Source organism: Drosophila kikkawai, chromosome X (assembly GCF_030179895.1).
Source record: "Drosophila kikkawai strain 14028-0561.14 chromosome X, DkikHiC1v2, whole genome shotgun sequence".
Taxonomy (NCBI): Eukaryota; Metazoa; Arthropoda; class Insecta; order Diptera; family Drosophilidae; genus Drosophila; species Drosophila kikkawai.
In genome coordinates, this window is record NC_091733.1 from 31,387,176 (window position 1) to 31,531,354 (window position 144,179).

A 144,179-nucleotide genomic window follows, 5' to 3' on the forward strand; every position below is an offset into this window, starting at 1 on the left:
TGAGCTTCACCAAATGTCTCTGGCATTGGGGGCAAGGCCTGCTTGCCTGCTTTCTTGCTTTTCTAACAGAGCCTGCTTTTTCGAGTAGTTTCCTTGCTTCCTCGTGGCCAATTAATCAGGAGGCGGCGGCGGCGAGTTGAACCCGTATGACCTCGAGGCATAAAAACGAAAACGGCGACAACAAAGGCACCAGCAACAGCAGCAGCAGCCAGCAAGGATACGTCAGAGCAGGAAAACACCGAAGCACGCTGCACTTGAAGAAATGGGGATAGTTTAAGGAGACTTTAATTAGAAAAAAAATTAATAGAGAACTTTTAGAAAAGCTTAAAAACAATTGGGACACCTTGAAATATTTTTAAAATATTTTTTGAAGTAAAATACTCCACAAAAAATATATATATTATGCTTTTAAATAAATAAATACATATTTTAAATATTTTAAATAAATATTTTAAATAAATATTTTGAAAAATTTTTTAATTGGAAATAAAATAAAAAATAAATAAATAAAAATATATAATAATAACATATTTTTCAAGTAAAAAACAAGTCTTAAAATGGTTTAACTCTAAATTTTAACCACTTTTAAATATTTTTTTTATAAATGTTTGATTTTCCAAAAATTATTATACAATTTTGGATATTTAAAACGATTTTGATATATATTTTTTTATAAGTCTTAAAGTATTTACAAGCCAAAAAAATTACTTTAATAATTTTAATTTAATGAACTACTTAAAAAATATACACTAGTACATTTTTAAATCCTCATTTTAAGTTTCTAAGCCACAGACATTTTCTGTAAGTGTAGCCAGAAAGCAGACACACTAGCGAAGGGCCCCACAAAACATCAAGTGACATTCGAGCAGAGACAAAAAGTCATTATCACGGCGACGTCGGGCCGCATCTCATTTCCCCAGTTCCAGTTCGGGGATGTCCCCCTTTTGGGCTCCACCATTCGCATCCTCATTCGCATTTCCATTCGCATTCGCATTCGCCTCATGTGCAGCATATGGAGCACGTGGCTGGAGTCATCGTCATCGCCATCGTCATCACCATAGTCGCCATCGTCTTTGTCGCCATGTTTTTTGCCTTTTCCGGCATTTTGTTTACGATTTCTTTTTGTTTTACTCTGTGTACCGGCTATTAGAGTGAACTAGAGGGTATAATATATATCAAATAAAAGAAGTTGAATCATTTAAAAACAACAGCTTAAAAAAAATATTTTTATAATTATTATTTATTTAAATAACTTTATAAAAAATATTTTAAAAATCAATTTCAAGCTTGAATGAATTTTTTTAATATTTTTTAAACGAATTTTATTATTTTAATATATTTTTAAAAGGAATTTTTAAGTCTTAAGACTCTTTTATTTTCTTTTTATATATTTTATAATTATTATTTAATAAAATAATTTAAAAAAAATAAAATAAAAATCAATAAATGGATTTTTGTAATATTTTCTATATGAATTCAATATTTTTAATGGGTATTTTATAGTCCCCAGACTCTTTTATTTTCTATTTATATTTTTTATAATTATTTTTTAATAATATAACTTAATAAAAAATAATTTAAAAATCAATTTAAAGCTTAAATGAATTTTTGTGATATTTTATTTATTAATTATTTATATTATTATATTTTTAATGGGTATTTTAAGGTCTTTAGACACTTTTATTTTCCATTTATATGTTCTTACAATTATTATTTAATAAAAAAAATTAATAAAAAATATTAAAAAAAAACAATTGAAAGCTTAAATATATTTCTCTAATATTTTCTATTAAAATCCTTTAATTTTTTCGATTTTTAAAGGGTATTTTATAGTCTCTAGAGACTTATTTTTCTACATTTATATTTTTCTTCCTTTTTTGGGAGCATTTTTCTTTGGTCCCCCGTGTACGCGGATTTCCTTTTTGCTATGAAGTTGGCAGACGGCAGGCAGGCAGGCAGGCAGGCAGGCAGTTTTCCCTGAATGATTTTCACTTGTTTGTTCTTGTTGTGTCCTCGTTGGCGGCTTTGTTTCGCCGTTGTTTGCTGGTGGCTGCCCCAGGAGAAAGGCGACCCTGTTTTGTGGACCTTCGCGAGTCCTTTCTCCTGCTACACACTTAGCCCTCGCCCCTCCCTTGGTATTATTTTCCAGGCTGTCTCTCCCCGCTTCATCAGGAGCAGCCGCCAAGTGCAATTGTCATAAAGTGTCATTGGCTGACGACGCTGTGTCCTTTGTGCCGTTGTTGGTGCGGTGAATCAACTTAAATGAGTATCCGCTTTGTAACTACAAGTGCGTGGCTTCGTTTTGTTCCTTTTAGCCAACATCTCTTGCTCTCTCTCTCTCTCTTGGCCAGAAGTAGAAGCCGAAGCCGAAGCAGAAGTTGCGGGGCAATTGGCTTTGTGTGCGATTTAGCTTTGTCCTGGAACGGCTAAAGGGATCCCAGGTCTAGGTCTAGGATGAAGGATGAAGGATGCAGGATGAAGGCTGAAGTAACCAGGAAGCAGGATGCAGAAATCCCTGATATGGGGTGATGGAAGCCAAGCGAGTCTTATTTAAGTGAAAGCTTTCAAAAGCCAAGAAGCCTCTACGACTTTAAAAAAAAATATTAAATATTAATTTTAAAAGTACTTAAAAAAATATAGAAATGAATATTTTAAATTTCAGGATATAACCAAGTTGTAAAAATATCTTTTGGGTTTGAAAAAGCAAAATCTAAAAGCCTCTTTTATGATTTTTCCTAAAATTTTTTTTCTTTATTTTATTTTTTTCTGCAAACACAACTGTACTTTTGGCCCAGAGTCCTGGCATCTATGCAAAAAGTGATTTATGTAGCAACACACTGTCGCATCGCGGGGAATTGGAGTTTTCCAGAGATGCAGGGGTTACCATGTGGAGGAGGCTCCACTGTCCTTTAAGCGGCTTACGGAACTGCACTCGACGAATTATGCTGCATCGCCACAGGACACTCCACCTCCCCCACATATCCCTATCATATGGCAGCCGGCCAGTCGTCCCATTTCCGATCCGATTCCCAATCCTGGACCTGGCACTCGGCCAAAGGTAGGGCAAAAGCTTCCAAGTCCTGGAAACTCCTCTGCTGAAACTCCCATTGAAAGTGACAGCGACGGCCGCCGAGTGGCGACCGTGACAGGTGGTGGAGAAAGGTTGGTGGAAGAGGCGGAAATTCCAATCCCCCCGATAGTTCCTACCTTTCAAGGATATTTTTCGTGAATTGAATATGCCCGGAACCGGTGGATGGTGGAGGCACAGCAATTATAAGCGGCGGGGCCAGTCTTTGGAGAGCCTCAAAGCAGCTCGGAGAACACACATAAATGCCAAGGCTGGAATGATAAATTGACGCTTGACGGGAATGCGCGGACGCGCGATGGGATTAATCCGAGGGATACGCCGGCCTGGGCTCCAGGGAACGGGAGGTAGCTACACGGAAATTAAATTGTTTCTAGTTTTAAATAAAATATTTAAAAATTAATACCAGAAAATATATTTATTTTTGAAAATGTATTAAATATTTTATTTATTTTTGAAAATTTATTTATTAGACTTTTTCAAATTATTCTTAAAATTTTTTTAAAATATTGTTTAGACTTTCTCATTTTTTTTTTAGTTTATTAAATTTTTTATTTATTATTAGACTTTCTCAATTTATTTTTAAATATTTATTAAAATATTATTTAGCCTTTCTCATTTTATTCTTAAGAATTTTTAAAAATATTATCTAGATTTTTTAATTTATTATATAAAATTTATTAAAATATTTTTTCTACTTTCTTAATGAAATAAATTTAAAATATAAAATATTAATAATATTAATAATTTACTTTATAATTCCTTACTAAAAACATGTACTTTTTTCGCTCTGTGTATTGAAGCTAGAGATTCCCTTATATTTTTTTGGAAGGATTTGAGGGCCAGACAGACAGACGATGGGCGACATTGAGCAATTGCCGTGCATAAATATTCAGACACTCGCTCACACTCCAGCGCACTCACACACACACTCATACACACTCATACACACCCATGTGGGCGCCACAACCACCTGTCAGGATGTGCGAAAACATAAACAAGCAGCGCAAATCAAAACACGCCAAAAGGAAGCAGAAGGACTCTGCCGGCAACATGTTGCCAGGAAAGACAAAGTCGGAAGTGTTAGGACATGCGCACTTGGTTGGCAACATGTGGCGGATTTCGAAATGTGGCTGCAACATTTCGAAGTTGCCAGAGGACGAGGACGCGAACGAGGCCGGCACTCAAGCAAAGCAGTTGCACCTGCGTACAGGAAAGGAGAGAGAGCGAGGTGGCAGCGGGGAATTAATATTTTTTTATTATTTACTAATCAACGCTTTATTTTTCTTAGTTTATTTTAATGTTAATAAATCTGCATACTTTATTTAATTTTAATATTTATCCATAAGTTTATATGATAATTTTTTGGAAAAGTAAAAGTCAAAATATCATAGCTTAACCAAAAAAGCATTAAATTCGATTCGGAAAGCGTTTTTGTATTCGTTTTTATAAGATTAATAAAACTGCATTGTTTTTTTATTTTTTAGGAAATTAAATTTATTAAAATATGGCTAACAGGAAGTAGAAGCAGGCGACTGAGAACTGTTATAAACTGTTATAAAAACATAAGCATTCAGGTGTGACCAATGTTATACAATTTGGGAACAATTTTATAAGCTGTTATAAACTGTTATAAAAACTTAAGGCCTGGTTTCCAGTAAAAATTTGCCCATTTCTACTACATACTACATACTAAATTTAACTTCTTATATTAAAAATTTGTCTGACAATTTTAACAATGTTATAAAATTTGGGAAAAACTTTATTTATTTATTTTTTGAAAAAAAAAAACAAAATTTGAAAAATCTATAACTTAGCCAAAAATGCATTAAATTCAATTCGGAAAACAGGTTTGTTTTAGTTTTTATAAGGTTAAAAAAATCTGCATATTAAATGTTGGGTTTTTTAAATTTTTATTTTTAACAAATTTTTTTTTTTCAATTTTAACGATGTAACCCCTTATAAAATTTAGCAAAAAATTTATACCATTTTTTTTCAGCCAGACATGGCTAGAAAGATTTGGCTTGTGATGCTGATCAAGAATATATATGATATATAGGGTTGGAAATGACTCCTTATCTGCGATTTAAGCATTTGACTAAAATTCTAGGGTATCAAAATCGATTATATAATTGGAATTTTGATTAGTTTCCTCCCTAATATTAATCACAGTTTAATTACAGGGCTTGGGATTAAGGACGCATTTAGCGGAAGTCCTGGCTAGTGTTGGATAGTCCCCGCTTGGCCATATAATTACTGGAAAATTCCATATTAATGAGTTGCTACTTTAATCCGCGCCGCATGAATGCCCCTGCATTATGCATGGCAAAAAACAAAAGGGTGTAAAATATATATACAAAATATATATACAAAAAATATATACAAAAAATATATATATATATCCGCATATGAAATTACCTATCTGGCGCCGTAGTGATAACTTTTTGTATCTGTCGGTGGGCCTTTTTTTTGGGGTTTGGTTATGGTTCGGCTTGTGGGTGAAATGGCTGTGTAAAAAGAGTGTTTAATTAGCATATGGCGGCAATTAATTAATTTGCAACGCGGCCGGCTGGCTCGGGGCCCTTCCTCTTTATGCAATTTTCATATTAAATCAAAGATTATTCTATAATTAAATGTGTGTGCGGCATAAAGTCCCCTTAAATTGATCGATTCAAAAACTGGAGATGCCCAGCGGAAGTTTCGATTAAATATATAAAACTCAAACTGTAGCGAACCAAGGACCAATTGTTGACTCGCTGCAAAAATGAAATTAATGAGCAAAAGGCTGGTGTATATACATATGTGTGTATATATACATTTTGTTTGTAGGTCTGCTGTTGGTTTTGGCCACCGCAAAGCTGTTGACAGCATAATCGACTTGCACTTAAAAATGTCAGCGAATGTGTTAATTGAATGGCACATTATCGCTGTCCAAAAACTGAAACGGAAAGCAATTTTTGTGCAATTTTTTTTTTTGTGCAATTCAACAACGTTGACAGATAAGAGTCAGCAAGTTGGTCTGCCAATTGACTGACCCTTCATTGAAAGGTTTTTTTTATACCCTGACAAAAGGGGTATTTTAATTTTTATTATTTTTATTGTAATAACAAATACAATTTAAATTTAAAAATTACCCTGATCTATACTTTTTTTTTCAAATTTTTTATTATTTTAATTTAAAACTTAAATTAAACCTGAAAATATGCCCTATTTCTGCCGCAACCTTAACTACTAAGAAATCAATCTCTTTTATAATTATTATTAAATTATTTAGAGTGTTTTATTATTTTAATTTAAAATTTAGAAAATCTGGAATTATTTTAACAAACATTAAACAAGTGTTATACATTGGCAAGGGTAAGTCAGATGAAGGAACTTAGCTTTCCTTCTACCTTTTATTTTCAATATTTATTTTCAAATATAAAAATATTATAAAATTATTCCAAATATTTATCATTTTAATTTAAAATGTAAAAAAATATATAAAAATACTCCCCATCCTTGCAGCCACCTCCTTGACTCCTGAGAAAACACACCATCATTACTCATCAGCCTGGCAGCATCTTGATAAAGCTCTTCTCCTTGCTATATCTTCTCTATATAATTTGCCTGCAATCAAAATTCGTTTCGCTGGAAAATTAGTCAAGAGTTCAGTTCTTTGGCGGCTTCTTTTTTTTTGGAAATTCCAAATTTCGGCTTGCAAGTCATTACGAGTTCATTGACATGTCATCCATCTCAATTTGAGGCCAGCGAGATGCCACGCGAAATGACAGAGGGAGAGGGTAAGTGATATGCCATCCCCATCATTTCCTGTTTCCTGCCTCGTTTTTCTTTCTTTCTTTTTGTTGCTGTTTTTATTTTTCTTACCCCCTGTTGCTTTTGACCAAAATGACACACTTTACGAGCTCCAGCCTTATTTTAATGCAAATCAATAAATTTATATACAACAAACATTTGAATTGCCAACGCAGCTGTGCGGTTTTTGAGGGTCCTGCGAGGGGGGTTTTAGGGGGGAAACGGAGGTATGGATTAATGGGGGAGTTTGTTCTTTACCAGGGTTAGATAAAATTATAAAGAATCGAAATGCAAATACATATAGGCATCAGTTTGTATATCAGTTTATATATCAGTTTGTATATCAGTTTGTACATCAGTTTGTATATCAGTTTTTTATATCAGTTTGTATATCAGTTTGTGTATCAGTTTGTATATCATTTTGTATATCAGTTTATATATCAGTTTGTATATCAGTTTGTACATCAGTTTGTATATCAGTTTGTATATCAGTTTGTATATCAGTTTGTGTATCAGTTTGTGTATCAGTTTGTATATCAGTTTGTATATCAGTTTGTATATCAGTTCGTATACCACTTTGTATACCACTTTGTATATCGTTTGTGGTATAATCCTTAATTTGATTCGTATATCTCTTCGATTTTCATTACCTGCCAGAGGCTCGTTCAGTTTGACTCGCCATTCGGTTTCCCGATTCAATTTCCGCTTCCGTTTAAGCTTGTTTGTGTTTTAAATCCCGCCTGGCTTTGGGCTTTAAAAATCACAAATTATATATATTTTAAGCCTACAAAAAATAAATAATAAATTAAAAAAAAAAAATCCCAAGATGATCCATCAGTGGCCCAGTTGCTCCCTGCCAGTTCAAAATGGTTCACAGCCCTGGTTTCCTTTACTGGACGGGGTCCAGAGCCCCTGGCACTTGAAGTTTCGCTTTTTATTTCAATTTCCGCCCACAAAAGGAAGACAACAAAAAATCAAAAAAAAAAGAAAAGAAAAAGGGCAGCGAGACAAGACAACAACAAAGACAAATTTATGCCACATTAACAGCTAAAAGCTTTCAAAATGCGTTTTGCTTACGCCAGAGGGCAGCTGCTGGCTGGGCAGGGGGGGTGTGGCCATGGGCAGCCGTAACGGGGGGATGTCATTGCGGGGGTGTGACGCGATGCGACTCGATGCGATGCGATGCTCAAGGGCGGAGGGCGGAGGGTGCGACCCAAAAACGAAGCACATTTCTTACGAGTTTTTAGGGGGCTGAGTATGACCAAATTTTTGGCACATCTTGTACACACTTTCCACACACACACCAACACACACTCTCTCTCTCTGAGCGGGAGGTTGGTGTGCTAAAGGATCTCCGTAGTAAGGGGGTGGCAGAAAACAAAGGCATTAAATTTAACGCGCCAAAACTTGTGCCATTTCTGGATGCCATCGCCTCAGTTGCTGCGACAAATTTCAGTTAGCTCATCCGACGGGGGCCCCAAGTCCCCTACCCTCAGACACTGAGAGAAATGTTAAATAAATGTTATTAAATAAATATTTTAAAAATATATTATTACTAAAATATAATTAAATAAATATTATTAAATATATATCATTAAATAAATATTTTTAAATAAATATTATTAAATAATTATTATTAAAAAAATATTACAAAATCATTTAAAATTGAATTCCTATATTTGTTATCAATTTAAAATTAAATTATTAACAATAAACCTTGTCAACTTCAAGCTTTATTTGATTGTTAATAGTCTACAGAACGAATTCCTTACCCTGCCAGTGTGACCATGTCATTTTCAGAGAATTTTTTAAGCAATAATGTGACCCCTGAGCCTGCAGATTTTAAGTAATTTAAAGAAAATTTAACAAATAATAAAATCTGGCTTAAAATAATAACAAGAAAGAACTAAAATTAAGAATTTTTTTATTTCTAAGCCCAATAAATTTATTAATTTTTTTCTCTCAGTGCATCACCCTTCGGTTGAAAGCCCCAACCCCTCTATTTTGTGGCAGAGGCAGCTTGTAACGTCAAAAGTGCAGCTCAAAACTTCAAAACGAGCAATGTGCCAACAGCCTGGTGCCGCCATCGTCCCTCCCCCGCCCCATCTTTAGCCCCATATACCACCCCACCCACCCCCTTACCCCCACCCCCACCGTTCAGCCCTTAGCCAGTTTTAAATCCTGTCCTTGCATGCGCTAAAATTAAGATTTATGAAGGCTGTAAAAAACAACAGCGTCACCAAAAGCAACAACAACAGCGATTCGCCTGACGAGAGCGAGAGGGCTAACAAACGAGTTGGGGTATAACGAGTGGGAGCAACAGAGACAGAAACAGAGAGAATGAGAGGGTAATAGTGGAAGGGGGATGTGGAGCCAGAAACATAAGCAATGAATGCGCCAAAAAATTTTAACACCCAAATGATTACAAATGAAAAGGGAAAATGCCAACGAGAGACTTATTGCGGGGGAGCGAGAGGCAAGGTAACAACAACAACAACAACAACAACAACAATTTCACAAAGGATCTCTGTGTTCCATTCCGCTCGTTTCGAATTATGTCGTTTTGCCAATCAGCTTTACGATGTTTCCGCCTAGTCAACAGCTTGTGAAGTTATTTGAGTTAAAGGATTTTTAGAGCAAAAACCGAGAAAGGTAATAAAATTTTAAAAAAAGGTTATATAAATGGAAAAAGGGAGTTTTTGGGGGAAAAAGGGATATGGAATTTAATAAATATTTAGTATTCCTTTCAACAAGTTTCAATTTTTTTGAATATTTAAGGATTCGTTGGTTAAAAATGTAAGGAAATTTTTAACATAACCAGAAAAGGTAAAAATCTATATTTCATAAAAAAAATTAATTAATTAATCAAAAAATATTACTAATTAACGCAAAGCTTTACTGAGTTCCTTTCTACTCGTTTCAAATTGTTTGAATATTTAAAAATTCGTTGCTTAAAAATTCAATAAAATTCTATTATTACCAGAAAAGGTAAACATCTAAATTTCATTTAAAAATTAACTAATTTACTTATTAAATTTCAAACTAATTTAGATTTAAATAGCAAAAAGTATAGAAGTCATGGCTTGATTACCATAAAAAAGCAGTAAATTTATATTGAAAGATTGATGTAAATTTTCTCTCTAAAATATATATAAACTAAAAAGAGTCATGGAAAACCAAAACAGATTAAATTGCCAATCTAACCACGAATTGCAGGTAAAACCTGAGGGGGCGTGGCACGCTAATTAATGTGTACAGTTGGCCGCCACCCGCATAATTAATTGTCTAACAAATACTTAATTCACAAAAACACACAAAAGAAGCGTTCATAATATATTCTGTCATTTTCTTTTTTACTTTTATTATCGTGATATCAATTTAGTGGCCAAAAGTTCATTTAGTGTACATGTAAGCAGAGATTAAATATTAAATTAACAAAGGGAACTAAAGGTTAAAATAGTATTTTAGAAATTTGTATAAAATGAAATGATGGACACCAAAATTTAAGCCCCACTTAAAGCGAAGCTACTTGTAAAATCGAAAAAAAAGTAGTTCTTTTGACCTGATTGTTGGTGAAAACTAGGGGGTAAGCCCCCCTGAAAATGGCAGCATCGTAGGAGCATCAGGAACAGCAGCCAAAACAACAAGGACATCGCCGAAAAAGCCGAACTAAGCGCAGGTAAATTTAATTATGGCAACAGCGAAAGGAGAAAAGGACACTCTGCCGGCAACTATGAAAAAGTCGCTCTTAAAAAACTCTGTCATGTAATCGCATTGTTCTGCCTTCTAGCAATTTAAATTTAATTGACTTTTTAGGTTTTTTGTGACTTGTTTTTAGAGGTTTATAATTTTAGTTACAAGTTTGCAGTGCTGTGAGGAAGAAGAATTTGGAGTTTTACAATTATATATTTTTATTAGGAATTAATTAAGAAGAGATGTAATCGAAATGTTATATTTTAAAATTGTATTTATATTTTTTATATATTTTTAGATCTTTTTTAGAATTTTATTTATAATAAACTAACTAACCAATTGTTTACTTTTCTATTTCAAGTATATTTTACAGCATTTTCCTAGTATGAACCCCGTCTGGTCACAAATCTGATGCTGATTTGTTCGTTAACTCATATGTTTTTTGTTGTTTTTTTTTTTTTAATTATATATATTAGATGTAAAATTAAAAATATTTACATATATAAATTAAATATATATATATTTTTTTATATATATTTATACTGTAAAAATTGTGCTTTAAATTAAAACTATCAATTTTTTGATTTACAATTGTTTTCGATAACTTGTATGTTTTTAAAAAAATTTTTTTATACATTTAAATTATATATAAAATTAAAAATATTTATTTATATAAATAAAATATTTATATATATATATAATCTTTTATTGTAAAAATTGTGCTTAAATTATAAATATCGATTTTTTCGATGTACAATTATTGTCGATAAATTGTATATTAATTCTTATATTTTTTATATATACCAAATTAAAAATGTTAAATTTTCTCTCAATAACTTGTATATTTTTTGTTGCTAAACAAAACCCTCACTTAAGATAATACCCATTATTCGAATCCAAATGCATTTTCAACTCTTAGGGTTGCCTTCATTAGGGTTGCCTTGGTGCCGAAAGTGCAAAATGCGAAAAGCAAAGTGCATCTGCAGATGCCATTAGGTGGCCATTAGGCGGGAGGTGTGTGGGTGGTGTTGCATATTTCTTGCAGCAAACAACACCACAAAATGGCACCCTAATGAACCGCACTATTACCGAATATTACCAAATATCGCCTGGCCACAAAACTGCATCTTATTTCGCCTCTGATAATGTTAATGACTTGGCGGCAAAATATTTAAATGCCAGCCGCCTAAGGGACCCACTGATGACACATTGTCTGGGGGCCAGCAGCAGCCACGAACAAAGCCAGAAGAAAACTAAAAAGTAGAGGAGGTAAAATGTGGAGAGCAGGGTAAGGGAAAAGGTACAAGGGGAGCTGAAAAAATAAATCTCTGCTTCCCAGGCTCCCAGCAGGGGACCCCGAAAAGGACCCAAATCGGTACGAGCAGGTCCTGCGGTCTGCCAGCTAACTTATGGCCAGGCTGCAGTCTTAACATGATAATAACCCGCCGGTGACCTGACCGCCCACCGGCAATAACCCTTAAATCGAGATCAAGCAGGGTATATAAGCATTTTTATGTGTTTTTTGACTAAAAAAATAAAAAATAAAACGATTTTAAGAGAGAAATTTGTAGTCTAGAATTTATTTTATATAAAAATCACTTCAATTTCCTAATTCCCAAAAAGTAAGTGATGAAAACTGAAACCCCTGGAGACCGATTTGTGTTGGGAAAACCCCAAATTTGACAGATTAGTGTCATCAGGGAGAGGACCTTATGCCAAAGGAAGGGATGTTGGGTTTCCAAGTACAGAATAGAAACAAGTCGAACCCCAGAGCAATGCACATGCTAGTTTTTCTTTTTTCTTATTATATTTTTTTTTATGTAGGGGAAAGGAAAATGCAGAGGCAACTGTGGCAAACATTCCGACAACCGAGCCGGCGGCATTTTTCATTTTCTTTGCCGCAGTTTTCGGTAGCAGCACAATGATATACGATATGGGCCAGCGACTGGTCGTCCTTCTTCCTATAGTTCTGCTTCCTTTCCGTAGATTTTCCCCCATTTTCCCCCATTTTCTCTCCCACCACATTGGTTACCAGCACTTTCACTCCGCAACCCCACCAAAAACGCTGGCACAACCCAGGTGAGTCGCAAATTAATGTCAATATTGATATTGGCCATATCATTTGGCCAGCTAAGCGCTAACGAGTTAGCAGGTGCCACGTCCGGGGCTCCCACGCGCCAGCCTTAACCCCCTAAAGTCCAACAGAATTTGTTATAACGAAAAATCAAGGGAAATTTTGGTTTGGAAAATTATTTAAAATTGAAATTATAAATCAAGGGAAATTCTAGACTAGAAAATTCTTTTTTACAATTGATATTATAATTCAAGGGAAATTTTTGGTTATAAAAGAATTTCCAATTGGAAATTTAAATTAAGGGAAATTCTAGGCCGGAAAATATTTTTAATTAACATTATAAGTCAAGTGAAATGATAGGTTTGAATATAGTTTCCAATTGGAATTAATAATAAAGGGAAATTCAAGGTTATGAAATTATTTCCAATTGAAACTTTAAATCAAGGGAAATTTTGGGTTAGAAAATATTTCCAACTGAAATTATAAATCAAGGGAAATTTTTGCTTCGAAAATTATTACCAATTGAAACTATAAATAAAGGGAAATTCTAGGCTAGAAAATGGTTTTCAATTGAAATGATAAATCAAGGGAATTTTTTGGTTAGAAAATGGTTTTCAATTGAAATTATAAATCAAGGGAAATTTTGGGTTCGAAAATGATTACCAATTGAAATTATAAATCAAGGGAAATTCTAGGTAAAAAAATCTACTATAACACATATTTTTTAAAGGATATTTAACAATTTAATAATATAATAAAATATATATTAAAAATATAAAATATATTTATACCTGTACCTTTAGTAACCCCCAATTTATCTGGCAAACTCGAACCCTGTATATGCTCTTGGCCATGTTCATTCATTGGGCTTTTGGGCCTTGTTTAGTTTTGCCGGCGCGTGTGGTTTCTGCGGTTTCCGCCGGCATCCGCTTACATATTTGGCCTGGACTGGAGTTGGCGGCTGATTTGGTAATACATATTTCATGCCTGAATATGAACGAGTAACATACTGTTCTGGCCGCCGTTGGTGGGCCAAAATTGTTAGCCGGCATTTTGGCTTTTAATTAAATTAAAATGTCTGCCTGGCGCTGGAGAGGATTTGCTGAGATTTTCGCCGCTTTTGGCGCCGATTTATAGTCTAATTTGTGTGGCGGCACTTTTAATGGAGAGCGCCAGAAAAACAATTACGCAGAGGAGGGGCTTATCGGTGTGCTAAGCCCCATAAAAGCCGTGTTTGCCATTTAAGCCCAGTCTGTCTGCATTAAATATTTATAATAAATAATAAGCTAACAATGAGAATAACGAAATGTTGTAGGAAATAATTATTTTGGCATTTGGAAAAAAAGCATTGGTACTGGTATCTGGTATCTTAAAACATTTACCTTAAATCTAATTTTAAAAAAAACATTGGTACTTCGAGCCGGATAAAAATATAATTAATTTCCCCCAAGCCATAATATTTTCTGGCAAGAAAATCAAACTATAACTTCTTAAGTAATTTTATATATTTTTTAAGCTTCTTTTCCACTTTCATTTCACAACCAACAAAGCATCTTGGGAATACCTTCCAATTACTGCAATGCAGTTACCAAAATCCAATTTCAGTTTTGACTTTAAGTTGGCCCAGATGCCATCGTGGCTCGAATTAATTTTCCCCCTCTGTTTTTTGGCCCGTCGACTGTCCTGCGGTCTTCACTCAATTTGTGTAATTTGCCAGACGAGAACGATGACGAGGAGGACGACAACAAAACTATTTTAAGCCTCAACTTTTCACCTGCCAGCCGGTGGAACATCTTGGCCAGAAAATAGAAGGCCAAAGATATATATATATATATATTCTCCAAGGGGGTTAGGGTTAGCGGGGGCGTGGCACCGTGGAAATGGCATAGTTTCGGCTTTGGCTTTGGCCCCGGCTTTTGTTGCAACAGATACTTGCGGTGCAACTTCCCGCTCCACGGCCTTCATGCCAAACTATGCCAAAGAAGTGAGCCAAGGAAAATAGCTACACTTGGAATTACCATGATTTTCCTGGGATTTTCCTCGGCACGTTCTCCAGGCTTAAATACTCGTGAAAGGCTAATAAATTAATGAAAAGCCCCATCGGAGACAATTGTTTTTGAGACATTTGACTGGAAAATTGAAATAAGTTGTTAGAATTTGAGAAATTGATTTTCACTTAATTTATATTGGGTATTTTTATTATTTTAAATATTAATTATATGTCAGAACTCATTAGTTTGGCCTTTGGCTTTTCTTAAAATATTTGCATATATTTCTTCACATCTTTGGCTTTTTCTTTTCCTGGTAAGCCTGAGAGTTTGAGTTTACTAAGATATTTTTGGCAAATACTTTACCCCTGGCTCTGCTCATCTTCATCTTCATCATCATTATCAGCATCATCATCGTAGTTGCAAAGTTTTTCCTGGCCAGAAACAAGGCTCGAACACAACTGAGCCAAGTTTGCGGCGCATAACCAGCTGTCTGAAAAATGCCCAAAGGCGCCAGTCAGTGTTGCCTGTGAAATATAGCTAAAAAAATGTTAAAATAATAATAATAAAATTAAAAAAAATTTATTATATTATATTATATAGCTTAAAAGCTTGAATAGAGGTAAAATAAAATATAATATATATAAAATAAATTTACCTTTATTTTATGGGGTTAAATAGGGGTAAAATAATAGTAATAAAATATTGTATATAAATGTAAAATAAAATATAATATATATAAATATTTAATATTATTTTTTGTATATTATTATTATATTAAATAATTATTTATATTTATTTAATGAAAGAAAAACTTCAATTTCGGTTGCTTTTAAGCTAAAAAATGTTATTAAAAATTCTGTTTCATTAATTTCCTTAGTACATTTTCATCTACAATGGAAATAATAAAATAAATATTATTTAACAAATTAAAATTAAATTTATCCCGTATTTGTATCCATCTTTCATTGAAAATTTATATAAATTTTAAAAAATAATATTATTTTATATATTAAAACTATTTTTAATCAATTTTCGAATACAATAATTATATAAATAATAAAATTATTATATAACATTTATATTATAAATTAGAAATACCTCCTAATTTTTTCATAAAATTCTGCTTAATTAATTTTCAAATTAAATATTCATTTTCTTGTAAATAATAAATTAAATAATAAAACTCCTATAATATTATAAATTTAAATTAAAATGTAACCACTATTTTTTATCCAAAAAATATCCAAGACAATAGCTCTATTTCTTTAGCAAGAAGGATCGGTATCAGGAGCAGGAGCAGGCCAATTACTGCGTACATGAGACCGAAAAATGCTCACATTCGCCGCAGGCTGGCAGGCTCAGGCAGTACCGAAGTCCTGGAGTCGTGGAGTCCTGTAGTCCTTGTCCCGGACATGGCGAACGTGTGGCGGCCATAATCCCGCCGAAATAGACAAGAAAATCTGCTGAAAATTCGCCCACTCTTTACCCGGAAAAACAGGCACAGGAATATATATAACATATATATATATATATCTGTGTGGGAGAGACATCCTGTGCACCTCCCTTAACCCCCACCTTGTTTGTACCCATTTGCAGATGCATTATGTGGGATTTGGCCTTTGCATTCGAATAAAATATCAAGTTGCCGAAGCTGAAGCCTGAAACTGAAACTGAAGCTTGACTTTTGCAATTTCAATTTTCGCCAAATAACAAAAAAAAAAACAACAAAACTTTACCACAAAAAAAAATCGAAAAAAAACTAAAAGCTAGAAAGAAATTTTATGAAAACAGGAAATGGAAATAAATCCAGATTGAGAAATGTGTGCAGGAGCAAGTTTCGTTTCGATTCGTCCTTGTGTGTGTGTGTGTGTGTGTGCCTGGCAGGCACAGGATTCTATGGCAACTTTCAGGTCAAATCGAATCTAATTACATTTCAAAATCAATTGCAAATATGTTATTTCTGAAAAAAGGTGAAATTTAATATTAATACTTGCTAATGCCTTGCTACTTGTTATAAATATTTCCAAATGCCTGCCTTTGAGCCCACAAATCGTTGCCAGTCGGTTGACTCCTTGAATCATAGCTACGAATGGCGGAATAAATCCCAGCCAGAGTGGCTTTACCCAGTGGATATATGTATATACGTTTATGTGGGGAGTTCTCAATGTAGGTTGAATTGCCGCACATATTTTATATATGAAAAAGGAGGGCCACTTGGAAATTGGGAATGCATGCATTATATCTTGCCAAGAGTCCTTTAACTTTAAGGGTATATGGGTTTTTTGGGGAACAGAAATGTTGTTAGAATATAAATAAATATAAAACTTAGGAAAGGAAATGGAAAAAACTGTTGAAAGAATTAGAAATATATTAAATATTATTTAAAATATAAATAAATATATTTCTTAAGAAAAAACTATATAAAAATTAAATATGACCACCTGAAATATTTTTAAAATATAAATATTAAAATTCCTTAGTAAAAGCAATTAAAACAAGAAAGGAAGCTAACTTCGGCACGCCGAAGTTTGTATACCCTTGCAGATATTATTTCATTACATTTTACCTATACTTATTATGTTTACAGTTTGACAGTTACAGTTTTGCATTCCCAGCTTTACATTTTGTATACATCTACCGATCGGTTTATATGGCAGCTATATGATATAGTTGTCCGATTTTTATGAAATTTATACCAAAATTCTAGAACAAAAAAAAAAGCCTATATCTCAGAGTAGATACAAATACGTTGAAAAACAACGAAGCTATAATTTTTTTCCTATTAATTTCCCGATCGTTCCTATGGCAGCTATATCATATAGTCGTCCGATTTTCATAAAATTTTTACCAAAATTTAGAAATATTATAAAATGGCCATATCTTAAAAATGGTGCAAAAATATTGAAAAACAGCAAAGTTATAATTTTTTTTCTAAAAATTTATCGGACATTTGTATGGCAGCTATATGATATAGTCGTCCGATCCGGCCCGTTCCGACATATATAGCAGTGAGAGTATATAGAAGACTATATGCAAAGTTTCATTCAGATAGCTTTTAAACTGAGGGACTAGTTTGCGTAGAAACGGACAGGTGGACAGACGGACAGACGGACAGACGGACAGACGGACATGGCTAGATCGACTCGGCTGTTGATGCTGATCAAGAATATATATACTTTTTAGGGTCGGAAACGTCTCCTTCACTGCGTTGCAAACTTCTGACTGAAATTATAATACCCTGCAAGGGTATAAAAATATAAATAAATAAAATAGGAGTCTCTAGTCATGAATATTTGTTCAGGATTCCTGGAAATATTTTTATAAATTTTTATTTTCTATTATTCTGAAGAGAATTTTTTCTCTAAAATATTATATATTAAAACTCTGAAATCTTAAAATAATATTCTTATAATTTTAATGATTTTTATATATTTTAGAAATAAAAATAAATATAAGAACCTGAAATATTCTTAAAATAGAAACAAATAAAATACCTAAGAAAATCAATTGATAAAAATATAAATAAATTAAATAAGAGCCTCAGGATTGCTGAAAATATTTTTAAAAATTATTAATTTTATTTTAAATAATATATAAATATAAATATACAAAACTCTGTAATAACTTTACTAATTTCTATTAATTTTAATGCATGTTATATATTTTTTGTACATTTTTTAAGAGTACAATAACCATAAAAGTGCCTTAGATCTTTTTTTGGAACTTGTCTCTTTTGTGTTTTCCTTTTGCATTATTTTTTTTTTCCAGCCGGCGAGATTTATGTGACTCACTTTGCCCACTTTCACCCGACGGCCATCCCCATCCAGCTGCATCTGCTCCAGTCGCTGTCTCCATCTCCAGCTCCAGCTCCACCTCTAGTTACCCGAGTTTTCCCAGTTTCGACTCCGGTTTCATCTCGGGCTTCATCTCTGGCTTTGGGCTGCCACTTCTTCCTTTGGCTTTGGCTTTGGCTCCTTCACTGGCTCCTCCACTGCCACTTCTGGCCTCCACCAAAATGTCATATGAATATTTTCGCGCTCCACAGTCGTCCTTGTCGTGGTTTCCCAGCCATAAAAAAGCCCTCAGAATGCACTTTTATATTTATAAAAATTTTGTTTAAATAAATTAAATTTTTATTAGCTTAAATTAATTTAAAAAACGAAATATTTTAGTTATTTATTTATTTTAACAACAAAAATTATTAAAACTATAAGAGAATTATTTTGGAATGCGTTTTACAATTGAGAAAATTATACTTAACAAAAAAGGAAACTAATTTCGGCACGCCGAAGTTTGTATACCCTTGCAGTTTGTAATTGGATCATAAATATCCGATTCCCCCAATTCAAAAATGAAAATATTTAATTTTGTGCCTTTTCCAATTGAAACTCAGCCACAATTAAAAATTTAAATAAAGCGGATCGTGGAAATTGGACAATTAACTTTGTATTGGAAGTGGATGCCATTTGTTTCTTGGCCTCTCCAATATCGTCCACAAGCTCAAAGAGAGTGTCAACTCTCTCTCTCTCTTTCTCTCCGCTCTTAGCTTTCCGTTTATTTCGGCGTCCTTTTCTATTCCGCCATTCATTCATTTCGCAAGGATCGGTCGAAAAACACGTGGCTCCTGTGAAAACGCAGGAAAAACGTTAAAAAACATTGAAAAACGTTCGGAAAAATGGGATAACGTCATCCCGTCGGGAAAACTATCCCTCCGGAAGGATCGGCAACTCTTTTCTGCGCGAAAATCCGAGTGAAAACCGGGAAAATCTACGCTCGGACTGCACAGCCAATAAGTGTTTGTTTTTTGTTTGCTGTTTTGTGTTTTTGCTTATAAACTGATGTAAAAAGTGAAATGGAATTACGATTTACAGAGGAATTTACAAAATACCGAGTGAGTACAGTCATACATTGCTTTTTTCGTATATTATTTAGTTTTTTATTTGATTTCGCTCTCCGTCATTGCCTTTTGCATATTTTCTTATGCACCGTTATTTGGCACACGCAGCATCATTTGCTCTCTCTCTCGCTCTCAGTTCTTTACCTCGGCTTTTTCGTGTTAGGCTTTGTGTTTCTGATTCTTGCGCTTGAAATTACATGTAAAAGCAAACGAAAAGAAACCTCTCTCGCAGAAGAGAGAGAATACGATCCACATTTGTGGATTGGATGTTTCTGGCGCTCTTTGCTTTGATTTCCTGGCTGTAAACTAAAACTGGAAATAAATTTAACAGAGTAATTCATTTACAGATCTTTTTGACTCCTTCACTGCGTTGCAAACTTCTCATTAAAATTAAATTACCCTGCAAGGGTATAAAAAGGTGGATTAATTAAATAAAATAATAAATAATTCTAAAAAAAATTAAGTAATTAATTAATAACCATAATTAATAACTTTTAATTTAAATTAATTTAAATTAATTTAATTTAAATTAATATAATATAATATTAATATAAATTTTAATTTTATTTAATTTAATTCCACAAATTTTAAGAGTGGAACTATTTTTGTAAATTCACAAAAATATATAACTAATAATTACCATATAAAATCCAAACTACTAAAGCTTTTTCCTATATTTCAATATAATTTCTTACTGTGTACCTATACTATACATATATATCTATGGCATATCTAACAATTTCCATCTCTATCTCAAATTGTTTGTGTGCCCGCCGCCGCCACCCGTGTTTTGCACAATTTTTGTGCATTTTGGAGAAGCTAACACAATTTGTGTGTGCCTGATCTTATGATAGCCCTGTCTACGTTTCCATCTACGTTAGTCAGCCATATGTGTCCTTGCTTTATCCCCCTCCCCACCCGAAGCCCTGGCAGCTGCCACTAACTACAAGCTGACTGTCGCTATAATTTTCCAAAAGGATTTACAATGCTAAAATTACTTCCTAAGCCATCCGACCATGTCGTCGTCGTTTCGTATGAGGAGAGCTCCAGCTGGAAAATAGGAGGGGGCTTGAGTTTGGGGCTTGGCCAGACGGAGAAGTCGGAAAATGGCAAAACTCGCGAGGCTTTTCGTCTTTTTCTCTAGTTCTCAACTAAGCGCAAATCCGCGCTGAAACCGCTCACAGTTTTCTCAGCGATGGCAGCGTGAGTGAAATTTAGAAATGTATATTTTAAATTAGTTAATAATGAACTAGTTTTTAAAATATACATTTTTTTTGACTAAAAAACGGTGAAAATAATATTAAAATAAATATTTTAAGCTATTAAAAAATTTCGAAATAATCTTAAAATAGCTTAACTCAGGTTTTTTTTATTTTGGAATATTTTTCGCAAAGAAATTTTATGACTTTTTAATAAAAAGTTTGTAAAATCATATATAATAAATTATTTTAAAATAATATTCGAATAATTCATAAACGGTAACTTAAATTTTAGCTTAATTTTAAAATTAGCCTATCTTTCACTTTATAAATTGCAGCAAATATTCAATAAACAATTTTTATGATTTATCCGAAGTAATTCTATATAAATATATATTTTAAAATTAATAAATGATTTCATTTCATATTTCTTAATATTTTTCCAAAATAAATTTTATAATTTATCACTAATAAAAATGTATAAAAATACATATATTTTTGACACGCTTCGGGCACTAATTCCTCCATGGGTTTGGAAACATGTTTCTTTTTTCAGTTTTTTTTTCTTGTTTTTTATTTTTTTTGGTTTATTTTTTTGATCCCAAACATGCCAATGTCCTGGATCCCACTTCCTTGGCTTCGGCATCTCCTGCTCCTGCTGAGCCCTTATTTTTGCTCGTTTTCAGTTCGTTTTTGCGTTTCTTTGAGCTCTTTTTTTCGGCCATGTTGTCATCCTTAGGCTTTTGGCGTTGTTCAACTTTCGCCCAGACGCCCACATGGAATGTGCCAGTCCCTATTACAGGCCCCCCCCCCTCTCCTTGGACACCACAACTCCATTTTCTGGAGCAAAAGCGAAGGATTGCGTTCTCTAAGTCATTCTGTCGTTGCCTTTTTGAACTTTAATATACTGGCAACACACACAGTCATGTGTTTGTCTCTAGTTTTTACCACGTTTCTTTTCGGATAATGTATGGGAGTCTTTATTAAAAATGGAGTATAGGGTTTGGAAATGGTATATGGATATTTTTCTGGGGAAATGTATATTCCAATTAAGGTTTATAATTTAATTTAAACAAAAAATAAGTTTAGAAGTTCATAATTATGGATGAGCACTTGTAAAAAATATATTTGTATGTGTTTTTGTTTTTATTTCAATTTATTTTTTTAAGAAAACAATTAAAATGAATATTTTATGTAATTTTTAAACTTGTAAACTACATAATGGCCAAAAAAAAATTGGAAAATAACGATAACTAGAACAAGAGCGAGAACGAGAACGATCCCGAGAAAGGGAATGATAACTAGACAATGGGTATTTCCTTCTCGTTCTCGTTCTCATGTGAACGAGAAGCACATTCCCATCGTCTTTGTCAGTCCTAATAGTAATTCCATTTATAATTTACTGTCGCCGATTTATAAATGAGCCTAAGCCATCAACGTGTTCTGTTGAAGCCAGGACCCTTTGCCTTTGCTATAGTCCTTGCTCCTGCTTCTCATCCTCGTCCTTGTACTCACTCTCTCTCCTTATCCTGGAATGCAGAGGACCGAAAGCGAAGCTGGCAAGCGCTTAACATAATTTTAGGCGTATTTGTGGCATTAACATGAAGGCATTTGCATATAAGAGCAAACTCCAGTCGGTGTGTGCACTGTAAAAAATTGTAAAAATGATAAAAATATATAAATAAATATCTGAAATATATATAAAATATATATAAATTAAATATATATAAATAAATATAAAAAAAGTATATAAAATATATTTAAAAAATATTTAAAAAAAATATACATAAAATGCGTAAGATATTCTTTTAATTTTGTCCTTAAAAATCTTTACAAAATCATCTGTTACAAGTCAGAATGGCTCTTAAATTATATAAATTGAAATTTGATCAGCATTTTACCATCTCAATTGTTGAATATATATTTCCCTCAGTGTATTCCTGCCGCCGGTCGCATTAGAGGCCACAGGTGTGGCCTGCAACGGAAGCTTTTAAGCTGACCCAAAGTCTGCGAGGTGCCCATATGTACGTATATACCTTTCCCTATATATAGATATATATATATATATGGAACTAATCTGGACACATGCCGCACACCTATTAGAATTTCATAAAGTGCTGCAGAGAGCAGCGGCAGCCGCAAAGCCATGCTAAAATCTCGGATTAATGAAATGCCATCAAGTTTTTCCACAGAAGCAGAATTGAAAAATTGTGGTTTTTTTAAAATTGGATGATCGACAACCGGATTTGTGTTGGGAATTCCTAGGTTTCTTACGATCTGCGATATCGTATTGTCTCCTGAACCACAAAGTTGAGAAGTGTCAGGGAAATGCCATGAAAAGTGATTTGTGCCAGTTGCTAAATATTTAAGAATTTAATAAAACATAAAATATAATAATTGAACTCAACTTACCTTACGCATTTTATAGATTTTTTTCTTTGAAATTTTGCTGACATTTATGTTTCCTAGGCAAAAATTATTATGTAAAGCTGAAAAATAAATTAAATTAAATAGAAAAGCCTGCTTTTTTACCTAGTTTAACAAGTAAGAAAGCTTGTGTTGCTAGCAAAATGTTGCTAAGATCAAGTTGAGCTACATGTTGCTTAGGTTTGGAATACAAAACTATGACTTTAAAGCTTAATAACTTTCTTATTTCCTAACCAAAGGTGCTTAAATTTCTTGCACACCTTAAATATAATTCAAACCCTAAAACCCATTAATTTTCCCCCTTTTAAACTCTCCAATTTCCACCCAAAAACCAGTTCAAAAAGCAAGAAGATTGTAAAACAAACGTTGGCCACAATATTTCACTAATTTCCCCACCAAAAAAGAGGAAAAGCATATATGTACAAACGAGTATTTAGCATATGCACAAAGCTTTAAGCAATTTGTTAGGAGACGACTCGACTCGGAGAGCTTCCCCCTACCCAGTTCCATATGCAAAACTTATAAAATTATGATACCCAGAGAAGGCAACAAATTTTAATTGCAAGAAAATTCTACGCAGCAAGTGTGGAACCGCATGGCGTAAACTTATCGCAGATACAAATGTATCTAAAGTAGCACAAAACCGTGAAACAGTGAAGCCTGGGTATACCGTACAGTGGTTACTTGTGAAGGGTATATACATGGCTGGGGGGCTTACTGTACCTGGACAGAGCCGCAGTAAACCAAGACAAAACGCTCTAAAATTCGTCCAAAGTTTTTCTGGGGGGGTACAGCACCTTACTTCTCTCTCTTTCTCTCTCTCTCTCTCTTTTCTATCTCTATCTCTCTCTGTCTATGCAACTGTAACTGTGTAACTTCCAAAAACTCTGTCTGTCTGTCTTTCTTTGCCAAATGATACCCTGGAATTAAGGGTTTAGGTGGCTAGGCTTATATATTTTAGAGATTTTAATTTTTAAAATTTTATAAATATGTAGAAATTGTGGAATATAGATTTATTATATATTCTTTTTTGGAATATACTTGAATTAGAATTAATCATTTACCTATTAAAATAATCCCCAAACAAAGTATCTTCAAGTCGTTATATCTAGTTTATTTTTTATGAACCCCCCTTTCCTCCCCCTTTGGCGTGTGTGTGTGTTGGCATTATAAATTTATTTAGCAAAAGCGCGTAAAGCGCATAAATTGCTGAGCGCAAGCTGCTCAAGGGTTGCCATGTCCTGGAACCCAAGGCAAAAGGACGAATCTAGCAAGGAGCGCTCGCTATTCCCATGAATGCAGCCGCTCTACTACGTTTCTTTGTGTGTGAAAAATTGAAATTTATTGTTATTGTAAGCTCCCGTGCACAGAAAAAAAATATATATCTATATATATATATAAATATATGGATGAGGGGGGAACCTGCACCTTGTGGCGTTTGCTCTGTTTGGTCTGCTGAATCACTCGCCGGCGAAAATAATAATGTAATAATAATTTTTCCAACTCGTTAACACGTGAATCGTGTGTACACATGTATGTATGTGTGCTTGGTACACACCTTTCCGCCCCCCTCACCCCCGTGGGAAAAGCATGGGGAAAAGAATTTTCCCCAAGGATAAAATTAATGATCCGTAACTGTCTGTGGGCGTGAAAATAACAGCGACAAGGCAACAAGGTTTAAGCATGAGAAAATATATATATTTATTGATTATTAATTGTTATATTTTTTAACAGATTTATTTACAAGTTTCGGAAATTTAATACAGTTAAAATTTAATTTGAAGTTCTTAAGTTCTTAATTAAATAAAATCAGCTCAAAAGGTGTTGAAAGTGAATCGAATCGCTTAAGAAAGCCAAGAGTTATCGATGTATATATACCATAAAAATCGATAGTTTCGATATTAGTTAGAAAAAATAGGAAAGACATTTAAAATAGATTGATTGTATTGCATAATTAAATATTTTTGAAAATTTTAAAGTCTTATTATCATCATTTATTTATTTATTTTTATTAAGATTCTAAGAAAAATTGTCTTTTTATAAAGTAAAAATTTAAAAATCAAAGCAAGATTTTGGTTATTTAATTTTTGACAAATTTCTGCCACCTGTCTCTTCCCTCTTTGGCATTCCTCCACCCATTGGCAACACCTGTTCACCTTTCAATATTGTTTTTAGCCAGAGAAAACACAAGAAATCCATTTGTAAAACCCAAAATCAAGGGGGGGAGGATGAGCGATGACAGGACCACAGGACACAAATAATTGAAATCAATTCATCGGCACAAATTGTTTTAATTAAAGGAACGAAGGAGGGACAAATCTTTAAGCGCAGCTGTCATGCCTGAGAAATGGTTACATTTACTTAGGGGAATATTTATATATACATGAAAGTAGATTCCATTAGTAATCAAGGCAATTTATATTAATTGTTTATAAAAACTCTCATAGTTTTTTTTTCTAACTTTTCTTTTTTATTTAAGGATTTCCCAACTGAGCAAAAATTGGTTTCTTTTATAAAAAAAAATCTTGAAAACCGATTTTTAAAATCGATTTATAAAATCAAAAATCAATTTATAAAATTAAAAATCGATTTTTAAAATTTAAAATCAATTTCTAAAATTTAAAATCGATTTCCTAAATCTAAAATCGATTTCTAATATCTAAAATTGATTTCTAAAATCTAAAATCGATTTTTAAAATCTAAAATCGATTTCTAAAATGTAAAATCAATTTATTTAAGACAGTTCATTAATTTCATGCATCAATTTAACATGAAATCATGCCTGAATCATGCTAATTTTAAGTTAAAAATTATGTTTTAATCTTATAATATTATTACATACTCCAAAGCGTACAAAAACCCTCAACAAGGGCGGCCTCTTAAGTATGAATCATTACCATTCCGATTTGTCCGATTGAACACACACATCCACATTCAAGGGAATTTCAATTATTTTCTCAAGAGCTCGACAATTAATATCCGGAATTTGGAGGCACATTGCCTCGAGGCCCTGAGAGAAATTAGCCAACGAATTCGATTATTCGTTTGACTTACGCAGGGTGTCATAAAATATACAAGAGAAAATATTCCTATAAAATGTATTAAAAATAACAAAACATTTTTTAATTATTTATAATTATTTTTAATTTCGGATAAGTAAGAAAATTTACAACGAGAGCTGTGATTAAGGGTGTCCTCTGCTTTCAATATTCTTGAATTCTTTATTTTAGGCTAAGTGTGGCCATATTTCCTATCAATAATAGCCACAGCCACACCACACACACATCCCAAAAATCAAAGGTCAAAAAGCTGAAAAAGATTTCGTGGAGAATAAATTTAAATAAAAGCTTAAATTAACTTTATTTAATTTGATTTTTAAGAAAGTATGACCATATTACATTGAGAACCTACTATTACAAATAGCCACAACCACACCCCACACCCACACAGCCCAAAAATCAAAGCCCAAACAACTGAAACAGATTTCGCGTAGGAATACGCCTTGCCCCGAGGCCAAAACTCCAACTCCTGGCCATCGCCGACTATTCATCACTGTGCGTGACGGCACTCGCTGATTGATTTCCAGCATCTTTCCACTTGAGGGCATCCCTGGGCAGAACCAGGACCAATCACTCCCGCTGCGAATATATTTTCGGCCAGCTAATGGAATTTAAACACAAATTAGTTGTATTGCTTAAATGCCAGCTCGTAATTCGGTAAATGCCAAGTGCCAGGGAGTAGGAGCGGGGGCAGGACAGAGGACAGGCCAGGCAGGAAGGAAGGACCTGCGGCATTTTTGGGTAATTACGATGGACCCACCGCAAAAGCAATTTCTTTGCCGAGGCCAAGGATCTCCGGCATATTTCATACTTTTGCCAATAAAATCAAATCAACGGGGCAACAAGTTTTAGCTTCTGCTTCTGCTCCTGCTCCTGGTTCTGGTTCTGGCCTCAACCAGGGTTGTCATCTCGCACAAAATAAAATCACTTAACCCCGGGGGCCACCTCGAAAAACGAGACTCCAATCGAATCGAACGGAACGGATAAAAAGCGAAATAATATTGAACATGATTTATGCCATTTCACTTTGAGCTTAAGAAAAATATTTGGAGAGTCGGGATGGCAAGAGCCCGAGGAGATAGGGTTGTGTGTGTGTCTGTGTGTGTTGCAAGAAATCATAAAAAGAGACAGGAAAAAAAATATAAAGGGGAAACCCAAAGAGAAGCGGCAATGGAAGCAATATGAAAACGCAGCAATGCCTCTGGTGTAGGCGACAAAAAACGGGGAAAAAACGGAGGAATTTGTACAGAGAAATAATTCCCTGGAATCAGGGAAGATTATTCTTTTTTTTTTAATATAAAAGGGGTAAATATAACAACCAAAATATTAATAAGTACAAAATAGATAGAGAAAATATATAATTTAAGTGAAAATAAGAAGGAAAATTAACAACCTTAAGTTGAAGTTTGGATATCCAAATTAAAATAATATTTTACCTTTTTAAAATATAAAATATAATTAATTAAAAAAAGGAGATAATAGTACAATTTAATGATATATTCAAAATAGTTTACAAATAATTTCAAAAGCTAATTAAACAGGTCTAAGTGTGAGCCTAGAATACAAGAACTACTTTTATTAAAGACAAATAATTATATTATTTAACTTATTCAATAAATTATAATAATGTTACTTATAAAAATTAAAATAATGCTTAAAGTTTATAGATTTTAAAGCAGAATTTTCATATAGTACAAAAGTTTTAAAACTAATAAATTTAAAAGACCTAAAGGCGAGTGAGAAACTGCGTGAAATATTTTCAATATAGAAAAATAATTATTCTATCTAATTTATTAAAATTAAATATTTGAAAAAATTACAATAAATGCTTAATTTAATGAAATTAAAGACAGCATTTTCTTAGATTTTTAAACTAAGAAATTGAAAAGAACTAAGAGAATGCCCATAAAATATGAGTGTTTGGGGAATAATTTTAATATAAACAAATAATAATTCTATATAATAATAATATAAATTTAAATATTTAAAAACGTTAAAAAACATTCAAATTTATTGAAATGAAACCCAGAATTTTCCTAGATTTTAAAACCCAACAAATTAAAAAGACCCAAAGGTGAAGTTGCACCGAAGAACCTGAGAAACTTCGGGAAGCACCGGCTAGGTTGCTTGCCAAAAGTACAATTGAAAAATTATGCTAATTTTTTCGCCTATGTTTCCGTTGTTTATTTTATTTAATTTTCCTCTTTTTTGTACTCTCAAGGGGGGTGGAGTGGAGTTTCAAAAAAAAAAAAACAAAAAAATAGGAAGAGCGTGCTCCGAAAGCAATATGGAAAAATCTCGTAAACCCAAAGGGTTTCGTTGCATTCCGGCACGTTGGCAATTTATTTGCCGCTGCTGTTTCTATTCCTATGCCACTGCTCCTTGCCAGGATGTTCCTGCTCCTGTTCCAGTTCCTGCTGCTCCTGCTGCTCCTGCTGCTGCTCCTCCTCCTCCTCCTTCTCTTCCAGCTGCAGTGGGTGTGGCCAGCTATTTAAAAGCACACACACACAACACCGGGGGCCCTGTGATTAATGCCCGTCGTGGGCTTTTGTGCCTTCGTGTGCAAATTTCGTGTAATCTACTTTAAAGCCCGGGTATTGCATAATTTTAGGCAAGAGACCTGAGCGCGCCTGACCTCCTCTCAGGCTTAGGTAGAAAGGATAGTGGCTAGTAAAAGGATATATTCCGGGTGGAAGATAAAGGAGCGTTTCGGGGGCCAGGTGGGTTACGGAGTGTTATTAAAATCATATTTGACAAGCACATTTGTCTTCGACCTACGCCAGGATCAAGCTGAAGCTAACTTGGGTTTAGAGTTGGTTAAAGGGGGTGGTTGGGTGGCATCCAAGGTTAAGTTAAATGAGTAAGCCTTGATTGGCTGGACAAATGGCTGCCACAAATTGCTGTCAAAGGTCAAGTCAAGTTTTTGGAGTGCAAAAGGTAAAAGGTAAACTTAATTTCAATTTTTAATTCTGTAAACTCCAGAGCTTCTAAGAGTAGAAATTGAATTAAAAAAAAATGTAAAGAAAATATTTAATATAAATAAATAGATAAATATTCATTTTAATTATTAAAAATAAGGTAATTTTTTATAGTAAAATATATATCATATTAATTCCAGATTTACTTACTTATTTTTTAAACAAACTCTCAAATTTGGTTAATTTAAAAACCCCAAGTGCCTGTAAGCTATATTCATAGTGAAAGTGGCTGGTTGAGCGGAAAAATTTGTTGTTTTCCAACGCTTTTATTCGCTGTAAAAGCGACTCTTAAAATTGAATCATGGACGGTTTAAGTGCTTCTTGGACAGGATGGATTGAAAAAGATTTGAAATCGTTTGGCCATCGCCCGGCATGAGCATAAAATTGTCAGGCAGCCACATAAACATTGCCAATATGGTGACCCCCCCTCGACCGCAGGGGAGGAGAAGGGAGAGTGGAAAACCGCCTGCGCTTGATGTCCTTGTTGGTGTTGTGGTGTCGTGTTCCGCGGTTTTCCTTTTAGTGGTCGTAAACAATTTTTACAGCCCAAACATTTGGCCGCGCTTTAGACCAACACCAACACCACCAACCTCCTCCTCCTCCTCCCTTCTGCTGGCATCTTTGGCCCTCGCCTCTGCTTATTTTTATTTATATTTTTATATTTATTGTGTTTATATATTTAAAACAAAATGGCGCAAACCATTTCAGTCAACGCTTAGCGCCATTCCAGGGCCACTCAACGACTCCATCTCCCACTGGGATGGTGGCACTTGGGGAAATAAGGTAGTTGTTTCTGCTATATTGAGTTTTTTAAAAGATAAATAATATATTTTATATTTTAGTAACCAAAAATTTAATTTCCTTCAAATTATATTTTTATTTATAATTTATAAATGATTGCTGAATGATGATTGTTGTTTTTCCATTGTTGAATTTTCGTTGTTGAATTTCCATTGTTGAATGCTGATTGTTGGAAATTGTTTTGTTGTTGTCGAAACTCCAAAGAATTTTAATGTAACCTAAAATTTAATATGTTATACGTTTAATCTGGAAATTATTTATATTTATTTAATAATTGATTGCTGAATAATGTTCGTTGTTTTTCCATTGTTGAATTTTTGTTGTTGAACGTTAAAGAGCATATTGCATATTGATTATAATATATTTTTTATTTATAATTTATAAATTATTGCTGATTGAAGATTGTTGTTTTATATTGTTGTTTTATATTGTTGATTTTTCGTTGTTACATTTTGATTGTTGCATCTTTTATGATGAACTCTGATTGTTGAAAATGGTTTTGTTGTTGAAATTCCAACCTAAAATTTTATAAATTATTCACCTTTTTCTGCGAATTTCCATATTCATTTATCTACTTTTTTTCTCCGTGTAATTGATTTGGTCAATAGCAAAGAGAAACGAGGGCCGCCAGAAAACGCCTGTCGCTGACGCTAAGTAGTTGGCTCAGACGGCAACTTTGGACTTGGATTCTTGGACTTTCTGTTAGCTCCTTGTTGATTTCACTTGCTTTTGAAAATGCCTTTCTCCTGCCTCTCCCCCCACCCACACACCTCTCTTTCTTTAATTCTCAGCCCCGAAAAAGTTTGGAGCATTTATTTGCGTAAATGGCAGGACCAGCACAAATCTTGCTGCATGCTTTTTTATATTTTTTCTTGAAGGGGAGGTCCTTCTTTTCACCCCTCTATGGATGGCCTTTAAAGAGCGTTAATTTATGCATGTCACTGGCAGCCAAATACAGATATGGTTAGGCATAATGCCTACGAACCCCTCCCAAGCACATTTTCCATTTTCATTTTGGGCCATGAATAAGTGGATTTGCCGTAATTTTCCAGGCTTCAGTTCAGTTAGGGAAGAGGTCAATTTTAATAGAATTTTTAAAAACAAAAATAACCCTGTAGAAAAATAGGGAAATTTGGGAATAAATAGGTTGTATTACAAAGTATCTTTAAGATAAATTCATTTCAAAAATGTTTAAAAAGGTTGATTTTAATTTTTACAATTTAATTTATAACAAAATTCTGAAGTTTTTTGTATAAATATCATAAAAATATATATTTTTCATAACTTAAATAAATATTAATAAAAGGAAATGCTAGATGAAGTCTTTTTGAAAGTCATTTCCCATTTCAATTGACATTGAGCATATTGTAGGCCACCAAAAATCCTAGTGGAAGTTTGTATCCACGAAACCCCCTCGTAACCCCTCGAAACCCTCTCGTAACCCTCCTCTTTCCCCAGGACAACGGAGGTGGTGTCAGCGCCTCTCCTGTCTTCTCCTGTCTCCTGTCGCCTGTCTCCCGTCGGCTGTCTCCTGTCGCCTGTCTTCTGTCGCCTTTCGCCATTCACATTCCCTTTTATTGCTTTGCACAACATTTACTAGGATAGAGGGGTAAATGGAAAATGGGGAAAATGGGAAATGTAAATGAACAAAATGAGCTGCACAGCAACAGACAAAGATAAACAAAAATAGAATTGTCCAATTGCAGGCAAGAAGACATTTGCTAAGAAGTTGCCATTGCCATCGTCCTCGCCATTTCCATTTCCCTCATCGTTTGAAAATTTATTTTCGATTTCTATTCCCTCCGCCAAGTTGCCAGTTTTCCCCCTGCCAGTTTTTCCAGCCCTCCCCTCATCCCTCATCATTGGCCTATCAATGTGCGCTGTGTTGACAGTGGCAATTGCTTGAATAAATAACATAAAGGAGCCGAATGCCAGAGCGAGTGCCGCAAACTGAACCCGCTTTGCTGGGCAAAGTCAACACACACCCACAGCGCACACCCACAGCACACACCCACTACCAGTCACACACAGGCACTGTAAGAAAATATATACACCATAATTCAGAGGGCTTTATAAATATTTTTTAAATATTTTTTATTAGTTTTTTTTTTTTTTTTGATAATATTTTTTGTAATATTTATTTTCCCTTTTTTACCTTAACTTTACCTTTAAAATTTTATTTTTAAATATTTTAATATATATATTTATATATTATTTTCTCTCAGTGCTTTGCCAAAGCCCTACATATACATGTATATTATGGTGGCCAAGTTAGCGAATGCATTTCTCATATTTTCAAATGAATTTTCATGCAGCGACTAAGAGAAATGAGCTCCTTCCATGACAGAGAGCCAAACAAATGACCCGGCGAGCAAGTGGGTAGAGGAAATGGAGCATATATACTTCTCCGAACTGAAACTAAATAGCCGGGAATATACATATAATATTTGCATGCCAAGCATGAGCTCATCAGAGAGCGGTAATTAAAGGGAATGCCAGTTAAACTAAAGACTCATTTTTAAAAAGCAGTCAAGATATATTTAGAAAACATTAGCAGTCATTAAGGTCGCGGGAAAAATGTGAAAAAGTATACAAACGATAAGATAGCAATCGATTTTAAATCGATTAATATAAAAAGAGTATTAAAAATTAAGATAAACTTTGTTCTTAGTAACATATTTCCCTTAAACTTATAAACCAAAAAATTATACATGAAGTGAAGTACAAATATTGTTATATTTTTTTTATTTCGATTTTAAATCGATTAATAAATTTAAAATATTATATAAAACTATGTTTCTTCGCTCAAAGTTAATTATTTCCCTTAAACTTTTAAGCCAAAAAAAAAATATACATAAAGTAAAATATAAATATAACGATTCATTAAGAATTATTATTTAATTTTCTTTAGTTTTGTGTGTTGAATTCGATTTTAAATCGATTAATTTCGATATTTTTCCAATAAAGTAAAGATCAACTATTTCATAATATATTCCATGGCCCAAAAGTCACTTATTCCCATCAAACTACCAACGAAATAAATGATACATGAAGCTACTATATATACCATATATATGTATATAACGATTCTTTATGGACGATTATTCGTATGCTTAACCTGGGGGAAAACCAGCCGGATGAGAGGGATGCGCCATAAATTGGGCCGCCGAAAAGCGGATGCCAAGTGGGACTGCATTTTGAACCCACCTTTCGCCACATTCACATATATATACTATATGTTACTATATATATATATATATATATATATATATATAACCACCTCCCTATAGGCCATGTAAGCCGCTTACCACCGGCTGTGTTTAATAAACATTCCATGAATTCCGCCCGCCATTCGCGGAGCATTCGAAACATTCCGCGTACATTATTCAGAGGATGCGTCGATTATGCGGCCTGCTCCCGTTCTTATTTATTATGCCCACCACGGTCCCGGAACAATGAAAGTAGTATCCAACAACAAAAAAATTATAATAGTGCTGAAAGAGAATTACCAAAAAAGTCTAGGAAAAATATATTTCAAAAAGAAGGGAGAGAGAGAGAGAGAAACTCCATGGAAAATGCCTTTGCCATAGATGGATTCCCACACATTCCCACAATCAATTTTAATTGTGAAATTCTGTTTCAAATTTATTGACTTGAAATAGTCATAAAAATTAAATTGTTATGACTTTCTGAAGATAAATTAAACTAGGGCTATTTAGTTTAATGAATATAAATGTGTGGAATTTGGAAATTTTAAGGGGTTTTTTCTGTAAGAAAATAGGAAAAAGTTTTTGGGAATTTAATATGAAGTTTAAATTAATAAAAATTGGAAAAATTGTAAAACTTGTAAAATATATATTTTTGTAATAAACTAATAATCAGTTAATCTTTTTCCATTAATGGACATGACATTCCCTACATTTCCTATGCAAATAGGGGGTCTGCGGGAGGGGAAGGAGTTGGAGAATTCGATATTTGAGGATGAGGAATGGCGTCACGCGACATATGCAATTATTTTATTTATGCCCAGGCTCCCAGGCTCACGCACACATGCATAATTCAAGGCTTACATGCACGTACACCTGCCAATATTTGATTTAAACACACACACACAGCTGTGCAGATGGGAAATCCTCTGGTGGCCAAGGATCACAGTGAGCCGGCAATGATTATTCACAGGCTTTTAGTTCGTTTATTGCTTAATATAAATTATTTAAAAATTATATAACATTTTTAAAAATTATATAACATTTTTTATAAATTATATTAAATAGTTATACATTATTTTTGCTAGATTTTTTAATTTAAAACCTCGATTTCCCTGGCTGAACGTGACTGTTTGGCACGCACACGCACTCGGTTTGCATTAAGTTTGAATTATGCATTTTTATTTGAACTTCTTGGGCGACGTTTTTCCAGTTTTTTTCTGCTTTTTTCGCCTTTCCTAGATTTCCCCTTTTTCCTTTCACCTTTTTACCTCCGCTTTCCACCGAAGCTTTCCCAGATTGGAGCTGGTATTTATTTAATGGCTCATACTTTTTGCCACAGCATGCACCGCCGAGCAAAGAGGGGGAGGAGGAGAAGGAGCTTTTTCCGATGACTTTTCCAGAGAGGGGGTGTGTGCAGCGTGTTGGCAGCTTGGCTTTAATCCCTGTACCGCCTCCCCTCCCCCCCAAAATGCTGGTATACCTGGGCAAAAGCCGGCTTCGGGCCATAACTCACAGGTGCACATGGCACAAGCCAAATGAAATGAAATAATGAAAACAATTTCAACGCTCGTGCATTGAACTGCAATCGAGCAGGAAAGCAGAAGCAGAAGCAAAAGCAAAAGCAGAATCACAAGCAGAAACAGAAACAGAAGCAAAAGCACTGTGGCAGGGCAAAGAATAAACAAAACTCCTGGCCAAAGACCTATTAGTTATGCTACATGGGTTTTATGGGTCTTAAGACTTAGCCACCGCCGGACAATCCAGACACGAAATGCCAAGAGTGGAAGCTGTGGACTAAACGAAGACGGAAATACAGGACGAGGAGGCCCAGTAGGAGAGATGCTGAGCAGGGTTTCTATTTCTAGCTAAAACAGGTTATTTTCCCTGAAAAATGTTTTTAAAGCAAATTCATATTTTTAAAGCATACTTTTCGGCTGACAATCAAGCGATTTTTTGTAAGGTTTTCTTTTTAAAGATATCAATGATGTATAAAGTAAATTAAATATAATTATTATTTAGCTGAAACTATAAAAATATATATTTAAAAATTCTAAAGGCATACAACAATATTTTGAATGCAAATTAAAAATTTTAAAGCATACTTTTAGGCTTTTTATCTAGTGTTTTCATTACGATTTTGAATTGGAAGATATATGTCTAAAGTAAAAAATATATATTTCAAATTTTATTATGCAAATTTACATTTTTAAAGCATACTTTTAAGCTGATATTTCAGCGTTTTAAATATGATTTCAAATTGTAAGAAATCAAGGAGTCTTAAAATGAATTATTGGGACTTTTAGTTTATTATTATTTTATTAAAATTAAATTTATTATATTTATATTTATTTAATTATATTTATTCTTCAAATATATTTCGAAATATTTTTTAAATGAATATTTTTGCCCATCGAATTGATTAAATTTTTTTTTGCAGCACTGACATCCACTGGCTACCTATTTTTTTATATCCGGTCGTGTGCCATCTGATCCCTTCGATTAAAATCATCTTCTATCCAGGATTCACCTCTGCCTCTGTGTGGGTTTGTTTGTTTCCTCGGAAACGGTACCCCTCCATTACTTAGAGGGTTTATGGCAGTCCGTGATTGCACATAAACTTACCTTTTTGATGATGTCCGGCAAAGGCAAACTTTAATTTGCTTTTATGCTGCTGCTGATATCCCATGCAAGGAGAGGTTAATGGAAGACCAAGAGCTCCATGCAAAAAGATAGAGACCTTGAAATAAGTTTTTAGGAACTTTCAGCCAGAGCATCAAGTTGGTATAAAGTTGAGGCAAAAGTTGTGAAGATTTCAATTTAATTGCAAATATAATTGCTTGTCTTTTGAAACTAAAAAATACATGATAGAAATATACTTTTCAGATATTTTTAATACACAGATTATGAAACCATAGTTCCTATGAATTTTTACATTTATTTATGTCAGAGATTTACAAGAATATCGAATGCATTTGCAATCAAGTGCATCTTATCACTGGATTTTTGTGTGATTCCTTTGTCTTGGCGCTTTTTGTTTTCCATTTCCCCCATTTCCTTTGGGAAGGAGCGTGCATTTGTCATCGGCCCTTTCCGGTTTCCGGTTTGCTGCTCCCTCCCGCTCGCACTATGCTCTCCCTCTCTCTCTCTGTGTCTCTTTGTGGCAATCAAAACTTCAATGCAAATTATAAGAATTCGCTGGCACAGGGCTCGGAGCTAGACTTAAAAAGATGGAATTTCTTCATCTTTGGCTTAGTCGGGGCTCCGTTTCCATTTCCGCAAAATGTCACGTACAGTGAGCAGCGAGCAACATGTCCAAACATGCAACAAACTAAATGTTTCGCCTTAAAAAAAAAAAAAAACTGGTTCCACACTCTCTCCTTCCGGTTCGGGTTGCCTCGCTCCAAGCCCCGAATATCAAAGGACACAGCAGGCCATCGGGCCAGCGCCGGAAGCGCTGCCATATTCGCAATAAAAAAAGGAGAAGAAGGGAAAGCAGAAGTAAAGAGCGAGAATAACGGAACTTGAGGCTATATGCTGCCATTGCAGTTGCAGCGAGGGGGGTTTTGTATTTTGGGTTTTTTTTTCAGGAAGAAGTGAATATTGTGGTTACTTTCTAGCAGCTATTTATATTTCTAAAATATTTTTCGATTATTTTCGATATATAATTGGACAGAATATCGTACATATAACCTTTGTTCTGAATTTTATTTATATAAAAATATGCTTAGGAATTTATTTATATAAAAAAATAAGCATTTCAATTTTTAAAAGGCTTAAATACTGTAACGATTTACACAAAAAATGATTATCTATATTTTAAAGATATTTTTCGATTAATTTCGATATTAAATTAGACACAATTTTGAATATATGTATAAGCTTTGCTCAGAAATTGTTTAAAAATAATAATAAATAGTTTATTTGCATACAAATAAGCATATTAATTTTTAAAAGACATTTTATTTTATCGATAAATACAGAAATGTTTAGGGTATATCGATATTACCTAGGAGATATACAGTTGTTTGTTTTTTACATATTAAAATATACACATTAAACATTTTTATATATTTTTTAAACCTTAAAATTATAATATTTTATATTAAATTAAAAACTTTAAAAACTTCCCCCGCTTAATGTCAAATTCCCGGTATGTCCTTTTGCTCCTGGAGAAAACCTCTGCTCCGCTTACCCTTTACCTTGCTACCCTTCACTTTGCTAGGGGCGTCCCTTTTTTAATTTTTTTTTTCTTTTTTTTTTTTGGAACGGAGGACAAGGACAAGACAGCGCTACTTTGTACCGTCAACTGTCATCCGTCCGCGAATCGGCCACGCCCACAGCAGGGGCGTGACGTCACAAAATGCCAAGGAAATGCAGGGGGAAATAAGGAAATAAAGAAGCAAAATGAAAAATCGGGAAAAAAGAAGGCAAAAAAAAGTAACACATTGCTTTCCATTTCCAACACACTTGAACATGCTTCCGCACTTAGGCGGATGCGTGATGCGAGGGGTGTTTGCTGTGGGGGTGAGCAACATGCCCCCTTCTTCTTTTTTTTTTAAGTGTGCTCTTCACACGCCTACTAAGGCTCAAATTACTTACTTAGTTTGCGTTTTACTCTTAATGAAGGCTGGAAACTAAAGGGAGCCTGGAGACGTAAGTGGGTTTTGTTTTCTTGGTACTCTACCTTCAATCTAAGCTTAAACCCGTTGGGAATCCTAAGCTTCTATTTGAATAGTTTTTTTATTATTATTATATTTTTAATTCTTTACTTTTTAAGGAATATATAATTTTTAAAGCTCTTATCTTTAGATAATTGTTTAAAGTTTAAATGTAATTTATGCCCTAGGATAATGGTTTTAAGGAAACCTCTCTCTCCGTCTCTCTCTCTCCTAAAATTACACTTGATGTTGATATTTTCCATCCAATCAACAGATTTTCCTAGCTTAAACTGAGATTAAAGAACAATCTCCTAGCCCCAAGGACAACCTTCTAATGGCTGTTCCGAGAAGGAAGAAAATTTACATCAAACCATAATCGATTTAGTTTGTTTTTTGCCTGCAACAAGGACACTCAGGAGACCGGAGACCCGTTGTCCTGGGTTTCCTTTTATTCTTTCTTTCCTTCACAGGATCATGGCCAAAAATCCAATGTTATTCCAACAACGGCCAAGCTTTTGGCCCCCAAGGTGCACGCAAAGCAATGCGCGGCCAAAGGCAGCTGAAAATTTAATTACATCACAATGAAAGAGGGGGTGTAAAAGGGGGGGGTGGGAAAATGGGGGAGGAAAGCCAGTCCAAGCCAAGACAGCACAGCGCCACATTTTCCACATTAACGAAATGCTTTTAATTGTGCACTTAACGCTCGTAAAATGTGATTTAATAGTTTCGGCGAATGCCAAAGGGCACGGACACGAAAAGGGACACACACCGGAGGGGGTGAGTGTGGGTGGTAAGTCTGGGTGGGTGTAAAATGTGGGTGGTTGAAACACTGGAATGTCCCTCGCCTCGACGACGACAACGGAAACGGAAGTAGAAGTTGGCTGCGTTATAAGTTGGCGCAGTTCCTATTTAACCGCAACACACAAGTCGCCTGAAATACACATTACACTGAGAAAAATAAGGGATAAGAAGAGAAAAATATGGGAAAGAGAGAGGTGTTTTGGAAATGGGTAATTATTCAGGAAGTGAAATATAAAACTATTTAAAATAATTGGAAAAAAAAACTAATAAACATAAATAGTACTACCTTTTTGCCCTCAGTGTACTTCACACTCACATCTGCCCAACGACAGAATCACTGGCAGCTGACAGCCCAATTTGGGGACTGCAAAGGTGCAAGCTTATCTGAGTCTCCACATCTCGATGGGAACTCCCAGAGTCCCGAGTCCTTTGCCCCCCTCCGACTTTTTGGGGGTTATACTCCCCGGCCGACGGCTGGCAAACAATAAAAGCCAATGGCTTGTGCTTTGTTCACACTCTGAACTGAACAGACTGTTCCTGGACTGAAATCAATACGAACTGGGTCACCATCAAATGGTTCCCAGTGCGGTCACTTAACCGGGAGACATGTACACGAAGCCAGACTTGTTGGACAAGTGTCATGGTAGCTGGGACTGGACACCACCTGGTGACACGGGGCAAAATAAAGCCCAGATGTCAGCTCATATTCTCTGGGAAAAACACACATCGTGAAAGAGCCAAGAGACGGACATATCCTGGCTAATGTCTCTACTTAAATGTGCTAATACAAACTATTCCGGGTTAAGCTCTTCTTCAGGCAGAATAAACGTCCTGGAAACTGCTTAATTTTCTACTTTATATACTCTATATTTAAAAATAAGTCTCACTCTTTTATTTAGATACCAAAAATCCAAAAGGACTAAAGCGACTGCTGCAGCTCCTTGGCCAGCAGAAAGGCCTGGTCCTGCTGCTTGTGCACAAACCCATGGGCTAGGGCCAAGTCCAGGGTAGATCTTACTGTCCCATAGACCTCCGCTGGACTTTTGTTCGAGGCCATGGACACATAGTTCACAATGTCGGCCAAAGTAAGAGGACGACGCTGAACCGCAAAGGCAGACAGTATTTGGTCGCCATAGTTCATATCCTGGAGGCCAGCACCATCGGAGATTGTCTCTCCACTCTCTGAAATGGTGAAGCTTCAAGATTATTAAATAAAAATATAAATTTCAGAGTTAGAAATAAAAAAAGAAACCTTACTGATAAGACTTTGACTTTGTGACCGAGTGCCTCTTTTGGCGGCTGCCTTCCTGCACCGCTCCCCGCTGCACATCATCCCAGTAGCCACAGGCCAGAGTGAACTGGTTATCGTCTCGGGTGAGAAAGCCATGTAGCCAGGCAGCTGTTAGGGTATTATCCACTGCCAGGCGTACTTCGGCCACGGACTTGGCCTCCATTTCGGCCACATAGCCGGCCACCTCGTCCAGTTCCATGGATCGATGGAAGACATTGAAGGCTTCCAGGATGTGATCGGTGTACTGATAACGCGACATCGAAAGCCGACAAGCTGACCCAGGAACCAACAGGAACCAAAATCCGATGTTAAAAGGCTGCCGATAGAAATGGAAGTGAATAAAATGGAGAGGGTGACTGGGTTTAGATATTGTAAATTATTCACTTAAAATCCCACAAACTTAAACAAAAAATATTCCCAAATATTTCTTAAAAATCTAAAAATGTGAACACCATTTCTTAACGTTTCCTCTCCCTGTTTTTGTTACCAACAAAAGCAAGTCCTGTACAAAACTGGTAATTTGCGTAAAGCCAAATGGTTACTTTCCGGTTAATATTCCAGCCAGAAGTCATCGATCGCACACTGGGGAGGGAAAAACCCTCAATTTTTGGCCAGAATTACCAAAAAAAAAAAACAAAAATAAAATAAATAAAAGCTAAAGAGGCAAGAGGCTAACAAGGCAAGTCCTGGTCTATGGTTCGTGGCTCCCGTTTCTCTGTTTTCCACTTGGGTAGCAATTTTCCACCTCCCTTTTGGTAAAGATTGAAGCGATTATATCGTTTACATTTACATTTACACCAAAATGCAGGAAAATTGGAACGCCAGGCAGCCAGGCAGGCAGCCATTCTCCTTCGGAACTCGAGAGCTGTCTGACTCTTTTGGCCCATTTAGTTGTTGGTCGTTTAGCATTCGCATTCGCATTCACATTCACATTCCAGATTTGTCATTTATGATAAGCAGTCCCGCCTGGAAAAAGGCACGCCCCGTTTTCATTTCACCTCCCCATTTTCCCCCCATTTCCCGGGCCACCTTTAAGCCAGAAACTACTGAATGAATACCCTTCGGTGCACAAAATCTATATACTTGTATTGGTATTTGAGTAGTAAAGCCGGCTCGAGTGCATTTAGGGGGGTTAGGAAAATTGCAGGAAATGGGGAAAATAAGGAAAAACCCAAAGATAATAAAAAAAAACATTTTTAAAGATTAAATAAATAAAAAAATTATAAAGTAAGTGAAGGTTTTAGCCTTAGGTTAACACATTTTGTGTTTGTTTATTTTCTTAATAAATTTATAAATATTTAGATTTATGGTTATTCAATTACATTTTATAATTATTAAAAATTAAAAAATATATACTTTAATTTATAAATATATTTTTATATATATTTCTAAATAAATTTGGGTTATTTAGTTTTTCAAAGTTTACCAAACTCTTTCGATTATTTTCGATTACTTCTTTTTATCGATTTATTTTCTTATACATTAATTATAAATATTAAATAAATATTCTACAGCTATTTAAGACATTTTGGTATAATTATTAAGTTATTATTCTAATTAAATTTAATATAATGAAGTTTAAATTAAGATTCCCCTTTCGAGTATTTCGATTTTGTACATTTTTGCTTAGTTTATCGATTTTTAATCGCTACAAAGTACCATCACTGATCACCACAATAGAAGCTCGCTTGTAAATAATTTTTTTATATTTTAAATAAGCTTTAAATATTATTTTAAATATTTTTCATATTATTTAACAGCTTAAGCTATATAAAAAAATATATATACTCTCTTTGTTTATCACCAAAAAATTCCTGAAATCACATATATTCTCCCAGTGCAGTGACTCATTCAAAGTCAAAGGCATTTCCATCTCAAGTGTGTGTTAGAATTTCTTAACTGCATTTTCCACACCCCCCAAAACTGATACTAAGTACTGGGCATTACTCTCCTCAAATGTGTCAAATTGCCCCGGAAATTTTCGTGCAACTCCTACGGCCATGTCCTGCCTTAACGAAATTAAGCAAAAATCGATGCCTGCCTTGGCTTTGACTTTGACTAATGAATTTTCACTGGTAGGAGCACCTCCCAAGTTGTAAATAATTGCTTCAAGGACTCGTGATTATATTTAGCTGGAAAATCTCTTAAAAAGGATGAACTACAAACTCAACTCGGGAAACTGATGAGATTTTCATGGAGAACAGGTTCAAATGCCAATTTCCAGATACTTTTTCCATTTCCCCCCCCCCCATCCCCATGCTTGGATATATTTAATGATGCCTGTGGTTAACGGTGCGGCCTTTTAATTTGTTTGGACCATTCCCCCACTTCCCAGGCAATCACCCGAGTGGGGGAGGCTATAATTGGGCAGGATGATAATGAAGTATGCAAAAAGTTTGCAATTAATTCCGATCAATTATCGAATTATATACGAGCCAGCGAGACGGACACAACGGACACAGCGGACACAACTTTGTCCAATTAAATTTGTGGAATTTCAGCTAATTTCATTTCGCACTCCACTGACTTTGTTTTGTGTTTAGTTTAAGTTTTCATTTGAGACAGACACACAACACATTCCGCAATTAAGACTTAAATGAATTCATAAGCTGATTTATTTATGGCAAAGCCAAGGCGTAAATTTAATCTGTTTATAAAATGTTTTTGGGAAGGCCTTTAAGCTGATTTTGTGGCTAAAAGATTATTAATTGGTGAACACTTGAAGATTATGCATTTAAAAATAAATAATATTAAAAAATTGCTTTGTTTATTTAAATTAACAAGACTTTTTGTACAGCTTTTTGTTAAAATATTTTCTATATTTTTAAATATTTAAGTAACCAAGTAAATGCCTTTAAAAAATATGACCTTAAATATCGATTTTAAGGGCTTAATGTCTGCCCCATTTTCCGGACAACAAACACTTACACCGCCTCCCAAAAATCAACCAGAATTAAACCTTTCATATACAAAAAAAGATAGAAAGAAAAAACAAAAAAAATAGTTACAAAACCACCACAAAAAAAATAAAGGGAAATACCCCGAAAATCAAAGATCCATTTTGGGGTCTGGTGAGTGAAAATTAACGTTGTCATTGTGGGAATCGGGCGGGACAGCAAAAAAAAAATAAAGAAAATCGGAGAAAAGCAGGGAAAATCGGGTAAAAGCGGGGGCCAAATGTTTTCGGGCTTTTGCGCTTCAGGTTCTGGCCATTGTCCTGGCGCTTGATTGAAGCGTTTGTTGCGGCCAGCTGGGAAAGCGGAAAGGGAAATGGGAAATGGGACGCAGGAGCTCTCTGGTTAGCATGGGAGAGGACAATCAAGGGCCGAAGGAGTCCAGCTGTAATGGAGTTTTAATTGTGCCCCCGGTCGGCCTCCATTTTCAACAGTTTGCCCCAGTGTTTTTCCGAGGGGGGAAGCCCCTGCTCCCTCTGGCATTTTCGCACAAAGCGCAGCCAATTGGCAAATATGCTTTTGGATCGAATTGGAGGCCACAAAAGCCAGCCAGCCTGTCCAGCCTGTCCAGGAGTCCATAGTCCACGAGCACGAAAGTCGAAAAGTCCAAAGTCGAAACGTTTGCCAAGTTTTAGATTCACTTGCGCTGAAAAGTATGCAGCAAATACACAGACACTAACACAAACACAGACAGACACGTACGTGTGTGGCACACAAACGAATCGGGGGATTCCCTAGCAGCCACGAGCGGTGGGTGGATGGGGTGGGTGTGGCGCTCGGACCCGCAGATAATGCCAACAATCACAAACACGCTCTAAGCGCGCTTTGCCCAATGAGCCGGACAAGAGCGGAGCACTAAAAGCGAGAGCCAAAAGCAAATACGAAAAGAAGTGGCGAAAAGTGGTCACAACGAATAGTAGATGCCCTGTAAAATAATTTAAAAAAATAAAAAAATTCTTTATATATTTTAGATATTATTAGAAAGATAAAAAACTACTTTAAAGAATATTAAAAACAAATTATCTTTATTTTTAAATATTTCTAATTATAAAAACCATTTACAGAAAACTAAATATATAAAAAATAGCTACACAAAAGTATAAGAAATATAAAAAGTCACTCAAAACAGACAATATATATTCAGATTCTCTTTTTTCAAATATAATTCTTTTGAAAGAAAAAAACATTTATTTTAAAATTTGTATATTTCAATAAAAAAAACAAACTACAGAAAAATTAAAAGTAAAAAACATGCTAAAAAAATTAAAAAACAAAAAAAAAATAAAATTATCAAATATAAAAAAATATAAAATTCTTCTTAAAATTTATGCAGCTAACTTTAATTTAAGAAAAAACAAAAAAATAAAAAATAAAGTTTAGAAAAAAATTTAGAATATTTCCAAAAATTCATAGGGGATAATGTACCCATAACCCCCCTCCCCCATGCTCCGCTCTACTCACTCCATTTCACCCCTCTGAAAATTGCATTATTCCACTCTCCTATTCTCTATTCCAATCTGAATGCCAATTTACCCCGCTTTTGCCTCTAATTTTCAATTGGCCATGGCAATTGCGGTTTTTAGAAATTTCGCACAGAATCCAAAATAGAGGCTGAAATTTTTTAGAATTTTTCAGAAAAACTTTAGGGATTTCAAGATTTTTTTAAATATATATTTCACAAGGAAACCTATAATTATATTAATTAAAGAGTAATTTGATGGACATTTTTCCCAAAAAAGAAAATAAATACATAATGTAATGAAGTCTCTGGCGGGAATCTTATGCTGTTTTTTTTCGGGTTTTTTGCCAGTTAAAAAAAAATAAAAAATTCCGTTAATCACTGGGTCCTGGGCTGCAGGTGCAGGCGCTCCACTCAGAGACTCTGCTTGCGTGGCAATTAAAAATTTATTAAAAATTGATTTTCAGGCACTCGGCATGCCTCTGCATCCCCAGCGGTCAGCGCTGTTCCCGTTTGTCAACGTTGTCTGCCGGCCAGACACACCAACAGCTGCATCCTGCAACCTGCAACCTGCTGCTGTTGCTGCTGCTCCCCATTCCCCTGGCGAGTTAATTGCAACGTTTAAAAAATATTTTCCATAATTTCGCGCCATATATACATATATTGATGCTTCTCTGCCTTCTCTCACTCCTCCTTGACTCCTCTTACTCCTCTCACTCACCCTATCGCCTCCCCCTTCGCGCCTCGGCTGCCGCCTTCCTGAAACGATTGTGCGAACCGGCGCCAAATTGCTTGCCCGCCGCCAGCAAAGCCGTTGAGCCGGCCACCTCATCCTTCTCGGGCAGATGGGCCACATGCAGAATGTCATAGAGCAGCTTGCCGCTCTCCTGTGACTGCAACAGATCCCCCAGCTCCGCCTGGCTACGCAGCAGCAATTGCCGCAGGCTGACGCCCTTCCTTAGCAGGCCATGTATATTCCGTGTATGAATCCCGGGCAATCTGAGCAGGAAATCATAGATGCTGCTATTGAAATGCAACTGCTCGCCCGCCGTTGGCTCCTCGCTGCCCAAGGCAGCTGCCTGGACAGGATCCGGCTCGGGTTTGCCCAATTTTAGTTCCTCAAACAGCTGGGCAGTGGCATAAGGACTGGGTGACCATATCAAACGGAGTCTTGGGAAATGCAATGTAAGAAGCTGCAGTTTCTGGACAATATCCGCATTGGCTGAGCTCGTCTGCTGCGACAACATGAATTTGCCCTGCAGGTGAAAGGGTTTATTCTGATCGAATTCGATGAGGAGTATAGGTTTGGCATAGTGACGCTGCATCTGGACACACTGATTGTACAGGCGTCCAGAGTTGAGGGAACCAATTAAATCGGAGATGGACTTACGTTCCACGCAGATTTCGGGTGTTAGGATATAATCACCGATGGTGATGGTTAAAGGTAAAACCTCCAAGCCCCTTTTGTGTATCAAACAAGGCAAATCTGAGCGAAATTCACGCATATCCACAATGATTTTGGGTGTTTGCTTGGAAGCGGCATCTGTGGCCTTTTGGCCACCAGCCTGGCGACTCTTGGCATTGTCTTCCCTGGAGAGTTCGTCGTCGTAGTTTTTGTACAAGACAAAGGCCTCGTCGGTTTTGCCATCTTGATACTCGGGTATGACCATTTTCTGTTGGAAAAAACAAACAAAAATAAGCAAGATTTTCAAATAATTTAACACACTAAAACCCACTCACACTTTTGGTATCAATGATCAGCTCAAAGGCCGCCTTCTCCCTGCGCAGGCTGGTCAGGTAGGCCTGCTCCTCCACTGTGCGTGCATGTATGAGGAAGTAAACCTTTAGGCGCTCCACTGCTGGCAGGCGACGACGTGCCTCAAAGACCTCCAGCTGGCGTATAGCCGTTATATTTGTATTGTACATAATCACATAGTGGGGCTGCAGCTGCTCTAGCATATGCTCTAAAGCCATAGAACCCTCTCGTTCGGTTTTGAAGGTTTGCAGGCATATATAAGGCTGATGGGAAACCAGCTCCAAGGCAGCTGTGACATCAAACTCTTCCAGTTCTGGTATGGTTTCGAAAATAGATACATCTGGATCGGTTTTGAGCTGTTGTTGGGGTTGCTGCTTCTCCCTTTCAGCGGGCTGGGTCATGGTCAGCATGTAGCTCTCCTCGAAGCGCTGGGACTCAGCTGAGGCCTCCGCATCAGACAAAAGCTGAGCCAGCTCATCCAAACCAGCGGGGGGTTGGGAACTAGTGGCTACTGCAGCCTCCGATTTCGTTGCCTTGGTTGGAGGCGGATTTATCTTATTGGCTTGACTTTCCTTTGCATACTTGTCGCTCAGCTTGCCCACGGGCACCTCATGATGCAGAGCCTGCTGTAGGAGAAAGCGTGCTCCTCCCTGGGTTAAATACATCTTCAGCTGATAGCAGGTGCGTGCATCCTGGCAGAGTATCAACACTTTGGGCTGAACTGTTCTCTTGCAGCGTTTCATATCCCCTGGAATGTCTTGGGTAAGCAAATCAGTCAAAGCCTGCCATTTGGGACAAGGTTCCGGTTCGAATTCCTGCTGGCCATTGAACACACGCTGCCGGGAAAGCTTGAAAATCTGCTCGGCGGCATCCAGTAAAGTCCAACCAGAGTTGCTCAAAGCATACTCTGTGCTGCGATAGCGTTTCATCAAGGCATAGGCACTCACCGAATCATGATACATGGTAGATCTACAACAAAAAACAAGTTTAGAATGAATTTTTAAAAAGGAAAAGTTTGTTTTTACATCATCAGACTCCTTAGAATCTTGAGATCCGCCACAATCAGCTTGGTTTGCGAGTTGAGCTGATGCCAAATGCAGTCCAGCTGCGCCTGCAGAATCTTGTGAAACTTCTTGGTGACACAATTCTCCACGGTGACCGCCTCCAAGTCAACAGTTCGATTGATACGCTTTATTTCGCGCACCAAAAAGTTCATTATATCCAAAATGTGCGTTTGAATGGAGGTCATGCTCGGGCTGAGCGGGACATGCAGCTCAATGGTTTGCGCCTGCCAAGGTTGCAAGGAACCACGGACAGTGGCATGGAATCTGGGCCAAATGTATAGATTTTTCACAAACAAATTGCGCATAGTGCGTTCCACATGGGAGTAGCCAATGGTGAAGGCCTCGGGGCTGCTGGAGAAAGCCTTCACAAAGCCAGTTTTATTCTTTTGGCGATACAAACGCAAGGCAAAGGCCTCCTGGCAGCTCTCGATGATGGTGTGGGCACGGAGCACAATAATGCCGCTGATTAACTCTATGGGAATACGTTGCTTGAGCAGGTCCACCACCAGGATGCGGGTGCTTATAAACTGCAGGCCACCCTCCAGGTAAACGCGTTCTCTAAAAAGAGCGAGAGGGAGAAATAACTTCATATTAATGGGGGTTTTCTGAAAGACTTCTAGTGCTCACCTCTCCGTGGCCATATTGGCCACTTCGTGCACATATTTGGCCTCCATTTTAGACTTGAAGTATTGCTCCTCCCAGTCAGAACTGTTGATTACCAGCACTAGGTTGCCCGCATCGCTGTAGGCCTTCAGGATGTTGATTAGGACGCGCTCGTAGCTCAGGCCTCTGTTATCCATATTTAATTTAAAAAGTATTTCATTTATTTTAAATAATTATTCAACTTACTTGGCGCACACCAGCAGGCCGTCAGCATGCACTGTGTCCAGGAACATTTGCTTCTCGTATTCCAGCAACACCACGTCCTTGTGCATCAGATACTCCTCGGCGGTCACAATGGTGGCCAGGTCCTCGTCCTCCTGGCAGGCGGCCGTTGTCTCTAGCAGCTTTCTGGGGTCGGTTTCGGTTTCGGGCTCCGGATCCGGTCCGGGTTCCGTCTCCGGCTCTTTATTGCCATTTTCCTCTACTGAATCGGACATAATTCCAGAAAATATGCACAAGATTTCACAATTTTAACAATTTGCCGGTTTAAACAGCTGTTTGCGTTGAGTATCGGATATCGATAATCGATAATCACAAAGGCATTTAAAAATAAGTAATTTAAAATTGAAGAAATTGTTTATTAAACTATTATTACAGTACAAAATTTTAAAAAATGCAATGCAAATTAAATTTGCAGTAAATAATTCCATTTATTTTAAGCTTTTTGAGACCAATGTTCTCTTTTGCTGAATCTGGCCTCACCGCCACATGAGCTATCGATAAAACTAGTTGAAATACCCAGAAAAAAAATAATTTTAAATTAAAATAAATCATTTTTACCAAGAGATCAATGTCAAAATTTAAATTTATTAAAAAAAATGCATAGCTTCTAGTGCAAATATTAACGTAAATAGGGTATTTTCGACTAGGCGCTGCGAATTTTCTTGCGTTCGCGGTAGAGGCTCTCCTGTTGAACTGAAATTATAAGAAATATGAAATAAATTTGTATGTTTCAATATATTCAACCCTTTGTAATACTCACTATAAGGATCAAAGCGTATTATCTCCAATTTTTCAGCTAAACGATCTCGAAAGGCATTGTACTGATGTCCGCTGACCACACTTTCCAGCACAACCATAATGCGTCTGTCAAAGGGAGCAAAATTAGGCAATAATCTTGTCAGTACGCTCATTTCACTCACTTGCTCTTCACTTTCTTGAATAAAACGTTCGTCAGCCGCATTTTATTTTAGTAAATTTGTTAAAAACGCTGGAAAAATATTGCAGCAGAATTGTTGTGCAAGTAAAAAACAGCTGACAGTTGAAGGCTATCGATAGACATTTCGTGCAAGAGCTGCCAGATAGCGGGTGTACAGCAGCCAGATGGTTTTGCTGAGAGCTTTTTAGGGCGCGCTGTTTCAAAAAATTAGCAACTATTACAAATTGAAGTTCATATTTTAAGCCTAAAATCTTGGAATCTTGTAGAGCTTTTAAGTCCGAAAGAGCGCACTCCGAAAAAGGAGTTTTGATTCCAAAAAAAATGTAGTGGTGCCGCTTTGCAAATATTTATTTTATTTGCTTTCTAATTAATATATTAAAAAAAAAAACAATCTGATTAAAAATAACAACAAACATAAACTGTTAATGTGTTTAGATTTGTATCTTTGCTCTCTATAGTTCATAGACATTTATTTAAAAAAAATTATTTAAAAAAAAGATCAAAAATCATTATCGTGAATTTTCGAAACGTTATCCTAAAATCCTATATTTTTTATTTACCTTTTTTACGCAGCCACAACGAAAGCTCTCTCTCCCCTAGCTCTCTCGCTCTCTCACGCGCTCATTCGCTCCTCTCCTCTCGAACGGTGTTTTTGGCCAATCTGGCATTCTTGCCAGTGATGTCATTCCCACTTTTTTACCGTCAAATTAAGCTTTTTTATAGTGTGATTTCGGGGAAAATTTAAAAACAGCAGGCAGCGGGAATTATAGTTTTTTCAGAAAATTAAAGCAGACTTTATTTAATTGTGAATTCGATTCGAATAAATGCGATTCTTTGGGTAGTAATAGATTGAAATATTTAAATTCTTTAAAAATAGGCAAATAAGAATATTCGAAGAAGCACTTTATATGTGCGTCAAACGAAAAGTATTGAAAAATAAATGAATTATATATGTTATTGCAAACGCAGCATAACTGCTTCGATTTAATATTTTATATTTAAAATTGAAACAAAAAATTATTTTTAAAAAATCAGATTTTTTTCTTAGCTTTTTTCCCTTGGAATTCGGCTTTTTTAGCTATTCATTTTGGGTAATCGAGCTTTTTTGCTCAGGTGACATCACTGTCTGCCAGCGAACTCGGTGTGAATCGGACGCGAATTTGTACCCTGCGCGGCGACTGCATCAAACACAGCCAGACAGCAGCAGCAACAAACAATAAACAATAAACCGAAAGAGAAATAAAACCACCAAAAACCAAAAGGAACAGGGACAAAAACGTGCGGCGAACAGCAGAAGAAAATCAAAACAAAAAGCGCAAGAAAGTTGAAGAAGAAATAAATCAAATTCCAGCGCAACACGCGCTTTTTGCACTCCTTTTCCTGCTTTTTTGCGCTCTTGTTTTGGGTTTTCATTCTTGAAACACACATTTTATTTTTGTAATTGCGCGCGTGTAAACAATAGCGTTGTTTTTTTCAACATTTTTTCCTTGTGCTCTCGTTGGTAATTCAGCGGTGTTAATTTTAAAATGTGCAAAAAGCGAAACAAGTAACCAAAGAAATACAACAAGTAAATAAATAAACATAAGCAGCAGCAACAACAAATCAACAAAAAGAATCAAAGTGAAACACAAACACGGGCGCAGACGAGACAAGCAGACACGCACACACAGGCGCGAAAAAGGCAGCAAAAGAGAAGTCCAACTGGAGGAAAAGGAGCAGAAACAGGAAGGCGGCAAACAAAGAAGAGCAGCAAAAAAGGAGAGCAAGACAAACGAGCGGAGGTAAGTGGGAATTGGCAAAATCATTCAAAAATTGCATCCTTAATATGTGTGCATGCGTGTGTATGCGGGGGTTGTAAAAAATTAAAAAACTAAACAAATTTAAAGCGTGCTTCTGGGCGTCTCTTTTAATTTCGCAAATCCTGGCAAAGGGTCTAATGTTAATATGAACACTTTACTTTAGTTCTATCCTAGCTCTGGAAGGGGGGGATAGCTTAATTTCTTATCTAACTATTGGCAAAAATATTTTTTTTATTTTATTTATTGTCTTATTTATGCAAAGGCACAGCAATTTTACGATTTTTGAATATATTAAAAATTGTTATAGGATGTTATATCGTAAAAAAAAGGAGTACCTTATATTAACCTTATTTTATTTTATTTATTTATGTTTTTGTTATTCAGGGTAGTTTTTTATGATAATTTACGATCGGTAATAAATGCCTAGAAAAAAAAATTTTTTTTTTAAATACTTTTCTTTAAAAAAAATAAACCTGTTTTCCACGTAAATATTATTTGAGATATATTTATTTGTATAACTTAGCTTGGGTTACAAGACAGTTTCTAAAAAACTTGTATGATTTGGTGTTTATATGAAGTTTTTTTTTTGTAGGAATGAAATATGACAATGTCCTTACTTTCAGTTGAATTATCCAATTTCTAAGGAAAATTTTTCATGAAATGAATATGATTGTTTATTGAAAAAAAACCCATAGCAGACTCCTTTTTCTGTTATGAAAAATCATCAAGTTCTTACGAAAGAAATCAAAGCTCTTTTTATTAAAAAAAGAAAAATAAACACTTTGGAAAATAAATCTTAATTCTAAATAAATCAGAGGATTAGAGGTGAAATATTTCGGCTCAATAATTTACGATAATTTAATACAATAATTTTATTGTTAATTTTAACACTGTACACTGAAAAATAGATAATAATTTATAAATAATTAATAATTATCTATCATAAATAATCATTTATAATATTTTAAAAGGGTATTCCACACTTATTTATTTATTCAGTTCCAATAGCTATCTGTTTATAACCATTTTTTCCACTAAAGAATGATCCAGCATTTTAAATGAAAATATTGTTTATATCCTTCCCGTTTTTTGTTATTTTTAAGGAAATCCGACAGTGATTTAAAGATAGAAGAAAAATACCGCTAATTTATTTTCGTAAATATTTACCACAAATAATCAATTAAAATTCCCGATTGTCAATATTTTGAAGGTGCCTTTTTCGAATAGCGATTGTGTTTTTCAAATTGAAATCTCTCCCACTGAGAGAAAAATATACCAAGAATTGTATGCTGTTTTTCGTTCACGAAGGGGAAGCAGTGGAGCAATGTGATAAAGCACAGGAGAGGGCCGGGGAGATGGGAACAGGTGAAATACATAAACAAACAACCGCGCAAAGAGGAAGGTACGCAAATACATAAGTAAATGAATAAATAATGTAAACAAAATATTAAATTAGAAGAAATTTACTTGAGCGCACGCCGACGCTAACACGAATGAGCGTACGAGAAGGTGGCAAAGAGGATAAGGAGGATAAGGAGGGGAGAGAACACACATAAAATTGAAGCACTGAAATTTACACACGCAAAACGACAGAGCAAACAGAAATTCGCACTGCCTCCCACTCGCACCGATACACCCACCATCCCCCCATTTCTTTCGCACGCACTTTAAAATGCACTGGAAACAAAAAAAAAGTAACAACAATTTTATATTGTTTTTTTTTTTCAACTCGAGTTTAATTATCGGGGGATCACTGTGGCTGCAGTTGGCGCTTAGTTTGAATTCGGTGCACAGCAAGTGTGCGATTTCTGATCAGAAACTTTTCTCTGCCGTCTCCTTTTGTTTGTTTGTTTGTTTGCCCTGCAGCGGTTGCGAGCGAACGATAGAGAGACTGCAGTGCTAGCGGGAGAGCCAAAATGGCTCAGGTCCAGTGGGTGGCGGTGGGTGGCAGCATGGGATTGTGCAATAAAGCTGCAACAACAAACAAACCGAACGGCGTTACAGCGTCGCACACTCATCGCGCCAATACAGGCAAACACGAACATGGATGGGAGGTAATAGGGGAAGAGAGAGAAAGAGCCAAAGAACAATAATCATATTTGCACTCGCTCGCACGATCACCACCCACCAGTGATGTCAGGTGATGGCAAGCTACAAGCTAGAATCTGATTAAAAATAAGCTCAATATAGCTGAAAAACAAGCTATACCAAATCCGACAAACCTTACATTATTAAAATAGGCTCGTTCATATCACTACTACGTACATATATTGCTAAATTAACATTAAAACAAGCTAAATATATGCAATATGCTTAATTGTACCCGGCAATATATAAGCTAAACTAGCAACACTGGCACCCACGCACCGCCAGCAAGAGAGCCAGAGATTGCAGGAGAGAGGCTCTTTCTCTCAACGGGCTTTGTTGTCATTTTCGTTTTCGTTTGAAGAGTACACAGTAATCAATCTTTAGGAGAAATAGAATACAACACATTTTTAAAATTATATCAGTATATACAAATTAATTTGTTTATTTTTGTAATATTTAAATATCCATAAAAATTACCATTTCAGTGTGGGTATTATTGTTTTGTGAGATTTCTTCTTTGGGTCTCCACCGTACTTAGATTAACGCCGCTGGCTCTCTCTGGCGTTCTCCGCTCTCAGCTCAACTCTTCGCTTTTCATTCCTCTTTCTTAGTTGGTCAGTGTCGTCCCTCTGAGCTTTTCCCGTTAGTCCGCTCGCACAACCACACGCAGTTGTGATAAACACAGTGGAAAGGAGAGAGGAAGAACGCCAGGCACGCAAAGAGAGAGAGAGAGAGACAGAAAAAGAGGGGGCAGGAGCAGCGGTGGGCGAAACGGAAGGCAACGTGTTTCGGTTTTTGGTTTTCAGTTTTGGTTTCAGTTTCGTTTGCCGCACAGGTTGAATTTTCATTTTTTCTATTGTTCCATTCTTAATTTATTCTATTCATTCTCGTCGCAAGCAAATTTATACCGCGATCGCGCTGCAAAGTTTGTGTATTGTGTGCGTTTTTATTTTGTAGTGAGAAAAACAAAGTGCAACAACAAAAAGCATTCAGGTGTCCACTTGCTAAAAAAAACAGTACGTGAAAACGAGAGAGTGAGCTAGAGAAAGAGAACAAGAGAGTGCTGCTCAAACCATGAATTTTGCAATGCTCTTCAAACCAAATTCGCCAGGCGGGAAAAACAAATAAAAACAAACAGCACACGAATAGCAAACAAAAATAAACAACAAAAGTAAACAGCAGGCACAATAGGGCAGCGTAAAAAAAGCAAGAACAGCAGCCAATTAATTAAATACGTAAGTTAAACACTCTCCTCGGGGGCACAAATATATCGATTAAAAACTAAGATCAGTGCACTGCGAAAAAATATATTATCCGTTAAACAAAATTTATTATCGCACAGGCTAAACCATGGTTAATTTTATTCAAAGCAACAATAATCAGTACAAAATTATAACAAATTCATGAGGTATTCAATACATTCAAGAGTGCTTTGTTTCCGCAAGTCTTAGTCATTATTTTGTTATTAGTCATTATTATATATAAATATTATTTTTTATTAAGAATTTAAGTATAAATCAAAAATTATTCAAGAGTAATGTAAGAAGAATTTAATGAGCTGAAATAAAGCCAATAAAAAGATCTCTGAATCTGAATTCAATGCCATATTTTGCAATAGATAAAAACAATATAAGCAGTTCCGGAATTACTGTTATCTCCCAAAAGGGAAATCGCTTGGTAACAATTTATGGTCTTGTATGCAGTAAATAAACTTGAATTATCATAAATTATCAAAAATCGCTGAGGATTAGCAGCTCAAAGATAAAAAACAGCAATGGCAAAACAAGGTACAATATCTCGGGTATAATACGAACTGCGGCAGGTGCCAGATGTTACTGGTGGTGGTGGTGGTTTGGGGGACCCAGAGAATTACCTTACCAATTACATATTATTTTGTTTAATTAAAGCGCCGCCATTGTGGTCATCCCTTGTCCGTTTGCCTTAGCCCGTCCAACTTCCAATTCCGATTCCGATTCCACCTTCCATATACCCATTTCCATTTCAATTTCCATATCCATTCGGATGACCACCATTTTCACTGGCACTGTGACAATTATGGTTCGCATTGTATTATGCATTAATCGAGTTAAGGCCGTCAATTCGGTGAGGCTCGGTTCGGTTCACCTCGCTTCGAGTAGAGCTATTCAGGCGATGTCGTGCTGTGCCATCCACTGAATGAACCCAGGGCGTATGCGTAATTTTTTGTTGTTTTTTTGTTGTGACATTTTCGCACCAGCAGCAGCTTTTGTGCTAAATATGCTATAATCGAAATCGTTTTGATAGTCCCATCGTTGATTGATTAAGATAAATATACATACATATATCCGATTAGAAAGGCTTTAGGGAAGAGAAAAGAAAAATAAATAAATCCCTTATTGATATTGTTTTTATATACATAATTTATTTTGGGGAAAATCAACCTTAAATATTTTTATGAATTTACTGGGTATTTCCATCACTACTACAGCTATTTGTTCTGTAAAGCAATTCACAACCGACAAACTGTCAATCGTGTTTGAAGACCATTTCGAAATTAGAATGAATTGTGTTTGCGGTCGACCGCAAAAACCGACAATAATGCATTTGGACAGACACATTCGCATTCACACTCGGATATTGCAATCATCAAGTGTGGTGGAAAACGTGAATGGACATGCATGACCTGGAGTGTGATTAACTTGGCTAATGAATTTTATTTTTAAACTGTTGTTTTTTTTTTTTTTTTTTTGTAATAAATATTTTGAGAATTTAAGAAACCATCTTAAGATCTTGAGAAAATTATTTTTTTTTATATTTTGTGACTTCAATTTAATGTAAATATTTGAAAGTTCATGGATTTTATGATATATATATTCCTATTTTTATTTCTATAAAATTCCCAAAAAGTCTTCTTAAATTCAAACCTTGTTCTGTGTTTTTTTTTTTGTAGTTATTTACCTGCCCTTTAACCTAGTTGAAATCGTTTTTCAGGAATGCTGCCTGGGTTCATTTAAGGGATTGCCTTCAACTCATTTCCTCATTTCCTTGCTTTTCCCTGCCTCTGTGTGTGTGTGTGTGTGTGTGTAGTGGAAATATCAAACGAGAAAATTACATTATTGACTCACTGACGTCGTTGCTCTGTTTCTGTTTCAGTTTCAGTTTGGGTTTCAGTTTGTGTTTCTGTTTTTTGGGGTTTTACTTTAGGTATTTTTTTTTTTTTATGGCTAAGCGCGCACCGCACGCCATTTTGACAGTTTGAACGCTTTGCAAATAAACCGTTAGGCGGCATGGCGTTGACAGCATGGCGGACGCGACGAGACGCCTGCCTGCCAACTCAACTTCGGCGTCATCATTGGCAGCTCCGATGCACTGAGAGAAAGGGAAGTGAAGGAAAGATATAAGAGATGTGATTATTAAAATTGTATTGAAATAAATTAATTTTGAATAACTATTAAATTATTCTGTATATATTTTTTTAATTTAAAAAAAGTTATCAACGATCAAATCGATATATAAATATTAAATCGATTTATATTGTTTAAAAGTATTGATATAACCTTAAAATTTCCTTAAAATAAAAATGGAAAATAAGACTTAATTACCAATTTTTAGATTTTTTTAACCAATTCTGAAAAAAATGTTTAAAAAAGAGTTTTCTACATATTTTATAAAGTGGTGATACCTTTAAAAGTTGTCAAAAATTAAGCTAAAATTGAATTTTCACTCATTTCAGTACCTTAAAATTTTCATAGCTTTACTTTTAAACACATTTTAAAGGTTTTAAGAACTCCATTGATTTCTGAAATATCCTAGTATATTTCTAAATATTTGTATATCCTTAAATAATCCGCTTTTTACAAGGTTTTTGTCCTCTGTGTTTGTGTCTGCCGATAAATGTTTGCTGCCCGGGACATTGTGATATCAGCGAGGGGGAATGGAGAGCGAAATGCTTGGGGGATGGCGTTGCCAGTTGCCCTTAGTGAGTAACATGTTCTTTTTTTTTTTCCTGGACGGGCAATTACCTGGCTCACAAACGGCGGCGGATACATGGCAGGGAAGATTAGATACGAGCCGGGGACATACTCCCAGATACGACTACATTTGATGGGCAGGCAACAGTGACTGTTGCAGAATGTTGTGTTGTTGATGTTGTGCAGTTGCAGTTTTTTACAGCTTGCAACTGTTTGTTATTTACAATGCTAGCTAGCTGGTAGTCTCAGCTTGAGCTACCTATAGGTTTTCTTCTTAAATTTAAAGCTTCACGGGAAAATTATGCAGTTTTCTATCTTTTAAAAATGTAATAAAAGCTAATTATACACATCCATCGTTATTTTAGGCCCTTCAAATTGATACATGTACCGCAAACTACTTAATTTTGGGTTATCTGGCCAAGTATTCATACTTGAGATACCTCAAAGGTAACCCACATTCATAAGTGTCTTATGGATACTATGGCTTCGCTTTCGATTTGATCAAAGATTGCCGCCACAACAAGGATTCTAGCATATAAATTCAGCAAAACCCCAAGTCCCCTAAGGCACACAGACGGAATTTTCTGGGAAATCAACGAAAATCGAATCAGGAGGCCCAAAACACACACACACACACACTTACCTTAAAGTGAGCAATTTTATTAAAGCAGCGTGAAAAGCCAAAAGGTTTTCCCCCCTCAGAGCGACAGAGTGACCAACAGACAACAAATGCGGCATAGTTTTAATTAAAATATCATTAGGGCCAACAAAATGAATGAATTTCAGAGCCTTGGCAACGCACTAAGCCAAAAACCAAAGGCAACCCAGGTCAAAATCAGTGGTTAGGAGATGCTTATATATATTATATATATATATATTATATACTATATAAATGAGTAAGGACTCAACTGCAAACATCATCAAACTAATTATGAAGCTGCCTGAGAACAGCCGCATAAAGTCAAGTATCTTTTGCATATGAAAGCAGTTGGGAAAATTGGAACGCTCCTCCGATGGAAAACCCCTTTTCAAAAGCCAACCACCCCGGTTCGTTGATTAAAAGTTTTTCGAGAAAAGTCAACACCGGGAGTTGGCTTTTTCGACCAGGCCAAAATGCAATTTGCAGTTGAAAAAAAGCACCCCCCTCCCAAAGAAGAGTCACAAAAGTTTCCTTGAATTATTTAGCGATTTTGAGATGAATTCTGGAATGGCCAGGAGAAAAGCGGAAAACTGGCAGGAAAATCTACGTAACTGGTGCAAATCTTGAATGGGCGTGGCGGATGCGCCTCCGTATTTTTGTGTATGCCGTAAAGCTCGAGAGCTTATCCTCCTCCCGCGCTCTCCCCACCCCCTCTAAGTTCTCCCACCCACCGCCCCCTATTTACGGCCGCCTGCCGCCCGACCTTTTTGCAATTTCGCTGCTCATTTGCCTGCTTTTTTTTTTATATTTGCATAGCCGCCAACGAACGTCCGTCGTCTTTCACTGTTTTTGTTACCTGTGCTGCTGCTGCTGCTGCTGCTACCTTGGCTGCTGTATTTTATTTTATTTGCATTTGTTTGTAAATGATTAACAAAGAGGTTAATGTGCACAGCGAGCGAGATAAACAGCGAGCAGGGAGCTTCCTTAGCCAGCTGAGCTTCTGTTGCCGCCTTTTAATACCCTAACCGATTGGGGTATGGTTATTTCAGTTGGAAGGAATATAGACCTCTTTCCAACTGAAATAACCATATATAAATTATGGTTTCTAGTGTCAGAAAAATTCATGGAAAATATTATAAATCTATTGTTTTTATATAAAATATATTTTATATATTTTTTTAAGTTACTTTTGTGATTAAAATTGCAACTTTCAAGGGTATTCAAAGTTCGGCTTCTCAAAGTTTTATGTTTTTTTTTTATGATTTTTACCAAAGCAAGGCAGGAGCAAGGGCAAGGCAATGGGAGTAGTGGATGCGGAGGATGATTTTGGAGGCAGTTGAAGCAGAAAAAGACAAATACTAGCAGACAGTTTAATACACTGCAAATCATACATTTTAAAGGCATAACAAAAAAACAATTATAGCTAAATTTGAGTTAAAAGGAGGCTCAGAAAGCTGATAATATTATATTTATTTCAATAAATTAAAAAGTTAAGCTAAGCTAAGCTATAGAAAATATATGAAAATGCTTTTAGTTTTTAAGAAAAGCTAAGTTTGCATTTTTTTATTTTCCTCTAAAGTTTATTTATGGCAACAGCTGCATTTTGTACTAGAATAAGCCTTTTTTTTAAAGCTGGAATGCATTAATTGCCTTTGCTTTGCACCTTTTGTACACTTTTTATATAGAAAATAAACCATGTTTCTGGGAAATGCTTTTGTTTTGCTTTTGTCCCTCGCAAGGATTAATAGTAGAAAGCCAGTTATCCTTTGGAATTATCGGTGGCATAAAAAACACCTTTAAATTCATGAATGCTTTTTATGGTTGTCAGCAATTTAAGCTAATTTTCCCCAGTGCAATAAAAAAAAAACTTTGGCCAAAAAGCAGAGGAAAAAACGAGAGAAAATGTAAATTTAGTTCATTAGACACAGGTAAGCTTAGGTGTGTATGTGTGTGGTGTAAAAGGATGTGGCATCGTTGAAATATGCAACTCAGGATGACCTTCACTTGCTTTCAAAATGCAACAGGAAAGAAAAACTCTTGAAGAAAGTTGAATATATTTACTTTTACTTACTTATTAAATATATATAAATACTTTAAGATGGATATAAATATTTTAAAATGAATATAAATATTTTAAGATGAATATAAATATTTTAAGATAAATATAAATATTTTAACAAGAATTTAAATCTTTATAAAAATAAATAAATAAATTATTTAATATTTTGAATTTTCCCTTTACAGATCACAGCATATCGTGCGTCTTTTGATAATTTTAAACCAATGTTTATGGTGAGTTTTTGCATTCAGATTATTTTGTTTAACTTTTAAGTATAAATAACTAAATATTAAAAATATTTGTGCTAGGAAGTTGCTAGTTTTAAGGGTTTAGTTTTTCCCTCAAAACTTTTCTCGATTTTTAAACAAGGAACTGATTGTGGCTGGCATAATATCCAGAATATATATACATATATACATGTTTAGTTTTAGTTTCTTGGTTAGTTTCTGCCGCCCACAACTTTTGAGTATGGTGAAAAGTTTGTTTTGCTTTTTATTATTTTATTATTATTAGAGTTGGTTCGTTGGCTTCGTTGGCTTTATGTATATTTCATATGCCATGAATAGGGCATATATATATATACACATATATATATATATATATTCACATACCCACACACATACAATGGGGCAAAAGTTTTGTCATGGATTCGTTTGGCTCAAGTCGGCACGCCTCAATGTATGCAACACACTTGTGGCTCATGTTGTATTAATATAATCACTTTGGGAATTTCCCCCGCACACACACACACTCCACTGCTACAAAAACCAGGGGGGATTTGTAAGTATATATATATAAAAGGATTGTTTAGCTTCTGTTGAATTTCTCTCAGTGAAAAGCAAAAGCAACAACAACAACACGAAGCATGTTAAATGGATATTAAACTATGACTACGGCGACTGCGGTTCCTGTACCTTTTTAAGGCTCTGGTTTTTTGGGTATCCTGGTTTCCAGGATTTAGGTTTACCCCCCCCCCACCGCTGCTGTCTGTTTTTATGTTCCCAGTTGATGTTTCGTTTTGGCCGCCATGGTGTCCGCATCCCTGATTATGACAGTTTACAGTATGTGTTGTGTGGCGCGGAGCACTGTTTGTGTCTGTTGTGTCTGTGGGTTGAGTCAGCTTTAGTTTTTGGTTACGCTTAACGGGGCGTATGAGTAATCTGCACTTGTGGCACAAAACTCAAAAGTTCAACAAATCAGCAGAAGAAGAAGCCGTAGAAGCAGTAGTAGATGATGCTTTTAGGGGCTAAACTGATTTTAGTGAGGGTACAAGTCAAGGAATTGTTGCTATAGTTCCAAAACTCTTTTTAAAGTAATCTAGTATAGTTTGTTGTTGTTCTTGTTTATGGAATTTTCTTTATTTTTTTGTAGATATTTTTTAAAAAGTCAAAACCTTTAGATTTATTTTGTTTGCTTTATCTTCTTTTTCTTGATCTTATTTCTTTATTTAAGGAATTTTCTTTATTTTTTTTGTTTTGTATTTTAGATATTTTTTTTTAAATAAAAACCTGGCTTAAATTGATTTTGTTTGCCTTATATACCTTTTCTTGGCCTTTTTTTTATTTATGAAATTTTCTTTATTGTTTTTTAAATTTTAAATATAAAAAAAAAAAACCAAAACCAACCAATTTTGTTTGTGTTTCTGTTGCGAAACTTAAATAAAAAAAAGGGTTATTTTTATTTATTGGGCATTTAAATTGAACTTGAATCGAAAATGCTGTTAACGCCAAAGTTTGGCTTTTTTTTTTTTTTTTTTTTTTGTGGGTAATCTCGCTTTGGCCTTTTCCGGTCCACAGCGGAAACAAAAAAACCCAAGCCAGGCAAACCCTCCCTCTGCGCCTGCACACCCTTAGTTTTTGCTTTTGGCTGGGGCCTTTGTTTTAGCCTCGTTTTCCTTTTGTCATAATTTGGGCATGTTAATTTGCCGGGCTTATGGCTTTTGAGTGGCGTGCCGTGCGTATCCTTGTCGACCCTCAACCACTGCTGTCCTTTTCCCTTTTCCGTTCCTCCATGTTCGTCTCCTCGACGCTTTCCATGGCCAGAAATAACGCACACACACACACACACAGATGGATGGGTGGCCATCAAAAAGTGTAGCATACAGTTTTGCGTCGCTTATGTAATGCTCTCGAGCATCTGACGTTGTCTGCCTTGACTTTCGTGCGTATTTACAGTTGCAATCACAAAAATAGCTATAGTTTTAAATAGTTTTTTATAATATATTTAATAAATTAAATATTAAATAAATTAAATAATAAATAAATTACATATTAAATAAATTAAATATTAAATAAATTAAATATTAAATAAATTAAATATTAAATAAATTAAATATTAAATAAATTAAATATCAAATAATTGTTCAACTTAAAAATATATTCTTGTGTGAAATTATCTCTTGAATTTATTTATTTTATAAATATACAAACAAATTATAGCACTTTATAATATAATATCATAAATAATAATATTAAAAATAACATAATAAATAATTATACAAGTTAAATTTTTTAAATATTTATTTTATACAAATATTATTAATAATTTCTTAAGTATATGATCAAAAAGTTAAAGCAACTGAAGCCTAGTTTTAATATATATTTTTTTGTATTTTTAATATATATTTTTTTAAACTTTCTTGCTTCTTATTGTATTGACCGCTGCTGTGCATGTGTGTGACTAGAGAGAGAAGACAGGACTATAGAGAGAGTGTGTGTGTGTGTGTATGTGTGTGTGGAATGGACCTGGCTACGTGCACATACATTAAACGTTCGCCTAATGTTGGCGTCATTAGCCGCGCCACCAAACCAAGCAACACTCACACTTGGCCAGTTCCAAAAAGTTCCACAAACCCCTAGCCCCCAGCCCCTGCCCCTTGACCTTCCCATTTACCCCACCTCCCCATCCCCATCCCCATACATATACCATTCCTCTTGAGCCAACTTTCCCCGTGACTGAATATTCCCAGCAAGCGCAGTTTTGTGCACTGAAAAACTTTAATTTTTACAATCCACTTTTCTTATATATTCGGTTTTTATAATCCTTTAAACAATCGTCCTTTTATTTGCGGTTCACAAATTACGGTTTATGCCTGGATCGCTTTGGTTTAAAACCTTTTTGATATTTACCGCACATAATTGCCTTGTAAAAGCCTTTTTAAATAAACTTTTTATACCATTTTTTATATAGGACTGGGGCTTGTTAAGAATGATATTATTCTACAATTAAAGGAGCTTAATTGTAGAGAAAAATAAAATATATTTAAAGTCATAATATAAATTCTTACATCTTGTAGGGAAAATATTTCTTTGATTTAATTTTTTTTTCACTTAACAATTCAAGTTTTTCTTTTGCCAGCAACACTTGGCTTAAATTAAGCTGATATTAAGGCAGGCAAAAGGGCTTAAACAGGTTCTGGTAGCCCTATTTCAGGTTTATCTTTTGAAAATATCTTTAAAATTCCATGTTAAGGCCTTGGTAAACAGATGGTTTTCCCATAAAATTCATATCGATCAGCCTAGATCAACTTTGATGGGCCTAATGGTTCTCGCTGGAGTGGTGGTAACAAGTGCCTCCATCTATCCATCCAAGCCAGATGCCACCTCCACGTAATGCTGATGACATCGGTGGACAGACTGCACTCGACTGCGAACTCGGGGCAATCTTGCGCAGGCGGCGCATCTCATCAGGCCAGGAATGTGTGGCATCCATGAAAGGATCCCCCCACCACCATCTCATCCTCCTCCTCCTTCTTTGCTTTTCTTCACAATGGGTGCACGGGGAAAATGAGGGCAAGAAGAGAATAATGGCGTCACACACCCAGACACACACACACAAGCACACACAGACACACCATTTTGTTGACTAATGATTTACAAAATATCCTGCTGAGCTGCCGTCACATGCATGGCGCACAAGTCAGTCCATGACGAGAAGGACACCACTTGGCTTCTCCTATACACTTGGCGAAAAACAATTCTATGCCATTCCATTCTATGTGGAAATTTGTATAGTTTTATGCTTTGGGATTAAAGAAAACTTTCCATAAAGCTTGTATAAATTGAGATCAATTGTTTAAAAAAAGACCAATTGATTTATGTGTTGTAATTAACATTTTTACAAAGCCACACAATGGTTTTTTATGGATTTTATTTACATTTTAAAGGGGAAGTTTAGGAAAACTACAAAATTTATTTACAATTTTGTTTGTGGTTTTTTTTTCAATGGTTTTTAGTATATATACAAATTTTTCCTATAAATAATGCAATATTTAAATGCTTTGTTTAGTTTTTATCTTCTTATTTGGGCACACTTTTACAATATTGTAAAAGTTTTTAAGTTTAAGTAACAAAATACAATATTACACATTAATAAAAATATTTACTAGTAAATTAATATTAAATAATAAATCAAATTTAAAAAATAATAAAAAAATCATTAAAATAAATAAATAAAATTGGTCATACTTTTTCTAAGTGACATTTCCTTTTGAATTTAATGCCTTTTTATGTTTTAAAAATCTTTTTTTGTTTATATATTTTGTGATTTTAAGCTTTAAAAATTAGTGTTATTTTTAATACTAATTGCTGGACCAAGCTAAACCTTTTGCTTTTTGAACAGTGTAGCCCATTGTAGCCTTTTCTTACTTGTTTCTTTATTTTTTTTCGGCTTTTTATCCCTCGATTTGATGGCAATTACCAACAAGCAGCTCAGGCGGCGGCTACAGCAATGCCATCGGCATCGGTTCAGTTCAGTTGAGCATCGCAGAAAGGGATTGGAAATGGAAATGGGTAAGGGGAGAGTGCTATGGATGGGATCAATGTCAACAGTCCCATCACGGGGCGGCCACTTGGTGTCGCAGGTCTTTGCCTGCGTCCTGTCTCCCGTCTCCCGTCTCGGTCTTCAATTAAAGCAGCTCCAAGTGCAATCAAAATCCTATTGCCGGGGCTCGCGGAGATCCGGGATAGAGAATGAGGATTCAGTAACCAGTGAGCAAGGAGCTAGGAGGCAGTATCCAGTATCCGAGGGCGGCATCTCGGTGTCCCTAAGATGACGATGCGAACGACGTGTCTATGGCCGGCATGAATGTGTAACCATGTCTAACACATTATTTACACAATACGCCCAAGTTAATTGGTGCCAGGCAGAGGAGCTTCGATAACACCCAGGCCATTGGAGCCATCACACAACCTTGCCAATGCGCCCGTCGCACATCAGACATATTTCAGTGCACACACACACACACGTCTATAATCAGACTGACAGACGGAGGGAGCTGCTGTGTGCGCAATTAATTATTTGTCATTGGTTTCCCCTGGATTCTCACCAGGATTCCCCGACAAATACATGCCCCTCTGACTTGCCTTCGTCTTGAGCGGCAAATTATTGTATCGTTTTAAATAGTTTTCGCAGGCTTTCGACTTTGCATTAATTTTAAATACATTATTTAATTATTGAAATGCCAAATTATTTATTGAGCTTTAAAAGTTGGTTTTCGTTGCTCTTAGGCTCATTGTCCTTTTGGATTATTTTAAATATTTATAAAAATTATTTTAGAATGCTGAAGCCTTGTAGTAATATGTGATTTAAATTGCTCTTCTATACATTTAATGGAAATATTTTCTGCAATAATTATGTGTATTTTGTGTGCTCATCTGCAATATTTGCATACATTAACTGTAATATATTGGATGGGAATTTATTTGCTAAATTTGTCAGTGATAATATTTTAAATTTTAAATTATTTGTTTATTATTATTATTTTTTTTAATTATTTATTTATTTATTTATTTTTAAACTATTTATATATTGATTAATAAATGTATTTATAATAAAATATATACATATTTGCATTCTTAATTTCTCATCCCTCAGAATTCTTTTCTCTGAAAAAATTCTTTCCGATTTTTTCTCTAGATTCGTCGTATTTCTTTTCTTGATTTTTGATTTTATTAATTAATTTCCGCCTAAGTTCACCATTTCAACACCCCTTGATTTCTTTATATGCCTTCTTAATGCCTTTTGGTCATATTATTTCCATTTGCCAATAAAAAACTATATCTTAGGCGCTTCTCTGCTGCGACCACTACTCAATAATTTATTATTTCAAAAGGTTCATTGAACTAGAATGCGAACTACTGAGACATACATATCTCCCTACATATATATACATATATATAATTTTTGGCAGGAGTAAGTTCTTCGTCACTTGAGCATTTCAAATTGATGATTGCTTTGTTGTATGCTTTGTGGAAACTTTTCCGCTTCTCTCTAGTTTTTCTTTATATATTTTTCTCTTTCTTTTTTTTTTTGCGCTGAACAAAGCTAACACCATTGTGCTGGCTATTAAGGGGCGAGGTGGCCGGCAAAACGGAGGCTTGGCATTCATTTTCAACTTAATATTGACCAAGCCAAAATATTTTGATGCTTTCTCTGTTTGCCGTTTGGTCTTCTCCCTACCAGTTTTTTTTATCCTCTTCCCGGAAAGTTCGTTGTCCTGTTGGCTGAAAGCAGCTGCCCTGAAACTCTCCTCCATTCTCCGCTGAATTTATGTTACTGTTATGGTTCTGTTTTGGTTTTTACCCGCCCCCCTCCGGCCATTGGATTCTGCAGGAATCCCTGTTGATGGTGCTGAAAATGATTTCCGGGTCGCTCATTAACTCCAAATTTGATTATATTTACTTATTTTCAGGGTTTCTCTTTAACATTTTTGGTATTTTGTTGAAAAATGAAATAACTGAGAGCAAAAAATATATATTTCTTGTTTGTATAAATATTCAAAAATTAAATTTTCATTAAATTTGAGGTGTAGAATTTTTTTTCTATATTATTTCTCGTAAAAATACCTTTAATAATATATATATAATTATTTTAAAATTTAATGATCATTAAATATAAGGTTTAGAATTTTCTTCTAAGATTATATTGTAAATAATTCTTATTTATATACTAATTACACAATGATTGTTGATTCTGAAATCAAATGATTGTAATTCGATGCTTTTAACTTCAACGCCAGTTGCCTTGGCAATTGCTTAATTTTTCAATGGCCGAATAGGTAAAAATAAATTAACAATAACAATAATAGGGCACCGAGAACAATAGCAGCACCAGCACCACCAACATCACTTCATCAAAATAATAAACAAAATGCGTAATCTACGAGCCCAGAACAAATGAACTCAAACGCGATTCTGTGTACCCGTAGATATATATGTACTATATACACAATATTCAAGTATTTGTCCATCAATTTGATATACATACATATATATATCTAAGCTGCAACAATTCAATTGAATTTTCTATTGGCGGAGATTTTGTTTGTGATTACGATTTTTGATTCTTAGTCTTTAATTAAGGGAATTGATTTTTTTTGGTAATACTAATTGGTTTCATTATAAAATTTCTAGTAAAAAAAAGTACTTTAAAATGTTAATAATTATAAAGAAAAGAAACTAGCATAACTTTGAGCTTGATGAAAGAAAAAATATAGTTTGAGCCACAGGAACTTGTAAAAAGTAATAAAATATTAAACATAAATAGCAGACTTTTGATATATAGATTTCTAAGGATAACAAAGGGTAAAAGCTAACTTTCCCAAGTCCTAGTTTGGTTTATAATTCCTTTTAGAAACCCTTTAGCCTTAAGTAGCATTCCCTTGGTTAAAACTTTATTGAAAAGTATCTTAACCTACGACCCTGAGAAGTTGGCCAAAAGTTGATGCATGTGAATGGCACTAAATTGGCTTGCAGCAACCCAGTAGACAAAAATGTCTGCTAAAAATATTAAAGACGAACAAAGATTCGGATTTTCCGCATTAGTTTCGCTAAATGCTCAAAAACGGAGGGGTAAACTGACAAATTGCGGACGAATATCGTGATTTCTCTTATTAAACCCGATAATGACATCGTAAAAGTTCCGCAATCGATATCTTTTCCGGAATTCCATAAATTATAACATTTTCTGCCACAAAACCCAACTTTATTATCATTTATGAGCCTGAATCTGACATTTTCTCCGCAAAACTATCGTTTTCAATATCATAAACGAACGTTTTTGTCTGCTGGGTAGGTATGTTACTCAAAGTCAGCTCTGGAATTTCCAGATGTCGCCTATCCCACACCAAACCCTGATTTTAATTGGCACTTTGATAGTTACAGCTTTTGAGTTCCAGGAAAGTGTTATAGCACTTTCCTCCCTATAGCCAGATGTCACAAATCCCAGGGCTCTATATTTAAGCAACTAATAATAATAAAGTGGAAAATAATTAAAGTAGGGGGGTTAGGGTATAAAATTAAATTTCAATACTGAAGGTTAATCCGTTTCTTTTACTTTTATTGTGTGGGGCAATTAAGGCACATTAATATTTCAGCATTAAGGCAACCTTCGATTGCTTTGTTTGCCGAAAAAAAAAAACCGAAAACCAAAGCCAAAGGCCACCCCACCCATCCACTGTTAGATAAATATTTGCCATAAAAATAATTGTTGTTTTATTGTTTTGGCGGCGCTGCTTTGCTTTCGCTTCTTTTTTTTTTTTTTTTTTTTTTTTTTGGGCGCTTGAAATGTTCATATAAACCTCAAATGCGCATTCTTTGGCTTTTATTGTTTATAAACAAATAACAGGCAGCTAATAAATAAATCAATTTAATTTCAATACCACTAAAGATGTGGCAGATTAAAGGAAGAGCCTTGGATCGAAAATCTATTAAATCGAATGAAATCTTTAACTATTTCACTTTTTTTTTTTCTATTGAATAAATTAGTAGAGATATTGATGTAAGATATCCTTTTGGTTTTATCTTCCATTTCTTTTTGCTATTAAATAATCGAATGATGATGCTGTGATGACCTCGCACTCAATGTAAATAAATCAAAAACGCACACGGCCGAACGAATCGAAATGCGAAAATAAATCATTATGTAATTACGATACAAACACACACGCACACACAGGCAGCTAGAAACTCGAACTAACTAAACAAAATGTCCGCACGTGTTTACGATGCCACACATCAATAGTATATACATATATGTATGTCTTTAACTGTACCGCTGTAGTAAATAATGCGTGGGCCCACAACGCCCGCCCGGAATGCCATTCAAATGACAGGCTATAAATAGGCATTCAAACAGAGACAAGTTGGCCAAAGTGACTGCAATCGAATTCCCAGTAAAATGCGTCTGACAAAGCCAGGAGCAGCAGAGCTGGCTAAAACAGATTCCCAGAAAAAATTAATAAAGAAAATCCAGGAATCAAGAGTCATAGGAGACAAGTTCAAGTTGCAAGTAGTTGCTTTCTGTTTTTTCTACATTTTGTTGTTTTATTGATTCTTGTTGTTGTTTATCAATTTTTTATCCTTTTTTAAGGATTACGGTTTTTAAAGAATATTTTTTTTAGATTTAGCAGCATTCAGTTTAGTTTGTAAGTAGCACAAACAGAATCCACATAAAGCCGGGCACTGCCATTTCATTCTGTGGATGTTAGAACCAGTTGGGAATTATATGTGCATACTTGGGTAAACCCTGAGATTCTTACGGAGAATTTACCATGGTTTTTATGGAAAAGAATAAGCCTCGTTCTTCTTCAAATCGGAATCATTCTTCTTCAAATCCTTCAATCGATTGTTAGCCTCCAGCATTAGCATTTTTATGAATTTGAGATCCTCAAACATTTTCTCTTTGCGCATTTGAAAGGCACTCAATTGATCTTTGATTTCGAGAACCTCATTCAGCAACCTCAAAAGATGTTGCTTCTCCTCCTCCAGACGCTGATGCACACCTTGGACAATATTCCTGCGTAACTCGAGATTTAGTTCAGTTTCGGTACTATTCTTGATATTCTCGTTCTTCATATCCTTGAGAGACTCTTCCACCAAATCACGAACCATGACTGAGGTGTCGGTGAAAGTATTCTCCAAATTTTCAATTGGTTCCAAAGACATTTTTATGGAAAATTTTACTACAACTGTTTGAAAGAATTTGGAATTTCGTTGGATTCGGTTAGTTTAGTTATACTATTTTTTTTTTTAGAATTTGTAAGCAAAGCCTGCTTATATCAGGGTCGGGTCACTTGAAGCTCATTCACATTAACGCTAATGCAACATGACACAATCCAATTTGGCCGTGACCCATTTCGGCACCTATATACATATGTACATATATGTCCTGTATATTGGTTTCCTAGCCCCCCAAGTCCCAACACTCCACCCACTAATCGCTCAATTGTCACTGGCAAATGGACTGACTAACTTGAATGACTGACTGACTGACTTACCGAAGGACCAATCCCTGGACAGCCTGTAATTGCTGGGAGGTAACCACCTCTTGTTGCCTCGATTTCCTAGCGCCCCCCTTTGACCCAGGAGCAGGCAATGATTATTTGATTAAGCGACAGCAACTAAGCTGATTACGTATACGTAATGCAATACCACCAGCACCGCCAGCACCTCTAGTACCTCCAGCACCTGCGTGTTCCTGTTTTCTGCTTTTCCTCAGCTGCTTTTCCCCACCCCACCCACAGCTCGGATGCACTCAAAAACACATGGCTAATCAAAGAGGAGGTGTGCTCAGGGAGGTCACACTGAGAGAAAGTTGTACAGAAATTAAAAAGGAAAAAAAAAAAAAAAAAATTGAATAAATACTTGTTTGTTTTTCGTGGGAAATTCGTTTTTTTTTTCCTTAAATTTTTTTTTTTTTTTTTTTTTTTTTTTTTTTTTGGGTTTTTTGTTTTTTGCTTTAGTGCATTATCCCCTAGCTGCCTCTCGATTGCAAAATGTTTCTGGTGTCGGATGTCGCAATGGCGTCACTGTTTGTCCATTCAGGTGAAGGTTGACCCATGTCCTGCAAGGAGAATGGGATGTGCATGATGTTGTCGTCTAGCTATCGAACCCAGGCCACCCCGTCTCATTTCCACTCAGTTAATTAGTGCAATTGGAGGAGAGAGCTGGTCGTAAATACACGCTGCCTGCTGCACTCCATGGATTGGCCCAAATTTATGGCATTGACACGTTTCGGCCAGCAGCTGCTACGGTTTCCCATTTTCCAGTGACTTTTCAACTGAACAAAAGCCCGATAGTTTGATGGATAGAAGGTGTGACTGGTTTCTAAATATATTTTTTTTTTGTTCTTCTAAATTCAAAGATGTGTTATGTTTTTGTGTAAGCTTCTTCAACTGGAATTCTATTCATATTCCTTCTTCCTTAATATTCAATATTCTTCATCATACTCAGAGTCATTACAGTCTTCATCTGAATAGTCTCTCTATTGAAAAGAAATAAAGAAAGAAACAAATTCCTTATCATCTGTAGTAAGTGACCTTTCCATTTTGGCAATATTTCAAGTTGGTTCTTGGAAAAAGAAATTGATTAACCTTAACCTGAAATCGAATTTACGTGAAATTCTAAGAAATAGAAATCTACAAAAATATAATTATATATTTTGTTAATGCCTATTTGTTTTAGTAATTTATTTATTTATTAAATTAAATTAAACGTAACAAAAAAGTAAAATATCAAATAAAGACGGTAGCATTTATATTAATTTTCATATTTCTAAAGCCCTAATAATATATTTATTTAATATATATTGAGCTTATTGTTTAACTAATTTATTTATTAATGAAGTTAAACGTTACAAAATAAATAATTTTCATATTTTTAAAGCCCTTAATAATACATTTGTATTTACTTTCCAAGAAACTCACATGGGTGCACTTGCAACAATGGCCAATTTATATATATTTATATATATTTTTTTCACTCGCCTCAAGGCCTTTGCTCTTGAAGGAAATCCCTTTTTCAGTTTTGTTACTCTCCCTTTTCATCATGAGATTTTCCGCTACCTCAATGGCCAGGTTATATGGGGCGTATACGTAATGTAGACATACGAGATGTATGCAAGTCCCTGGGAAACGAGTACTAACGACGTTGACAATAAAGCTTACAAATTGAATAAACACAAATATATATGCAAATATATATGCATATATTTATTTTTTATTTTCATTCTCACAAAACAAAAAAAAAAAGATTTAAAAAAAGGAGGGGAATTCCCGAGAGCGTTCTCACAATTCATTTGATGTTATTACCTCCTATATTATCCACTTAAACTGAGCGAGAGGTTGGAAGGTTTGACAATGCAATTGTTTCGCTCCTCCATTCCCTTATACATTTTGTATATATATATGTATTTTTTTTCTCCCTGTGTGTGTGTGTGTGTCTGTAATTAATGCGCTTAAAAAGTATTAAAATGAAATTATGCTCGCAGCTTACAACTAAAGCTGCATTTTCAGGACAAAAAAGGTGCCGAAAGTGATGGCGAATAAGGGAAAGAGAATGGCAGGACAGGAAGGAGAAAGTAAAAACAGAGAAAAGCGAAAGGGTACACTTGTGAAAATATTTTTCTATATTTAATTGAATTATTTGTTTCCTTTAGTTTCTTTCTTAATATAAAGGTGAATTTCACTTGCTTTGCTGATACATTTTCCATAAAAATTGTCAAATAGCCCTAAAACTAGGAAATAATCTTTATAAATGTAAGAAAAATGCAGTTTTTATTTTAGTATACTTATACTTAGGGCAAAAATTTTATGAGTGTACCAAACAAAAACAAAAAAAACATTAAAACATAAAAAATTAAACGAAATCAGAGATAAACTGGAAATATTTTCAATATTTTTACAATGAAATTAAAGGTATAAATACAAAATAAAATAATTTGGAAATATTCTACAGATCTTCTATAAATAGTAAGCAAATCAAAGACCTATAAAAGGAGAAATGAAATGACAATGAACGGTAATAATAAACGTAGAAATGAACGTACAAGTAAACGAATGAACGGACAGGTGAATATGTAAATTAATGGATGAATGAATGAACAACCCACAAATAAAAGACATAATTTAGATAAATGCCAAGGAATTAATTAATATTAAAATACTATTTTTAAATACCTTTATTTTTAATATTTATAAAGTGTAAATAGAAAAATACAAAAATGCGAAAATGGGAAAACTAAAAGAAAACTTGGTTTTTGAATGCAACCAGTCACTGGCAGCTAGAGAAAAGTTTTCTCCTCTTTTTTTTTCGGAAAAACCAAAGACGGCGGCGTGCAAGGAATTACAACTTTTTCATGAAAACTTTTACTGATGGAAAACTCCGACTGCTGTTGGCATTTCCATCAGCAGCGCCGAGAGAGAGAGAGAGAGAGAGAAATGAGATGAGATGAGGTGAGGTGAACTCGTCCTGCTAAAGCCAGATATGCAAGTATATATTTTACATATATTTGTATATATTTCTTATTTCTGAGTATATAACTTGGCAAAGTTTTCTTTTTCGGCCTCTGTCCCTGACAATTGGCTGAGCTCTCTGCTCCAATTCGTAACTTGATAGCACTTTGTTCTATCCGATATATAGACCTATGATATCATTTTTATTTCCACTAAAATTGTTAAGAGAGCTTTTATCTTTTTCTGTGGCTGAATTTCAGTAGTGATTCAATAAATGAATCTTGAGTAAGTAGATGGTTAAGTTTATGTTTAAGAGTTTATTTAATATTATATTTTATAAATACTTAAGTTTACTTTGCAAAATTTTACCATTATTAGGTGATTCAATAATTTTTCAATTGAAATTAAGTGCGTGACACTGAAATTTACTTATTAATGTCAGTACTTGTGCGTTTGTTTTTCTTTGTTTTTGTTATTGTTTAGGCTTGAGTTTTGGGTTGTATTAACCCTAGACTATCTGGATAGCCTATCTAGGGCACATTGCATGTCCTGCGGCTCCTGCGGCTCCTGCGACCTTGCCCTGGCTGCTATTTATATATGGTAAAGTGAAAGTAAATCAATTCAATTAAAAGCTCATCAAATATAATTGTGCTGCCTGGCAATCGATAAAATGTCTATTAGTGCCCTAGAATCCCTCAATTCCCAAACTCCTTGCTTGCCTTCTGGCCACTTTGTGTCCCATGAACATAAGCGAACATTTTACGAGCTCAACGAAATTATCGACAAATTAGTATAAATGCCTCAATGTCGGCCCCCCCAAGCCACCGCAAGAGCCCCCGGGTAACGTAAAAAAAAAAAAACCCACTCCCATCCCAGAAGAGTTTCAGCCTCAAAAACAAAAGACAAAACAAAAAGAAAAAATAATGGAAAACCTGCAAAGAACCTGCACGAATCCCATTCGGTTCGAGTTCCGGTTTTTGGTTTGGTTTTGGTTCCTGAGTCTTGGGCCTCTCCGATTCGGTTCCAGATTGGGACTCGGTTCGGTGTATCCCTTCGCCTTCTCCATTTTCCGCTTTCGCCTTTTCCATTTCCATCCCAAAGCTGGCTTTCAGGCCATAGGACTCCGCAAACCTTTGTCAAATCAAAACACGCAAATTGTGTCCTCCTTTTTTGCATATTTTCCCATACACTTGCAAAAAAAAGGGCAAAGGTTATTTAATTAAAAAAAAAAAATTTAAAAATATAAATTAACAATCAATATATACGTAAACATATATATTTACATATAATAAAAATAATATAAAAATTTATATATTTAAAAAAAATTATATATATTTATTTATATTTTTAAAAATTATATATGAATAATTTTTAGACCATTTTAGGTCAACTTAAAAAAAAAAACTGCTCACTTTTGAATAAATTCGTATATTTTTGTTTAATTTTTTTTTTAAGTATATTGTTTTTTTTTTAGAGAATTTAACAAGTTAAAACATGTTTAAAACAATTTCAAATTAAATTCGACACATCCTTAAAGGATCTTTTAGAAATTTCTTCTTATTGAGAATATTTAAACAGTTTAAGGAGAATACAAAGAAAATTTATATAATTTTTATAATTNTATTTTATTTAATTTTAAAGAATCTTTAAGAAATTTTTTTGAATTTAGTATTTTTTTTTTTTTTTTTTTTTTTTTTTTGCTTTTACAAAGATTTCCTCTTATTCTGGGCTGCTGTTATTTGGGTTTTTGTTTTGTTTTCCTCATTTTCCTCACTGTTTTGTATTTAATATGCACAATTTCACCGAAGAAAGCAGGACCAAGGACGAAGGACAAGAGCATAGGGTCGCGGATTCGGTTATTCGGTTCTTGGAGTTTACAGCGAAGCGATGCGATGCGATGCACGCCCACCCCCCATGATGATGTATTGTTTTGATTCGGGGAATTCCGAGTTTTTCACGGCCTGTGGGGCTAAAAATAAACCACAAAAAGGACCCTGACCCTGCTCCTGCCACTGCCAACAGCTGTGAGCCCGAAAAAAAGCTGCTCTTGGTCTGGGTTATATTTTTTATATATATATCTTTTTTTTTTTGTTTTGGTTTTGGCGTACGATCTGCTGTCAATGTTGTTTTGTTATTTCTTAGCTCCTTGGGCTCTTTTCCTGCGCTTTCCTTTGTTTTATTTCGTTACGTTTTTTATACTTCTTTTTTGTCTTTTTGTTAATTTTTTTTTGTATTTTATTTTTGTATTTTTTTTTTTTTTGTATATTATTTTTTTCTTTTTGGTTTCGTTTAACTTCTTTTGACAGTTGCTGACAGTTTGTTTGAAGGATGTTCTGGCCGTGCGGTTGCTCCGCCCATCATTCGGTTTTGATTTGCCCCACAGCCACGCCCACTGTGGCCCTCATACCACCCCACCCTTCTTGTGTTATTCTTTTATTTTTTTATTTATTCTGCTTTATTTTCTTCGGTTTTTTTTTGATGGATGGTGCGTGCCTAAGCGATTTTTTTTTTAATATTCCCACGCATCACGTAGCCGCCGGGGTCACCTGTACATACAGCTGTGTGTGTGTGTGCGCGTGTGTAAATGACATTTTACATACATTTTCCAAACAAATCAATTAAAAATGTTCAATAAGTGCAATAAAAGCAACTAGATTATTATTGAAAATAAATATAATAAATGAAGTTCTAGGCAAATATCACTCATACGCAGTGGTGTATTTTTTATGCACAATGAAATGTAATTTGATTTTATAAATTAAATAATAAAAAAAGCAAATATAAATAAATTAAATTGGTAAATAAACAAACTGCACAGCTTTAAAGTTTAGCGGAAATTTCGTGTATATATTTATATATAATTTAAAATTATCAGTAAAACTAAAACTAAATTCGTTTTTTTGTTGGCTTAATTTCATGCCAACAGCTTTTTCTTGCTTTTATTTCAAGGGAATTTCTAATGAAATAAAACTAAAATAAATGCATAAAGTACGTGTGTGGCTGTGGTGTTTTTTCTAGATTTAATTAAATGAAAAACTTTCATTTAGCCAGCAATTTCCTCGACAGAGGAAGAGAAGAGAGACAGAGGAGCTTACCAGGAACACACAACAAGTTTTCATATGGAAATATGATAAGTTATTTGGCATATTTCCTGTCATTTCCATTGCAAAATGTGTTTTTCCCCCCACTCAACCCCCTAGCTTTTTGTTAGCCAACATTCCAGTTTGTAAATTGTAAGGACTTTTCAATGCAATATTCATTTAGTTTTCTTGGGTTTCAAATTTGACATGAAAACATAAAATATATTTTACAGAAATATTTTACATATTTATGTTTTGTAGATTTTGATTTATTTTGCATATAAGATTTGTTTAAATTCGAATATTTTCAATACATTAACCTTTCTTTAAACTTGTATTTAATATTTTTTATTTATTAACAACAAAAGGTAGATCATATTGGTTTTCAGTACTTTACCTTCTGATTTTCCCTGCCAGAATGCCAATTAATGCGTCCTTTCATTCATTTCCGTTCGCTGTGTTTGAACAATAGTCCTGGGAGAGAGAGAGCGAGTGAACTTGTGTTTATCGAGACGTAATTACTTTTGGCCCTGAAAAAGTCATCTCTAAACTCCATGCATGCCCAACCCCCCACCCCCCGGAAAAGGCCATTTGGTTTTCGGTTTTGGATTACCTTTCTCGCTTGATTGATGTAATTGAGCGGGGCGCTTGATTGATTGACCTACCGACCGACTGACTGACGACTGACTGCAGGAGGCGAGTGTGTGCATCATTCTCGGCTGCCATCAATTTTGATGGATGCCCGACCGGCGCCAGCAAGGTCAAGTTGTGTGACCTGACCCTTCGTCCCTCACACACACACACACATATTCCTCAATATTTCATTTGTGCAATCAGTGTTCACTGTTCGAATCGCCACCCCCCCCTTACCCCCTTTTTTTTTGGCTAGCACCCAAAGCCGAGAAAGGGCAGAATAAAAAACATAAGAAAACAAGACACTCAAATATTTTACTACCTGCGATTCGCTGCGCATTTCCCTTTGCTTGTCTCATCAAATATTTAAATGCCAATTTCACAAATATTGTATGGCCGGCAAATTCAATTTCGTAAGTGTAATGGCCAAGGGAGGAGGTGAGGCAGTGGTGTCAGGGGTGTCAGGGGTGTCAGAGGGGGGGAGTGGTCAACAGGAAACAAAACAAAGGCGAGATAAAGCTAATAAAACCTTTTATCAATAGGAATTATACCTTAAAGAGTGCTTGGTATATAAATAATTATTAAATATTAATATTAAACTTAAGGGTATCAAGAGGGGGTAATAGAAAAGGCAAAACTCCCCTTAAAAACTAGAAGTAGTAAACGCTTTTGATACTCTTGCGGGGTATTATAATTTTCGTCAGCACTTCGGCTAGCCGAAGCTTTCTTTCTTATTTAGGGAGAACTGTATGTGTAGAGAATAATGATTTTGTCTTGGACTTACCCGCAGTAAAGGACACTCTGTTACCCTTCATCTTGATTCCGCAGACTTGGCTGACATTCATCGATGATTCATTCCTTCGATTGTAGGGATTTTTGGTGTTTTTGCATGAATATAATATGAACTTGCACTTTTCCAGCGAAGCAAGACTTTTCCAGGGGCCTTCGAGAAGGGTTGAGATGTACACGTCAAAGGTAACACGAGAGGAGGCGGCACGACTGAGGCGGCGGCGGTAGAGGGGCCTCTGTTTATAGGTAGCCAGAGGGAGAGAGGTAGATCGAGAGTAAGTGAGAGAGAGAGAAAGAGAGGTTGATTGAGAGTTAGAAAGAAAGAGAGAGAGGTTGATCGAGAGTTAGAAAGAGAGAGAGCGGTTGATCGAGAGTTAGAGAGAGAGAGAGAGAGAGAGAGGTTGATCGAGACTTAGAGATAGACAGAGGTAGATCAAGCGTTAGAGAGAGAGAGGTTGATTGAGAGTTAGAGAGAGAGAGAGGTTGATCAAACATAGCGAGAGTTAGAGCTACACCTACAGCTAAAGCTAGTAATAGAAAGAGAGGTTGATCTCTCTCCCTCTCGCTCTCCCCCTTGCTCTCCCTAGCTACCTATAAATAGAGGCCCCTCTGCCACCGCAGCCTCAGTCAATGCGCGCCTTCCCTCGAGTTCACCTGTCACGTGTGCATGTCAACCCCTCTAAATGACCCCCGATAAAGTGTCACTTCGCTGGAAAAGTGCTAGTTCTTATCATAATCGTACAAAAACACCAAGAACCTCTGGAATAGAAGGAATGAATCTCAACCACGTCTGCTGTGTGAGGATGGAAGGTAACAGAGGTGTCCTCTACAGCGGGTAAGTCCAAGCCAAAAACCATTATTTTATACACCTAAAGCTGCCTAAACAGCAATCGGGTTTAGAAAACTTGGCTTATTATATTATTTCTTAAAGATTCTTAAAGATTAAATTGCAAACTTAACTTCGGCTTGCCGAATTTAGCTTGTTTAAATATAAAATTGCTTTCCATTCCCATATTTCTATGGCAAAAAACTAATTCTAAAAAAAAGATAAATGTTTAATAAAAAGAAACTAGCAACAAAAGCCATTTTAATAACTTACAAATGTACAGATACTGCCCATAAAGAGCTGTTTCAACAATTGTTACAACCATAACAATAAGTGCCACACAATGGCAATGCCAAACTGTAGCTACAGTGATGCGAATAAGTTTCCATTCAAGGGAACTTTGTAATGCATATATATTATATTATTATTTAGATTAATATTTATATATAAATTCCCTTATATTTTCAATTCCCACAATTTAAACTCATTAAATCGCTCGAAGAAAATGTCTCTAAATTTTCCTTTTAGCGTTTTATTTTCCTCCTCCCTCTTTAACCTTCTTTTGCAGAGGCAAATTGATGGTTTATGCCTTTCAAATGCAAAAGTCTGCTTGTAATACCTGTAGCCGGGCAATCCATGTACTTTATATACTATATATACATACATATGTGTGTGTGTATGCACAGATATTTCATAAGGACATGCAACAGAAGCCGTAGTCCGTAGGGGGGGAGAGGCAGCGAGCGATGCCAGCCAAGTTTTATGGCCGCAAAGTATGCAATAATAAATTGAGCAATTGTCGCTGAATGGGAGAAAGGACCAAAGGGGTGAGAAAGGGAGGCAAGAGGCAGAAAGTGGGGTGTGAGTGGGTGGGTGGGTGGTGCCTGTGTGTGGCGCTCACGTAATGAGCATATTTGTAGCACACTTCTCGGCGTACGTGAGCGCGTGTGAGTGAGTGAGTGTCCTTTGAGGGAAAGTTTATGCAAGTTATTTTTACTCCATATCGCCCCCAAGTATTTTCCAGGTTTTTTTTTTCTTTGCTCTGACGGAGATCCTTTGAACCGAATTTCCGCTCGATTCACTGGGGCTCAGGTGTTGAGGCGTGGCACCAAAGGAACCGTTGTCATATACTCACTTGCTGGGTGATATATAGAAATATATACATATATATATATATATTTATATATATGTGGAAAAGCAACGCATTTGATTTGCCTTCATGTTGTTTCTTCCTTGTTTTTCTTGCCTCTTCTCGATTTTTCCTTCTTTTTCCCTGCGTTTCTGCATTTAATGGTCTCCAATGGAAAAAAAAGAAAAAAAAAGGCAGCGGGAAGGATGAATTCAAGTGCTTCGATTTCAGGAAAGTGTTGGGTTGTGCCACTTGGCAGAGAGAGAAAGAGAGATGGAGAAAGAGAGGGAGAGGGAGATGGAGATGGAGATGGAGAGCTCTTGCTAAATTATCACTGCTAAGCCAAAGCCTTGCAGCTCTTCCTTGAACTTTAATTTTATTGACAGCACATTTTATTGAACACTGAATTTTCCCCAATTAAAACTGTGAAATGGCTAAAAAGTTTTCCATACAAAATTTTGTAGTTACAGGGAAATGCTATTAATTGGGGGAAATAAATAATATTTTATATTAATAAACATCGTTAGAAATTACTGGAAAAAAAAAATTAACTTTAATTCTTTTTATATTAATTTTTTGTTAGTGACTTATGTGAAATATTATTTTGAGTAAATATTTATGTGTAAATTGCTTTTTAAAATATTTAAACTTAAATAAAAACGGTAATAATTATGTTTTTCATTTGCCAGTTCCTTGAAAGATTTTCTGATATAAATATTTATGTTTAAATTGTGTTTAAAAATATTCAAATTCATATAATTAACCTAATAATATATTTTTTATTAGAGAATTTTTTTTTTAATAATGTGTAAATTAATTTTTTGGTAAGGACTTATGTAAAATATTGTTTTGAGTAGATATTTATGTGTTACTTGTATTTTAAAATATTTAAATTTAAATAAAAACTATAATAATTCTATTTTTTTGAGAAGGTATTTCCTTTTAAATATTTTCAGCAATTAATTTTGTTGTGTAAATTGCGCTAAAAATATTAATGTTTATATAATAAAGATCATAATTATTTTTTTTTAGTGGGTAGTTATTTTTAAAATATTATCCGCATTTAATATTTATGTTTAAAATGTGTTTAAAAACATTCAAATTTATATATTACAAATAATTATAATTTTTTATTTGGTAATTCTGTAAAATATTATCTTACAAAAATATTTATGTATAAATTGCATGTAAAAATATCTAAATTTATTTGATAAAACCCAAGACAGGCACAATGTACCCCCTTAAATCCTGGTCCCTATTAGGCACATCACATTTTAAGTGAAGTGCATTGTCGCTCGAGTCCTTGTTTGTCCTCGAGCACCTTCCATCAGCTCCTCCTCCAGCTCTAGCTCCACTTGCTCCAGCATCCTTCCTCCTTCGTCCTTCGCTCTTGACACTGAGCTTTTGTTCGCTAATTCGCCAGCCCCGAAAGTTCAAAAGCGCAAAGAGCGTAAATTCATTAAACATTCGTGGAGCGGGGCGTGAAAGTATTTTTATTCTCTTCATTTTTTTTTTTTTTTTTTTTTTTTTTTTTTTAGAGTGTGCTCTGTGTGTGTCTGGCTAACGAGCTCTCCAAGTTTAACAATGAGCGAAATTTCGCAGCTCATTGAATTTGAAGTCATGTGTAACATGACAGCGAAAGGAAAAAAAAATAAAGGAAAAGCGAGGAAAGGCGGAAGAAATCACGGTTTTTCTCAAAAGCAGCGTCAAGTAATCAGTCAGCTATGTGTCTGTGTGTGTGTGAGGGAATGAATGAATTTGTGTATGTGTGTGTGAAGCGCATAAATGTCACACAAAGGACTCTGTCACAAAGTAGATATACGGTAGATGTATAAATAAAGCGAGTCCAGCCGCCAAAAAGGAGCCACGGAGGCGTGCCACAATGCACGGTTAAAAATTAGGGGTTTTAATTGTGGTATAAGGATGTTATATAGATTTTTGAAATATTAAATAAACTATATAATATGAAATTGTGAAATCTGGAGTATTTTAAACAATATCTCGATCATATTTTAATTTTGTTTTTATGTTTTAAATATAAATTCATTTTTTTTACCCAAAAGTTAAGGCTCTAGAAAAGCATACACTCATAAAAATATTTTTATATTAAAAAAAAAAATTAAAAGGAAAAGAAAGTTATTTTAAAAAAAAGTAATAATTTTTTTATATTAAAAAAAAAATTTAAATAAATAAATAAAAACAAAAAAAAAAAGTTAAGAAAAAGTAAAAATATTTTTATATTTAAAACAAGGAAAACAGGAAAAGTAAAAAAAAAATTGTATATAAAAAAAAAAACTAATTCAATTAATTAAAATTAAATTGTCAATTAAAATTAAATGTAAATAATATTAAATTTGTATGTATTATTATAATACTATTTTTTAATTTAAAACCACAGGCATTATATTATTTTATTTTATATATTTTTGTAATATTATTTTATATTTATTTCCAAAGCCTGCTTGAATTTTCTAGCTTAGTACTGGTCCTGCTGATATTTTTGTCTCAAAAAAAGAAAGGAATTTAAAAAAGCAACAAGCTGCGAGAGCAGTGCCAGTGCCACTTGAGTTTTTGTCCCCGAATTGGAATCAAAGTCAGGTGCACGAGGCCATGGCCGTTATGGTGATGTTCTGTCGCAGGTGGTTTCGGTGGGGGGGTTGGGTGGGGATTTTCATGGGGGAAGTCCCCAAAGTGCCGCCAAATCGAATCGCAGCGAAAAGAAATAGCGAGAACCTGTGGCCATGGCCCTGGCAATGCCGTCACTCGCTAATTCCATTAGTGTATCTTCTTCCTTCTTTTATTTTTTGGTATTTTTTTGTTGTTTTTTTTTGTTTGTTAGATGTTTTCTTGGCTTCCGGCTGCGGCGATTTGATGTTAGTTCAGTTTGTTGTCTGTCAGCTATCAGCCGGATCCGTGAGACACTGTTCCTGCTCCTAGTCCTGTTGCCTGTTAAAATCCTGGTTCGATAATTTCCATAAAAAACATCCCCTTTGGCGGGATAAAAGTTTCATCATTCGCGCCGAACGTCAAAGGCTCAACTTTAAAGTGGATTTTTGTTTTGTTTAGAAATTTTTTATGGTTTTTTTCTTTTCGAAAACTGTGTCAAACTCATAAAGTGTTCAGTTTGCAAATTGGCAAAGCGAATTTTGTGCGTGTGCGGAAAATTAGTCCAATTCGAATGCTAATTCAATTTTAAATAATTTTCCCAAAAAAAACTCGTTAAACTTTATGGGGTGAAATTGGTTTGCTGCCAATTATCAAAACGATTGCAAAAAATTCTTTAAATATATTCTTTATATTTTTTATAAATTATTAAGAATATTTTTAGTAAATGTTAAACATTTGTAAGTTATTAAGGATTAATTTTCCTATATTTTTTAAAATATAAAACATTTTAAATGTGTTTAAAAATTATATTTCTTATTTTAAATTCATTTTTAAACAAATATAAATTCCTTTTAAACTGTTTCGAAATGAAGGAAATTGCTGGTCTTTTAAATTGAATAAAGCACCAAGGCATTATTCAGCCACAAATTGGAAATTGGAAATTATAGTATGCAATACCATTGCAATAATAAAACCAAAGCCTTGATGGACATTGGACATCAAGGAGGCAGTGGACAGGATAAATGCATTTCCTTGAGTTTCGATTGTTGTTGATTTGACCACAAAAACAGTGAGAGAAATAAGGATCTTAGAAATTAAATGAATTAAATAAAAAACAAAAGAACTAAAAGAAAAGAAAAATAATAAATACATAAAAAAAAAAATAAATAAATAAAAAAACAAATAAAATAATAAATAAAAAAATAAATTAATTAATTAATTAAATTATAAAAAATAAAAATAAATAAAAAAACGGAATAAATTAATCAATTACTTAGTAAATAAATAAAAAGATAAATAAATGAATAAAGTAAAAACAGTAAAGTAACTAAAAAAATAAAATAAAATAAATAAGTAAAAAACTGAAAATAAATAAATAAATCAAAAAAATTAAATAAATTTGTTAATTAATAGGTAAAATAAAAAATAATAATAAGATAAATAAATGAATAAAGTAAAATAAAATAAATAAATAAACAAATAAAAAAGAAATGCATGAATTTATAAATAAACGTATAAATAAATGAAAAAATCAAGATTAATTAGCAAAAGCAATTCATTCAAAAAATTAAAAGTATATTTTTAAAAAATGGATTTGGTTTAAAATTAAGAAAATTAATAAATTTATTACCTATACTAAATATAAAAAATAAAAATAAACCCTTTAAAATGAGCAACAAATTACCTATTAAAGTTCACAATAATTAACGCATATATTTAACACCTTCCTAATACCTTTTTTTTGCCAAGTGCAGACTCATGTCTTTATTTCGTTCTGCGGCTTGCCACTTAATTATTATTGCAAGACCAAGCCCGTTGCTGCTGTCATGTCTAATGGTCCAATCTCTACATTTCTATTTTCCATTTTCCATTTCCCATTGCAGCCGAGCCGAGTCGAAAGCTTCGTTTTTTGGATAAAAAGGAACCTGAGGCTTCAGTTGCCTGGCAGTGCGGCAAGTGCAATCGAATCAAGTTCAATTAGCCAAGTTATTTCGAGCCTTCGAGCTGGACAATGTGATCTACAATAAATGCAATTGTACATAGAAAATATATAGTTCACACAGCGTCAGAGAGTCGAATGTGAAATTGATAAAAGCCTCGTAATACCCAGTATTCTGATCATGTCCCAAAACTGAAGGCCACAAGCTGAGAGCGAGCGAGAGAGTTAGAGGCAAAGAGAGAGAGATAGAGTGTGTGAGAGAGAGAGAAGAACTTGGATCTGGGCTAGATATATATCGCATGTGCACGATAACGGAAACGGAAGCGGCAACGGCAGCGGCAACGGAAACGGAAACAGCACCGGAAACGGAAGCGGCAAAGGTAATTGCAACTAAAATTAATTATTTGTATATCTTTATATTTTTTTTTTTGGTTAAATGGAATTAAAAAAAAAACGCTTTTTAAAACCATTATTTATTATTATATTATTCGTAACCCACAGTCACCATCCAGCGAACGCCGTGAGCAATAATGACCAAGAAGTACGAATTCGATTGGATTATTCCGGTTCCGCCGGAACTAACCACGGGCGCTGTCTTCGATCGCTGGTTCGAGAACGAAAAGGAGACAAAGGAGAATGATTTTGAGCGCGATGCCCTCTTCAAGGTCGACGAGTATGGCTTCTTTCTATACTGGAAGAGCGAGGGGCGGGTAAGTTTATAGAATATGTATATACTCTATATCATGTTGATTATTATATTATAAATTATAACATATTATTTTATATTATATATTAAAATATATTTTATATTATATATTATATATTAAGTTATATTTTATATTTTATTATATATTATTATATATATCTTTTTCCGCTTGCAGGATGGCGATGTCATTGAGTTGTGTCAAGTGAGCGACATTCGTGCGGGAGGAACTCCAAGGGTAAGTGGATATACATATATTTTATTTATAAATTGGGGAGAATGAATAATTATCTTTAAATATTTGCAAAATTTGAACTGAACATCTATACTTTAGGTTAAGGAAATAGTTGGTTCTTCAACAAAATGTTTTAATTTTTTTTATGCCGCTAAAATGTAATATTTTAATATTTAAATATTTCAAAATTAATTGAATTAAATTTAAAATGAATTAAAATTTAAAATCAATTACAATTTAAATTTAATTAAAATTTAAAATGAATTAAAATGTTAAATTAATTTAAATTTAAAATGAACTAAAATTTAAAATTAATTAAAATTTAAAATGAACTAAAATTTAAAATTAATTAAAATACATTACAATTTAAAATTAATTTAAATTAATTCTCTTTATGCTTTTTAATATTCTTAGATTATTCTGGTTCTTCAACTAAATGTTTTCAATAATTTATTGCTCAAATTGTATATTTTAATATTTCAATATTTAAATATTTTAAAAGTAAAAATATAATTATTTCTCTTTAGGCTTTTAAAAGATGATCTAATTATTCTTTAATTTCCTTTCATTAAAAAATCGTTTTATTAAGATTAAACAATGGCAAAGGCTTAAAGAATTAAGAAAGTAAACGTATTTATTACGAATTCATCTGAAATAGTTTAATTTTGTTACATTTACACTTTTTATTTATTTAAATTAAATTCTTATAATTATTTAAATAAATTTCATAGCTTTTTGTGCATTTTAAACACCAAAACCATTGTCTTAGCTTTACATCAAAATATAAAATAAAGACCAAAGGCAAACCAAACTGAAACAGATGATATAATATATATCAATTTAAATGAAATATATATCGTTTTTGATTCTATTTGTCTGCATTTTTAGCTGACACCTTGGCTTGGCTTTTCCGTTTTTCTTTTTGTAGTTTTCCTGCTGCCAAGTTTTGACTGAGTGCAGTTTCTTTTTTTTTCCCCCCACTTCCTGGCAGGATGAACTATCACAAAGCCATAAAACTGTCGTCCTGGGGAGAGAGTGTGGGTGTGACTGTGTGTGTGTCGGTTAATGTGTCAATATGTCACTTTTGCTCTCAATTGTTTTGCAGCCCAACACCATTTTGTGGATCAAAGTCGCCGTCTTCGACTTTGGAACGCATTTGTTCCATGCGCTAGATTTATTGTCACCGAGTCCTGTGTCCTGTGTCCCCTTTTATTTATTCCTTTGCTTTCAACATATGGCAACAGAGTGGATATATATATATATATATCCGGGGGTCTTGGACTGATAGAGTGATGTATTTGTGTTTGTCTGTCGGAGGAGGTCGCCTAAATGGAATTTATGACCGAGCACAGCCAACAGAAATAGACCGAAATGAAGCTCCATTTGGACCAATCCATCCATACTATATCTCCTCTATATATATATATATCTATATGTTTGTATATATACATATATATTTATGGCCAATGCAGGTGCTGCTTCAAGACTTGAACTAATTTAGATTTGCCATCCACAGTCCTCCCCCTGGTTTTTCCCCATTTCCCTGGCCTCAGCTCGCTTTGACACAGTTTTCCAAAAGGGACAGCAGGGACCTGAAAGTGAAACTAAAAGTGAAACTGATGCTGAAAACCGGAGACTTGGATGAGTGCATCCAACTGGCAACTGGCAGGGAGTGAGGGAGAGTTATTTTTCTTGCTGCATTCCAGCACATCCTTTGCCAGAGAGCCGCCCATTTGTCGGTTTTCCAGGCAACAAAATTATTTTTTAAGAGGGGTTTTTCTAGTAAAATTTTTAAATATATTTATAACTTTATGTAGTTTTTCTCAGAATTTGTTTGATTTTTAATGTGAAGAAAATCTCTTGTTTATATTATTTAAGGTGCTCAGTACTGAAGCTGAGATCCTTCATCCTCAGTTCTGAATCTAAAGTCCTTTTCCCCTCTCATTTGGCTCATTTTTAGCTGCAGGCAAGTCCTTTGACTCGCTTGCATGTGGGTTACAGGTGCATCTAAGGGAAAATGCAGAAAGGATTGGGGAAAAATTGAAAAAGGAGATGGAGAGATGGGGAGAAAGGACTACTAAGTGGCAGCCAGGTGTGGTCGCTGCTGGTAATGCTCCTCCTCCTCCTTCTCCTCCTCCTCCTCCATTCAATCGTGAACAGGCTTTCCATGGAAGCGGCTTAAGTTCAAACCGAGCAAAGGCTTAAAGCAAATGCAGCAGAAGAAAATATTTGTACAAATTGAAACTGAAAACAGGAAAAGGGAAAAGGAAAATACGAAAACATGACAGGAAATTGCATTTATTTGAAGCAGAAAATATTTAAAGTCGATATATTTAATTGTTTATTTACCTTTAAAAATGGCAACTGATTTTTTTTTTAATTTTCCAAATCACATTTTCAAGATATCTACGAAAATCCTCAGGTACTTCTAGCTTATTGTTATTTAATCAACATAGTTTTTTGTTTATTTTTATTTGTAAACAAAACTCGAAGAAGTCCTCTTTTGTTGAAAAAAAAAATCATGATTTTTGGCTTTTATTTGTTGGCAACTTGAGAACCAACTGAGGGGGTACCCGTTGAGTCTGTCGTGACCAGTTTCTGTCACTTTTAGGCCCCCCCCCCCCCCCAACTTGTTCAACCCTTTAACATCTTTTGTGCTCTCCCGAGTGATTCCACTAGCTCTTGTCCTTTCTAAATTCAATTAAAATGCAAAATAAACAGCAAAGAGCTAAAGCTGCCGGAAATTCCCATAATGAACACATACAGAAGTGCTTGTGCGTGTAAGTGTTGTGTATGCCAAAATTGTTGACCACAAATAGGATGACCAAAAGGAAAATGTCTATAAGAGTTTAGGGAAAAAGTTTGGAAAAAGAAATATATTTATTTATTTATACAAAATTAGTATGAAACTAAGAGCCAACTTAAAGTTTAGAGCCGTATCAGCTTAGGCCTTTGGCTAAAAAAAAAAAAACATAATCAGGCCTCGGTTTTTTGGGGTATTTCCTCTATTGAAAAAATTACATATTCTAGGGTTTCCCTATTCTATTAAATATATATCGTCAAAATAACTAGAAATTCAGGAAACACCCTAAATAATTGTTTTTATAAAAATGGTTTTTTTTTGGACATGTAACCTTAGGTCACATTATTTTCCTTCATTTTTGAATTCACCAAATTTTGGTCACACTAGCTTACTTGTATATATAAATAGCTGCTCAGTTTCAACAATTCATTCGGTTGTGGGCCTTTGACCTAGAAGGTCCTGTGGCTTTTAACTAGCTTTTCTTTTATTTTCTTCTTTTTGTTTTCTTAATTAACATTCTTTCTTTTTTTTTGTGTTTTTATTTTTACGGTTAAAACGGTACCTCCTGAACGCATTGATTCAGTTGGAATGATCATTATGTTTTAATTATTTTTATTTTATTTTACTACTTAAAAATATATATATATATATTTTGAAATTAATTGCTTTGACATCAAATTTTTCAGACAATTTTGTTACGTGCTTTATTTATTTTATTTCTTTTATTTATTTAGTTTAGTTTAAAATTGCCTGTGGAGTCGTTGGAAAGTTAAAACCTGAAGAGCGATGATTATGTTTTATTTTGTGTTTATTTTATTTTACAACTAAAAAAATTAATGTTTTTTATGAACCAATTGCTTTAACAAGTTCTCGCATATTATAGCTGGAGCGTTTTCAATAAGTTTTTTAAAAATACCTTGTGGGTTATGTTGAAATTATGATATATTTTATTTTTATTTTAATTTAAAATTTAAAAAATAAACATAGAATGTTTTCGCAAATAATGGCTGGAGCGTTTTCAAATATATAAAAGTGCCAGTAAGGTTTTTCAGATGCCTGCAATAGCATTGGAGTGAATTAGAACTGAACTCCTCATGAACAGATTGATTTTTGGAATGATGATTCTTTTTTATTTTATTTTACAATAATAAATATTAATTTAATTTCTGCTTGGAGCTGGAGCTAGTTAGTTTTAACTAACTAATATATAAAATATTTTTTAACACGAAAAATATATAAATTGTAATTAAAACTAAAGAAATAAAAATAAAATCAAAGAAAAAAAACTGAAACCTGCCTGAATACCTCAGTGTGTCTTGAGTGCTTTGCCATCACTTGAAATGTTTGGTCATCAATATTAAATCAGTGAGCCGCACACACATACACTTACACACTTAAAGCTGAAGGAAAAAGGAGCTGCCAGGACGCATGCCCCAAAAGCCTTGCACAATGAACCATTAAAAGTTGCTTCGTTTGGCAGAGGGAAACCGCAGAAAAAAAAAGAAAAAAAAAGCTGCCTGAAAATAAATAAAAACCCGAAAAGAAATATTGAAAACGAAAAATTTGAGCTTGGTTGCAGTTTTCCTTTCCACCGACTTTTCCTGGCTTTTAGTTTTTCTCCCTCTCTTTTTTTTGACGCTTTTCAATAATGCACAAGGAAGCTGTGCAGGGCAAAAAAAAAAGTGCCAGAGGAAGGCAAACAAAGTACAGGACCAAATAAAAAGGAAGAAACATGAAACGAAATAAAATGAGGGAAAGAATAAGGCGAACAAAAACTTGTATAACATTTGCTTTCACTTTATTTGTGCTGCTTCAAAGCGACCAAACGGGGGGGAGGCTGACTTATTTAGCACTCGAAAGTATGCTACAGTTCCTGCTGCTGCCTCCTGGCTCCTGCCACCCCTTGTCCTCGCAAATTGCACTCGAACTGATTGAGCTATTGATGGTGGTGTATGAGTGTGTGTGTGTGTGTGTGTGTGTGTATCCTGGCAAGGTGAGGAAATCTCCTTGGCGGGGTCTCTGCATAATTCAATTTCCTTTAAGAAATTCAACGTTTAAGTGGAAGGACTTTTCAAAGAGCATTTAAGTTATTTAAGGCGATAAAATACTAGGAAAATATCACCGAAAGTAATAATAATAATAAATAAATTAATAAATATTTTAAATAATAATAATAATAAAGAAATAAATAATTAAAAAAATAATTTAATAATTTAAAAAATAATTAAATATTTAAAAAACTTTTTAAATAATTAATTAAAATAATAATAAAAATAAATAAATAAAATAAAATAATATTAAATAAATAAATGAATAAATAACCAAATAAAAATAATTAAAATATAAATATTATTATTTTTATTATACATACAAAAAATAATAATATTTTTATTATTTTAATTATTTTTATTATTTTTATTATTTTTTATTATTATAAAAATAATAAAAATAATAAAAATAAATTAATAATGAATTAATACATAAATAATTTAAATAATAATAATAAATAAATGGTTTTGAATCTATAATATTTGTAATAACAATCATAAATACATTTATAAATATTTAAAATAATAATAATAATAAATAGTTTTAAATCTATAAATGTGAAATATACAGCATTTATCTTATTTTAGGCATCCTTTTTAAGGGTTTTTTTTTTTTATTTATATAAATAATTAAAATAATAATAAATACATGATTAAATAAATAAATAAATGATTAAATAAAAAAATAATAATAATACAAACAATTTTGAATCTTTAAATATACAATTTACAGAAAGCATCTTATTTTAGGCAGCAGTGTTTTCATGGCACTACCATAATTCAATATTTAAAACATTTTTTATTTACTCTTTTCTCTTAAATAAATAAATTTACAATATTTTTCCTATTATCCTTCCTGGTTTTAAGTTCCTAAATAAATTACTTGCAATTAAATTTAAATTCTGAACCAAAAAATAAAGAGGCTAAAATGGAAAAAGTACACAGCATTTAATTGTTGCTGACGAAGGCCAACATACAAAAAATAGGGAAACTAGAATGAAAATATCTGTATATACATATATATCCTTGACTCCGCGCAATGCTGCACAAATGTTGATAAATGTATTTTGCCGCTCCTCCCCGGCCTTGATTAATGATGCGACTGGGAGATTAATGTTCCCCGATGCTGGGATTGGAATCGGTACTACCGATGCCGTTCCGTTGCAAATTGCAGTCATAGTAATTACCATTCTGCTCTTACAGGATCCAAAGATACTCGATAAGGTGACCAAAAAGAACGGAACCAATATACCGGAACTGGATAAACGATCCCTAACGATCTGTTCGAACACGGACTATATCAATATAACATATCATCATGTTATTTGTCCAGATGCGGCAACAGCCAAGGTAAGTCCAAGGTTACATTATTTTATTTTATTATATTATTTTAAAATAACGGAAGGAGTGACTGAGGGGAAAGCAGTGATCGGAGGAGCAATAAACTCTCATTAAGCGTAGTGTATACATTTCCTTGCATAAACATACAAAACGATATTTATTTCTTAATTTAAGAACTGCTAGGGTGGACCTTTATAAATAAAAACAGATATTTTTATTTGTCAACACTGCGTATGAGTGATATTTATACAATATACTGAATATTACTCATACGCCAGGTATTCATAGAGTGACAAAAAGGAAATAAAAAAATTCTAAAAATTTTGAGAAAATTAAGAAACAGATTCTCCAAGTAACATAATTAATTTTTTGATTATTTTACCTTTTAATATTATTATCACTTTAAACAAGGTCCACTCCAAGGCATTGATACACTGAAATAAATAGAAATTGCTCGAGCATATACACTCACATACCGATTCTCCCATCGAATATATCCCTTTACTTTTAGATCTGGCTAGATGGCATACGAAAAATAACGCATAATGTCAAAGCGAACAATATCTGCCCCATGATGTGTCTGCGGAAACAGTAAGTGGGCGTGTTTCCAACCCGTACCTTCATGTCACAACTTGTCCTCCTTGCATCCTCTCATCGTTTTGTCCAGCGTCCTGTGGCCAGTGGCCAGTGTCCTGGCCCCGAGACCCTTGTTACCTCTTTCCCTTTTCCTTTCCCTCCCTCTTCCCCTTCCCCTCTGCCGCATTAATTCCACTTGCTGCACCTCACACGATTACACTGTGTGTACATAATTGCATCGATTGTTCCGTTACGTTCCGTTCTCTCTCTTCTCTCTGTGCCTCTGCATGCCGTTTCTTCTCGTTCTTCTTCACTGCGTTATTGTTATTGTTGCCTTTTCTCTCTCCATCTCTGTCGCTGTCTAACTTGTACATAACCATCTCGCTCGCACAGAGCTGGCAAAAGATGTTGCGTCAAATCACGCATAACAATCGGGCCACGAATGTGTGTCCTCGCACCAATCTGATGAAGCAGTAAGTACGAGTCCTTGTCAAAGGGGAACCCAACCGAAAATTAGTCCCTTATGGGATATACACAGGAAGAATCAGGCACCTTTAATTGGGTCTAAAGATGCAGGAAGCCAGTTTTGTGTAGTTTAAATGTAATAACTTATTATGTTGCTATGACACTGAGATAAAAATTGGGATTTAGCTGAGAAAAAACACACTAAAATTATGCCAGATTAAGGAAGTAATGTAAATTTGATGCTGAATTTTAAAATTAAAACAGTTTAAGTTTTAAAATTTTCAAATTTGCGCATTATGCAGTTATGACACTAAGGTCTTATTTTGGAATTACCTGAAAAAGAGCCCCTAAACAGTGCTAGATGTTAGAAAATATATTTAAAAATATTAAATTACAATTTATCATTCATTAAAACCTTAACAATTATTTTAAGAAAATCGAAAATAGCGAATTATGCCTGTATAACACTGAGAATAAATTAAAAAGAAACACTTTAATGTATGCCAGATAATGAAAACCTTTAAAAATCTCTTCATAAAGTAATTAAAATTATTTTAGTAACTCAATCATAAGAAATCATAAGATATTTCTCCCTAAATAGAATCATAAAATATCAAACGATTTTTCTACCTAATAATTAGAGTGTCATACCATCTTTAAGTAAGTAAGTTTCAAGGGTTTTAGATGTAAGTAGACAAAGTTCCCTATGTATTGTAAGGTAAGTATATACTTTATGCCTTAACTTCTAATTAATAAATAATTATTTATAAATAATAAAAATTCGCACCAAGTTCCCCTTTAATTTAAGGCCTTAATTAATCATTCAAATCCTGCCAAGGTCTTATCGAATTTAAGGCCTTAATTCCCACCAAGTTCTCCTTTATTTAAAGTCTTAATTATAAATTCAATTCCCACCAAGTTCCCCTATAATTTAATTCCTTAATTAATGAATGAAATTCCCCTGAAACTTATCATTTAATTAAAGACCTTAACTATATTATATTTCGCTTCGGCGAAATGCAAGTTGTGACTACTGGGAAACCATTGTTGCTACTGCACTTCCCTTTTCTGAAACTGAAATTCCATCCGTTTACATTTCGCCACAACATCATCGTCTGTTTGGTCTTTCGGGTCAATTATTCGCATTCTTGTCTGTTATTAATTTCCTGATTGGCGATTACGCAATTCCGGGAACCCCACAGCCTGGCTGCAATTCGATCCTTGGGCCAAAGACTCGACTTTCTATTCCCCGCCAGTCGTTGTCCATGGTCCACTTTTTGGCTCTAAATAAATTCATATTATTTGCATTCTCTGGCCGCCGTGAGGAAAAGTGTTTGAAAGGGGGCTGGGAGAAGGACTTTCTGGGTGGGGCTGCTGTTCTTTTTCCCACCGGGAATGGGGTGAAAATACCAATACCAAATGAGGTGCTAGAAGAAGGTTTTTGGGAAAATAGAGAAAATATTAATTTTATAATACAAAACAAGGAATTAAAATTGGGAATTTCTGGACAACAAAATTATGAGCCAATAAAAAATATATTTTTATTTCTTGTTTATGAAAATATAAATTACAAATTAGACTTTGATATATATTGTTCGAAAATTACTACTATTAATAATACTTAATAAATTTTAAGCAATTATTATTATTAAAAGTATATTATAATATTTATTATTATTATTATTTAACAATTGGTACTTTTAATAATAATAATTAAACTTAAACAATTATTATTATTATTAGAAAAATTCACATAATATTTATCAAAGTCCAATTTGTAATTAATATTTTTATAAACAAATTATATTTGTATGTATATTTTGTTTTTCAACAAAAAACCCTACCCTTTTTTTGGCCTACATTTAAGTTGAATTTGTTTTGGGTTTCCGCTTTTAACAAGTGTGGGCGTTGCCCTAGAATGGTTGGTTATAAATTCCAGGCCTGGCCATTGAAAATTGGGTTAAACCGTCCAAAAGTTTGCCTCGAAACGAATGCATTCAATAGGCCAAAAGTGTCTGATGATGACCACGGTTCCTGAGGTTCCTGCCTCCTCCGTGTCCCTGGGGTAGATGAAAGGCGGCAACTGAACTGTGGTTCATTGGATATGCGTTGCCTGCGGTGAACTCTATTCCCAGTCGACTGTGTGCCAGGTCCTGGGGTGAGGATAACTACACTGTAAAAAAGAAAGTATAAGAAAATGAAAAAAGGTTTCATTTTTACAAATACAAATGTGTTTTTAATAGTTTCTTATAAAATCGGTTGAATTTCCTAATGTTTTTTTAACATCAATATTTGTTAATGTTTTTGATATATTTTTTTTTATTTATATTAATTATATGAAGAAAAAAGTATACGAAAAATTTAAAATTAAAAAAGATTTAAGTTCAATTTCCTTGAATAAAAATATATTTTTAATAGTTTCTTATAAGATTTGATGAATTTCTTAAATTGATTTTTTTTTATAAATATTTGTTAAGATTTTTTAATGTTTTTGATATATATTTTTTTTTATTAATATTAATGTTCTATATATATATTATTTATATTATTAAATAACGAAAAAAGTATAAGAAAAATTAAAAAAAAAAGATTTGAGTTAAGTTTTCTTAAAAACAAATTTATTTTAAATATTTTCTTCTAAGATTTATTAATTTTCTTAATTGTTTTTAATTAATATTAATTTTAAAACCTTACTTGGTGATACTTTTCTCTGAGTGGAACGAAGAAAGTAAAGGAAAAATTTTAATTTTCAATTTCAAAATAAGATAAATATCTTCAAAAACTAATTTATGTTAAATATTTTCTTATATTATATTTAATTTTCTTAATTGTTTTTTATTAATTTTAAATTTAAAACCTTACTTGGTGCTCCAAGTTTCTCCAAGTGTTCTAACTTTAAGAGGGGTTTTCGGGTTGAAAAGTTGGAAAAGTGCATTTAACGAACCACCGTGTTAACCACCGATAAGGGCAACACCTTGGCCGAATAGGGAACAAGAGAAGGAGTAGGAATAGAAGTAGGAGGATTGTAGCAGTGTAGGTGCAATGTAGGCGTGGCACACAGGTGGGGCATGTTGCATGTTTCGTCGTCCTTGTTTGCAATTTGTTTCTGATTGCATTATTTATGCGTCATTCAACAGCGGGGTTGCAATTACTTGACCCGGAGAACGTGAGCGGCCAAAAAGTGTATGGAATTGGTACTAAAAGCCGTCGGGATATAGACCATAGACCATGTGTCCAGTGGTCAGTTGGCCATGCAAATTGTGACCAGGCTGTAAGCTCTCTTTCGTTTCAATTAGTTATGAGTTTGGCTCGTTAATCATCTGCGTAAGGGATCAGCCTGAACTTGATTGCTAATCAATATTGAATTCGATTACCAAACGGCCGTCAGCTTAGGCATTAAGATGTGACTCTGAGGGGGGTGGCTGCCAGAAAATAGTGTTTATTTTCCAATCAATTTTCAGGGCTATCAGAGATATTATTTTAATTTAAATTGGGCCAAAAGGCAAATTTATGAATATTCTGATGAAGATGTAATCTTTATACTTTAAACTATCCCTATTTTTAAGGTATTTAGCTTTTACAGAATTATTTTAAACCACTCTCTCCTTATAAACCAGGTATGTTGACTTGTTTTGTTCGAGTTTTACTAATTATTTCAACAAATTAAGTATGCTTGTTGTTGTTACTGCTTGTCACTGCCATTTTAATTGCATTACATCCCCAAAAACTCCCCCTCTTACAAGGGAAACCCCCTTATAGAACTTCCTAGAAAAGAAAACAAATTAAAAGCCTGAAAAAATACTTCTCTCTCTGCGATGCTCATATAAACCTAGTTGGATGCGATTGAGTTACTGCGTTGAAAAAAGCGGCAAAATTCCAGTTAAAACGCTGGCCAAGACCTTTGCCTCTGGCAAAACGGAAAAGCTGGTCTACACTTGCATCAAGGATGCTGGCCTGCCGGATGACAAGAATGCCACGATGACCAAGGAGCAGTTTACCTTTGATAAGTTTTATGCTTTGTATCACAAGGTGTGTCCACGCAATGACATTGAGGAGTTGTTTACATCCATGTGAGTAGAATGAAGATTTAATTACAATTTATATTACATTGTATATTTAATATACATAAAATTAATATTTATAACATATTTTTTAATATCCTTAAAAAACAGCACCAAGGGCAAGCAGGATTTCATTAGTCTGGAGCAGTTCATCCAGTTTATGAATGACAAACAACGTGATCCTCGCATGAACGAGATCCTTTATCCACTTTACGAGGAGAAGCGCTGCACGGAGATTATCAATGACTACGAGCTGGATGAGGAGAAGAAAAAGAGTGGTAAGTTATAAAAAAGTAATCTGAAAAATTAATTATAATAATTTAATTAAGTTATAAATAACTAATCTCAAAAATAAATTATATTTATAATTAAATAGATTTATTTTGAGAAATTTCCAAAGATTAAACTAGGATTTATTATTAATTAAATATTTCGATTTATTTTTTATTAATTATACTACATAAATTATTAATTATATTACATATATTTTTAACTATAACAAATATTATTCCTCTAGTTCAACTCTCTTTGGACGGCTTCAAGCGCTATCTTATGTCCGATGAGAATGCTCCCGTATTCCTGGATCGACTGGACTTCTACATGGAAATGGACCAGCCTCTGGCCCATTACTACATCAATAGTTCGCATAACACCTACTTGTCTGGTCGTCAGATTGGAGGCAAGAGCTCCGTGGAGATGTACCGTCAAACGCTGCTCGCCGGCTGTCGCTGTGTGGAGCTGGACTGCTGGAATGGCAAGGGAGAGGATGAGGAGCCCATTGTTACCCACGGTCATGCCTACTGCACGGAAATTCTGTTCAAGGTGGGTTTTGTTTACCTATAAATTATAAAGAAAGAATAAAGGAATCTATTGAGTATAAAAATTAAAGAGATTAATTTTGAGGCATTTTCAAAGCTTAACTTTAATATTAATTATTTTCATAAAAAATGCCACTAAACTGCTAAAAAGGAACATAAATTAAAAAAAACTATAATTAGTTTTTCTATTGAAATATATATTTTACATATAATTTATAAATTATATATAAGTATTTTACTTATTTTTATTAACAAATAAATGGAGAAATAATCAGTCTAATTTAAGCGAAATTTTTATTATTTTGCAGGTCAATTTTTCAAAAATTTAATTTAACTAATTAATTTTTTAAGTAATTGTTTTTTAATTTTCTGTAAATTAAAGTGACAAGGGGAATTTGCACCTATTTTGCTGGATAATTTTGCATAAAAACCATGGCAAATTTGTCCTAAATTTACCAGGATTTACTAGTCTTTCAGGCAGTTGGAAATTTATTAATAAAAAGAAAAGGTCTTTCATTATAAATCTATAAATATATATTTAACTTAAATAATTATCTTAAAAAATCGATTAATACTTGTGTTACTTTACAGGACTGCATCCAAGCCATCGCGGACTGCGCCTTTGTATCCTCGGAGTATCCAGTGATTCTGTCCTTTGAGAACCACTGCAACCGTGCCCAGCAATACAAGCTGGCCAAATACTGTGATGACTTCTTCGGTGATCTGCTACTGAAGGAGCCGCTTTCGGATCATCCGGTAAGTGTGAATAAATTCCCCATAAATATATTTCCATAAACCCATTACCCTCCCACCCAGCTGGATCCTGGTCTACCTTTGCCACCACCCTGCAAGCTGAAGCGCAAGATTCTCATCAAGAACAAACGCATGAAGCCGGAGGTGGAAAAGGTGGAGCTTGAGTTGTGGCTGAAAGGCGAACTGAAGACGGACGATGATCCTGAGGAGGATGCAAGTGCTGGCAAACCGCCAGAGGCAGCGGCTGCTCCAGCGCCAGCACCCGAGGCAGCGGCAGCCGCCGAAGGTGCCGCCGAGGGTGGTGGTGGAGCCGAGGCTGAGGCTGCTGCTGCCAATTACAGTGGCTCCACCACCAATGTCCATCCGTGGCTATCATCCATGGTCAATTATGCGCAGCCCATCAAGTTTCAGGGCTTTGACAAGGCAATCGGTAAGGATTATCTTTGCCAAAAACACAAGAAATTATAAGATATTATTCTGGGTTAACCTTCTAACAGAGAAAAACATAGCCCACAACATGTCCTCCTTTGCGGAATCGGCGGGCATGAATTACCTAAAACAGAGCTCCATTGAATTTGTCAATTACAACAAGCGTCAGATGTCTCGCATCTATCCAAAGGGCACACGGGCCGACTCCTCCAACTACATGCCGCAGGTTTTCTGGAATGCCGGCTGCCAAATGGTCTCGCTTAACTTCCAATCCTCCGATCTGCCAATGCAGCTTAACCAAGGTAAATTCGAGTACAACGGCGGCTGTGGCTACCTCCTAAAGCCGGACTTTATGCGGCGAGCAGACAAGGATTTCGATCCATTTGCCGATGCACCCGTAGACGGTGTAATTGCCGCCCAATGCTCCGTGAAGGTGATAGCCGGTCAGTTTTTGTCCGACAAGAAAGTGGGCACCTATGTGGAGGTGGACATGTTTGGTCTGCCCTCGGACACCGTCAAAAAGGAGTTTCGCACGCGACTGGTGCCCAACAATGGTCTGAATCCGGTGTACAACGAGGATGCCTTTGTGTTCCGTAAGGTGGTGCTGCCGGATTTGGCCGTTCTACGATTTGGTGTTTATGAGGAAAGCGGCAAAATGATTGGTCAACGTATCCTGCCGCTGGATGGCCTGCAAGCGGGCTATCGGCATGTGTCCCTGCGTACCGAGGCCAATTTCCCCATGTCCCTGCCAATGCTGTTCGTGAATATCGAGCTAAAGATCTATGTGCCCGATGGTTTTGAGGATTTCATGGCCATGTTGTCGGATCCGCGAGGATTTGCTGGTGCTGCAAAGCAGCAAAATGAACAAATGAAGGCCTTGGGCATTGAAGAGCAAAGCGGTGGAGCCGCTCGAGATGCTGGCAAGGCCAAGGAGGAGGAGAAAAAGGAACCCCCGCTAGTTTTTGAGCCTGTAACTCTCGAGTCGTTGCGCCAGGAGAAGGGCTTCCAGAAGGTGGGCAAGAAGCAGATCAAGGAGCTGGACACTCTGCGCAAGAAGCATGCCAAGGAGCGCACCTCGGTGCAAAAGACCCAGAATGCGGCCATCGATAAGCTGATCAAGGGCAAGAGCAAGGATGATATAAGGAATGATGCCAATATCAAGAATGCCATCAATGATCAGACCAAGCAGTGGACCGATATGATTGCCCGCCATCGCAAGGAGGAGTGGGATATGCTCCGTCAGCATGTCCAGGACTCGCAGGATGCCATGAAGGCACTCATGCTGACCGTGCAGGCAGCGCAGATCAAGCAGTTGGAGGATCGTCATGCCAGGTGAGAGGGATAGCCACCAGGTAGTGTGGGGGCGAAATTACATTGCGTTTTATTTTGCTGCAGGGATGTCAAGGATCTGAATGCCAAGCAGGCCAAAACCTCGGCGGACACGGCCAAGGAGGTGCAGAACGACAAGACGCTGAAGACCAAGAACGAGAAGGATCGGCGGCTGCGCGAGAAGCGTCAGAACAATGTGAAGCGCTTCATGGAGGAGAAGAAGGTAAGTGTTTTGAGACTCTGTTGAACAAAAATTGATAAAAATATTAATATATATTTTGATATATTTTTTTGATAGTTTTTGATTAAAATATATATTTTGATATATTTTATCGATATTTTTAAATTAAAATAAATTTTTTGATATATTTTATCGATAGTTTTTAATTAAAAAATATCGATGAAATAAATTAAAATAGGGTATTTATTAATTAAAAAATAAAAAATGAATAAAACAAACGTACAAAAAATATACATATACATTAAAATTAAAAATATCGAAAATACTCGATATATTGATATTTTTCCGATGATAAAAATTTTATATTTTTCTAAAAAGGTTATATTTTATCAATACAATATTTTTTATTTTATTTTAACGATTCTAGTCTGTCCTTATAAATTAATTAATTAAATTCCCAATTGTTTTTTACAGCAAATTGGCGTTAAGCAGGGACGCGCCATGGAGAAACTGAAGCTGGCGCACTCGAAGCAGATCGAGGAATTCAGTACCGATGTGCAAAAGGTACTGAACGAAACTCGGCCGCAGACCGACACTATAACCAGTATTGAGACTGTACTTTAGACAACAACCACACCTGTATAGAGAGCTAGAGGGCGAAAAACCGTAAACGATAAAATCGATAAAACCCCGATATAAACGATAACAGATAACTGAAATCACAAATGAAAGCAAACAACAACTGAAACTGAAAATATAAAAAAATTCAAAGCTAAAAAATGCATCTCCCAAACGATTGATATAAAAGTGACAGACAGAGAGAAAGAGAGAGAGTGAGAGTGAGAGAGCGAGAGCGAGAGAGAGGGACCATCGACTGGGGATGCATATACCAATATAACTAATATACCAATAACTAATAACTGATAACTAATAACCGATAAACCAAATAACCAAATCACAAACGAAAAAGAAAACCCAACCTAACCGAACCGTTACCCATCCGTACTAACCTGAAAGTAATCGATCAGTCAAGTAGCTGCTAATCTTTCACACTAACTGCTAAGATGTAATTATCTACTACTACTTCCTTATATATGTATTATATATTGATATATATATATATTTATTGGTACATGTTCATTTACTTTCATGCCTCACCATGTGCTCTCTCATTTTTCTAGGACTTCTCTGTTTAGTTTTCTTTAATTTTTAGTGTGGAATATTTTTAAAAAATTATTTTACTTAGATAAATTTTGTAAAATATTTTATTTTAATTCATAATTAAATATTTATTAAATAATATATATTACTAAATATATTTATTAAGTATGATATATTAATAAATATATTTATAAAATATTTTATTTATTTTATTTTGAAATATTAAAAAGATATATATATTTAACATAGATAAATTTTTTTAAATATATAATATTCATTTTTTAATTAAATATTTTTTAAATAATATTTATTAATTTATATATTCATTAAATATTTTATTTATTTATTTATTAAATATTATATTTTAATATATATATTTAATAAATTTTAAATAAAAAATAAATTTAAATATAATATATATATTTATTCAATATTCTATTTATTAAATAATATATATTAATATATATATTTTTTAAATATTTTTAACATAAATTTCCACACCAAGAATCATGTTAATTTTTTGGTTTATATTTAATTTCGATTTTATTTGCTTTTCTGTGCTTAAGTTGTATGTGTGCTCTGTGTCTCCAGCCTTTTTGCCACTTTGATATTGATCCCTAAGCCTCTGTATCCCATGTATCCTACTTCCTCTGACTATGTGTTATATATACCTACTATATATAGTTAAGATCTTGGCTCGAATCCTGTTAAACCTAGAGAATCCAAGCTCGCAGCTCAACTATCGAACTACTTAGCTCCCTCTCTCTCTCTCTCTCTCTCTCTCTCTCTCTCTCTCTCTCTCTCTCTCTCTCTCTGTCTCACTCTGTCTCTATGTATCTCTGTCTTTGTAGCTGTCTCTCTTTCTAACACCCGATTTGCCACGCCCCTTCCACCCAAATATAACGCCTTGTCATTTATCGTTTGCTGTGTCGCCCGCCCTAACCTTAAACAAAAAATAAAAACAAATTAAAAAATTGTCAAAGAAAATTAACCAAGAAAAACTAAACTAAAAATTCTCTTTTCTCTCGCTCTTTCTCTCTCTATTTCTCTCTTTCCAACACTTTTCATTTCACACTTACACACACACACGAAACAAATTTGTTTACTTTTGCGAAAAAACTATGTTTTGTATTTTGTTTATCACGCTGCCCGCCTGCTGTCACCATCAACGCTTCAAAAACCAAACAAACAAAAAAAAATCCTAGCTTATGGACATGTACAAAATCGAGGAGGAGGCCTATAAGACGCAAGGAAAAACGGAGTTTTATGCCTAAGATGGGTTCAAGAAATCAAACCAAAAACTTATAGAAAAAACAGAGGAGCACCGCGACATACCAAAAATATATATATAACATAAAAACTAGGCATCATGGCAGCAATGATGTTTGGGAATTTATTTAAGATTGAAGATGCTAAACCCCCCAAACACTTCTCACACACACGCATCTTCAAAAGGATTAACTTTACTTATATATATACATTATATTATATATATATCTATAACTTATCAACTAGAAGTCGAGAAAACCAACTGGAAAGTCAACACTTTGTGCTTTATATTTATTTAAGATTCTGCGCGATGATCGCGATAAAGATGAGTTAAGGCGAAAAATGGATGTTAAGGTATTTTATGCAAACGAAGGCGAAACTCGTAAGGAGTATATTTTATCCCTCTCGAATCCCCCCCTTGTAATTTATTTTGAAATAACAAGAAAAAAAAAAAACTAAAATTAAATATAAAAAAAAAAATATATGAAGAATACCGAAAACAAAATCTTGATAGGTATTTTTGTGCTAAAAACACGAATAACGGTACACCGATAAGTTTAGAACACAAAAACAAGGCGTTTCAAGACTATAAAAGGCGAGGGCCAGTTTGGTAATAAATATTTCACGGTTGCCAGGTAAAATAAAATTAATAAAAAATATCAAAAGGAATTTTAAAATTTTTAAAAATATTTATTTTCAATTTTAATATAAACTAAAAGCAAATTAAATTAAATTTTAGACAATATAATTTGGTTTTTAATGTTTATTACAAAAACTGTGTAAATAACCGACTTTTGGGACAAAGAAAAAATAATTCTAATCAGGTTATTTTTAATTTTCATTAATTTTTTAGACTCAAAGTGAAATATTTCAACCAAAAACTGGCCCTACATATAGCGCATACACCACACTTCCCTAACACAACACCCCACATAAACACACACACACACACTCTCATAAAATCGTACGTTTCAAGTGAACTACTTACATGAGTTTCCGATTCTCCACCTAATAGCTTAGCGAAATAAAAACTAACATTAACCAGAGTAATGCCAGTAATTCCAAAGTAACTAAAACCCCCAAAAAAAGATACCACAAAACGTAACCACAAAAAACTCTCAGACAGAAATAAGATCAGAAAAAAGATCAAAATGTTTAAGCGGGATATGTAGTCTAGTGTAGTCTCTAACCTGAGATGTTGTTTTTTTTTTTTCTTTTTTTTTTTCCAGAGAAAGATACAAAAATCCAGAGCATTTATTTTGCAAAAAAAAAAGAAATAAATAAAAAAACTAAACTAAAAAACCAGAGAAAACTCAACTGAAACCTAAGAGAGGAAGCTGAAAAGCTTCAGAGATTCCCACAGCAGTCACAGGTCATTAAACAATGAGGCATTGCAAATAGTTTATAAAGTAAATGTTATAAAACTGAAGAAAACCCAAGTATTAAATGTGTAATTCAAACAATGAAACACCCCTACCGGCAAAACACACACACACTCACACTCTCTCTCTTTGACAACTGGACAAAACAAGGACACTGTAAGGATACGAATATAAATTATTTATGATTTATTTATGGGTTCTAAAATATATATAACTAAGAATCGAATTAAACCTAATTTCTATATTTTACAAACCTCAAAAAAGTAGCCAAAAAAATAGTTATACATACACACAGAGAGAAAAACCTACACACCCAAAACAAAAACCTAATACTTACATAGATCTAGTGAATATATATACCAAAAAGTAAGCGATACAAGCAAGAACTTAAGATAGATTCTGTTTCGAATTGTCAGACCGTTTATGTTGCACTCCAAAAAAAATTGCTGTTTGCATGTATTGTAGTTGTTGCAAGAAACAAAAAATAAAAAAAATGAAAATCAAATACCAATTAAAAAAAGAAAAATAAAAACAAACTAAAACATAAAAGTATAACAACTAAAATGAGAAAAGTCAGAGAGCAGGTCGGTAAAGTACTCCAAAATGTTTAAAAAAAAACCTTTGATTACTTTTCGTTTTTTTCAATTGAATTTAAATTTAAAACTAAAAGAATGTGCCCTAAAAAAAAGAAAAACAAAGAAAGAAAGAAAGATCGAAGACGGAAGCGTATACACTGTGCTATTAAGGAAACGAAAACATTTAGTTAACTCATACAAGGTAACTGTACCAAATTATGTACTATATTTAACCTATGCATACGACTATATGATGTATTTAGAGAATTGATCAAGTTCTATGAATGTGATAAGCGGTTACATTTTATTACACGAACTTTAAACGAACAACCCAAAAACCGAAGCGAAACGAAACCCCCCTTTTTTTTTGATGGCGTGCTTTAGCTCTAGTTCAGTGACCCTTCCCAATACTTTCGCCTTACCCAACACTGGTCTTCGGTTGGCTCTTTCCGTTAGTAATGAAAAACAAAAAGGATAACACGAGGACAAGTAGAGAAACTTAACGAATGCGAAGCTTTGTATGATATGTAATATAATGTGCCAATCCCAATGTTAACCAAAAAAAAAAAAAGAAAGAAGGAAAAAGAAAAGAAAACTTAAGAAATGAACTAAAACTAATTTATTTATTCGCATGTATAATGTATACATTAGATAGAGGCCTAGCCTCTTAGTCAAAAAGCCCTCAATTCTGGCACACACACCCAACACACACACACACACAGGCAGGGCTTATCCTGGCAATTTCCAGCGAAACTTTTCCGGGGGAAAAAGCTCTAAAGAAAAGAGCAGGGAAAAAAAGGATAAGGGAAAATAAGGCTTAAGTTCCGGCAGATGACGCCAGGCTTAACAAACTAAAAACAATTTTAATTACGTTTTTTGCCAGAATAAATATCATATTTGATATATTACTGGTTCTTATAAGAATTTGTATCATGAATTTAAACTTTAAATATTGTGTGTAATTTTAAAAATGACTTTTTTAAAAAGGAAACTCCTTGAGTAAGGACAACAGAGGGCGCCAAAAGTAAGCTGTGAGAAAAACTTGACTTGTTCCCCCCTTTAAAAACCTCTAGAAACCCTGATTCGCTGGTATATTGCCAGGTATGACCTAGTCAAACGTGTCAATTTTTTTTGTTTTTATTTATTTTTTTAAATTATTCCATATTTTTTTTTTTATTAAAATCTAAATAAGTTGTAGTCTTTATAGGGAGATGAAGCGCTAGAGCAAAAACTGTTACAGGATAATTGCTTGACGATGTAGCAACAACCCACACTAGGGGCCACATTGATCTAGTTTTTGTAGTTCTGTGAGAGAGCTAAAAACCACCCCGGGATAATGAGATAATAGGGCGTTATCTAAATGTATCTAGAACTCTCGTAACGTATATCGTATCTATTGATTACGTACTACGTGCCATGTGCTACGTATTACGCAGAAGAACCACCTGCTGTATAAGAAAAACAAAACCACATAGTAATGTTATAATCTATAGTTTAATGAGGTCGCACGATGGATGGATGGGAATCAAAACTAAAACAGTTGGAGCGGAGCGAAGAAAATTAACTTATATTAAATAATGCTGCGTATGAACTTATGATTATATACTATACTATATATATTACACTATTATGATTATCCTTAAATTATGATTATGAAGAGAGAGAGAGAGCGCGCGTATAAATTCAATTGCAATAAATTCTATTCCGCATCTGAACTTGTTTTCCCCCCTCTCCCCCAACGAAATATTTAAAAATATATATATGTATATTTTTTTTTTGTTGTTCACAAAGCTCCCTCCTCAAAGGGCAATTATGTAATGGATTAAGATTAAGTTTTTTTGGGGCAATTATGCTTACTTAATGAATAAAGTAAATACAAAACTAAAGAAGCACGACGACAATTCGGAGACCTTGTAAAAATTAGTTTAGCTGTAATGAAAAAAAAACAGTTAGAGAGCAACAGCCACCTCCTTCTCCCCCCTGCACTATGCATTATTATATATGTATATGTAATATCCAGGATATGAACACAGGCACTGGACCTGGACCCTCTCGATTGTTATGATTTCCTTCGGTCTGATTGCGTTTCTTGGAGAAGGCGAGCAGAGGGGCTTCAGTTAAAAGAAAAAATAATACAAATAAAAACCCTAAACCCACACAGAAATTGTAAACAAAGAAAAACAAAACACAACAAAAAAAAAATTAAGAAAACTGGAAAAAAATAGAAAAACTAAGAAGTTACTGGGTGTTTTTGGTGGTTATTGGAAATAAATCTTCAAAAGAAAAGTTGTGTTTTTCATGGATTTTGTGGGTTGTTTTTGAGGGGTTTATTTTTTTAATAATTTTTTATTGTAATAATTTTCTTTTCTTGTTTAATTATTTTCCTTTTTTAATAATTTTCTTTTCTTATAATTCTCTTTTTAGTTTTTAAATTTAATGTAAGTTTTAAAAGCTAAATATTTTCAGTGTAATTTATTTTGGCTAGAAAACAGCTATAAAAACCGCTAGCCGCTGATTACACCTTGACAATCGCCAGATCTACCCGGAAAATAGCTAAATTGGCAACGATTAACGATATTTCGAGATTATCGATGTTTCCCCATCTCTAAATCTCAGGAAATACGCGTAGATTCGGAAATACGTTAATTCCTACCTTGCTTATGTGTCCGGAGATCCTCGGGGGACAAGATGATGAAACTCCTGGATGTGGGCGGCCGGCGTTGTGGCGGAGCAGCTAGGAGATGGCTTCTGCCCGCAGGCCCAGTGCGTTGCCTGGCGGATGCATCGGCGGCCGCGGCGGCGGCGGATGAGCCGCTGCTCCGGAAGCGCAAATTCAAGCCACAGCAGGCTCCGGATCTCAGCGAGGAGCTGGCGGGCCAACTGCCATCCAAGGCCCGCGTAGTGATCTGCGGCGGCGGCATCACCGGCGCCTCGGTGGCCTATCACCTGGGCCTGAGCGGCTGGGGCGGCGAGACGCTGGTCGTGGAACAGGATCGTGTGGGCGGCGAGCTGCCATGGACGGCCTGCGGCCTGGCCGGACGCTTCGAGCCCAGTTACACCGAGCTGAAGCTGGCGGAGTACTCCATCGATCTGATCAAGCGGCTGGCGGAGCAGGGATTGCCCACGGGATGGCGGCAAGTGGGCAGCTTGAACCTAGCACGCAGCTGGGACCGGATGACGGCCTTCAACCGCATGAAATCACAGGCCGTGGCCTGGGGCATGCGCTGCGAAATCCTGTCGCCGGAACAGTGCCGCGACCACTGCGATCTGCTCTCCCTGGATGGCATCGAGGGCGGCCTGTGGATACCCGAGGATGGGGTGTGTGATCCAATGCTGGTGTGCCAGGCCTATCTCACCGAGGCCCAGCGCCTGGGCGTTCGTGTCGTGGAGCATTGTGCCATCAAGAAGATCCACAGCGAACATGGCAAGGTGCGCGGCGTGGAGACGACGGCGGGCGATGTGGAGTGTGATTATTTTGTGAATTGCACGGGCTTCTGGGCCCGCGAGGTGGGCACCCTGTCCAAGCCGGTGGTGAAGGTGCCCCTGAAGGCGGTGGAGCATCATTACCTGCACACGCGACCCATTGAGGGCCTCAGTCCGGATACGCCATTCGTGAGGGACTTTGATGGACGCATCTTCTTCCGCGAGTGCGAGGGTCACATTCTGGCTGGAGGCTTCGAACGGGAGGCCAAGATGGTGTATGAGGATGGCGTGATACCGCTGTCGCAAACGGCCAGGCAGCATCCACCAGATTGGGATCACTTCCATGAGCTGCTCGACGCCCTGCTGCTGCGAGTGCCTGCCTTTCGGGGCGCCACCCTCGATCGGTTGACCAACTCGCTGCAGGTCTTCTCGCCGGACTGCAAGTGGATCCTGGGTGAGGCTCCTGAGATTCAGAATTACTATGTGGCCGCCGGCAACAAGACAATGGGCGTCTCCGCCTCGGGTGGCATTGGACGTGTGCTCACCGATTTGATAACCAAGGGTTCTACGTATTTGGATTTGCATATTCTGGACATTAGTCGGTTTCTGGGGCTGCACAACAATCGCAAGTTTCTAAGGGATCGCTGCAAGGAGGCGCCTGGCAAGCATTTTGAGATCAACTATCCGTTTGAGGAGTTCCAAACCGGCAGGAATCTGCGCATGTCACCCATCTATCCGCAGCTGAAGGAGGCGGGCGCCGTTTTTGGCCAGTCAATGGGTTACGAGAGACCCAATTACTTTGATCAGCAGGATAAGCAGGGTGAGTAGGAGTATGAATATTTAAGGAAAAATAGAAAGAGTTGCGATAATTTCTTTATTTAAACCTTAAAACTTCTCTGTTTCCCCCACAGATGAGTTCGGTTTGCCCCGCTTTCGCATTGCCCAGACCCGCACCTTTGGCAAGCCGCCCTGGTTCGATCATGTGGCCTCCGAGTATCGGGCCTGCCGCGAGCGCATAGGCATTGCCGACTACAGTTCCTTTACCAAATACGACTTCTGGTCGAAGGGCAATGAGGTGGTGGAGCTGCTCCAATATCTATGCTCTAATGATGTGGATGTGGCAGTGGGCTCCATTATACACACGGGCATGCAGAATCCAAATGGTGGCTACGAGAACGATTGCTCTTTGGCCAGGCTATCAGAGAGGCAGTGAGTATGGAATAGGATTAGCTGCCACCTACCTTTAATACCCTTCTCCCATTGTAGCTACATGATGATTGCTCCGACCATACAGCAGACCCGCTCCATGTGCTGGATACGCAAACACATGCCCGACCATCTGAGGGCCAAGGTGAATGTGGCGGATGTGACCTCCATGTATACGGCCATTTGCATTCTAGGACCCTATTCAAGGATTCTGCTCTCCGAGCTCACCGACACGGATCTCACGCCCAAGAGTTTTCCCTTCTTTACCTACAAGGTGGGTGTAGTGCATCCTTATGGGAAATTCTTAATTTTAACTCGGTTTTTTTGGTTATTGCAGGAACTGGATGTGGGCCTGGCGGATGGCATTCGTGTGCTAAACATCACCCACACGGGCGAACTGGGCTATGTCCTTTATATACCCAACGAATATGCTTTGCATGTGTACTCCAGGCTCTATCAGGCGGGCCAGAAGTTTAACATACAGCATGCAGGTGAGTTTGGCTGGAGATTTTGTAAAATTTAATAGATTTTTATTTGATTTTTCTTGATTTTACTTGATTTTACTTTATTTTTCTTAATTTGTAATCCCTTTTTTTAGGCTACTATGCCACGCGTGCCTTGCGCATTGAAAAGTTCTATGCCTTTTGGGGCCAGGATTTGGATACCTTTACCACCCCCCTGGAATGTGGACGCAGTTGGCGTGTCAAGTTCAATGTGAGTTTGGGAAAAGCTTGAAAGGATTATCCAGTAAATTACAATTCAAAATCCTCCACAGAAACCCATCGACTTTATAGGCCGCAGTGCCTTGCTCAAGCAACGCGAGGAGGGAGTGAAACGCATGTATGTCCAGCTTTTGCTGAACGACCATGACCACGAGGTGGACATGTGGTGCTGGGGCGGTGAGCCCATTTATCGTGATGGCGTCTATGTGGGCATGACCACCACCACCGGCTATGGTTACACTTTCGAGAAGCAAGTCTGCCTGGGATTTGTGCGCAACTTTGATGAGGCTGGCGGTGAGCTGCCGGTGACCAATGAGTATGTACTCTCTGGCCACTATGAGGTGGAGGTGGCCGGCGTACGTTTCGAGGCCAAGGTCAATCTGCATTCACCGAATCTGCCCACCAAGTTTCCGGATCGTGAGCGTGAGGCGTATCATGCCACGCGGGATAAGCCGGATCAGGCGGATCTCCTGTCGTTTGGCGGAGCTGGAGTGGTCACTGGTACGGGCACGCCCACGGGAACGCTGTGAGGAGGTGATAGTAACTCCCAGTTCAATTCGAGAGTCTCAAAGGAAAGCGATATTATTTGATATTTAAGGAAGCGAGCGAAGAGTTTAGATAGACAAAAAATGGTAGAAACCATAAAAAAAACACCAAAAAAAGGATATTAAATGTTATAAAAAAAAACAAAAACAAAGCAGTATCAAAGCATTTCTTTTGTGCGTCAATTTATACAAGGGATTTGTGATTTTATACAACAAAAACAATAATAATAAAGGCTTTGATACTGTTTTTTCACACACACATATATATATATTAATAATGTACTGTAACATTTTCTGACTGTGTAATGAGTGAGAGATGATAACCAAAATGTTTGCCTGCTCAATCACTTGACTTTGATATGAAAAGAAGCAGGTCTTTTTTGTTTTATTTTCTTTTTTTTTATGTATTTTGTGGCACATTGTTGATAAACGGCACAAAATTTATACCGAATAAAATATATTTTTATTGTTTAACTAAAAAATTAACAAGTCTTTTTGGAGGAGCGGAAGGTGAAGAAGAAAGGAAGCTGTAAACCCTGGCAGTTTGTTTTTGGATCATTAAAAATCTATCTATTTAGGTAAAATTAATAGAAAAAATAATATAAAAAATAATTAATAATAATATAAAAGTTGTATGTTTATTTATAAATAAATATTATATAATATTTATTTAAAAATACATTGAAAAATAGTGAAGCTTACATTTTTATACCCTTGCAGGGTATTATAATTTCAGTCAGAAGTTTGCAACGCAGTGAAGGAGACGTTTCCGACCCTATAAACCATATATATTCTTGATCAGCATTAAAATTCGAATCGTTTAAGCCATGTTTGGAGGAAATCAAATTTTGAGCCATTTTTGCGAAATTTGATAAGGGGTTACATCATTAAAATTTTTGATTTTGATAAAAAATTGAATTTTCAAATTTTTTAAATGAAGTATGCAGATTTATTAACTGTAGAAAATCTTGCACAGAACAGTTTTCCGATTTAAAATTAATGCTCTTTTGGCCGAGTTATGATATTTTTAATTTAAAAAAATTCAAGAAGTTTTTTAATATAAAAAATCAGATTTTATAATACAAAATAATATTTTTCTAAGTCAAGGAAACATTTCCGACCCCATAAACCATATATATTCTTGATCAGCATCAACAGGGGAATCTTTCTAGACATGTCCGGAAGAAATCGATTTTTTTGCCATTTTTGCGAAATTTGATAAGGGGTTACATCATTAAAATTCTCAATTTTTGACCTAAATTTTTTTTTCTAACTAAGTATGCAGATTTGTTAACCTCATAAAAACTAACACAGAACAGTTTTTCGATTTAAAATTAATGCATTTTTGGCAGAGTTATCATATTTTTTAATATAAAAAATCAGATTTTATAATACAAAATAATATTTTTTTAAGTGAAGGAGTCATTTCCGACCCCATAAACCATATATATTCTTGATCAGCATTAAAATACGAATCGTTTAAGCCATGTTTGGAGGAAATCAAATTTTGAGTCATTTTTGCGAAATTTGATAAGGGGTTACATCATTAAAATTCGCAAAAATTGACCAAAATTTTTTTTTCTAACTAAGTATGCAGATTTGTAAACCTCATAAAAACTAACACAGAACAGTTTTTCGATTTAAAATTAATGCATTTTTGACTTAGTTATGATATACTTTAATTGTTACCTGCAAGGGTATACAAACTTTGGCTGGCCAAAGTTAGCTTTCTTTCTTGTTCTCTATTAATTTCCTGATTGTTCCTATGGCAGCTATAAGATATAGTCGTCCGATTTATATGAAATTAAATATAAAATTCTAGAATAATAAAAAATGGCCACACCTCAAAAATGATTAAAATACGTTGAGAAATATCAAAATTATAATTTTTTTCTATTAATTTCCCTATCGTTTCTATGGCAACTATATGATATAGTCGTCCGATCCAGCCTGAACAGACTTATATAGCATTTAGAGTACCCAAAAGACTATATGCAAAGTTTCATTAAGAAAGCTTCAAAACTGAGGGACTAGTTTGGCTAGATCAACTCGGCTGTTGATGCAGATCAAGAATACATACACTTTAAAGGATCAGAAATGTCTCCTTCTTCCTTACAAACTTCTCACAAATCTTATAATATAAAAATCAGCTTTGGTCTAATCCCCCAAAGGGTTAAGACTGTAGCATCTGTTGGCCAAAAGCAACTCGAAGAGTGTGTTTTGATGGCTAAGACACTCAGGCGTGTGCTAATGCCCAAAAACTCTTAGACCAAGATTGCAGAGCCAGAGCACAGAGCACATGTTTTGGCCAAGTTTCGACTCTGGCCAAGCCATGCTTTACTTTACTTTTGCTTTGCTTTGCTTTCTTGGCCAAAAAGTTTTGCTTGTGAAACGAAAAAAATACAGGCTACTGGCGGCTGGTGGTGGTGGCCTGCTGTTGTCTTACGTCCTGGAGGCGCTTTTCGGCCACGCTTGGCTAACTCTTGTGGCCAAGTTCGGTCTGGTGGCCTGTGTGTGTGTATGTAGGATTACAAACTATCTTTTTGTTAGTAATTAGCTGCACACGATAAACGTGACATTATTATTGTTGGGCCAAAAGTTTGTGTTGCCTTCAAACTGGGCCTCGGCTCCTCATGCTTCTTGTGTGCATTTGAATTTTAGGGGGACTTGGAGGAGGGAAAACCTGCTGCCCCGCTTGCCCGTTTTACAAATGAGTATTTGTTAAATCAAAAATTCAAGTGGCAATGCCGCACTCCAATGGCGCCAGCTCCCAACTCCATCATCATCCATAGCCGCCGCCACAGCCACATCCCAGGGAGAAATGATCAATTTTGGAGCCGCCATATCCCAGAGTCGCAACAGCCAACAGCCACATCCACATCCACATCCACTGTCTGTGGTGGCTCCGCCTTCGGGTCGTGTAATTTATGCCCATTTATTGTGTGGTCGCTCCTACCGTCTTGCCTGTGGTTTCTCTGTGGATCTGCGGAGAGCAATCACCGAATTTGCATACAAATGTCCCAGCTTCGGACTCGGACTCGGCCTCGGATTTGGTTGTGGATTCCAGATTCAGAATCAGATTCAGTTTCTGTTTCTGTTTCTGTTAGTGATTCTGATTTCGATTTCCAGTCTCAGTCCCACTCCCAGTCCCAGTCCCTCGCCCCAGCTGGCGTCTAGGGTCAATTTCAATTTGTGGTCACTCGGAGACGGTTGCCCCAGGATGGGGGGGGATTGGACATGGCGTGTACACCATGTACATACCTGTGTATGGACTAACTGCCTTGGCTGATGTCGCTTTTTTGGCCAATTTAATTCATCATCATTTTGACAGATGATGAATCGCCGTTGAATGTGATTAAGAGTGCCTTCTTGGGTGGTTTTAACTAAAGTTAACATAATATTAAAATACTAAATAAAATTATATTGTACTAGTTTTTCAAAAGAAGACACAAACATAACCCCAATTTTTGGTATTCAAAGAACGCACAGAAAAGAAGGGTTATATTTGCTTACTCATTTCAAAGACTGGATATAAAAAGTAAGTAATAAAAAATCAATTTAAACATTTTCAACTCCAAGAAAACGAGGAAAAATCTTGAATTATTAACAAATTCACACTTTAGAAATTTAGGAAACACGCTTCGTTTTTTATAAACCCGAAATATTCCTTATTTCCTTACTTACCTTTTCTGCTGAGACGCCTGAATTCTATTTTCTTTTATATTTCACTTATTTTCACATTTCTTTTTACAACTCAGTAAAACTGAGTAAGCAGCTTTGTTAAGCTTAGAAAAACGAACTTTGAACAGCTTTCCGAATTGAATTTTATGCATTGTTGGCTGAGTTATGAACATTTGAAAATGAGGTTGTTTTCCCAAAATAAATCGCACCATTTTTGCAAAAATCAGTAAAATTCTCAAAAATTGAGAAAAAATGACATTGAAAACGTAGTATGCAGTTTTGTTAAGCGTAATAAAAGCAACTCAAAACAGCTTTCCAAATTGAATTTCATGCATTTTTGGATGAATTATAAACATTTGAAAATGAGGTTTTGTTCTGGCTGAGTTATGAACCTCTGATATTTAAGTTTTTGCTTCCTATTGTTTAAAAAATTCTTTAAAATTACAGGTAGAAATTTCAGTAAAACTGAGTAAGCAGTTTTGTTAAGCGGAGAATAACATACTCAGAACCGCTTTCCGAATTGAATTTCATGTGTTTTTGGATGAACTATGAACATTTGAAAATTAGTCAAAATGTCAAAATAAATCGATCCAATTTTTCAAAAATATGTAAGGGGTACCATCATTAAAATTCTCAAAAATTGAGAAAAAATGACATTGAAAACGTAGTATGCAGTTTTGTTAAGCGTAATAAAAGCAACTCAAAACAGCTTTCCAAATTGAATTTCAAGGGTTTTTGGATGAATAATGAACATTTGAAAATGTGGTTTTGTTCTGGCTGAGCTATGAACCTCTGATATTTAGTTTTTTGCATCTTATTGTTTAAAAAATTCTTTAAAAATTACAGGTAGAAATTTTAGTAAAACTGAGTAAGCAGTTTTGTTAAACGGAGAATAACGAACTCAGAACCGCTTTCCGAATTGAATTTCATGCATTTTTGGATGAATTAAGCCCCATTTTTTTTTAATATTAGCTTTTTTCCAAAGATTATCAAAATAAATCGCACTCTTTTTTAAATTTTATTGCAGCAAGCTGCCAGGAGCTGAAAGCGGATGCAGGATCCGGACGAAAAGAAGCAGAAGCGGACACGGTGCTGGGGCAGCACGACGAGGGTGCCACCAAGACCGAGCCGAAACCACTGGAAACGACCTTCGATATTCCCACATGCCTCACCTTTTCTTTTTGTATTTATTTAAAGCTGAAATAAATAATAACCCCTAAAAAATATGTTATTTTTCAGTTATGAGGAGGATGCGGTTATTTTGTGGGTGGGATAATTTAAATAAGCTCAATAGAAGAGCATTCTTGCGGAGGAAAATGAAAGAAACATCAAATATTGCAAAATAGCTAGATGAGCATCGCTGGCAGTTAGTGCGGTGCCATTTTGTCCCAATAATGCAAAATTGCTAGATGCGCATCACTGGCAGTTAGTGCGGTGCTATTTTGTCCCAATAATGCAAAATAGCTAGATGCGCATCACTGGCAGTTAGTGCGGTGATATTTTGTCCCAATAATGCAAAATTGCTAGATGCGCATCACTGGCAGTTAGTGCGGTGCTATTTTGTCCCAATAATGCAAAATAGCTAGATGCGCATCACTGGCAGTTAGTGCGGTGCCATTTTGTCCCAATAATGCAAAATAGCTAGATGAGCATCACTGGCAGTTAGTGCGGTGCCATTTTGTCCCAATAATGCAAAATAGCTAGATGAGCATCACTGGCAGTTAGTGCGGTGCCATTTTGTCCCAATAATGCAAAATAACTAGATGAGCATCGCTGGCAGTTAGTGCGGTGCCATTTTGTCCCAATAATGCAAAATAGCTAGATGAGCATCACTGGCAGTTAGTGCGGTGCTATTTTGTCCCAATAATGCAAAATAGCTAGATGCGCATCACTGGCAGTTAGTGCGGTGCCATTTTGTCCCAATAATGCAAAATAGCTAGATGCGCATCACTGGCAGTTAGTGCGGTGCCATTTTGTCCCAATAATGCAAAATAGCTAGATGCGCATCACTGGCAGTTAGTGCGGTGCCATTTTGTCCCAATAATGCAAAATAGCTAGATGAGCATCACTGGCAGTTAGTGCGGTGCCATTTTGTCCCAATAATGCAAAATAGCTAGATGAGCATCACTGGCAGTTAGTGCGGTGCCATTTTGTCCCAATAATGCAAAATAGCTAGATGCGCATCACTGGCAGTTAGTGCGGTGCCATTTTGTCCCAATAATGCAAAATAGCTAGATGCGCATCACTGGCAGTTAGTGCGGTGCCATTTTGTCCCAATAATGCAAAATAGCTAGATGAGCATCGCTGGCAGTTAGTGCGGTGCCATTTTGTCCCAATAATGCAAAATAGCTAGATGAGCATCGCTGGCAGTTAGTGCGGTGCCATTTTGTCCCAATAATGCAAAATAGCTATATGAGCATCACTGGCAGTTAGTGCAGTGCTATTTTGTCCCGATAATGCAAAATAGCTAGATGAGCATCACTGGCAGTTGTCCCAATAATGCAAAATAGCTAAATGCGCATCACTGCCATTAAAACTGATTTCATTGGCCCCCAATATTGCAATATATAGCCAGATGAGAATCACTGATGCATATGAGCATCACTGACATTAAGCCCGATTTTTTGCCCCGCCAATATTCAATTATAGCCAGATGAGCATCACTGATACAGATGAGCATCACTGATGCAAATGAGCATCACTGATGCAATTGAGCCAAATTTCTAAAATTTGGCCGCTTCCCAAACTGGGGTAACAGGCGAACAGAAACCAGCAGCAAGCAACTGAAAACTGGTATAAACTGTTATAAAAACTTTTGGGCAAAAATAATAATTGGTATAAACTGTTATATTTCATTTTATGCATTTATACCTATTTGTTGCCGACAACAACAGCTTGATGGCAACAACAACCTTTTTACAACAACATCCCTAAAGCAGCCCATCCAAATTTCCAACCATTCCCATGCAAATTGACCGTTTCCCAAATTGTGGTAACAGGCGAACAGAAATCAGCAGCAAGCAACTGAAAACTGGTATAAACTGTTATAAAAAGTCAAAGTTTCGAACCATTGATTTTGGAGTAAGCGAAGACTCAAACCAGATGTGACCATATTGTAAATTTTTTGTCTAAAATGTTGCTAAAATGCACCTGGGCACTCTGAAACTGATCGTCGTTAAATTCAAATTCACATTTGGCAGTTGAATTCAAATTCAAATTTGGCAGTTAAAATATTTAAAAAAATGTAAAAAAATCTGAAAAAAATGTTAAAAATACAGAAAAAATTTTAAAAATTGAGAAAAATCTTAGAAAAATTTCCTAATCTTTAGAAAAATTATAAAAAATCCGAAAAAATTGTTAAATATTCCGGAATTTTTATTTTTAATTTAGATTTTGCTTTCAAAACAGTTCGATTTTTCCCCAAACAATCCCAAGGCCCCCAAATAAATGCAGCCTTCACCAAACCTTTTCACATTGATTTCACGTTCTGTTGATTCATATTTGTGTGTTCCTTATATTACATTTACATTTTTAAATTGTATTTATAAATATTTTAATTATTTACGCCTGCTGCAGGCTTTCAACTAGCCCGGAGCCAAGATCCTATCACCGTCCTCCACTGCCATCGGGTTGAGGTCTGTTATCCCAGCTGCTCGCTCCTCCAGCTTCATCTCTGGCGATCCTAAAATTATATAAAAATATTAAATTAAGTATGCAGTTTTGTTAAGCTTATAAGAACCAATTCAAAACCGCTATCCGAATTAAATTTCATGCATTTTTGGCTGAATGCTTTGTTTGTTTTCAATTGATTTTTTAATAAAAATTAATTAAGTAACTAGGCTTTTTTAGATTATTATAATGTTAGTACTTGAGAATCTCGAAATTCTTAATTCTATAAAATCTTAATCATAGCTAGCCCTGTTCCCTACCCAAATCAATCGAATATATATCGACAATAGGCGGCTTTGGCAATCAGTTTTGGGAGCAATCAAGACCCAATGTCCGTCCAGATCCCGGGCCAGTGGGCTGGACAATATTTGCCCAGCCGCCGGTCGTCATTGGCATCGGATGTTTGCACGAAATTAACAAATGCCGGGCTCCAGAGAGCTCTCCACTCCACTCCGGTTCGGTACGGTCCGGTCCTGTCCGGGATTAGTTCCAATGGGATAATGATTTCAAATCTGTGGCCGAAAGTAATGCGCCTCATTAGAGGTTGAGCTCCGGCTCCGGATTCGTGGCCAAAGTACGAGAATGAGGGATGTTGCGCCGCCTTGGGCCTGCGGATGATACCCTGCCGTACGTCCTCCTCCTCCCGGGGGCCAAGAGCTTTGTTTGCCTAATTTTCCACGTTGATTTTCTAGCCGCAAAACAAATGAAACGTTCGCTGCATATTAAGCATCTAATTTAATTTGCCAAAAACGAAACCGAAAACCGAAAGCCGAAACGGGAAAAAGAAGTGGAAAAGTCAACCCTGGGACAAGGGTGGGTTCTGGTTTTCTGGCCTGGGGGAGTGGTTAGTCCTGCAATTGTCCTGGCTTAAATGCTTCATAATGAAAATCTGTGATATCTTGTGGTCGGTCTTTGATTTTTCCCTTTTCTGTTTGTTTCGAGAGCTCCGCCGTATGCCGCCGCTCAAGTGCCTGATGGTTGATGTTGATTGTCTGTCAATAGAAGTTCCGGATGACGGCGACAAGTTACCCGGACTTTGGCCCCCCCTTTCTATCTGTCTCTCGTGGGGATTACAACTTGCGAGTGCCGGGCACGTACCCAAGAAGTTATTAGTGACCGTGCCTAAGCCTTTGATTGCCCCGTCACCCTTCCATTCCCACTGGCATCGCCCCTGCCCCTGGGTTCAAATCAATCCTAATTTGTTTACGGGCTTCTTATGGGCACTTGGAGCAAATTGCATTTGAATACAACGCTCGGGATTGGCTGGGCTTGGGCTTGAGCTTGTGCTCGGGCTGTGGTTGTGGTTCTGCTCCTGCGTCTGGTCTGGTCTGGTCTGGGTGTCGGTCCGCAGATCTGGTGACAAAGTCAAGCTACTTTCAATGGATAACATTTTAATACGCGGTTGAACCAGCAGGCACAGTGCTTCCAGGGGTGAGGAAAATGTCGGGGAATATGATATAGGGAAATGGGGAATAATAAGCTGTAGGGAAACTATTTTTTTTAATTTTTAAAATAATTTTTCTTACTTTTTTAATTGTTTAAGACATTTTCCTATTTGAAAAATTTACCAATTCCAAGAGACTACAGCTGCCTCTTCTCTTCTAACTGTATTTGTGGCCACTGTGCCACCTCATCCTCATCCCCATCCCCATCCCCATCCCCATCCCCATCCCCATTCCCATCCCCATTCTCATCCTCCTTCCCCCTCCACTGTCCCGGGTGACATGGCACGCTCCGCTTTCCGCGCCTTTGCATGCGACGAGTTTGTCACTGTGATTTATGCCTGAGAGGGTTGCACTGCCGCCGCCAGTGTGGAAAGTGAGTGAAAAGCTGTGGGCGGGGGGCAGTCGATGAATAGTCAAAAAAGCGAGCGCGGAGCAAGTGACATAGAAGCAGCAAACGGCGGCGGCATCGGCGGCGACGGCAGTCAAAAAGGCAGCCGAGCAGAGGAAGCCAGAGCCAGTCAGGCGGTCGCAGGCGTCAACAGGATGCCCAGGATGAGAGGGGAAGAGGAGCAGCAGGAGCAGGAGCAGGAGCAGGCTGCCAAGGAGGGTTGCGATAACAGTGTCATTGGCAGCGTCGACGGCGTCACTTTGCGCACTGCCGCCAAGTGCAGCCACCAGAACCGAATCCGAGCGCGAATCCTGCAGCCTCCAGCCTTCAGCCTCTCCTGCCTCCAACTTCCAGCCTTTAGCCTTCTCCCTCGTCCTGCTCATCCTCCCCCCAGCCCCATCTCAGGTCTCATCCAATAACCAAATCAGTACCAAAAAAAAAAATTCCAACCCCCGCGGCCTGAATCCACGCCCAGCTAGCTACAATTGAAAATTTTATTTCACTTTTATGGCTTTTGGAAATTAAATTGTTGTCGCCGCGGCATATAAAATTAAAAGAGAGAGAGCAAGAGATTTGCATAGGGAAAACCAGGGCCAAGAGGTGTGACCTCTAGCCCCATTCCCCTGGAATACACACCCAGAATTTGTACTCACCCGCTGAGCCTGCGGTCTTTAACATTTAGCAAAACATTTGATTGCCATCGGGATTATCATCCGAGTCCTGGGAATGGGCTGATTGCCCGGGAGGAGTAGCCCACACAAACACACACACACGCACACACAGCACGCACATCTCCATAAAAGGTTTAGCCCTTTGGGCCATAAATAAATGTTTATTTTAAATAAAAAAAGACAGTGTTTTAAAAGTGTCACAAGCCTGCAGGGGATAATTTTTTGGAAGCTAAATTCGGGGAATATATATTTACATTTATGAAGCTTAAAGTTTATTTTATTTCAGAAAATATAGTAGAAAATTATATTTATTTATTTATAAACCTCTTAATTATAAAAAATAAATATAAATTTCTACTAAACATATTTTCCTAAATTTTTCCCCCAAGAAAAGTGCCTCTCCATTACCCCATAACCCTTTTCTTGGCTTTCCTGATAAATAAAAAACTCCAGAAAATCTTCAAAAACTCGTTGGTAAAACTTAAAGTTTTGCCACAAGCTGGAGAGCAATTTGCAATTTGATCTTATCCGGGCGCAGGGACAGGATGCAGGATACTCAGCCCAGGTCCCGCATAAAAACCTCTAAAGCTAAACACACACGCACCAATCAATCGATTAAAAACCCACAAAAAAAGGGGCAAAAACGAAGAAGTTTGAAAAGTTTAGAGTCTGGCCAGGAGCAGGAGGAGGTCCTTGCTGCAGCAACTACGCCCCAGGGACCGGACTACGCCGAAGGTCCGAAGGAAGTAGCCCGGCTGGCTTTTGTCTAATCTCGATATTATTTGGCCATAAAAAAAAAGAGAAACGTGGACACGGACACATATCATTTGTTATGTGTCTCAGTTCAGGGCAACACTGGAAGAAAAAATTGGGGGAAAGAGTGTCTTGAAAGTATCGTTAAGAAGCTAAGTTTACAGGAGAAAGATACATTTTAAGAAAGGCTTTTCTTTGGCGAGGTTTTTTTATTTATTTATTATTTATTTAAGGGTTTTGGAAGAGGGTACAAAAAATATGAAAATTAAGCTCTTAATTTGTATTTTATTAACCATAATTTCAGCATGTTAATTTACCTTATTTATAATATTTTACATGTCATTTATATTTATAATATTTACCGGAGAAATGAGATATCTCGAAAAGGCCTTGCCTTTGGCTAGGCTTTATTTATTTAAGGTTTAACTAATAAAGTAATTTAAAATATAAAAATTAAGCTCTTAATCTGTATTTTATTTACCATATATTCAGATTTATAATTTACCTAATTTATAATATTTTACTTTATATTTATAATCTTAATATTTTACAGAAAAAAAGAGATATCTGAAGAATGCCTTTCTTTTGAAGAGGCTTTATTGTTTGCAATTTATTATTTATTTAAGGCTTTGCTAAAAGAATAAATTAAAAATATGAAAATTAAGCTCTTAATTTGTATTTTATTAACCCTATTTTCAGCTTTATAATTTGTCTAATTTATATTTATAATATTTACAGGAGAAAAGATAGATATCTTTAGAATGTCTCTCCTTTGGCAACGATTTTTTTTTTATTTATTCTTTATTTTAGGCTTCTCTAATACAGTAATATAAAAATATAAAAATTAACCTCTTTCTTTAAATTTTATTTACCCCATTTCCAGTATTAAAATTTACCAAATTTATACCATTTAACCCACTATTTCCCCCAGTGCACAGCGACGCCAGGAGCATGCAAAATGAAGTAAGGTAACCGCTAGCTGACTTGGCTGCCAACTTATAACATATATAACTATATAAAATATATATACATATATCCCAACACCCAAGATGCTCCAGAATCTCTACGAAATCTCTCTCTGTCGCTCAGCTTAAAACCGAATCCTCCTTCAGCCTTTTGGAGAAAAGAGCTTGAGGGGAATCGCCAGGAGAAATCGCAACTTTTCACATGTCACAGCAACCGAGGGCAAACCCACAATGGGATCGACCGTGTCGGATTCTGCGGGTTCCGTTGATTACTCCTCGTTTTTCCTCTACAACCACGTCCTCATCCTCATCCACGACGCCGGGCCACGCGCGTTTCAAATCCCTTTAGTTACACTGTTTCAAAATTAAATATTTACATTTTGGATGCGGATGCGGCAGTGGCAACGGCGGGTGGCCCCTCTCTATCTCTGTGTGTCGCATCGGAATGGGATTGCGGAATGGTGGCTGGGATGATGGTCATCTAAACGTTGGTGGTGGATGCCCAGCAGTCCACCAGTTCAGCTCTGGCCAGGCGATGGACACTTGTCGAGGACAAGGGCGGCGTTTTTGTCTGTAAAAGAAAATTTAAGGTTTTTTAAAAATTAATTTGAAGTTCGGATAAGGCTTTGAATTTTTGCTAAATTAAATTTAAAATATTTAAAATTTAAGCATATATTATACAAATATTAAATATCTTAATTTTAAGCTAAATTTAAATGTATTTTAATTATTTTTAAGACAAACCAAATAATTTAATTAATTTGAAGTTTAAATAAGGCTTTTAATTTTAGTAAAATTAACTATAAAATAGTTAAAATTTAAACTTAAGTTATAAATATATGTAATACCTTAATTTTAAGCTTTATTTTAATATATTTTAATTATTTTTAAGACAAACTAAAACCAAATAAATTGTATTTAATTAATTTGAAGTTTAAATAAGGCTTTTAATTTTGGTACAATTAATTTTAAAATATTGAAAATTGAAGCTTTACTTATAAAAATATTAAATACCTTCATCTTAAGCTTAATTTAAATATGTTTACTATGTTTTTAAGACAAACTAAAACCAAATAAATTGTATTTAATTAATTTGAAGTTTAAATAAGGCTTTTAGTTTTAGTAAAATACACTATAAAATATTTAAAATTTAATTTTATTAAATAAATATTAAATTCCCTAATTTTAAGCTTAATTTAAATAAACTTCTTCTTTTTAAAACCAAAACAAAACCTTTAAAATTCTATTTAACCTAAAAAAGAGCTTTAATTTCCCACAATTTAATTTTAAAACCTTTTTAATTTTTTTTAAATTGTTATAAAAAATTCCTAGTAATAACCCCTCTTACTATGGACGCCCCTGGCCCATTCACATATGATGATTTTTGCATCACTTTCGGGTGGTTTTCCGGGGGGGCCACTATCTAGTTTTCGTTGCGCGTTTATTTAGTAATTTGTTTGGCCGCCGACTTAGTCACGGTTTATGGTTGACATTTATTTTATGGGCGTGAAAAATATATCACTCGGTGCTGGGCAGGGAAGGACATCCCCCAATGGCAGGTGGCCCTGGCCAATGCACCACTTAAGCCAATTTCGATGGCAATTTATTGATGCCATCCTGGGGGCGGGGGAGATGGGCGTTAGTCTCGCTTCGTGCCACAAAATATATAGTTTTTGCTGATTGAATCAGTGCGGATTTTGATAGGGGGCTTTAAGGATTTTTTTGATGAGTCAAGGCATTGAGAAATATAATGGAAGTATTTTTTTAAATCAAGAATGGAGCCTTGAATTATTTAAAAAGAAGATTGCAACTTATAACAATTACAACTAATTTATTTTAAAAATTTTATATATAAATATAAATTAAATATACCGTTTTTTAATTGTTTTGCTCATTTTCCTTTGCTAAAAAAAAGGTTTTCGAATTTAAAAATTTTTTTTTTAATATAAAAATAAATTAAAAATAATTTTTTTATTTATTTTCCCCATTTTCTTTTGCTGTTTTCCAGTTTAGGACTTTTTATCTGGGTTTTTAAATTTTTTTAATATACAAAAAATAAATTAAATATATATTTGTTTAGTTATTTTCCCATTTTTCTTTGTATTTAAATTCTTAAAAAATGTATATTTCTAAAATAAATGAAATATAAATCTTGTATTTATTTTCCCCATTTTCCTTTCCCAAATAAAGGGTTTTATCTTTTCAATATTTTCTACCTGTGTAAGGATACTTCCTTTTGGGTATATTTTTAGCTGCACTGCAAGAGCAAAGGATGATGGCGGAAACTCAAACCATAGAAACTTATTGGCCTATAAACTAATCGCATAATTGCACAAAAGTAATTATCCTTGGGCTAGGCTTATTATTGTGCAGCAACTATGCCTGCCTGCCATCCAGCATATCCTGCATATCCTCCTTACATCTCTCTCTCTCTCTCGTGGGCTCATCCTTGTTCTGATTTTTCCACCTTGCTGGCCAACTATGCGGCTCATCCGCTCCGCTGGATGCCGCCAGAAGGAAGTGCCCATGCAGGACGGAGGACTCGTGGCGCAGGACACGATGGCAAAACAGTTGGAAAAACACAACACAACAGAACCAAAAACGAAACGAAACGAAACAAACACAAGGACATGCCTTTGTTTTGCGAAAAAGCGAAAGAGAGGTGAAATTAAAATCAAGCTGTTGATAGCAATCACACACTCGAGAGCCACGGCCTGAAATGGATGCAGGCACTGAAAGAAAATTCGGGATTAAATGGAAAATATAATGAAATGAAAATAATAATAATAAATAATTAAAAAGAGGTTCAAGGTTTAGGGAATTAAAGATGAAAACTCCGACTTAAAAGCAGCCCCTTTTATTATCTCTCAATTTCAAATACCCCAAAATTAAATTAGAAATAATTTAATTAATCAAATATTTCAAGTTTCAACTAACTTTTTCCTTTCTCTGCACAAATGCCCTGGCGCGGCATGCATCACTAGCCATCTCACATGGCCAACTGCTTGGGCTTCCGGCTTCTGGTCTCCGAATCTGCGACTGTCATTGCTCATTCATCATTCCGCCGGTTGTTTGTCATCATTTCAGCTCCTGTTTCCCCCTGATTCCTTCCTGGTTTTTGGTTTGACATCCTGAAGTGGCTCCTCCTCGTTTGGTAGTAAGTAGTTCCCCTGGCTTGGCTTTGTGTTTCGCCTGTCGATTTGCGTGCACTAATTAAGTTGAAGCGGTGCTGAACAGCAGATTCCCGATAAGCCAGGATTATCCTTGTGCTGGGTATCAAAGGAACAAAGGGGAAACAGAAAAGGATCGAGACTGGAGGGAGGGACTGGCGGCACTTACCCTTCGATCCTTTCTACTTTTGGCAATTGGATTGACATTCTCAGTTTGCAGGCTCTCGGGCAATTACCTCCTTGATCTGAGGAGGGATTATTGTGAACGGTGGTATAATTTGGCTCTTCAAGATTTTGCCAGGAAGATTAAATATATATATCAAGGGTTTTGAGGGACTTGAGAAATATGTATTCACTTAAAAAATAATATTAAATAATTGTTTAGATTATGAAACTAATTAAAACTAATTTTAAAATGAATTATACATTTTGTGGGAATATTAAACATATATAAGAAAAATCTTAAAGGGCTTGATTAATATATATTTCATTTAAAAAAAATATTAAGAATCTATTAAATAATATTTTAGATTATAAAAATAAATAAAACTAATTTGAATATTATTTAAAAATGTTGTGGGAAGTTTAAATATTTACAAAAAAAATCTTAAAGGGCTTGATTAATATATGTATATTTCCTTTAAAAATAATATTAAGTAGCTATTAATTGATTTTTTAGATTATAAAAATAATAAAAACTAATGTAATGGGAAGATTAAACATATTTCAAGGATCTTGAAGGACTTGATAAATATATATTCCCTTTAAAAAATAATTTTAAATAGCTCTTTATTATTTTATTAGATTATAAAACTAATTAAAACTAAATTTTGTAGGAGGCTTAAATAGATATACAAAAATTTTTAATTGTTTTAGAAAACGGTTCGAATTTTAATGCTGATCAAGAATATATATGGTTTATGGGGTCAATGGGGAAATGACTCCTTCACTTAAAAAAATATTATTTTGTATTATAAAATCTGATATTTTATATTAAAATATATCATAACTCGGCCAAAAATTCATTAATTTTAAATCGGAAAACTGTTCTGTGTTAGTTTTTATGTGGTTAATAAATCTGCATACTTAGCTGGAAAAATAAATTTTGGTCAATTTTTGCGAATTTTAATGATGTAACCCCTTATCACATTTCGCAAAAATGGCTCAAAATTTGATTTCCGCCAAACATGGCTTAATGAATTCGTATTTTAATGCTGATCAAGAATATATATGGTTTATGGGGTCGGAAATTATTCCTTCACTTAAAAAAATATTATTTTGTATTATAAAATCTGTTTTTTTATAATAAAAAACTTCTTGATTTTTTTTTTAATTAAAAATATCATAACTCGGCCAAAAGAGCATTAATTTTAAATCGGAAAACTGTTCTGTGCAAGATTTTCTACAGTTAATAAATCTGCATACTTCATTAAAAACATTTGAAAATTCCATTTTTTTATCAAAATCAAAAATTTTAATGATATAACCCCTTATCTAATTTCGCAAAAATGGCCAATAAATCAATTTCTTCCTGACATATCTAGAAAGATTCCCCTGTTGATGCTGATCAAGAATATATATGGTTTATAGGGTCGGAAAGGTCTCCTTCACTGCGTTGCAAACTTCTGACTGAAATTATAATACCCTGCAAGGGTATAAAAATGCTAAAAGACTTGGTGAATATATATTCCCCTTAACAAATAACTCCTTAACTCATAAAACAAATTAAAACAAATTTAAAAATGATTTAAAAACCACCTTTTGCTGGTGGTTAATGACCTTCCCTTTCCTGGTGATCGATTCTTCTCCGTCATGAGTGATTCTTGAAGATCACTCTATTGCCCCCAAAAGTATGATGAGTCTGCTCTTTGGCCAAGCGTTTTGTGGCCAATTAGCTGCTGCCACAAAATGAAATCATTTCGCACAGCTATTGCTTCGTCTTGGGCAAAAGTAATTAATTGCCAGTGTGGATTCGGCACCAGATCCCGTTTCCCCCTTTTGCTCTTGATGGAGTGCCATGCCTCTTCCCAGGCCAGCCAATCGAAGCGAGAATACTGGTGGATATTTGCAGACTGCAACCGAGAGAAGCGCATACTTGCCAAGGCAATTATCGAATGCCAGCGTGTCAGCCGAGACTCGAGACTCGAGACTGGAGACTGGAGACTCCCGGACCCGAGCCCGATCCCGATCCCAGATCCCCAACTAACCACCAGTCGTCGCCAGGGCGTCGCCGCTCCACTCTCTCTCTGGCGACTGTGTCTGCAGTTTCGCTGACGCCAACAACGCCTCATCGTGTTTGTTTGGCCGCCAGAGCCGTCAGAGCCGCCACCGCCGCCGCCGCTGAAGCAGCGCCAGGCATCGGCACCATCATCACCGCCAAGCCACCAATCCCCCCCAATGCTTTGGGGTTCCGAAGCTAACAGGGATGCCCAATTGTATAAAAGATAATACATACTATCACTTACTTGATTTTATAATTAAATATTTACAATAAATTTTAAATTTTAATTTAAATTTTTATATCGTTAAATAAAATCATGACCCAAAAAGAGCTGCCAACTATTTTGGTTATAATAACCAGAGTTGCCAGATATTTTTCTATTAAAGCGAATGATTATTTTTAGTAAATTTTAATGTAAAAATAAAACTTTTTTCTGCAAACAGAAGCTCTTATATTTATTAAAAGCCTTAATTTTTGAGTATATATAAAAACTACACAAAGTTATTTTATTTTAGAGCCATAAGTTTTCTTTCCAACAAGTTGGCAAGTCCTGTTATCGATAATATTTCAATTTCATCCCTAAAGAACTCCCCAGAAACTGTACCAAGTGGCACGTGGCTTTGAGTGAAATTAAAAGTTCTTAAAAAGATGTGTAAAAAGTTTTCTAAAAAAGTTTAAAATAATTAAAAAAAAAAATGTTATAAATAAGTAAGCAACATTTTCCTTTTTCCAACTTGATTCTTGTCATCTCTAGATGCCACCCTTGGCCTTGCGGCAATGATTGGCTGTTGCTCCTACTGGCCTGCTGGTGGTGCATCTTCCCCATACCCAGTGTCCCCCTCTCTAAGGACACCCTTCACCCGTTTCGCACTGATCTCCTCCAGCTGTCGGCGCTTGTTAGTGCGCACGCGTGGTGTCTTCCTCTTTCTCGGGAGTCCCAGTCCCCGAGTCCCCATTATATAGCCTTCTCTGTTGCTCCACCTTACCTGTGGTATCTCTCTGTCCAGTCTCTGGCCCTCTCTCTCCCTCTCTCTCTCTCTCTCTCTCTCTCTCTACCCATATCTTTTGCTCTTATTGGCCTCGTGAGGCGTTGATGGCGATGGCGCTGAAGCTGGCGCGCATGCGCAACGCAACCACAAAATTGCATTGCCTGCAATAACAACAAAAATGAAACAAAAACCAAAAAGAGAAAAAATAATAAAAGCTGGCACAACGTTGTAAGACATAGTTTGTTGCCAGTGTGCACCGTGCGGACCTCCCGCAGATAATTGCCCATCATCTCATCAAGTTCCGCCCAGCTATTTAACAACGGCGATCAGGCAGGCAGGAGGATGAGGAGGCGGAGGAGGAGGAGGAGGAGGAGAAGGCAATGAAACCCACAAAACAAGACACCAAAATGATGAACGCGACCACGCAAAGTAGAAGTAGCTGTGGTCCGTCCAAGAGCTGGCGATCTTGGGAGTCTGGCTCCAAAGAGGGCGCTTCCGTCGAGGGGGGTTTGAAAAGAGTTGAGGTGGGAAATTGATTTGGGGAAGATGATAATTCTCGTAATTCCCTTAAATATTATATAAGCATTGTTTTATTTTTTTTTTTATAATATTCCCATTCTCTTTGATATTTTTCATTATTTTTATAAATATTTAAAAAATATTAAGGCTTTTCCTAGAAAATTCCTTGAACTCTTCTTAGAATTTCTCTTATTTAAACCTTGGTTTTCCACATTTTCAGTAAGGATTTGCCCTTAGATTAAGCTTAAATTAATGTAATTAAAATAATAATATATAAAGTCTAAATAATTATTCAAATTCCCTTAAATATAAGCTTTGTTTTATTAATTTTTTATTAATATTTTCTCTTTAACATATTCATAGTTCTGTTATTATTTTTTTAGAATTTTTAATACCAAATCTTTAATAATTAAAACTCCCTTTTCAGAACTCTTTAAACTTCCTTCGACTGGCGCCATCAACAGCCGGCAGAAGCTTGGGGCGGCGCAGACCAGAGGAGGGCAGCTCCATCTCTCAGTCCTCCAAGCAACCACCGGCATCAATAGCACCACCGACGTAGAGTTGCCTCTGCTCCAGCTCCAGCTCCTGCTCCTCAAGCTGCTCCTGTTCCTCTAGCTCCTCTTCCACCTCCTGTTCCTCCTGTTCCACCTGCTTCCCTAGCTCCTTTTACCCCCTTCTCCTCCTCCGATCCGCGCACGTTAATCGAGTCATATCGATTTTGGCGTGGTTCGTGTCTCGGACGTTTTGCCTGGGATCCTCCCCAGCTCCAGCTCCAACTCGCAGTGCATGCATCCCCCCAGCAAACCAAGAGCGTAGAGGGGCAGGTACCGATCCCATCAACTGGCTGGTAACTAAATTGAATCCAATTGCAGGGGAGAGAGAGAGAGACCTGGGCCTAAATAACTGTGAGACATAATGAATGAGTGTTGGCCAAATTGCAACCAGGACCAGGACTTTTTCTGCTGCTGCTGCTGCTCGGACTTATGGCACTGCCACTAATATCTCAATTGGCCAGCAGGTTCAATGGACCTGTAGAGAAGGAGGAAAACCAGAAGAGGCCACCCACCTGGATGAGGAGAACCACCTGCAGTGGCCAGCAGCTGCCAAAAGGGATGCTACCGGTGATGGTCCCTGGTTGGGAGACATTCCTAGATGCGGCTTCTACTTACTTTCTTTATATATTTTTCACAGCTCTTAATTTTAAATTTTAAACTAATTTAATCATTTAAATTTAAGTTGGAAAGACTCCTTTTTTCCAACAGAATTTCCCTGATCTAGTTTTACGCTGAGAAAACAGGCCCCAGGCTTTGGAACTCTGGCCCGAAAAACTTCTAATTGAAGGCAAACATGTGCGCCCAGGCAGGCTCCCAGGCTTCAGTTCCGCGTCCTGTGCATCCTGTACATCCTCCAGGGCAGCGTTGGCTGCTCCGTGTTGATGGGTGTTTTCTGTGCATATTGTATCCGCCATTAGCAGAGCGAGAGAGTCATGTCATGTTTGTCCTGCCGGCGTGCCCACATCCTGGTCCCTACTGTTTGCTCCCCCCTCGAAATTGTTTCTCTCTTTTGTTTTTTTGTGTCGCTACCTAATGGTCGTACTTGTCCGAAAACGGAACGTTGGGGGTGTTGGCGACATCATCTTGAGATTCTCCTTCCCGGAGCAGCACTTGACCTGGTTCTTTTTTTATGACGCTGCTGCCTGTCCCGGAGCCCTGGCTACGTGTGGCACAAAGCTAATTGCTTGGCTGCCGGTGGAAAGTATCCACCTTCCAGCTGAGCCACTCCAAGAGCTTCAGCTTCAGCTCCAACCCTCTGAAAACACCCCAAGTCAAGGCAGAGCACATTTTCTCCTTCGCTTAATGGCCATGTTGCAGTTGGTTAGACTCCAAGGGCTGCACCTTGCCTTCTTTCACTCCTTTGCAGCTTTATTCCCTTCGATTTCCTTCAAAGTCCAGCAGGTGAGGGGGGTGAAGACTATTGGGAAGAATTGGAGGAATAGAATTTATTGAATTTACAAAATAAAAGCGTAAAAAGTATTGCCAAAAAGTGAAAAACCAAAAGTTACCATCATGTTTAAGGGGAATACTTCCATGAAAATTTATTTAACTAAAGTTTCTGAGGGTTTTCCCCTTAAAATAAGATTGCTTAACTTAAGCCACAATTAAAGTGTGTAAAATTATATAAAAAAAAAAATTAATAATTATAAATAAAACTAAAAACTTTTAATCAGTAATATTCTTGCAGAACATTTAAAATAAATACAAAGAAAAATATATATAAATATTAATAATTAGAATAATTTTAATAATAATAATTAGAATAATAATAATAATAAAATCAAAGAAAACAAATCTTTAAAAATAAAAATTCTTAAAAAAACGAGTGAAAAGTGTGGCAACAAGTGAAAACAAAGCAAAAGTTGCCATCATATTTGAGGGATTGCTTCCATAAAAATTATGTTTTAATTTAATTTTATGAAAGGTTTCCCTTAAAATAAGATTGCTTAACATTAACAACAATTACAGTATGTAAAATTATATAAAACAATAAAAAAGAAGCCTGATTTTCGGGGGCATATCAAAAAATATTGACTTTTTAAAATATTTATTGAATGCCTACTGAAAAGAAGACAGTTTGAAGTTCTACAAAACTAATCTGGAAAATAATAAATAAATAAATAAAAATAAGAAAAGTGAGTGAAAATTGTGTTAAAAAACTAATTTAAATTTGAAATTAAATAATTTGTAAATTTATATATTTTAAGCCTAAGAAAATGAAGGCTAGAAACCAAAGAAATTAAAGAGAGATTTAAACCAAAGATAAAATTATATAAGAACTAGATATACATATTATTATAAATATAAATATAATATACATAACATATAATGAATAATATAAAATATAAAGTAATATAATATATATGTTTTTATTTAATTTTATATATTTTCTTTAAGCTATGAAATTGTACATAGCTTGGTGAGAACTTCATAAAAATATAAATAGTTTAAATAATAGTTATAAAAATCACGAGCCGCTTGCATAGTTTAATAAATTCCCAAAAAAAGGGGCACGCGGGTCTCGCCGAAATGAAAACCTGAAAAATGCCAACAGTATTTGCTGTATTTATATATATTTTTGAAATTTTTTTTAGTTGGTTACCAGGGACCACCGCCTAGGTTTTAGCCCGTTGCTGGCTCATAATTCTGCCTTGGCGGCTATTTGATTTACTGAGCCTGCCAGCTTGCCTTTACACTGAGCACAAAAGCAGGGAATATAATTTAGATTAATTGAAGAATAATGTTAAATAATAGTTTAAAATAATAAATAATTAATAATGTAAAATAATTAATATATATAATAATTGTTATTAATAATAGTATCTTATCTAATTTTAACTGAGGAGTTATTGAAATAATTTGTACTTTTAGCTGTGCAATTATTATTATTAATTTATTTTTTAATTATTTATATAATTTATTTATAAATTAAATATTGTTAAGCTTGCAAAGGATATTATTTGTTTGTAAATTAAGTCTCTCAATTTCAGAGCCTCTTGAATATATCTAAAACCATTTTACTAACCAGAATTGCTAAGTTTTAACTACTTTATAATTATGGTATTAATTTTTTTTAAATCTTTTAACTATTTAATATAACTTTTATATTTCAGAAGGACTTTTTCAAAAGAGATTCTTTTACAAGTATTTTATTACCTTCCATTGTTTAGGAATTCTTCGAAGCTTTAACCTTTTCTTAGCTTATATTTCAGACTTTTTTTAAATTAAATAAATATAATCCCAATATTCTGAAGATTCCCTAGATCTTGTATTAATTTCCTCTCAGTGCATCATGCGTTTGATCTTCTTTTTATACCCTTGCAGGGTATTATAATTTCAGTCAGAAGTTTGCAACGCAGTGAAGGAGACGTTTCCGACCCTATAAAGTATATATATTCTTGATCAGCATCAACAGCCGAGTCGATCTAGCCATGTCCGTCTGTCCGTCTGTCCGTCTGTCCATCTGTCCGTCTGTCTGTTTCTACGCAAACTAGTCCCTCAGTTTTAAAGCTATCTGAATGAAACTTTGCATATAGTCTTGTATATGCTCTCACTGCTATATATGTCGGAACGGGCCGGATCGGACGACTATATCATATAGCTGCCATACAAATGTTCGATATATTTTTAGAAAAAAAATTATAACTTTGCTGTTTTTCAACATTTTTGCACCATTTTTTAGATGTTGCCATTTTATATTATTTCTGAATTTTGGTAAAAATTTTATGAAAATCGGAAGACTATATCTCATAGCTGCCATAGGAACGATCAGAAAATAAATAGGAAAAAAAATTATAACATCGTTGTTTTTCAACATATTCTTATCTACTTTAAGAAATGAGGTTCTTTAATTATTTCAGAATTTTGGTAAAAATTTTATGAAAATCGGACAACTATATCATACAGCTGCCGTATAAACGATCGGTAAATGTAGTGAAAATGTAAAGCTGTGAATGTAAAACTGTAACTGTCAAACTGTAAACATAATAAGTATAGGTAAAATGTAATGAAACTCTGTTTTGTGAGTGTTTTCAGCATTTAAATCTATAATATAAACATCAAAACCAATCTGCAAGGGTATACAAACTTCGGCGTGCCGAAGTTAGCTTCCTTTCTTGTTTTTAGATTTATTTTTGCAGTGCCTGAGAACAAAATGAGGATGAAGGCGGCAAGTGCCGCCACACACAGTACACACTCTGTATATATATAAATATATACATATATATATATATGTACATATATGTATATATATTTTACCCGATTGTGGCTATATCCTCGCTTTGCTGGCCGCTTTGAAGGATGACGCCAATTGGCCTGCATTTTCTTAGCGCCAACGCAAGGCGGCGAAAGAGACAGCCTGTGTGGCTACGAAAGAGATGGGGCCACAAGAGGAACATGGCATTTTTGCCGGCCAGAAGCTTGGTGGCGCCTCAAGTAGCTGGGATTGCAAAAAAAAAATAAAATAAAAACTAAAAAAGCAGAAGAAGCTAAAGCTGCAAGCGCATAACTCCACTGAGGCTCTCTGGGCTCAGGCTGAGGCGGCGGCGGCATCGGCTTCTGATCAAACGGCAATGTCTTCAATGCCCAGCAAACAACAACAACAGCAACAACAACATCGCTACAACAGCTACAACATCTGCAATAACAACAAGAACAATCGGCCAGTTTGAAAAGCCTTAAAACAAAAGCGCGTTGGTAGCCAGCGAAACTACAAACGAAACAAAAAAAAATACAACATAAAACAAGATGGGTGAGTTTGGTGATTTTTCTTAACGATATTTGGAATACCCTTACTAAAAACTTTAAAAGATTTTTTTATAGAATATATTAAGACTCTAAAAAAATATATTATAATATATATTTCAGAAAAACTCAAGATTAGCTGATATTCAAGAAGATTAAAACCTAAAAAAACCTCTATAATTAAAAATATTATTATTTGTATTTTTAAAAAATAATAAACTTAAAATTAAATAAAAAATATATATTTATGTCCAAGTAAAGCCTTATTATTTAATTTAAAAAAGAAGGAAACTTCATAAAACTATAATGATCAAACCTAAGCAGTGTTTCTTATAATTATTTTTAATTAATTTTAAAATAAAAATAAATTTAAATTAATCTTTTAAAAATCATACTTACCATCATTAGTAATTATATTTATTATTAAATTATTTTATTATATAAAATTATATTTTAAAAGTTAAAAAATGATTATAGATTCCCTTAAAATGAATCATTTCTTCTATTCATTTTTTAAATTAATAATAATATTTTTAAATTAATTTTAAAAAAATCATATTAATGACTCATATTATGACTGTTAATTTTATTATATTTAAAATATATATTTTTTTTCATTTATAAAATGAATCCTCTAAATACTTCATAAAAACCCCTCAAAAAAAGAGCATTAGGAGGAGAGCTCCATGAGTTGGATTTTGGCGGGGATTTCGGGGGTGCTCCCAAGGAGGTTTCCAAAAGAGAGACCAAGGTGAGGTTTGGGGGGAGCCTGGGCAATCCTTGAGTCGTGTTCTTTTCATGTCCTTTTGCATTTAAGTGTGCACTCGTTCGATTTCGTTTTATTTTTATATTTTTTTTCTCTCGGATTGGATCGTCTTTATTTTGAGACAACAACGCCGGCAAACGGAGCAAAACCCCAACCCCAACCCCAAACCCTTCTGTACCCTTCCCCCTCTGCCCCTACCCTCCTTGGCTACCCCTCCCTTCCCCTGTGTGTGTGTCCAGCGACATCTTCGGCAAAGTTATTCAAGTGGCGCCAGTCAAACATTTTTTTGCCCAAGAACAACAACAACAACAGGGGCAAGCGGCAATAAAAACAACAACTTTTCGGGACTTCAAGACAACAATGAATGGCGCTTCACGCACACACATACATATGTATATATATATATATATATTAAGTATATATATAAAAGGAGAGAGAAGAGCGCTGACCAGTGGCTCTCAAACTATGCTGAAAATGCAGCCAAAATATATATTTTTATGTGAGAAATTGGGAAATCATTTTAAAGATTTTTAAATATATTAGAAAATATTTTAAAAAAATTCTGATAATTATAAAATAATACAATTGCAATTAGGAAAAACGTTAAAAAAAAAAATAGTAAAAAAAAATAATAATGATTTTATAGATTTTTACACATATTTTAAAATATTCCTAAAATTCGTATAATTAATAATATTTGAAAAATATTTTTTCCAAGTGATTAATTTATTAAAAAATTAACGCATAATTAAATTGTGAAATTTCAGGCCTTAAGCTTCTTGCATTTAATATTTTTATGATATATTCCTGAATTAAATGCTGGTTAACTTTAAGTTTAACATCTTAACATTTGTAAATTTGTATATAAAATAAATACAAATAAATAAATAAATTTTAAAGCTCTTCAAATAAGATTCTCCCCTTTTTGTTTATATATAATTAAAATAATTTTATAACAACAAGGGAGTTTATTCTATTTTCTTTCACAAAATACATACCATTTCAGGGGTTGAGTTGGCTGTTTGGGGTGACAAGACGACAGGACAGACACCCAGTGGGTGTAGTTGTGAATGCAGTGAAAAGTCATCGACAGATTAGCCGACAATTTGGTGTCACTTTGCCCCGAGGACATTCAGGGCAGGACATCATCGAGGACAACACATCAGCGCTGCCACTGACATCGCTCGTCGCTGCGTCGGATGTTTCAATTCGCAAGTTGCGCTTCCTTCCGATCACGTGGCCCAAACGCCAGCGGCGGCCGTTCACTTCCGCCCGGCCGATAGCTTCCGTCCGTTTTCCCAAAACAGTCGCCTTTCTCGGAGTCCTTGGACTACCCAGTTATTCCCCAGTCATTCCGCCAGCCATTCAGCCATCTATTCCGCCATCTAGCCGTCCCGTCATCCAGCCATCCATCCGCTGGTCCAGTCAGGACATCTAAGCGTTTGTCCGCTGAAAACAGAGAGAGAAAAGTTTAGGGAATTGAATAAAATAAAATAAAATGTTATAAAATTTCAATGGTAATTTAAATTTAATTTAATTAAATTTAGATTTAATTTTAATTTATAAACAATGTTCTTTTTAATGGAATAATTAAAAGAATTTCATAGGAAAAATATTGAAAAAAATAGAATATAATATTTAATTTTATATTTATAATAATAATTAATTTATATATTTTATATTATATTAATATGTCTTATTTTATATTTATATATAATAATTAATAATATATTATATTTTAGTTTATATTTATATATATCTAATTTTATATAACTATATTTTATATATTTTTTATTAATTAAAAAATCCCTTAAATAAAATAAAGACAAAGATCTTAAAGGAAAAATCTTGAAATTAAATTGAAGGATAGAATATTAATTTAATTTTTAATATAATTTGTTTATATTATATTTATATATTTTAAATTATATTTATATATTTTATAGTAATATATTTTATTTTTAATTTTAAATAAATATATTTCCTATATTTCCTTAATTTAAAAAAATCTCTTAAATCACAAATCTCTCCCACAATTATTTTCTTTCTCTGCAATACACAAGCACACAATTTTCAGTTCCATTTCCACAACCAATTTTTCCCATTTCCATTTCAACCCGCGTGACAATTACTCATGAATACATTTTGCGCCTGATAAAAGTGCGCGCGAGGGGGTGGCTGGCAGCCGTTTGCGTTTTATTTATGGTTTTATTTGTGGCAAACACAAAAGCCTGCCACGAGCCACGACTTCACAGCGAGGATGGGGGAGGAGGAGGAGCAGGATAAGTGGAATGAGTACGAAGGATGAGCTCAAGGATGAGACAACAAGAGGACACAACGCGTCATATGTTTGTAACTGCTACTCGTCTCGTCGTATCGGGTCTATATATCTATGGCTATATCATCCAAAGTCACCCTCCTCCCCCCCGGGGCCGTACTTCGTATCTCTGCGTTCAGCTCTATAACCATAAAGTCAATTTATTTATTAAGTTTTTATCGCAAACGTCGTCGTCGTCGTCGTCGTCTCTTGGCACGAAGAAGGCCACAATGGAGTCCTAGGAAAACACACACACACTCTGCGCCCCCTGAAAGGGGGGGGCTGGGCTATTAACCAGTTGTTGTTGATTTGATTTGATCGGATCTGTAATGTGTTTTGGCCACTTTGCGGGTGCCACCCCAGTTCAAGGACACAGCTACTGCCACTTTTCGGGGTTTTAGATGTGAATATTAACAGCTTTTAAAGGTTTTAGTTTGCTTAATTCTTATTAAAATAGTTTATTTATAAGAAAAAAATAGGAAAGAAATTAATAAAAAAAATATACTAAATAAATTTTTAGTTTTAGAAGAAATATTTTACATGGAAAAACACATATTAAAGGAAAGCATATACTGTAATAGTTTTATAAATATATAAGTAGATACATTTATATATTATTTATTACTTATTTATGAATATTTATATTATTATATTGCATATATATGTACAATATATATATATTTGATTATTATTTAATTATTAAAAAATTAAATAAACTGTATACGTTTGCCCAAGTTCTTAGATAGACTTAAGATCAATAAACACCACTAACTACTTCCTGTACCAATAGTTTAGAGCATATTTCTTACATAGAAATAACACTTTAAATTAATTCTTTGAAATCTGGAAACCTATTTCTAACCTTTTCAGAAATATTAAAAAAAATATATATATTAATTTTATAGATTTTAAATCATTTATATTGGTCAACAGAAACAGAAACATATTTTAACATCAAATTTATGACTTAATTTAATTTTTAAAATCTAGAAACCGGTTTCAAGCTTTTTTAAAAATATTTTAAAATAATAGTTTCATTGAAAACCTTTTTTTAACCTTTTAATAAATATTAAAAAATAATAGTTTCATTAGAAATTTATTTCTAACCCTTTTTATAAATATTTAAAAATAATAGTTTCATGGGAAAACTTTTTTTCTAACCCTTTTATAAATATAAAAATAGCAATTGCATTGGAAACCTGTTTCTTACATTTTTAAAAATATTAAAAAATAATTGTTTTATTAGAAACTTGTTTCAGACTTTTTTTTAAATATTTAAAAATGAATTCCATTAAATAAATAAGATACTCCTTATAAACATATGTACTCCGCAATTGTTATTTATTTTTTCTTTCCTTTCCCAATTGCCTTAGTTTTGATCACCATTAAGTGCCTCTATTCGTAGCCCCTTTATCGCCCACCCTAAATGCAATTGGGACACTTTTCCTAATTTCCAAAGTGCTGCGACAGTTAAGGGGCACCCGTGTGCTTAATGGCACGGAAATGAAAATCGTTGAGCGTTTTTCCACCATCATCCAACAACCCCTCCTCCCCCCTCGCACATTTGTTTTAATTAACGAAAATTAAGCAGACGCCTACGCACTGGAAATTCTCACTCAATGTGAGCGATCACCCCCGCTTAACCCATTAGCATTACCATTTGTTTTATTTGTTTTTTTTTACTCTTTTTTTTATACTTTTTTTGTTCTGTTTTTGTACTGACCAGCGGCAGCTGTACGCGGGTGCTTGTTGTCCGGTATGTAAATTAACTTAAATACCCTAGAAATTAATTAGCAGCGATTGAGATCGCCCCGATAATGACAACACACACACACACACACACACACAAGGGAGCAGAGCAGAACAAGGAGGAGATAATACCAGAACGACCAGGCGATCGGCGGCGACCACCGACTGTTCCGAATGGTTTTTCAGTGGTTCCGCTTCGCGTTTAACCCTTTGCTCGTTCCCGTTCCCCTTTTCGGTCTCTGCAGTTTCCTTGGTATTATTTTTTTCGGTTTTTTTGTTGGTTTTTTTGAGAACGTCGTCGCTGTGGCGGCGACAGTAATAATGATGCGTTTATCCAAAACGAGCATCAGATAAGCGCCAGCCGGAGGCGATCGACAAGTTTGATAAGGGGCGCTGCCTGATAACAGAGAGAGATGGCTATACGAGGGGTACACTGGGAGAAAATTAATAGAAGGGGGGAAAGCCTGGAAGCCAGGCGAAAGTGTGGAAACTTTAGTTTACATTTTTAAATATTTTCTTAACAAAAAAAAAAAAAAAAATGGTACAATTTTAAAGTGTTTTTTAGCTATTTTAGAAATTTAATTTAATCATAAATCTTTCAAAGAAACGGTTAGCCAACTTTCTGAAAAGTAACAATTTAAATATTGATATTTTTAGATATTTTTGAATGTTTTTTTTTAATATATTAAAGTTAAAAAAACCGATAACTGAGTCAAAAATGTATTGATTTTAAATAGGAAAGCTGTTTTGTGTCAGTTCTTATTAGATTAATAAATCTGCTTAATTTTAAATTAAAAATATTTATTGATTTATAAGAATTTTATAAATACACAAAATTCTGTAAAATATTGAAAAAATGTGTTTACAATTTTTTTTAAACAAATCAAAGTTTCAAATAACCATAACTCCGTCAAAAAATTATTAATTTAAATTCGGAAAACAGTGTTAAGTTAGTTTTTAATTTATAAAAAAAATCTGCATACTTAATTAAAAATTTTTAAATATTCAAATTTTTATCCATTTTCGAAAATTTTAACAATGTAACCCCTTATAAAATTTTTAAAAATTTTCAAATTTTTTTTTTCAGCCAAACATGGCTAGATCGACTCGGCTTGTGATGCAGATCAAGAATATATATACTTTATAGGGTCGGAAATGGCTCCTTCACTGCTTTTCAAAATTCTAAATGAAATTATAATACATTGCAAGCCTAAAAAAATACCCAAAAAAACAAGTAACTTTAGATTTTAATTATAATATTTTTCATGTACGATTTTTCCAATCTACTATTTATTTATCATTATTCCCCCATTGTTTTCCGTGTAAAAAGAGAGGACAGCGTGTGTGCACATCATTCAAATGCCAATTAAAGGCGCCGGCTTACACAGAACACAGAGACCTCTGAGAACGGTCCTGCGATCGGTTTTTGTGGTAGTAGTAGGACTTTGGAGGTGGAGTGCAACGATCCGATCTGATCCCGAAAACCCTGGCGCACCACAGAGATCCTGGGAGAACCGAGAAAGGCTGAAAGGCAATCAGCTGTCATTTGGAGGCAAACAAAGTGGACATGTCCCGGTTGTACCCCTTCCAAAAGGGGTCTCTCTCTCTCTCTCTCTCTTCGTTTTTGGGGCACCACACAGCAGATACCCTGCGGAGAGTTGAGGACAGGTTGTTGTTGGCCGATTAGCATCATATTGAGGTAATGAGGTCTAATCACCAGTCGCCCACCGTGCTCTAATTAAGGGGGATTCTAAGCCAGGTGCTGGGCTGGAAAGGGTTAACAGATGAATGAATTCTAAATATTTCTGTCCAAGTTTTCTTACCAAAATATAATTATTATTATATATAATGAATTTCTAAATATATTATTATTATTTGTTCTTATTAATTTCTAAATGTTATTACAGACTAACCCTTGTAGCCTATTGGCTTAGCCTGAGATCGCTTCCGAAAATGTGGCTAAAAACAAGTGGGAATGGCAGGAGACAGGGGCCAAGACTGGCTACGAGGCCAAAGTAAAACCCAAAACCAAAAGCGAGACCCAAAGCGAGACTGACACTGACTGAGCCTCACTCTGCTCCACTCCACTCCACTCCATGGCCAGGCTCGAACCATTGTGATTGCGATTGTGTTGGGGCCCGGCTCAAAAGCGGCGCTTGGATTCGCGACTTGTGCAGAATTCTTCCGGCGCGAGAAGAGGCGGAACGAGCGGAACGAAGGCCCCATCCAAGCCAAGGGGCCATTCATCGATCAAGTTGCAAGCGCCACGACGAGAAAGGCGAAACGTGAGGCACCAGAAGCTGCACCACTGCACAAACTTGGCAACAAAAAATAAAAAGGAAGCAAGAATCTTTAGGCTGAGATCTCGTTTTTGAGGCCCATTTGAATACACCCGAACTGGCACTCGTACTGGCATTTGTATTCGTATTTTAAATGCACTTAAAAAAACTAAGGAAATGATGTTAGTATATTGAAAAGTGTTTGTAGTTTAAATGCATTTAAAAAAAACTAGGAAAATAATATTAGAATAATGAAAAGTACATAATAAAGATCAAGTTTTTAATGTGAAGAGAATTTGTTAATTACTGAAAGGACATTTTGAGTTAATTTATATATTTTTTATATATTTATTAGCAGAAATATATATAAATAATATTGACATATCTTTAAAACTGTTATGGATTTTTAAAAGAAATTAATAATAAAAAGAACAAAGACTCTTCGTATAATAACATTGATTTCCTTCTAAAACTGTTTGGGAATTCTAAGAAATAAATCAATCAGGCTATGTAAATAATATATATAAAATATTTTTAAAAGCTGTTATAAATTTGAGAAGCCTACATTATAGAAAATAAATTATTATAATTATTTAAAATTATTTTTTGTATTATTTATTATTATTTAAAATTTGAATTATATAAAAAGTATGGTAAACCCTTTCCTTAAAAACTTTTTAGGAAAAATCACAAACCGTTTCTCTACTCTCATATTTCTCATATATATTATACAATTTTGCATACCCCTTTTCTTTCAGTGTACCCTCGCTTGCTTCTGCTGTCGCTGTCGCCAAAAAAAGAGTAAAGCCAAAGCGTCGTCTTCATCGCAGCGCCAATCGGAAGGAGAGCAGCTCATTGTCTCAGCTCGGGAATCGGGATTCAGAGGATGGGGGAAGGAGCAGCAGGAGCAGGAGGAGCAGCAGCTCCTGATGCCCAATGCCCGATGCTGTGAGCTGGAAAACGACGGATCAGCAGGCAGTTCGGGACTTTGTCTTTGATCGACGACTGTTCAACTCCAGTGAGCTGACGTCGTCTGGCCGATACCGTTGTGTGTAGAGTCGTCGCCGCATATCCCCCGGATCTGCATCTGTATCTGCATCTCTCCGACCGAATTGTATCTGAAACCGAAACCGAAACAAAAACCGAAACTGAAGTTGAAGTTGAGGCTGTAGTTGGTAGTGGAAGTGGAGGATTTTTTTTTGGGCTCTGGCCGGCAATTGATTCGCAATTCCATGGGGCGAGCATTGATTTTGATCGACCACGACAGGCGCGCCAGCCGGTCGCCTTCAGATCCGATCCCCTCCAGCCAGTCGTCCCTGATTTCTTACCCCTTCTCCTTGTATTTTCTGTGTATATATGTAGTATGTATGGCTTGCCCCCCGCTCAAGGCGGACGCAAATTTTATTGACAGCGCCAGTTGGCAGCCGAGGATCAAGAATTGGGAATCGGAGCCACTGAGCCGCTGATGAGTGCATCATTTGGCACTCGTGTGAATATGGGTTTGAGAGAGTGGAATATATAGGGATATCTAAGGATGTAAATATATAATTTTGATTATTTTTCGCCTTAAAAATAACCTAAAAAGCTTGTAGAAAAATTATTTAAAAAAATTAAAAGAAATTTGGGTGCTACTAAATATTTTAAAGATATAAAAATTTAAATTATTGAGTTATACAATTCTTTTTTTTAATATTTAAACAGTTATTAAAGAATTTGTATTATTTTTCGCAAGTTGGGAATATTAAATATTTTTTAAAAATAAAAAAGTTATAACATTTTTTTTTATTATTTAAACATTTTCCAAATAATTAGGATTCATGCTCCCCCTAAAAAAAACCTAAAAACCTTGTACGAAATTTATAAAAAATTTAAAGCGAGCTGAAAAAGCAAAACAAAGGCTGTTAACCTGTCTATTTATGTTTAAATATTTTTTTAAATACAAATAATTGCACAAATGATGAGCCATGGATGAAATATGCCTCAGCCTGGGCCCTTTTTTCCTTTCATTCTGTTTGCCAAATTTTTGCAAAAGGGAATTGCTAAAATCGGTGGCAAAAAGAACGGATTTCTGGCATTTGTTTTATTTTGTTTTTATTTTTTAAATTTATTTTCTTGTTCTTTTGGGTTGCACAGTGAAACAGTCATTTGCCGGACCATTTGCCGTGCAGCGTGGCATCACTACAAAGCGCCCCACGCTAATTGCGGCAATTAAGTGCACAAAAATCTAACGACAAAAATCCGTGGCATGCGGCACGAAGGGAAACCCCCTGCGAAAAATTATCATCAGGTAGTAGACCAGCCTCTTACCTGCCTTTTGTTGTACGGAATTCGGCGTTAAATGCTCTGCGCCCAGTTGCGATTTTGCCCCTTTGATGTTAAATTAGCGCCGAGCAATGCCCTGGATCCTGCGAATGTCTATATAGATAATGGTGGAGATCGGGAGGATCCAAGATCCATGATCTAAAATACAAGCAACAGGGGGGAAGATGTACAAGAAAAATGAGAGCAGCGACGGTTTGAAGTATCTTAAAGGTGTCCAACATTTTTCTTGGATTATAAATCAATTTATTATTTATTTTTTAATATTAATAATTTTAAATAATTAACCAATGTGTCTTGAATGCTGCTAAAACCCCTGGTGACTTAAGATAATTTCTGAATTTGTAGTAAGCTAAATTCTTTGACTTTTTCTGTATATATTTCAGAAAGCTTTTGCTTTTAATTTAAAAATAAAATAACTAAACCTCATTTAATCTTGGAGATTATATTGAAATAATAACATAACTATAAACTGTCGCCAAAGATCCCTTCTCATCTCAGATCCTCCTGGCAAAAACTCCTCTGGACTCCAACTCCCGACTCCCGACTCCTACACTTTTGCTTATCTGAAATGTCGGCAGGAAATTTGCGCCGCTTTGATATGATCGCCGACTATGACAACGGCAACAGCAACACAAAACAGTGGGGACATTAACAAAAATTGTTATTAAAATCTAGGATAAAATATAAATAAATAAAAAATATAGAAATAAATCAAGAAAATTATAAAAAATTAAAAAAAAAATTACTATGAGAATAGAAGTTATAAAAGAAGAATATGACACATTTTATATGAAAAATAAATAAATCGCCTTGTTCTTAATTTATTTATAAGCTAAATTTATACTTATTTATATTTTTAAATTAAAAAATTATAATTATAATAATTATTATACAAATAAAAATACTTGAAATTGTTTAATTGCAGAAAAGTTCAAGAATCTTCTCAGCATTGGCAAACTTCTAGCTTTTGTTGCCTTAGGATTCCCAAGTCTGATGTATTAATTTATTTAATTTATTACAATAAAATTAAAATTAAAAACAAAATATATCAAGCAGCCACCTTGAAATTTATTTGTTTAAATTAAAAAAAGGAAAATATTCATTAATAAATATAAATAAAAATTCATATTATTCAGTTTTAAAAATGGCTAAAAAGTAGTATTCAATTTT

At 35.2% G+C, this 144,179-nt stretch overlaps 7 protein-coding genes and 1 long non-coding RNA gene across 15 annotated transcripts in view; 2 read left to right on the top strand and 6 right to left on the bottom strand.

The window, feature by feature from the left end:
- The window catches only part of LOC108080269 (uncharacterized), a 722-nt gene extending 703 nt beyond the window's left edge, over nt 1-19 (bottom strand). The window contains exon 1 of the mRNA XM_017174933.3: nt 1-19. This exon is cut by the window's left edge and continues 153 nt beyond it. The gene's annotated coding sequence lies outside the window, so the exon portion shown is untranslated.
- A 22,502-nt stretch (nt 20-22,521) lies between these two features.
- LOC121502120 (uncharacterized) lies at nt 22,522-23,280 on the bottom strand. Its single transcript, XR_005990821.2, has 2 exons — nt 23,147-23,280; nt 22,522-23,091 (listed from the first exon to the last, which is right to left on the bottom strand). It is a non-coding gene; the product is annotated as an uncharacterized lncRNA (long non-coding RNA).
- Nucleotides 23,281-39,536: 16,256 nt separating this feature from the next.
- LOC108080276 (uncharacterized) lies at nt 39,537-40,302 on the bottom strand. Its single transcript, XM_017174939.3, has 2 exons — nt 39,925-40,302; nt 39,537-39,863 (listed from the first exon to the last, which is right to left on the bottom strand). The coding sequence occupies exons 1-2, from the start codon at nt 40,215-40,217 to the stop codon at nt 39,587-39,589; spliced, it is 570 nt and encodes a 189-aa protein (XP_017030428.1). The 5' UTR covers nt 40,218-40,302; the 3' UTR covers nt 39,537-39,586.
- A 4,262-nt stretch (nt 40,303-44,564) lies between these two features.
- Nucleotides 44,565-48,347, bottom strand: mei-9 (DNA repair endonuclease XPF mei-9). Of its 2 annotated transcripts, XM_070288402.1 has the most exons (6): nt 48,041-48,347; nt 47,819-47,980; nt 47,153-47,749; nt 46,112-47,096; nt 45,762-46,044; nt 45,340-45,627 (listed from the first exon to the last, which is right to left on the bottom strand). In XM_070288402.1, the coding sequence occupies exons 1-6, from the start codon at nt 48,289-48,291 to the stop codon at nt 45,491-45,493; spliced, it is 2,415 nt and encodes an 804-aa protein (XP_070144503.1). In that variant the 5' UTR covers nt 48,292-48,347; the 3' UTR covers nt 45,340-45,490. The 2 variants fall into 2 exon arrangements, with proteins under 2 accessions (XP_017030614.1, XP_070144503.1); XM_017175125.3 differs by having other exon boundaries at nt 44,565-46,044.
- A 294-nt stretch (nt 48,348-48,641) lies between these two features.
- LOC108080277 (large ribosomal subunit protein bL33m) lies at nt 48,642-49,132 on the bottom strand. Its single transcript, XM_017174941.3, has 3 exons — nt 48,997-49,132; nt 48,837-48,940; nt 48,642-48,769 (listed from the first exon to the last, which is right to left on the bottom strand). The coding sequence occupies exons 1-3, from the start codon at nt 49,035-49,037 to the stop codon at nt 48,720-48,722; spliced, it is 195 nt and encodes a 64-aa protein (XP_017030430.1). The 5' UTR covers nt 49,038-49,132; the 3' UTR covers nt 48,642-48,719.
- Nucleotides 49,133-50,151: 1,019 nt separating this feature from the next.
- Nucleotides 50,152-106,198, top strand: norpA (no receptor potential A). 6 transcript variants are annotated; one of them, XM_070287758.1, is made up of 18 exons: nt 50,152-50,291; nt 50,524-50,794; nt 59,735-59,782; nt 83,728-83,796; nt 83,899-84,163; nt 84,285-84,493; nt 84,665-84,724; nt 90,776-90,922; nt 91,425-91,504; nt 95,788-96,024; nt 96,127-96,293; nt 96,533-96,837; nt 97,425-97,589; nt 97,650-98,016; nt 98,084-99,347; nt 99,411-99,567; nt 100,000-100,089; nt 101,892-106,198. In XM_070287758.1, exons 6-18 carry the CDS (start codon nt 84,314-84,316, stop codon nt 101,958-101,960), a joined length of 3,288 nt encoding a protein of 1,095 aa, XP_070143859.1. In that variant the 5' UTR covers nt 50,152-50,291; nt 50,524-50,794; nt 59,735-59,782; nt 83,728-83,796; nt 83,899-84,163; nt 84,285-84,313; the 3' UTR covers nt 101,961-106,198. The 6 variants fall into 6 exon arrangements, with proteins under 6 accessions (XP_070143859.1, XP_017030552.1, XP_017030554.1 ...); XM_017175063.3 differs by having other exon boundaries at nt 83,728-84,163; XM_017175065.3 differs by lacking the exon at nt 91,425-91,504 and adding an exon at nt 91,883-91,962 and having other exon boundaries at nt 83,728-84,163.
- LOC108080356 (uncharacterized) lies at nt 68,862-69,577 on the bottom strand. 2 transcript variants are annotated; one of them, XM_017175067.3, is made up of 2 exons: nt 69,099-69,577; nt 68,862-69,023 (listed from the first exon to the last, which is right to left on the bottom strand). In XM_017175067.3, the coding sequence occupies exon 1, from the start codon at nt 69,491-69,493 to the stop codon at nt 69,107-69,109; it is 387 nt and encodes a 128-aa protein (XP_017030556.1). In that variant the 5' UTR covers nt 69,494-69,577; the 3' UTR covers nt 68,862-69,023; nt 69,099-69,106. The 2 variants fall into 2 exon arrangements, with proteins under 2 accessions (XP_017030556.1, XP_017030555.1); XM_017175066.3 differs by having other exon boundaries at nt 68,863-69,023; nt 69,088-69,576.
- A 307-nt stretch (nt 106,199-106,505) lies between the features above and the next one.
- LOC108080377 (pyruvate dehydrogenase phosphatase regulatory subunit, mitochondrial) lies at nt 106,506-110,290 on the top strand. The gene is made up of 6 exons (XM_017175099.3): nt 106,506-108,155; nt 108,247-108,544; nt 108,602-108,815; nt 108,879-109,032; nt 109,140-109,255; nt 109,317-110,290. Exons 1-6 carry the CDS (start codon nt 106,601-106,603, stop codon nt 109,791-109,793), a joined length of 2,814 nt encoding a protein of 937 aa, XP_017030588.1. The 5' UTR covers nt 106,506-106,600; the 3' UTR covers nt 109,794-110,290.
- The last annotated feature ends 33,889 nt before the right edge of the window (nt 110,291-144,179 follow it).

Coding starts and splice junctions, on each gene's coding strand:
- LOC108080277 (XM_017174941.3), bottom strand. CDS start 49,037: ATGCGGCTGACGAACGTTTTATTCAAGAAAGTGAAGAGCAA. Junction 48,941..48,996: donor TTCAAGAAAGTGAAGAGCAA/GTGAGTGAAATG, acceptor TCCCTTTGACAG/ACGCATTATGGTTGTGCTGG. Junction 48,770..48,836: donor AATACGCTTTGATCCTTATA/GTGAGTATTACA, acceptor TTATAATTTCAG/TTCAACAGGAGAGCCTCTAC.
- LOC108080356 (XM_017175067.3), bottom strand. CDS start 69,493: ATGTCTTTGGAACCAATTGAAAATTTGGAGAATACTTTCACCGACACC.
- norpA (XM_017175063.3), top strand. CDS start 84,314: ATGACCAAGAAGTACGAATTCGATTGGATTATTCCGGTTCCGCCGGAA. Junction 96,025..96,126: donor GAGGAGTTGTTTACATCCAT/GTGAGTAGAATG, acceptor CTTAAAAAACAG/CACCAAGGGCAAGCAGGATT. Junction 96,294..96,532: donor TGAGGAGAAGAAAAAGAGTG/GTAAGTTATAAA, acceptor TTATTCCTCTAG/TTCAACTCTCTTTGGACGGC.
- LOC108080276 (XM_017174939.3), bottom strand. CDS start 40,217: ATGTCGCGTTATCAGTACACCGATCACATCCTGGAAGCCTTCAATGTC. Junction 39,864..39,924: donor ACAAAGTCAAAGTCTTATCA/GTAAGGTTTCTT, acceptor ATAATCTTGAAG/CTTCACCATTTCAGAGAGTG.
- LOC108080377 (XM_017175099.3), top strand. CDS start 106,601: ATGATGAAACTCCTGGATGTGGGCGGCCGGCGTTGTGGCGGAGCAGCT. Junction 108,816..108,878: donor TTCCCTTCTTTACCTACAAG/GTGGGTGTAGTG, acceptor TGGTTATTGCAG/GAACTGGATGTGGGCCTGGC. Junction 109,256..109,316: donor GTTGGCGTGTCAAGTTCAAT/GTGAGTTTGGGA, acceptor AATCCTCCACAG/AAACCCATCGACTTTATAGG.
- mei-9 (XM_017175125.3), bottom strand. CDS start 48,291: ATGTCCGATTCAGTAGAGGAAAATGGCAATAAAGAGCCGGAGACGGAA. Junction 47,981..48,040: donor GGCCTGCTGGTGTGCGCCAA/GTAAGTTGAATA, acceptor TATGGATAACAG/AGGCCTGAGCTACGAGCGCG. Junction 47,097..47,152: donor ATTCTAAGGAGTCTGATGAT/GTAAAAACAAAC, acceptor TTTTTGTTGTAG/ATCTACCATGTATCATGATT.